The 121,896-nt window shown below is 37.0% G+C and overlaps 1 protein-coding gene and 1 long non-coding RNA gene across 2 annotated transcripts; one reads left to right on the top strand and one right to left on the bottom strand.

Annotated features, from left to right (window-relative positions):
- Positions 1 to 20,253: 20,253 nt before the first annotated feature.
- On the bottom strand, positions 20,254 to 67,633 carry ANP32A (acidic nuclear phosphoprotein 32 family member A). Its single transcript, XM_051980780.1, has 7 exons — positions 67,499 to 67,633; positions 28,487 to 28,636; positions 28,110 to 28,232; positions 24,818 to 25,016; positions 23,276 to 23,373; positions 22,022 to 22,085; positions 20,254 to 21,690 (listed from the first exon to the last, which is right to left on the bottom strand). Exons 1-7 carry the CDS (start codon positions 67,544 to 67,546, stop codon positions 21,629 to 21,631), a joined length of 744 nt encoding a protein of 247 aa, XP_051836740.1. The 5' UTR covers positions 67,547 to 67,633; the 3' UTR covers positions 20,254 to 21,628.
- Positions 64,936 to 75,587, top strand: LOC127551223 (uncharacterized). The gene is made up of 2 exons (XR_007951032.1): positions 64,936 to 65,024; positions 75,490 to 75,587. It is a non-coding gene; the product is annotated as an uncharacterized LOC127551223 (long non-coding RNA).
- The last annotated feature ends 46,309 nt before the right edge of the window (positions 75,588 to 121,896 follow it).

Raw genomic sequence — 121,896 nt, 5'->3', positions numbered from 1 at the left:
GTGATTAGATCATATCAAACTTAGACTAAGGTTAGAATCTGGACTCTCACCCACAAAAGGGTATCCTCTAGTGTTGGGAGATACATGTAATAGATGGGATTATTTGGCCGCACATACCATGGACCTTACCACTCTAAAGAAGTAGGCACAATATTTCCTTCCCATGTCTTTAAATGTATTTTAAACTTTATTTCTTAAACATTTAGCAAAGCATTTATTTTCTCTCTCTTAGATTCCTTCCCCCCCCCCCCCCCCCAGGAAACAAATTTTTAAAAATCCTTTTTAATACATATAAAATGTAAAATAAAACAAATTCTTGTATCAGATCATATGTAAAAATGACTTTTTTTCATTTCTATGCCTTGAATCTTTGATTGTTTCTTTGCTATGAAATAGAATGTTCATATAGCATTTTAAGTATTGATTCCAAAATGCTTTCCCCACAGCAATCTCATGTGATGGGTAATTAAACATTACTGATATTTCTATTTGACAGGTAAGGAAATCTACTCAAAGACAACAAAATGACCTTACCAGGATTATGGAGCTCTAGTTGATTTCTCTGGGTTTCAGGCCTTCTGACTCTTCAGTTCAGTACTCTTTAATATTTCAATTACTTAGGAAGCAGTGTGGAAGTAGGAAGGAATGCTAGTCTTATAGTAAGAAAAAAAAAATCTAAACTAGAATCCTGACTTTTTCAATGAGTATATGTATAATCTTAGGAAAATATCAACTCTCCAGGCTTTAATTTTCTTCTCTATAAAATGGGGGGCTGAGTTAAATAGCCTTTAAGATCCCTTTAAACAAGCCTCATTTCTAAAATATATAGAGAATTGACTCAAGTTTATAAGAAATCAAGCCATTCTCCAATTGATAAATGGTTAAAGAATATGAACAGACAATTTTCAGATGAAGAAATTGAAACTATTTCTAATCATATGAAAAGGTGCTCCAAAATCACTATTGATCAGAGAAATGCAAATTAAGACAACTCTGAGATACCACTACATACCTGTCAGATTGGCTAAGATGACAGGAAAAGATAATGATGAATGTTGGAGGGGATATGGGAAAACTGGGACACTGATGCATTGTTGGTGGAATTGTGAATGAATCCAAACATTCTGGAAAGCAATTTGGAATTATGCTAAAAAAGTTTTCAACTTTGTATATCTTTGATCCAGCAGTGTTTCTACTGGGCTCAAAGAGATCTTAAGGGAGGGAAAGGGATCCACATGTGCAAAAATGTTTGTGGCAGCCCTTTTCATAGTGGCTAGAAATTGGAAAATGAATGAATGCTCATCAATTGGAGAATAGCTGAGTAAATTATAGTATATGAATGTTATGGAATATTATTGTGCTGTAAGAAATGACCGGTAGGATGATTTCAGAAAGGCCTTGAGAGACTTACATGAACTGATGCTGAGTGAAATGAGCAGGACCAGGAGATCATTGTACATGGCAACAACAAGACTATATGATGATCAATTCTAATGGATGTGGCTCTCTTCAACAATGAGTTGATTCAAACCAGTTCCAATTGTCCAGTAATGAAGAGAGCCATCTACTCCAGAGAAAGGACTATGGGAACTGAGTGTGGACCACAACATAGCATTTTCACTCTTTCTGTTATTGTTTGCTTGCATTTTTATTTTCCTTCTCAATTTTTTTTTCTTTCTAGATCCAAGTTTTCTTTCTTTCTTTTTTTTTTTTTAAATAATTTTTTATTGATAGAACGCATGCCAGGGTAATTTTTTACAGCATTATCCCTTGCATTCATTTCTGTTCCGATTTTTCCCCTCCCTCCCTCCACCCCTTCCCCCAGATGGCAAGAGTCCTTTACATGTTGAATGGGTTGCAGTATATCCTAGATACAATATATGTGTGCAGAACCAAACAGTTTTCTTGTTGCACAGGGAGAATTGAATTCAGAAGGTGTAAATAACCCGGGAGGAAAAACATAAATGCAAGCAGTTTATATGATCCAAGTTTTCTTGTGCAGCAAGATATCTGTATAAATATGTATACATATATTGGATTTAAATATAATTTAACATATTTAACATGTATTGGACTACCTGCTATCTAGGGGAAGCGGTGGGGGAAAGGAAGGGAAAATTTGGAACAGAAGGTGTTATAAGGGTCAATGTTGAAAAAATTACCTATGCATATGTTTTGTAAATTTAAAAATGATAAAAATTTAAAAAAAATTTTTAAAGATCCCTTTAAACATTAAACCTATGACTTTTAGGCTTAATACTGAAGGATCTATGATCTTCCTCTGGTTAGGGAAATCCTATCAATCAAAAACTTGTCTATTTCTTTCTACTTGTGTGTCCTCAGGCAAATGGTTTAACCTCAATGGGTCCCAAGTTTTCCTATCCAAAAAAATGAAGGGTTTGGAGAGGAAAAAAAGGTCCCTTCTAATTCTAAATATTTGATTTCTGATTTTTAATAAATATTAAAGTTTCCTGAGACAGAGAGATGGAATAGATTTTCTAAGATCACTTAACTACCAAGTTTAAGAGGAAGAATTTGACCCCAGGCCTTCATGATTCTATGTCCAGAATTCTATCTACTACCCTATATTATTTCATAGAATCATTATGAAATCAATTTTAAAATGTGTGTAAATTGTTTTATCACCTAAAAATCTATATAAATGTGAATTGTTATGATTGAGCAAGACTTCTTATTCCAACTTTATAATTAAGAAATTTTAGGTAAAATACTTTCCCTTAACTCACACAGTGAATCAGGAACCAAAACTACACTGGCTTCCTTATTGGAGGTCTCAGGGTGCTTCCATTTAAAGGATGTCTCTGTTGTTATTCCTTGACTGTTGTTTCTTTGAAAAGCTCTCTGGGCTCTCTGGGTCTTCAATTGTGGTAAAGAAAGGTGTATTGGGATCATTTGCTGTCTACTTAGTTGATGCCTCTCTAGTAAGAGGCAAGAGGAATTCATCCATCTTTGTTCCTTAGTTGCAAGGCTACACTCAGAAGAGCCAAAACCAGCCCAAAGAGTGGGTAACTGTCTAATGGTCAGCTCAAATTCTAACAATTCTGACAATTTAATTACATTGAAATCCCATGACAACAATAAATATTTGTTGATGAAGATGATAATGATGAACTAGAAAACACTAGAGTACATAATAAAGTGCTAAGTTGTCTGTGGTTTTTACTGAGAATTAGACAAGACAGATGCTAATTGTGTGATACACAAAAATGTTACAAGAATTCAAATAAGAAAAGATGGGTGGGCTGGGGTAGAGGAGTGGTCAGGGAAGATTCTTAGAGCATTCTTCTTTCCCTTTTTCAAATCTGCTTCCCCACCCTTACCCAGAGGCCCATACACAATTGGAGCAGAGAATAGTCTCTTTCTATACTTTGAAGATTTAGGCCAACTAAAGGGAATACTTTCTGTTATCTTGTTCAGCATTATCATTCATCCACTCTTTCCTCCTTCCCACTCTTCACTGAAGAAGTATCTCTCTTCTCACTAGATTTAATCCCTTTTCTCCTGTCCTTGATCCTATCCTCTTCTACCTCTGGGTAAAATGTTACTTGAGCAGTCATTCTCTCTCATGCATTTTAATTCCATTCGACAAACATTTACTGAGAGCCTGCTAAATTCTAGACATTGGTAATACAAAAATAAAACATATCAAAAGATCACAGCTTCAGGAATGTAATATTTTGGGGAGTCATTTGAGTCCTATCTGTCCCACTTCCCTCCTCATCTTGAGGGAAGTGAAACTGAGAGAGGTTGTGTTTTACTCAGGGTCACATAGCAAGTGAATTCTAGGCAGGATTCTAAAGCTAAAATCCTTACTTAAAGAACAGCATTTGTCCCACTGCACCACCTGGATCTCTGTATAATCTATGAGCTTTGCTCTTGAAGGAGCTTACATTTTATTGGGAAGTGGGTAGTGACTCAGCATCTCAGGGAGTCTTTTGAAGCCACTGAGAGATCGCCTATAACTAGTACGTGTCAGTGGAAGAAATCAAACCCACATCTTCCTGATTCCAAAATTTTTCCTCTATCTTGGCCTTTATCCAGTACCCCACACTAACTCTCATGACATGGATTGGGGTTTAAGTGTGTGGATGAAGCAGTGTAACATATTGGATAGAGCTTTGGACTTGGGATCATAGATTCAGAACTGGAAGGAGCCTCGGATGCCATATGGTCCCACCTCCTCATTTAACAGATTGAGGAAACTGAGGTAGGAAGACCTTAAACACTTTTTTTATTTTGTGACCATGGATACTGAAACTCTGGAGTCTCTATTTCTTCCTTTGTAAAATGTAAACAACAACAAACCCACTTCCCCAAGTTTTGTTTGATTAAATAAACTAATGACCCATTTGCATTGGAACTTTAAATAACAAGCTTTTGTTATAATAGACTATTAATAACTATTAAATATATATCAATATACTATTCATATAAAGCTTTATAAATATACAGATATAGAATAGCTATTAATATACTAATAGCTACATATTTCATACAAATATATCATATCTATTACATATATTATATATTAATAGCTATTATATATAATAAATTATTAATAAAATATATATTAGCTTTTGTTATAATTATAGATTGGATTGTTGGGAGACTAGACGTGAAATTCAGAAAAGATTCCCTAGAAACATTTGAGAAGGCAGAGGCCATTTTTAACTGGAGTTGGAATGAGGAATGGGAATCAGGGAAGCATAAACTAAGGAAGTAGAATCTCAATTGAACCTTGAAGGAAGAGGGAGTGAGGATCAGTGATGGCAGGTAATATGAGTAAATGTTATAACTGACATTTACAAAACATTTCAAGTTTATAAAGTGCTTTGCAAACATAACTCATTTGAGCCTCCCAGCAGCCAAATGATTATTTATAGATAAAAGAAAACAGATTTAGAGAGCTTAAGTGATCTTCCTATGAGCATATCCAATGGTAAGATCTGAACACAGTTCTTTCTGACTCCAAATCTAGTATTTCATCAACTATACCACTTTACTACTGCTTCAAATGTAGAGTGAAGAGATAAAAAGTTGAGTTGGGATATTAGCTAGTAGTCTAGGGAAGGTGAAATAAGAGTAGGAAGTTAAGTTGGAGCTAGAATGTGAAGGCCCTTCAGTGGCAAGCCAAGGAGTTGGTATGTTATATTCCTTGTATCTTTTAAATGCTTATTGAGTGTTTTGAGCTGAAATGCAAGTAATCAAAAAAATTGGCCATGTGAAAATGTATGCCTCACTGAATTAATCCACTACCTATCAAGAGATTTCACTGCCAGTCCCCTGAAGTCCCTGTCTAGTAACTGAATTGATCAGAGTTCTAAAATCTTTTAATTATAGAGAGGTTTAAAGGTATGTCTCAGAAAAAGGCAAGGATTAAGGGCAATATTTTCCAAAGTGTGAATCATCATACCCTTCTACGTATACCTATGTTTTCAGAGTGGTTTTCCTTTATTCCCTTCTTACTGTCTCATCACACTATTGCAATAAATTTTCCAACGATCACTTATGATGTCCCAAATGACAAATATAATGGTGTTTTACCAATCTTTCTTCTCCGCCTCCCTGCTATATTTGACACTGTTGATTATCCTCTTCTGGGTCTCCTCTCTGGTTTTTGCTTCTCCTATTATTCACTTAGCCTTGTTAACTTCTCCACTGCTGACTTCACACAGCCTCTTCCTGACCCCCTTATGCTGGATGTTCCCTAAAGTTTGTTCCTGGTCTTCTGCTAATATCTTTTACTCTCCCTTAGCAATCTCATTTCATCAAAGAATTTCAATTCTCACCTCTACACAGATTATTCCTAAATCCTAAAAACATTCCTATGTTTTTAGTCCAGATCTCTCTCCCAATTCACATTTTGTCCTACTAGCATCCAAATTTAGCTTTGCTCTCTCCTTAAACCTGCTTTCTTATTTTGATTTCATTATCTCTATCCATGGTACCAGGTATTTATCAGCTTAGGAGCACCTCTGACTCATTCTCCTCCCTCACCTTCCATGGTCACAATTACTTATCAAACCATGTATTGTATTATGTAATGTTCTCTTCTCTAAATTATAATGTTCTCTGAGAGCAGGTTTCTTGGGGAGCTTCTGGAGGCAGCCTTAGTTTCAGTTCAGATCAATAATCATCTCAAATTCAGCCAGGAGTTAAAGTCCAATCCTTTTTTTATTTCCTTCAAAATAACCTGGTTAGCTTTCTTAGAGCCTATCTTTCTCCTTGGTTCCGAGAGCTCTTGCTGCTTGTCCTTTGTCTCTTCCAGCTTCAGCCTCTAGCTCTCTCTGAATCCAAAGCCTCCAGCCAGCACAAAGATGGAAAATGGAATGAATTGACTCTGCCTCCAAAAGAATGGGTTTGTGGGCTCCTGACTTATGAATCTCCCGAAGTCTCTAGTGGGCTTGTCCTTTAGTGGCTCCTCCATATGTATGCTCTCAAAAGGTATGAGCCTTAATGTGTGAACTTTCTTAAAGGTGTGAATTCTAAAGGTGTGAACTAAGTACATAAGCATTATCTCTATCAATTCTAGCATCTCAGCACCCTTTTCAAGTTCTGGCCCACAACATCTCCTGCTTTCTTTTGATTTAAAACATAAGGTAGTCATGACCTCCCTGACTTCTCAAGGAGGTGAGAACCCCCAAAAAGAAGGTGATCACCTCTTCCCTGACTGCTCAAAAAAGGAACAAAAACACATAAAAAAGGAAGTGGGCATGACCTCCCTGACTTCTCAGGAAGGGAGATGAAAACACCAAAGGAAATGGGAAATCAAATCAATTTAGCAGGTTTCTGAAGAGGCTCACTTAAAACAGGTATACATAAATCCATCAATATGGGAGATATTACACATAATTACATAAATTATATAAGCACATAGTAACATAACACAAACCAGTAGTGATATAGCAAATAACATGAATCAACATGAGGAATTATACATGTCCATAAGTCCTAAAAATAGTCCAAAAGGAATCTATTGTCCATTAGTTCATGTGCCAGGAATCCAATAATTCCTGTAAGCTTTGAAGTCCTGCAATAGTCTCATCTTGAGTGAGGGAATCCAATGATTCCTGCTGGTTTTCAAGTCCTGCAATAGTCTTATCTTGTGTTAGGGAATCCAATGATTCCTGTAGATTTTGTTCTTAGGTCTTCTCCTTTAACATATAATATATTAATATAATATAATACATTAATATATTGATATAATATAATAATATATAATATAATATATTTTTTATCTAATTTATCTTTTGTTTATCTAATTCTAATTTGTCTAATTCCTCTACTATTACCTAACATAGGCTTTTATTGCTAACATCCTGTTCTACTGTGACACTCTCTCTAGTGATAGTACTATAGTCTCTCCCTCCAATTCATTATTCATATTGATGTCAGAGTAATCTTCCATGATCTACTGATACCCTATGTGTTTGTTGTCTCAGCATTAGAATGGAAGCTTTTTGAAAGCAGAGACTATTTTTGCTTTTCTATTTGTATCTTCAGTACTTAGCACAATGTTTCGCTCATAGTAAGAGCTTAATAAATTCTTTTTTATTCATTCGTTCATTCATGGTCAACTAGGTGGTGCAATAAATAGGGTGCTGGTCCTTAGAATCAGGAATACCTGAGTTCAAATCTATGTGACTTTAAGTAAGTTAATTAAACTGTATTTGCTTCAATTTCCTCATCTATAAAATGCTGATGATAATAGCACCTACCTCCCAGGGTTGTTGTGAGGATCAAATGAGATAATAATTATAAAGCACTTAGCACATAGTAAGGGCCATATAAAGGTTAGCTATTATTCATTCATTCTTTCACTATCCTAATCAAAAATATTATTAATTACTTAAGGAGGTAGAATTTAATCTCTTTAACCATGATACGGTAGCACCCTACCTTTACAATTTTATCTTATATCTTGCTGCAAAATCTGCACTCTAGCCAAAATGTAGACTATTTTCTGTCCCAAGCATTTTCCTTGCATTTTCCTGACTCTATATCCTAAGCCTATAATTTTGTTTTTCTCTATCTTGCCCCCATCTTCCCCCACCCTCTTCCTCTGTCTCCTCTTTCCCCTCTCTATTTTTCTCTCCCTCTGGCTCTCTCTCCCTCTCTTTATCCCTCATTCTTTGTGTCTCTGTCTCTCTCTCCCTCCCTTCCTCCCTTCCTCTTTTTTCCTATCTTTACTTAAAAACTGCACACACATGCCACCTCTTCCTTGAGATTTTCCCTGATTTTCCCTATTGGGAAAGTCTTTTCCTTCTTTGATAGCATGTTCTCTTACAAATCTCTAGGACCCTTATGATATAAACTATGTTTGTGTATATATTATATTTATCTTATAAGATTATAAGTCCAGGAGGACTGGGGTCATGTGTCATCTAAACTAATTCCCCAGTTTCTAACACAGTTACTCTCTACACAGAAGGTATCAAGGAGGGAGATTTAATTCAGGCCTCTGTTTTCAGTGGTATAAGGAACTCCTAGTGAGGAAACTCCTTCTCTCAATCAACAACAGCTCTGTAGATGCTAGTCTTGATTGAGGGCACTGAGAGAGTAGCTGACTTGCTTAGAGTCACACAGTCAATATATATAGGAGGAAGGACTGGAACCCAGGGCTTCCTGATTCTAAAGCCAACTCTTATCTGTGATGTCAAAATATTCCTTGAATGGGGTTAGATGGAAATTTTTAAAGGCCTGAGTTTGGCCTTGAAGGATGCAGGGTATTAAAATAATCAGAAAAAATAATAGGAAGTAGGAAGGCCTATAGAAACTTTAAGGAGGGAGGCTTGGGTCCCAAGCAGTCCCAGTGGGTTTTGTATATATATCAGCTAAAGCCCTGCCTGACAAGCTCAAGATGGTTATCTTTAGGGAGATAACATTTCAGCCTTATTCATAGGAAAAGGATCTGCTGACAGTTTATCTTTTCCTCCAGCACAACGGCAAAACTCATCTTCTAAGTAGCAGATGTCTCCTTTAACCTTCTATACTGTGGTACCAGGTCCATCAAGAACATACTTCATTTACTTAACAATCAAGCAGCCCACTTTTATGTTCTAAAAAAAAATAAATTCCCTCTGTTCTAATCTCACTCAGGCCTAGAATTTATATAATTTCTTGATCCTACTCTCTCTCTCTCTCTCTCTTTCTCTCTCTCTCTCTCTCTCTCTCTCTCTCTCTCTCTCTCTCTCTCTCTCTCTCTCTCTTCCTATCCCTCTCTTCCTTTCTTTCTTTCTCTGTCTGTCTCTCAATTTTGGATAAAGGGTCAAAACAATGTAGTAATTAAAACTGCATCCAGCTTCTGAGAGGCTGTATTTAATATATTGAAAAGATTAGTGAACAGGGAGTTAGGAGCCCTGGCTCTTGGTCCCTTGGTGTCTTCACCTACAAAGTTAGATCTGGCCTAACAAGGATTGTAATAAGGATTAAATAAAAAGCTATAATAGGAGCAAATCAAAGTTATCATTATAACTTTGAGATTCAGTTAATGTTAAATCTTGCAAAGTAGCAAAAACTGATTGCATTATTATATCAAAATCATCTCTATAACTTTGAACAAATTAGTTTTTCTGTACCTCAGTATACCCATCTGTAACATGACAGAGTTGAATTCATCCATATAGATAACATTAAATTAGCCAAATAAAATATCTCATATTATTTGAATTTCTAGCATGGAGGATTAATAAATGACTCAACTCTCCCATCTTCATGAAAGTAAACATTCATCAGACCCCTCTCTGGTTGAAATCAACATTAGCTGGTTATTGTTGCTTGCTCTAGCAGAGTTAAATAGTATTTAAACAATAGAAATTACAACATTTTCCCCCTTTTGCCGATTAACACCCCAAAAAATGATGCAATGCATTTAAATTCTATAATAATAATGACATCTAACTTAATAAATTTTTTCACATTTTCATAATACTTATTTCATTTTACTCTTCCATCTTCCATCTTTTAGGGAGAGTAGATAAGGAGGTAGTATTATTTTCTTTTTTTCAGATAAATAAAATGAAGAACATTAATGTGGAAGGAATGTGGAAGTTTCTTTACATGTAGGTCTTCTGATGTCAAGAGTATTTTCCCCACTGCAGTATGCTAGAGCCATTGCATGACCTTGTAATTTGAATGGTTTAAAAAAAAAAGTATCTTGAGTTCAGAAGCTCCAATCCACAGGGATTAGAGTGACTGAGTGGTCATGGAAGGCTTTTGGAGAGGAAAAAAGGGGATTCTCTCTCACTTTGCATCCTACCCACTCCAAGTGATCTTGTTTTCTCTCCCCAGATCCTAAAAGTCTTCTCATCTCTCCTTTGTCCTTATATCAACTTTAAATCCTACTTGCTTGTGCCATATCTATCACCCTCATTAAAATGTAACTCTTATCTCTATAAACCAAATGCATAATACAGTAAAATCGCTTAATAAATATTTGTAGAGTTGAATTAGATTTGTCAAAGTAATTGGCCTAGATCAGAGGTATAAAAAAGGCAACCAGGACCATTACACTCCTGAGTGTGGCTGGAATTATAGTAAAAGACAGATTCTATCTGATTTTCATGTATTTATATTTTAATTTAAAAAGTAATATATAAATGTGTAGCTTTCTAAATCAATATGTGACTCTCAGAGATCCTAGTGTATCATTTCATGGTCCCTATTTCTATTGGAGTTTGGCACTACTGGCCTAGAAATGAAGCCCTTTTTGAGTTCTGGCAACAGAGGCATCATGACTATGCTTACCCAGTGAGTTAGTGGCTGAAAATATCTCCTGATCCTGGCAGGTTCACTTTCCATTAAGTTAAGATGCCACTCCCATCCTAAAGTTCATCCTTAAAAAGCAAATTGAGATCTCCAGGTTGTCTAATGCAAAGACATTGCTAGCTTTGAATAAACCTTTCTTACTTAAGGAAAGCTTTATTCCACTAGGGTGAAAAGTATTCAATTCAATTCCATTACATTCATTTAGTCCAAGCATTGAGTGATATAAACCTGGACTATTGGGATGGCAGTGGGGATTTAAAAAAAAAAAAAAAAAAAGGAAGAGATGGATGCAAGAGACATTATGAAGAATTAATGGAATCTTGATTGGGTCTGGGAGGAGAGGGAGATAGATGAATCAAAGTTAACTTCAAAGGTTTGAGCTTGGATAGCTGGGAGTATGACAATAATGCTGAGAGAAATAAATGGAGATCAGTTAGAGGAGGGAAGTCAATTTGGAGAAGATATTTTCTTTTAGGAATATTGAGCTTAAGGTAACCGGGATTTTACATTGCTTCATTGTGCTGTTGGAGATAAATTTCTGTGAACCTTATTTCTCTGAGTTCCTGCTGGACTTATAGTTAGGAGAACACAGTAGGGACTGAAGTAGTTAGAGAGGGCTTTGTGGAAAAAGTGGAGCTTGAAGAATGCTCAGATTTAGATAAGCAAAGAGACTATTTCCCATGAAAAGAAGTGTGCGAGCATATATCAATGACCTATCTTGACAATGCTTAAACAGACAAACTCATTCATCTGGAAAAAGGAATACAAAACTAAGATTTCACTGGGATGTAGCTAAGAGCCAAGATGGAATCACAGAAAAAAAAATATAGTGAGTTCCATATCATCTCTCTTCACCCCCACATAAACTCCTATAAACAGTTATAGAAAATACACCAAAACAAATGATGATTCAAAATGTACTTTTAAAAAAGTCACAGTGAGTTATTTTTCCAGTCCAAGTAGGCATAGGGAGACAGAGAGGTCTGCAAACACAAAGGATGGAGTCTGTCCAAGGTTATGTTGCAAAGACCATTCCAAAGCACGGGCAGGCTGTTCATCAGGGCAAAAAGAAGTCTCAGGTTCAGCATAGATGGTCTAAGCATGGGTAGGATTCAAGAACAGGTGACAATTAGAATTCCATCAGTCATATCCCAGTTGAGAAAAAATAAAAGAGGAAGACCATCTAAGAGGATTATTTTATGTAAGGAACTGTCACAGGCCCTAGGTTTTATAGTGAGCAAGAATCAAATTCAGAAGCAAGCAGCAGTTGTGGGATTCAAATCCCTGGAAGAGGGTCTTGGTTCCAGCCTCTAGTTCAGTCAGAATCCTGGAGAAGAATAACAAAGGGCAGAAATCTCAGACAAAAAAGAAGCCAACAGTTATGTCATTCAGAACCAGGAGAGCTCCCCAGATGACTGTTAGTGACTGTATCAAACAACAGTCTACTGAAATTCCAAATGGGGCAAGCCCATAGTCCTATTGCTCAGACCTAAAGTCAAGTCAGGAATTCAGACTGGGGAAATTGCTATCAGACCTGGAGCAGAACATTCTAGAAACACTTTTGAAGCACTCAAATCCCCAACCTAAGCTGGCTTTAAGATTCTGGAATAACACAATACTCAATATTCTTATGCAATAGCAAATAAAGCCCAGAAATTCCTTTCAGAAGTGTGTAGACTAGCCCTGACAAAATCTGAAACTAGGAAGTAGGTTGGAAGAATTAGTAAACAAAAATGGATCCTGCCACATAGAGATATTATGGTAACAAAGATGCTCAAGAGAGAATGATTTGAAAATATGTACAAGCAAAATCTCAAAGAAAAACACAATTTGGGCCCAAATTAAAAAAAAAATGCCTGGAAGAAATGAAGCAGGAATTTTTTTTTAAGTTAAAAAATGTTCTCTTATAAATGAAATGAGAGGGCTAGAGGGAAAAAATGGAATAGAAATGAGAGGTGTAGAAGAAAGAATTAGAAAGGGAATTTGGCACAAGAAGTACAAAATCTTGTTCAAAACCTAACCTTCCCTATAATTGGGATGACTCAAATAGAAATAAAAGATTTCATGAGACAGCAGGAAATATTAAAACAAAGTCAAAAGTATTTTTAAAAAACTAGAAGAAAATACAAGCTATTTCACAGTAAAAACAAAGGTGACCTGGAAAACACATCAAGAAGAAATAATTTAATAATCTTTGCGCTAGCTGAAATCTATGACCTAAAAAAAGGAATCTAGACATTACATTTCAAAACAATTTCAAAGAAAACTGTCCAGATGTCTTAGAACCAGAGGGCAGAGTAGAAATAGGATAGATCCATCAGCAACAACTTGAAAGAATTCTCAGATTGAAACTCTCAGGAACATTATGGCCAAAATCCAGAGCTTCCAGGACAAAGAAAAAATATAGCAAACAGTCAGAAAGGAATAATTCAAGTACAAAGAAGCCTTCATTAAATAAGAACAGAGGACTTAGAATATGACATTCCAGAAGTCAAAGGATATAGGCTTATAACCAAGATTAAATTATCTAGCAAAATTGAGTATAATGCAACAAGGTTTAAAAAAAAAAAAAAAAAAAGGTCTTTAATGAAACAGAGGTCTTCCAAGCAATACTGCTAAAAAGATCAGAGACACATAGAAATTTAGGAATGCAAACATAGGATTCAAGAGAAAAGTAAAAAGGTAAACATAACTGAGCAATCATATGAAGTAAACATGGATAAATTGACTATATTTTTATAAGGGTAGAGGATATATGTAGCTCCTCTGAACTTTAATATCATCAGGGGTCATAGAGTCTACTTAGAAAACCTTGCAGTAATTTTCTTATGTCTTGGTCTTAAAAAAAAAAAAAGGATGGAAAGTGAAGGAATTAGAAGAGAAAGGAAGATGGAAGTTAGGGAAATTTTTCTCACCTAATCAGGATATGCAAATAGAAACAAGGAAGAAAATGTTGGAGGAATAGCTGATGCTTGAACTTCATCTAAAATGGTCAGAGAAATACACATATACACACAAAGAATTGGGTACAAAGATATATTGCATTCAGTAGATAAATACTAAGAAAAACAGAGAAGAGAGAAGAGGGAAATAGAGGGAAGGTAGATTAAAAGAGGGATTAGTCCTAATGGAGCAAACTCTGAGGATGTGCAAAAACATTGCAGTAGCAAAGAATTAGAAAGTGAAGAAGTCCCCATCCATTGGGTAATGGCTGAACAAGTTAGTATATATAAATGTTATTGAAACTCATTTGGAAGAAGTGATTTGCCTAAGGTCAGGCTAGTGCCAAGTATATAATAGGTCCTTAATAAAGAATTAATAATTGCAGAACCAGGACTTGTGCTCAAAGAATCCTGGTCTTAATAATCTAAAGACCTAGGACCAATGTTCAGATTTTACTATCTTTGGTGTCTTTGATTAATTTCATGTCTATGTGCTTCAATTTCTTCCTCTGTAAAACAAGAACATTGGTATGTAATAAGGTCTCATTCAGTTGTAAATCTTATTATTTTCAGTACAGTGAATGCTTTTTATGCAACAACAAAAACTCAAAATCAAGTAGTTTTCAGTGTATAATTTTTGAAAGAGCAAATTATTTTCTTTGACAATTTAAACTCTGACAACCAAAAAGACATCATCATCATCATCGTCCTTTTAATTGAAATAATTTTTTTTTTGAGACAGTTGGGTTTAAATAATTTGCTTACGATCACACAGTATTTGAGGCTGTATCATCCTTTTAATGAAACCAAAATACAGCAGCCACTAAATAGTAAATTTAAACCACCATTTAAAAACTTTACTTCACAGAATCCCAGATCTAGAACTGGAAGGGACCATCCAGGCTATTTAATACAACTCATTTTGCATAAGGAAACTGAGGGCCCAGAGATTCTAAATCATGGTAAAGATTATGTATGTATCTAATACACAATGTGAAGACAAGCCACAACAAGGCAAATAGTCTGAGATAAGAATAAAAGATCCCAGTGGATGTTGAAAGTGGATTTCAATCAAGGAATCCTATATCTGGTCTTTTAAAAGTGTAGAAAATGAGACTGAGAGGAGGATCAGTTTGCTGAAGCACCAGAAGTACTTCAATATGAAGACCACATACTGAAAGATGGAAGAAGTGGGACTAGAAACTAAATCTTTGTCTTGTAATACAATGTTCTTTCTTGGTGCATCAAATTTGCCCTTTGAGCAGAAGATATAGAGAAATATCCCAACCTGACTCATTAAAGAGAAGATGCAGCTTCTGGGTTAAGCAAATGTGAAGAGATAGAACAACTTGAATTATAAATCATAAGTCAACATTGGAAGCAAAGGGAAAAAAAAAATCAAGACCTTTTTGTCCTGAGATTCTTGCAAAACTTTTGTACTCATTTATATCCTTAGTAAAAATCATATAATGTTGTCAATGTTATCCCTCCAGGTCTCATGTATAGATCTTATAGATGAAATTTATGTGCCTTACTCCATCATCAGCAGACTAATTTTTGTTGTCTATCTCCCTTTGGGAGTGAAGAAATGGGGCTGCATTGTGTTAAGGCATTCATTCACATGGTCTCATTCTTCTCTTCTTTGGGGTATATAATAGGTTTTCATAAAATGACTTAATGGGGTTAGAATTCTGCTTGAAGTCTGGAACTTTTCCTATCTAATGGGTAGGATTTTAAATTTGGAATCCAGTGATGATAATCCAGAAAGCATTTCAGAAACTGCCAACCTCTGCTAACATCTGGGGTGGAGAATCACTTAAAGATTCTTTTCAGATTTAGAAGTCCCTTATATAGTCCGACACCTATTGAAATCCTCTCCTGATTTCTCCATTTGTTAGTGTCTCTCCATTCTAACTCTTACCATTCAATCTATATTTATTTTATAAGTATCTTTATTTATTTATCTATGAATATGTTGTATGGCTACCTATACCCTTCTTCCCATGTATGGCCCCTTGAAGGAACAGACTTAGTGGTTTATCATGAATTCTGATTATACCACAGTTCAAGTGATCAACCAGCTTGAGATTTTTCAAGCATCAGTAGGACCTGATCTTAAAGGCAACTTAAACATATACTGTCCAAAGTCTTCTTTCAAACTCTTGCTGCTGGTCACTGCTCTCAATTTCCCCTTTCTCCATTTTAACTAGAACTACCAAACCTTTCCCTTGGTCACCCCTTGAATTCAAAAGCTTAAGAACTGGGTCTTTGAAAAAGTACTATGACTCTGGGCTGGAAGTCAGAGGAGCAATGTTCTATTTTTGGCCCCACTACTAAAACAGTAGTGATGCAGTGGATAGAGTGCCAGGTCTGGATTCAGGAAGATTCATTTTCCTGAGTTCGAGTCTGGCCTCAGATACTCACTGTTTGTGTGACCCAGGCAAATTGCTTAACCCTGTTTGCCTCTGTTTCCTCATCAGTAAAATAAGCTGGAGAAGGAAATGCCAAAAAAAAAAAAAAAAAAAAAAAAACCTCCACAATTCTAGTATCTCAACAATGCTGAATCAAGGCAAGTCCTTTTCCCTGGCCTGTCTAACTCAAGAGTTGGACTACATGGTCTCTGGGGTATTTTTAAGCTCTAAATCTTTTATAATGTGATCTATAATAATTTGTTAAATGCATAGATACACAAGGAAAAAATATTCCATGTGTTAAATGTAAAATGAGATATTTCAGGTCCCTCTCAGCTCAAATATTCTAAGATTCATTTTAATAGAATCACAGAATTAGTTGGAAAAAACTTGTGACCACCTAGGCTAACTCACACCTAAATAAGATTCCCTTTCTACAACAAGCTTAACAGGGGGTCATCCTATCTTTGCTTGGAGATTTCTACACTAGATTATGAAGCGAGGAAGTTTTACCCAACCAAAAGTCAGAGCGGCTGCTCTCAACTTAAATCTGTGGTTCCCATTGAAGTCTTCTGGAGCCAAGCAGAACAAATCTTATCCTTTCCCCAAAGGACAGAAAGAACTTCATAGCCTTAACAATGCTCACATCCTTCCCTTTGTCCTCACTCACCTTATATCTTTATTCTAAGTCTTCTCTATTCTAGGACAAACATTCTCAGTCATTGCAACCAATTCTTATATGGCTAGATCTTAGGGCCTTTCACTATTTGATCAATCTCTAGCTGATCAATGCAGTTTCAAATCATGGTGCTCAAAGTGAACACAGAACTCCAAATGATGGGGGCAGAGTCCAGGAGGACTAGTCCTTGACACTGCTTTTCAGTGCAACCTAAGATCCCATTAGCTTTGAAAGCTGTTCATTGCACATGGATGACTCATTATTGAGCTTGTAGTCCAGAGCTTTCTCAGACTATTGTCTAGCTACCTTTCCCATCCTGTACTTGTGAAATTGATTTTTTAAAAAACCCAAATGTAAGACTCTACATCAATCCCTATTAAATTTAATCTTATTAGATTTAGTTCAACTTTCTCTCCTGTGGAGATTTTGTTGAATCTTGTCATTTGCCATGTAAGACTATCCTTCCCCTAGCTTTGTAGCATCTGAATACTGGGGAAGTATGCCACTGGGGCCTTGATTCGGGGCCTATGTGGTCAGGAAATGCTATTAGAGATGACCTTGGTGAAGGAAGGCCATCTCTTTTCAGAGACTTGAATAAGAATGGCAGGGATTAGGAGGAGGGTGTGTGTGTGTGTGTGTGTGTGTAAGAGAGAGACAGAAAGAGACACAGAGATAGAAATAGAGAGACAGAAAGACAAAAGATGAGAGAGACAGAGAGAGACAGAGAAAGACACACACACACAGTAGGGGGGGGAGGAAGGAGGGAGAGAAGGAGAGAAAGAAAAGGAAGGAGGGAGGGAGAGAGAGGAGAGAGGGAAGGAAGAAGGGAAGGGGAGAGAGAGAGAGAGAGAGAAAGAGAGAAAGAGAGAGAGAGAGAGAGAGAGAGAGAGAGAGAGAGAGAGAGAGAGAGAAGGAGGGGAGGATTTGGAAGTTTGCAATAAGGGGAAGGGATCTCACTGAAGAAGAGCCTTGACTTTTTGTGTAAAACCTGTGGTCATGAATTAATGGGGTTAATAATAGGCCCACCCATTCTAGAATCAAAACAAGTCTCATGAGTACTTTGATAATTATCCAGTGATTAATTCACTTAAGGTCAAAGGGGACCATTTTTTGATGTCTCATGTGGTTACCTTCTCCTAACTCCAGGGGCAAATAGGACCTGAGGAGCCTAGGAGCTGAGCCTTCATGCTCAATTAGGACTGTGAAGTTTATAACCTGATCAACCTGCCTATTAATCTTATTGATTCCTTGATTCTTTTTAATTTAATAGGTGTCAAAGAGAAACATAATTAGGGAGGCAAATATATAACAAATTAACTTAAAGCATTTTGACATAAATTATTTTGAACTGTATCCTTACTTCGCACATAGTCAAGAGTTGACTATATAATCTTCTGATGTGGCCTATTAATTGAACATAACTTCCTTCTAGGGCAATTGCATATGACATGCATTGGAGTACAGGGGGAATGTGTTCCAGACCTATGGACCTTACCATCAGATCCTCACCGAGTATGTAGGGGTATTAAACTTTGCCACATAAGGAAACTGAGGCCTAGAGAATTGAGATCATTTACCTAAAGTCAAACAGCAAGTTTTGGATAGAAAGGACTAGAAACTGAGTCTCCTTGCCAGCTCTTTGTTAGTAATCATTTACTGAAATTCGGCACAAAAGGACTTCTCTTAACAATTCACATTTATTTTGACAGTGCTTTACAAAGCACTTGGCAGATTCTGTAGATGATGCAAGCCTTGTGCCTTTTTACAGAGGAGCAAACAAACTTTAAAAAGTGATGTGAATGAGTTGACCACACAGGGGGCAAGATTGGAACCCAGATCTCCTTGGTGCCATGTCCATTTCTCAACATAAACACTGTCTTCCTCATCAGGTCGGGCATGGGGCAGCAACAATTAAATGGAAGTCACTAACTTACCAGCAAGATTTTGGAATGCCACAAATACATTACCAGTGTTTTGTTTGACTTTTTTTTTTTTGGGGGGGGGGAAGAGGGTCTGAATCTGTGACTTCATTAGTATCAGGGACTCCATAGATATAGATGTAGGCAAATTTCATCTCCATGCTTTGGAATTTATCAATAATAACTTAGATTTAGTGTTGATTATTATATGCCAGGCCCTAGGCTAAGTGCTTTGAAATCATTACTCATTTAATCCTCACAACCACCCTGGGATGGTGATGCTATTATCCCCATTTTACAGATGGAGAAACTGAAGTAAACAAAAAAATTTTTTTTAACTTAGCCAAGGCCTAAGTATCTAAGACCAGATCTAATCTGCAGTTCTCCCGGCTCCAGAGCTGGCACTCATAAAAACCATCGGTGATTTGGGAAGCTGAAGGGTGAAGTGATGTGTTTGTAGTCACAGTTTTTTCCCCATCCCCATGCCTTGGTACTTGCTAACCTTCACTCCTAGAAAGCTGCTCCTTTCTGTAGAGTACCTATTTTCCTTCAAGACTTGGCTCAAGCACTGCCTCCTCCATGAAGCCTTCCCTGACACCCAGCTGCTCGTGTCTTCCACTGCCAAATTACCTTGTATAACCATCGGTAGCATTGACACATTAGTTTGGGATTTGCCAAGCGCTTCACATGTTACCTCATTTTAGCCTCACAACAGTCATGTGATGTTGGTGCTATTATTTATCCCTTTTCTCAGACAAAACAGGTTGAGAGATTGACTTGTTCAGGGTCAAACCACCAGAAAGTGTATATATTTCTGTGGGCTTATGGCATCTCCTCCAATAGAAGGTAAGCAGGAACTGTCAACTGTTTCACTTACAATGTTTTTGTATGACTAACACAGTGTGTGGCATATAACAGGTACCTAATAAATGCTTAGAGATTGGCCTGAACCCAATTTTTCTGATTCTAAGGTGGGCTCTTTATCCATTACATTACATTGCATTTCAGCTGATTGCTCATTTAAAAGGTGAGCTCCTTTGGAACTAACTGTATCCCCTTACCTATACCCACCACTATTCTGACCCAGCTTATAGCCATGGTTTTGTTTAATCTATCAATGACATTATCTACCCCTACCACTACTATTAAAATCATGAACACTAATTTAATTGGAAAAAGAAAGTATTTGCTTTGGCTGTTTGGACCAAAATGGTCAGGGAACAAAATATATGAAAATCCCAGACCATCCAAAGTGCACACTAACCTTCCATCATAGGGGATAAGAATAACCAAAGGTTCAGGAGAGGAACCCACTTTTGTTTGGCTGACAAGTCAACAACAATGGCTGTTTTGACCCAGCTGGATTTCCTGGTTACATTTCATATAGGAAAAAATAAGCTTCACTGAACACAAAAAATCCTGCAAGAATTACTCCCGCGGAATAATAGGCTATTTGGAAGGTGTTCGTGAATGGCCAGTGGGCCATCAGACTCAAAATAAGCCACCCCAAAAAATTGTATAAAAAGATTTATTGAAATTTATCAATGACAAACAGACATAAAACTCAAAGTTTGGCTCTTTTAGGGGAGGGGGGGGGAAACTGTTGCAAATGTTCTTTTATACAGATGAAATATTGACTAGGAAATAACAAGTCACTTCTAAAGCGATCCAAAAGAGGGATAGGAAAGAAAAACTGTACATTCACTAGGCAATTGCAGTCATTTCCGACTTCCACTAGGTAAGAAAATACAATTTTGCATTAGTTTTTCCGTGCTCGGGTGTACGAAAAAAGAAACCCCTACATTACATGCAGTGCTATCTCCTGCACTTCGGTTCATAAAAATTTTCAAAGTATAGAAGCACAAGTGGAAGTCTCTCATTTTTTCCCCCCAAATGCTGGAGTGTCATAATATAATACAAAACCAAGCAGTACACACCTTGTTTTTGTCCCTTCTTTTAAAAGGGTTGGGGAAAAAATGTTATTTCTTTAAATTACATTTGTCAAATTAATTTCCCGTAGAACTCAGAGGACTTGAGAACCCTTGGATACTTTCCAAATGTCTGTGATTTTCAGCATTCTGGCGCCTCCCCTAGTCAATACAATGGGGACAGCTTAGTCCTCTCATAGATCAGAACCTAGCATGGGATTTGGGGGGTGAGGAGGGGGAAAGAGAGGGAAAGAGAGACACGATTGTGGAAGGGCCAGGAAAATACCTCTTCAAACCACAGCCACCCCCTTTCCCCCCAAAAAACAAGCCAACCCCCATCATTAAATCATTGCCTTGGTTGCCGTTTACAAACCACACACATGATTCTGATCTTCCAAGAGGTAAAGGGGCAGCTCCTGGCTGAAAGTGACAAGTCACTCAGGAACAAGAAACAAGACATCACCTGCTCAGTGTAGTGGCCTCTCCCTGCTAGGGGAGGGGTGGGTGGGTGACTGTGCCTGTGCCATCTAGAGTAGCACCTATAATATGGCTGGTATTCCATATGCACCCCCGGCCCTGATGGGACAAGCCCAAGCCCAGATGCTGCCCATCTGGGGAAATGTCACCCACCAATATTTGTAAAACATAAGGATGCCAACACTCTCTACTCCCAGAATAAGAAACAGAAATAACCACTTGGTTTATACTTGCATTTACGGGGACTAAACCAGACACAAAAAAAAGTAGGAAAAAAAATTTAAGAGCGGCAGTAAAAATAGTACTTTATTCCACCCCTTCCCACCCCCCACCCAATCCACTTTTCCCCTCTCATTCCCACAGCAACATTACAATCAGAAAAAAATAAGTTTCAGGGGTGGGGGTGGGGCGGGGCTGGGGGTGGGGGGATATGGGTAAAAACAGTCAAATCACAATAGGAATTTTTCAAAATAGGTTATTCCATTTAGTCATCTTCATCTCCCCCGTCTTCGGGTTCTCGTTTTCTCTTTTGTCCCTTTTCTTCTCCTAAAAGAGGAAAAAAGGATGGGGGAAAAGCATGATGTAGGTTATATCCTGTCCTATCCCTTTACAGAATACTGAGGAAGGAGCCAGATGAGGGACATCCCATCACATGCTTAACTGCTCCCAACTCAAGTCGGCTTCAAATTCAGAATTCAAAACATTATTTTTATCTGCAAAGCAGGAGAGACAATCAGAGCCTTTGGATAGAGACTATATCCCGCTTAACCTGGGTCCCATCATTATCTTATGGAAGGAGAATATACTTGGAGATCTATGTGCAAAAGTAGCCAGCTGGCCAGCGCTGTTCCCAGTGAAAACAAAATGACGGCCTTACCACCAACTTCATCTTCATCTTCTTCATCATCTACTTCCCCATCATTGTAACCTTCCTCATCCTCCTGAAAGAATGAAAAGACAAAGGAGCAAATACACTGAAGCCTGTCTGAGGAGGCTCACAGTCCAGGGAAGGTCTGTCAGAGAACAGTCCCTTTCCTTGACACTGAATTTAAAAGTTTAAGGATACATCCCTCAAATGCCAAAAAGGAATATTAAACTAAAGGGCCCATATCTCTATACCACTTCTTAGGGACATGAGTTTTATAGATTACTACATTTGGAGCTTTTAGGGCCCTTGAGATCATCTTGTAAAGACAAAAGCACCTAGATCCAGAAAAGTAAGTTGAATCACAAAGCTATGAAGAGCAAGAGCTTGGCCCAGAATCTGGATCTCTTGTCTTCTAATGCCCTCTCACCTGAGCTAAGCTTCTTTCTTTGAAGGGGCAGGACCCTTATTCAAGGTTTGATTAAAAACAACAACAACAACAAAAAAAGTCCTATCAATGTCCTTTGTCATTTTATAGGTTTTTGTAGCCTGTTTTTTTTTTTTTTTTTTTTTAATCATGGGAAGGGAAAGAAGGAGGATGAAGGGAACTTAGTATGTTATCATCCTATGAGAATCATTTTTACATAACCTGGGATGCTGACAGTTCAGACCAAGGATCAAGTTGATAAATATTTTATCCCAAGCAAAAAAGCTTCCTTTCACTTTTCACTCCTGAAAGCAAAATCAGTTGTAAGTGGAATTTCTGCATATAGAGAAACTTGTCTTGAATGAACTGAAGGAGCCTACCATCTAAAGAAGCCATCTAAACATTCCTGTATCAAGAGATCTGTAGAAGAAATTGGATATTGGGGTCTAGTGCGGACAGCATGCTGTGACAGAGGAAACACCAGCTGGAAGTTAGGAAATCTACCTAGGTCCACTGGCTAAGAGTGATACCTCCAGCAAGCATTCTCTCTCCCTGGGCTCTGCTTCCCTAACTTCAAAATGAAGGTATCAAGCTGGAGGCTCTCTTTTCAGATCTAACTGAGCTGGCGGGTGCATTGGGATTTCTTTCCCAGGAAGGCCTAAGTTCAAATTCTACCCCAGCTGCGTTGAGGTCCTTAGCAAGTCAATGAACTTTTCTGAGCTTCAGTGTTCTCATCTGTGACCCTAGGGGATTTCCAGCCCAACATCTACACTTAGCACTGAGTCTCTCTGGAAGAGAACTCAATTCTCCTAGTCCACTGTGGTCATAAGCCTCTTTACCTCTTCTTCTCCACTGACATCTTCCTCTTCTCCTTCCTCTTCCTCATCATCATCTTCTTCATCCTCCACTACTTGAGCATCTTCGTCATACTCCTCCTCTGCACAATCAAAGCCAAAATCAAAGTGATTAGTTGGTCCCTTCCTCTTCCTACATGGGCTCCAATAGTCTACCAAGTCCAAATTGTCAGAGTGTAACCAACAGCAGCAGTATTTGCACCAATGTTTTCATATCATTCTACTTCTAATTTCTATCTATATCCTCTAGCTTGGGGGAAAAAAATTAAAGATCTATAAACAAAAATGTTATATTTTAAAAATATTTTATGAAAAACTTTATAATCTAAAAGTGAAGTTACAAATAGCATAAAGAACAACAACAACAAAAAGAACAAAAGATCTCTTATTTGATAATTGGAAAAGCCAAAAACTCTTAGGGTGATGCAAATGGAGACTCAGACCATATCAGAAATGCCACCTTCATGGACACAATGATTCACAGGACCTAGAAAGATCCTAGTCAGCTTAGCTTCCCTGCCAAAACAAATATGATGCAATCATTAGAATGGTTTGAGTTAAAAAGGGAAAATAAATATTTTGTCTGAATTATTCAGATGATTGCCTCAATTCTCTACTTCCCTTGGCAGCAAAAACCTCACCAAAGGCTGCAAGACTGACATAGATCTTGGAGTGACTGCAAAATATAGGGGAAAACCAGGAGGTGATTTTCTTTCTCATCTCTCCAGAGGGTTCTGAAAAGGAAGACAGCTGTTTCCTCAAGCTCATTTCACTCTAGCTTTTGAGCGCACCTTGGCTGGCCATTGCCTTTGCTGCTGGTTCTCTGCGCTGGGCACCTGAGTAATCCTTAGTTGCCTGGGCCACAGCTGCCAGGAGAATGCAGATGATTGCTCTGCCTCAGGTGATCAGCGAGAGAGGACAGCACCAATCCTCCTCCACAGCTAAAGAGGGAGTCAGCAAAAGGGAACGCTAACCCTTATTTGAACTGACTATGGAGGGCAGGGGAAGGACATTCCCGAACTAAGAGGGTTAACCCATTTTAATCTCTTTGCCCAGTTTACCTGAAGACTGAACTGGGGCCCAAGGGCAAGGGAGGGGAGAGAACTTTAAAAAATGATAGAAATAAAAGGAACACGGATTATTCCAGTTATATGGCTTTCATCATCATGGGTTTGGTGAATTAGAACCCCTTGAGAGGCTTTGTGTTTGGAAGCACATCATTTCAATTCATGATTATGGAGTCACCTGAGGGGTTAAGGAGTGCTAACTCTCCTATAAGATGCTATGGGACATTGGGATTTCTTTCTCAGGAAAGCTTTGGAAAAGCAGACAAGAAGCAGAAGGATGAACTCGGTAACTTTGGGTGGGGAGTGGGGGGGGGGGCACAGCAAGTCCTCTTGCAATCTCTTAACTGTTCCTGGTTTACTCTGTGAAATGAAATGAAGAAGCAAAGAACAGAGGCCCGGGAGCCTGAGTGTCAAGGTCAAAGGCATCTGCAACTGTATCTGCTCCCTATCAGTTACCTACCGTCCTCATCTTCCTCATCATCTTCCAGTCCCTCCACATAGCCCTCGACGTCCGAGTCAGGGGCCTCCTTCTCATCCCGGTCATAGCCATCAAGGTATGTGAGTTGGGGGAGGAGTTTGAATACATTTTCTCTGTAGTCATTCAAGTTAGTTACCTCACAATTAAAAAGATCTAAGCTTTTGAGGTTTTCTAACTTTTTCTGAAAGCAAAAAGCAAACAAACAATGAATCAATGATAAGGGGTTAGCATTTGAAATGAGGAAAGTCAAAGAAGTAAATATTTGTCTTCAGCCACAATAAAGGCTGTATTAACTGTCTATTGTGGAATAAACACTGTCAGTGATACAAGAGGTAAATGTGCTATGCATGGTCTCTACCCTTATGGACCTTACAGCTTATTAGAAGGATAACAGCCCTTAATTATATAGAATATTATGGGATAAGCGAATTACTGTGTGTGAGAGAGAGAGAGAGAGAGAGAACGAACAGTGCTATTTGACTAAATATCAGAAATAAGGCTTGGAAAGATATGATGGCCATCCCATTGTGGATCCCTAAAAAGGGAAACTGGCGTTTCCTCTTCAAAAGGAAATAGGGAGCCACTGAAGACTGTTTTCTAGCTGAAGTGACATAACTGACTCTGTGAATTAGAAAAATTATTTTTAGCAACACTGTCAAAGATGGATTAAAAAGGAGAGAGACTAGAGGTGGGATTTGTAGGGAGGCTTTTAAAAATAGCCTAAGTGGGTGGCAGTGAAGGCAAGCTCTATCCGCTAACCTCTTGAAAGCAAAATTAATTTAACAACCACATTAACCCCATTTAGGATAAAAGGCATCCCTAAAACAGGAAGTGATATATCTATTCAGGCCTTTTAATGATTACAACCAACTCTCAATTCTCCAGTTTCCTTCTTCCTGTTGGCCAAATTGTGGCCACATGTCCCCAACCTCTTGTAGTCTAGAGTTCTGAGGTGTTAATGTTTCCATTTAGGATTTAGGTGTGGGAAGGTTAGGAGCTTCTTCTGACAAAACTTCTGATCTTCAAATTCGGCTATCACTTAGTTCAAGTACAACTGGACCATCTGGTAACTCATAAAAATCAAGAAGAAAAAAGTAAACTTTGTTCCAACCCAAACAGAATACCTCTGTAGTTCCCAGGCAATTTTAGTAAAAACAAACTTGCATTCTATAGTGCCTTTATTTTCTCAAAGTCCTTTCATGTGTAATGCATTTCATTTTAAATTCCCAAGAACCACCAGGGAGGCAAACTCATCTGACAGATGAAAAAACCTTCCTTAGAAAGGTAAAGGGAGAGATGGTCCAAAATATTACACAGCTAGTTAATGGGTTGAGCGAGGTCCCAGGCCTCTCGTTTTTCTAATCCTGTGCTCTTAAGGAGTCAGGGACACCTGAAATGGGCAATATTCTGAATGAACAGAACAGGGTAGAGAAGCAAGAAGGAAAACATGGAAGACGGCAGAAATTGTGGCTGTGACTAATGCAAGTGTTTATGACTACCTGCTAATATAGCATGGCTTAACACCCAGCAAGGAGGACAGAGACTGGGGGTGGACCTTCATGGCCCAAGTGTCTCCATCCCACCCAAAGCAGGTTTCCACCATCTAGTGGCCCAGTTTAGAAAACACATCAATCTACAGTGAGCCGGTCTTTCTAAGGTATTTTCAGTGGCTCACAGTCTGTAAGATGGCCAATAATCACTGAGCCACAAAAGATTCTACAAGGACCCCATAGCAACCAATCAAGAACAAGTATTACAACCTGCTTTACTAACACTATGATAGGAATACAAAAACAACATACAAAGCAATTCATGTCTACTTTCAAAGAGCACACGCTGCCACAGCCCCAGAAATTTCTCCACCAGCGTTTCCAGCTCTAATACTGTGATTCTGGTCTGATCCCAGGCTTATCTCCTCCCTACCTCAGAAGGTGGTGAATAGACCTGAGGCCTTTAGACAGAGTAGATGATTAAGCTACTGGAAATGATTGGGCTCTGCTATAGGTTGGCTTCTGCCCCTACTTTACAGATCCTGTTGTTGTAATGATTGATGTTCTGTTGGCACGTGATGCCTGCTCACTTTAAATGACATCCCTATTTCCAAGCAGGAGAAACTGAGGCTAAAGCAAATCTGCCAAATTGCTGAATCTAGTCCTCAGCTACAGCTCAAAACAAATGCCAGTGCGAGTTCTAATTCTTCTAATCCCCACGTTCCAGGGCCACAGAAGTGCTTTCTAATCACCCCTAATCCAGGTGACTGTTGGTGGAAATATGGAGACATGAGGAAAAGACAGGCCTATGCTAATTCTCTCTCATCCCAGAATTTCAAAAATAGTGAATTCATTCACAGGGGCTGGGATTTGTAAGATCTATAAGGAAAAGGTTTGATAAGTGAATCGACAACATGGACAAGATTACAAGGGGAATGCTCAGCTGTTTCAGAACAGACTGCTTAAGTATCCTGAGGCACTTCAGAAACACTCATTTACATTCCAACAGATGTGTTAATCTAATCGGGAATCATTCTGCATTCATTAAAGCAGGCCCCCACAGGATCTCAACCAGGTAACACTTTGTTAACCTAATTCTAGTTACTAGCTTTCTTACCAATTACTATGCCATTTAAAGTGATGAAAAGTATCTTAAAATACACATTTAAAATTCAGACTTGCTTTCCTTTCCAAGTAATATGAATTTTTGAGGTTGGGCCATGGCTGTAAGCTTCAGACTTACACATCAAGGTTCATATCCAGGAAAGAAAAATGGGAACTCATTTCAATTGGGTTCCCTTTCCCTGGAAGGCTACAAAGGAAGCAAATTTAAACAGATTCATGTGCAAAAAGGCAATGGGTTAGTGCCTAAAAGTTGATTCCCTAGACTCATGGACTCTCAGGATGGGGGGTTAAGAGATCACCTAGTTAAATTTGTCAATTTTACAGATGAGAGAAATGAGTCACAATGAGGTTCCTCAAGTTCCTAGAACATATCAGAGTGATGTAAGAGGAATTTTTAGCTCTGGCTCTGCCTCTGGTTTAGTATAGGATTGGAGAAGCCATTTAAACCTCTGGGACTTAATTTACTCTCTGCCAAATGAGGATGACAGAACTTATCTGTCAATCATGTTGTGATCTGGTGATGATATGTGAGAATGTGTGGAAGCACTTTGGAAAAGATAAAATGTCACACAGTGTAAAGGTTATTGGTATTCTCTGATGGGGTTTTTACTTGTTAGTTTTGTTTGGGGGGCAAGGAGCTTCATGTACTAATTACTCACCAGTGGGTCTATTGTACTGAGGTCTTTAATTTTGTTTCCACTTAGATTTAGATGTGTGAGGTTCGGGCACTTTTCTGCCAATACTTCCAGTCCTCCGGAGATTCTGTTATCACTTAGTTCAAGCTAAAGAGGGCAAGGAAATGAGAAAAAAAGCCACCACTTCATATCAGTACTGAAAACAACCAAGCTCCACCCTCCCTTCTCTGCCCCTGAGCTCCCCATCTTTTAAAAAAGCAAGGCTACTAGTCAAGGGAAATTATCAGGCAAGTTGAAGCACTTCACTTTTTATCTGGCCCTTAAGGTCAATTATATTCCTCAAATATAAAATAACTCCCCACTTCCACATAGCAACACACATTCCAATTACTTTTATTTACCTTCTTAAGTTTATTTAACTTTGGTAAGTTTGCAACTGAGGAGAGGCCTACGTTGATTGTACTTAAGAACTCCAGTTCTTCAAATTCATCTGTGAGGCCTTCAATTTTACCATCATATGACCGACAGTTGTCCAGGACGAGCTCTTTCACCTGTAAGGGGAAAACACCTTTGTGAGGAAATGTGGAGTGTAGTAGGGAGAGGGAAAGAGGAAGTCTCACAGCCAACCTGAACAAAAGGAACAGAATTGGGGGGAGGAGAGGGTGGAGTAGGAAGCCTTCTGTAATTACACCACAGGGTAGACTTTTCCAGTTTGGGGCGTCATGTTGCTGACGACACAAAGATAGCATTACAAAAAAGTGGTCTTTCTCCTTTGAGTCTAGAAATACTAGGGAATGGTGAAGGGAGGGAGGGAAATAAGGAAAGAGGGTGAGGGAAAGATAGGAAGCTCATTTCTCGAATTGAGGAGGTTCCTCAGAGGAAATACAGGGATACAGACCCAGTTTATTGAAGACAGTACTGGCTAATTGTGATAACTGCCACATTCCTTTCCAATAGCCAAGAGCTCTCAAATTGCCATTAAAAAAACAAGACACACACACACACACACACACACACACAAAGTCCCAAAGCCACCTGACTTGATGCTACCTGCCAGCATTTGTCTGGGCAACAAGATGGTTAGGAAATCTTCCATGCCTGAGAAGCAGCATCTTACTGAATTTCTGCCTCCTCTGGCACTCATTTCTAGTCACTGTCTGCCCTCTAGGCTTGATTTTTTCATCTTTTTTCCCACTTTAGAGTCAGTCACCCAGCTCACCTTACATTTACCCTTGTTTCCCCTTTCCTTCCATGCTCTCTTACAGTCTCACAGTTTCAATGTTCCTCATCACCAGCTGAAACTTCACCTTTCTTTAGCTTTCCCAAACACTTGGACTTTGCGGTCCCTTTGCATCTCTCTCACCTTCCCATTCTCTGTCTCTCCCATCCTCCCTCTTCCCCACCTTTTCCTCTTGAAAAACTCACTCTCATTATGGTTATTGTCATGATAATTTCCATCATGTCAGGATTATGGATGTAGCTGTGCTCTGGCAGAAACAACCACTACCATCCACTAGATTTGAAGTTAGAGGGGCACAGCCTTGTCACTTACTACCTGGGTGGCTTTGGATGAGTCAATTAATCTCCCTGTATCTCCGTTTCTTCATCTGTAAACCCAAACAGACTGATGCAGGGAGTACTACAGTAAGAGAAATGCTGAAATGATGTATAGGAGGCACTTTATAAACAGGAAACATTAGGTAAAATGCCAGTTGCTATTATCCTCTTTCCATGATCAGCTTAAGGATAGAAGCTAGGACAATAGAGGACAATAGCTTCAAAGCATCTATCTGGGAGGCCCTTTATCAGAGGCCCTACAATACAATGCCCTCATTGAGACCCTGAGAAGGGGCAGTTGCAAGTTCAAGGTCATACACCTAGCTAGACAAAGCTAGAAGCCAGGTCCTGGATCCCAATCAGTTTGCTCTTTATCTCTCACAATATCCAGGCAGTTTTTAACTACCTAGGGTTTGGGATTTCGGTTTCTAACTTTGATGTTTTTGTATGTGGGCTGTTTTCTGTGGGGTAAAGGAAAGATGAACAGGGCAGAGATAATAGAAAATCAGAAACTCAGAGCCTGCCAAGTCAGCACTTTGTCTTAGGAGTCTCTGGTTTCCTTCTTTCTTCATGGTCCCCCCCCCCCCCTCCACCTTAGCCCTACCCCCATCACAGCACATCAGTGCCCTTGTGCTCTTTCTTACAGCAAACCAGAGCTTTCATTCCTACCAAGGAGTAAATAATTTATAACAGCTTAAAGGGGAATTTTGCACTTTAAGAGTAATCAAAACTTCAGACTAAAAGGGTGAAGCTTGAATGTAGGTTCAGAGGAAAGGAGAGCAAGGGGGAAGGAAAAAAAGGACATGGAGAACATTTTCCAAAAGGTTGTGAATTCCCATCTTGATTTAAGGCAGAATAGCCCAAGCAGGTTCTGGGCAAACTACGGACAAAGTGAATTGTGCTCACAGTGGTTCATTCTTGTTTGTGAAGAAGTTTTGATTTGCTAAGACACAGAGCCTGGATATTCACTATCCTCGACCTCCTCCCCCCACTGCAAAGCACAAAACTGGATTCTTCTGACGGTGAGAGAAAAGGAAAAGGGAGGAGAGGTGACAAACTGAGCAGACATATGGCCTGCCCCAACACCCTAGCCAGCAAACAGCACAAAGGGTGCTGCCTGCATAATAGTGCGAGATCGGAGAGCAACTTCTGTTTTGCTTTCCTCCTCCTCAGCCCCAGGAATTGCTTCCCTACTGTGGTCCACTGGACCCATTCCCAGAGTACCTCATTTCCACTGTAGGTAGCCTGGTTTAAAAAAAAAAAAAAAAGCCATATCCTCCAGACTGCTGCCATCTCTCCTGAGGGAGGGGGGAAGGAGGGGGGGGAAAGTCTGCAAGATGATGTCACTGGTAACTTGAATTTTCATGGTCACATCCATTTTACAGATGGAGAAGTAAAAAACTGGCCCTGGCCCAAGGTGTCTCTCTCAACTTTCTCCCAGGAGGCAGTGAAAGGAAAAGGTAAAGTTCAGTTCACTTTCCCAAGGTTATTTGTTAAACAAACTGAACTTGGGAGTAAATGGTGATAAACCTCAATTTCATCAAATAACTCATTCCTCTTTGCCCTTAAGTCTAGGATCTCCCAATCTGCTGAAAGGGAGGGATAATTCTGTGGTCAGAATCTCAGTGGGGAAGCATCTATGGTAGGAGAATAGAACTCCCAACTCTATGATAGTTTAGACCCAGTAAGCACCATAGATAGCAAAGATGTTTATCCTCAAATCAGGAGAACATGAGAAAGATCCCTGAGATCCAAGCTGTTGTTTCTCTATCATCTTATCCTTGTCCCTCCTCAAATCAGGAGAACATGAGAAAGATACTTGAGATCCAGGCTGCTGTTTCTCTATTTTCTTATCTTTGTCCCCCAAGTCTTAGTTCAATTATCCCCTTGCCCAGAGCAGGCTTATTGAATCGAATAAAAAGAGTAACAAATGATTCTCTTTACTGCTAATTCATAAGCAATACTTGTTATATGAGGGTACTATGTACTCTGGGACATAGTGAAGGTACCTAGATGGTGCAGTGGGGATATAGGGTGGGCTGGCTCACCTTCCTGCGTCAAATCTGGCCTCGGGCACTTCCTAGCTGTGTGACTCTGGACAAGTCACTTAATCTTCTCTGCCTCAGTTTCCTCATCTGTTACATGAGTTGGAAAAGGAAATAGCAAACCCCTCCAGTGTCTTTGCCAAGAAAATCCCAAATACGGGTCATGAAGAGTTGGACATGAGCGAATCCACTGAACAACAACAAATAGTATACAGTAACTAGAAGTTACTATGAGATGTGGAAATATTGTGGCTCAAGGATCATTGTTAGAAGATCCTAGCTGAATAGCTACAAGGGACCACAGAGATCATTAAGCTCAACCCCCTTCATTTTATAAATAAGAAATGAAATAATGAGGTTAAATGACCTGCTTAAGGTCATGCAAGAAATATCAGAGCTAAAAGTTGGATCCAGAGAATTTTTGATAGTTGGAAGGGATCTCATCAACCACCTAATTCAATCCATATTCAGTATAACAAGCCCAGTCATCAACTAGCCCAGGGTCATGTAGCTAATAAGTGTCTTAGGCTGGATTTGAATTCAGGGCCTCCTGACTCCAGGGCCAGTGAGCGTTCTATCTACTGCACCACCTAGCTGCCTCTCTAAAAGTCCCAGTTTTGTCTTCACAAAGACACAAAGATAGTTATCATGTCTCCCAGTATTCCCAAGTTTTTCTTCTCTAGGCTAAACCTCCTCAGGGCCTTCCAGTAATCCATCCCATGACATGGATACAAGGCCCTTTTTCTATCCTTATTGCCCATCTCTGGATTCTTTCTACCTGATCAATTTCTTTCCTACCATTTGATGATCAGAATTGAAAACACTTCAGACATGGTCTGCACAGGGCAGCTAGACTCTATTGCTTTCTAATTCTTGGAAGTTATGCATTTTTCAATCATATTGTGCTTGTCCACTAAAACCCCCTGATTTATTTATTTTTTATTGTTGCTATTCTGTCCTTTTCCATCTAAAAGATTGTTCTTTTTTGGCTAAGAAAACAAAAGCAAGGTAAAAATCCAGCTACTCTTCTTTTTTTTTCACTTGGTCAGTTATCACTGTCCCCTCCACCTACTTCTTTTTTTACAGTGATCTTTCCACACTCCCATTGTTGGTATTTGAAAAAAGTTCTTTTTATTAAATATCCTTATAATGGTCATTTTTGTTCATGTTGATACCTGAGATGACTCCTGGAATTCTTTAAATTCCCCTGAAGAAGTAAAAGTAGGAATCTACCTCTCACCTTCCCACTAACATCAAAACAAGACTGAATATCTGTGCTTCAGAATGTACTATGTGCCTAATAAACCACTCCCTTTTCAAGCATTTCAGATATAAAGCTTTTCCTGAAGCATACTAAATTTGGCTTTCCTTTCCACTGCCTTCTCTTTTATAGAAATCAGAGACTACTTGAGTTGGAAGGAACCTAGGACAACATCAGCCGAAATAGGAATCCCCCACCCTTAAGGGGATCACTTAGCCTTTGTTTAAGTCTTCTAATGATGAAGCAACTTCCTAATCCTAGATTCAGTTCAATTCAGTACATTTATTCAGCATTTACTATGATTAAAGTACCATCCTAAGGAATCAGTCCTTTACAAGGATGCTGCCTCAGTTGAATTTTGGAGGAAAGTGATTCTGAAAACTAGAGATGAGAAGGAACTGCTTTCCAGACCGGGGTGGGTGGGGATATGGGGAAACAAGCAAGTATTTATAAATGCATAGTAGTGGGAGACAGCACATTGAGTTGAGGAAAAAGCTAATGGTCCATTTTGACTAGAAAGTGGAATGCAATAGAAAAGCTAAATCAGTGCAAGACAGTAGAGGGCATTAAATGCTGGGCTCAAGAGTTTATATTCTATCTTAGAGACAATTGGGAGCTACTAGAATTAGAAGCTTTTTGAGCAGAACAGTGAAATGGTCAGGCTAGACTTATGCAATATGAAGACTTTTTTTTTCACCTGTGTCTAGCAGAATACTTGGCATATAACAGGCCCTTGATAAATGCTTGATTGAAAAAGAGGTCAATATGGGAGGGGGAAAGGAAAAGGAAAAGGATTCAGTTGAGTTTGAGGTATAATGGGGCATCAAGTGTTGGCATCCAGCAAACAGCTGGCATTGTAAAACTAAGAAAAAGATCAGGAATGTCTTAAAGAAGCCCTTCTCTAAGTTAAAATCCTGGCTCAGTTACTTAGGGGAAAGGAACAAACATTTCTATAGCATCTATTACATGCCAGGCACTGTGCAAAGTGCTTTGAAATATTATCCATCTGATCCTCACAATAACCCTGGGATATAAGTGCTGTTATTATCCCCATTTTATAGATGAGGAAACCGAGGCAAACAGATTCAGTGACCTGCTCAGATAGTAAGTGACTGAGGCTAGAGATAACTCAAGTTCAGTGCTCTAACGATTGTGCTAACTCACTGATCCCCACTTTACAGTTGAGGGAGCAGAGATAAAAAGTTTGCCCAGGGTCACACAGCTAAGAAGTATCTGAGACTGAATCGGAACTCAAATTTTGCTAACTACAAGTCTAGCTTTGTGCACAATGATACCACTTTGCTGCCGTGTGACCTTAACAAAATCTTCCTTTCTCTAAGCTCAGTTTCTCATCAGCAACATGGAGGAGGGCAGACTAAATTATCTCTAAGGTCTAACTTTGTATCTGCCTCAGAACAACAACCTGTTATAAAGTGGGTGCTTAATGCAAATTTGCTAATTTCAGGGTTTTTTTTTTTCTTTTATTAAGGAAGAAATTAGCCTACCTTTAATTTCTATTCATTGGTGCTATTTTTATGGATGAAAAAGCAAGACTGTCTCTTCTATATGATCTTTCAAATAACTGAAGACAGTAATCAAATGTCCCCCCCCCCATTTTCTCTTCCCCAGGCTAAATATCCCCAGTTTCTTTGAATGACCTTTATATTGTGTAGTTGCCTTATCATTCTTGTTACTTTACAGGTGGTCAATAATCCTTAGTAAAACGTGGCACCCAGTCCTGGGGACAATGTGTTAATTGTAATTTGGCTAGGAGAGAATATGCTGGAGAGATTTTATGCTTTTATTAATGAAGCTTTTTGTCTGCAACATCATATAGTTGATTTTGAATAATCCACTAGAACTCCCAGTTTCTTTTTCCAAGATCAACTCATTAGAATTCCAAGATTCCCTCATTAGAAGGGAAGCTCTTTGAGGGAAGGGATTATAAGTATATGTGTTCTCTTTCTATTCCTAGCACTTAGCACAGTGCCTGGCATGGAGCAGTACTTAATAAATGCTTATAGGGCTTACTGACTTAAGGAGCTAGGTTTTCTTCTAAGTGCCAAATCTTACATTTATCCTTATTACGCCTCATCTTTTCAGGATCCTCTCATTGTTCTAGCCTGTCAAGGCCTTTTTTGATCCTGATTCTCTCATCCAATACATTAGTTATGCCTCCCAGCTCTCTATGTTATCTGCAAATGTATAAGCATGCCATCTCAGTGAACAGTCATCAAGGAGAGAGGTCTCTGGGGAGGATGGATGGGAAGACAGACTTTACCATAATGTACCATGCTTTATACCCTGAAAGAGTATCTCCTGCCCCACTGCTATTTCTGAGAGGTGGGGGTGGGGATGGGGGGGACTAAGGATTTTATGGCTGAGAGTTTCTGGTCTCAGCATGTTGGAAGCCAGCCTGTTCTGCCTGGCAATAACCCTATCCTAAAAACACCAGGCTGTATTAGGCGCAGCCTATTTTCTAAAAGGAAGAAGGCATGCTGAGAGCCAGAAACTATTTGTGTATGGATAATATACTCCAGTATACTTCCCCAGCAGCAAATCAGATATATTGACAGATTCCAAAAACTTGTGCAATTATTCCATTTGGGAAAAGGAGGAATCTGTCAGAAAGACAGGGGAAATGAAGCAGCACACGCACAGGCGCGCCCCCACCCCATCCCCGCCTGTGTGTGTGTGCGCGCGCGTGCGCGCACAGACACACACACACACATACACACACACAGCTGGCCCTAAAGAACATTTTCATTCGCTTCTACCTATACATGATTTATTAGGGCACCAGACTTGGGAGTCAGAAAGACCTGGATTCAAATTATTTAACTACCTTGAGCCTGAGTTTCCTTATCAATAAAATCTAGTCTAACCTTTTCCCTGAATTCCAGTCTCACATCTTCAATTATCTACCAGGCAATCTGAAAAAAATATCCTTTAGATATTTTAAACCAAGCATGTCTAAAACTAAGATTATCTTTTCCTCAAAAACCTGTCTCCTTTTCAAATTATCATCTTCCTAGTCACCCAGATTTGGAACCTAAGCTTTATCCCTGACCCTGACCCTGCCTCCCATATGTAATCTGATGCCAAGTCCTGTCAATCCTACCTTTGCTACATCTTTCATATACATTCCTCTCTCTCATCGGACATGGTCACCACCCTGGTACCAGTCTTTATCACCTCAAAGCCAGGCTACAGTAATAGCCTCCTGGCTGGTGTGTCAACTTTTTCTACATTGCAGTCTACTTTCTACTCGGCTGTCATAAGGATCTTTCTGAACAAGACACTCCCTCCTCTATCCAAATAAATTTCAGTGGCTCCTATATTGCCTTTTGTTTAGCTTTTAAAGTGCTGTATAAATTGGCCCCTTCCTTCCCTATATCTCCATTTTTCTTATATCCAAATCTCCCACCATGCTATTTCTTGCACATAATGATCCTTCGAATGGCTCCAGTCACATTTACTGGCTGTCCCCCATGCTTGGAATTTTCCCTCTTCATCTCCATCTGTCGGCTTACCTGATCCTTTCAGGTCCTTGCTAAAATCTACCTTTCTACAAGAAGGCATCTCTAATCCTCTTTAATACTAGTGTTGCCCCTCTATGATTATCTCAAAATTTATATGTATATCTGCATACATACATGTAGATATAGCTATATCTATCTATCTATAGGTATGTATGTATAGTGTGCGCATTTAGGGCCTGGTACATAGTAGGTGAGCAATAAATGCCTGTTGACTAAACTTTATTTGACTGGACCCTTTTCAAGGTTCCTTTCAGCTCTAAACCAATGATCCCTGTTATACTCTTACTTAACTGTATTCTAACTGACTGCCAATCATTCCCTTCCCAGACTACATAATCTGCTCTTCTCATCTCTTTTCATTCCCTCTTCTGAATATAACTGCCAGTTACTCCTCAACTAACTGCATCCTCCTGGGTTGTTCCTCAAATAAATGATAAACCAAACCACAATCTCTGTTCCCAATTGAAGCCCCTCTCAGCCGGGTGTAAATTCAGTATGCCTGAATTTCAGAATGCTTGAAAAAAGGTACCAAAAATGAGGTTAATGATTTGAGAAGAAAAGGGGATTTGTAAGACTACCCCTCCTTTCCCCATGTAGACATTCTGCCTGAAAGTCACCTGGTAGGTTTTAACTCTTACGAGGACAGTTGGGACAGTAAGGCTACACTATATCCCAGCTCATATGTGTCTATCTATCTACATTTCTTCTAGATGTTGTTATATCACTGTGCTTTGGGTGGAGGTGTGGGGGTGGAGGGAAGGTGGAATGTATGTCTCTGGGGAAGCCAACATCACCAAAGAACCCCTTCTACTATAATGCACTGCGCTCTTTAACTACGAAGGCCCCCCAAAAGAACAAGGAGATGTGCTATTATGGTTGGGATGGCAACCTGATTTCAGAATCAGCAGCAACACATTGTAAGGTGCTTGGCACAGACTCAGCTTGTGCAACCCCTCCTTTCTCCACAGTCAATCTCTTATTCATATGTACCTACGGCTTAAAAAAAAAAAAAAGTCATCAAGTTCATCCTCCTGCTGCCATACCTAGACATGTTCCACCATTTTCTTACAGGCTTTCAAAAAAAAAAAAGCCTAGTAAGTTTCCTTGAGTGAGAATGGGAATGCATTATTCTGCCTCATAAGCCCACCTTTCGATTCATTTCATCCTATTCTAACTTCCATAGGATTATAATTCCAAATTACCCAATACAAAAAGATTACTATCTCTTTTGCATCTAGTGTATGTGTCCTGCCTTTAAAAAAAAAAAAAAATCCTTTTCTCCTGCCAAGTCCTGGGTGTGATCTAAGTGCCAAGTTAAAATTAAACTGAAAATTTGTACTTTGGATTTAAACTACACGTTCCTCATTTTGGGGCACCCCCCCCCAAACAAAATAAAAATATCAGTATGCAGTTATATTCCTCTTTACAGCAACCAGAGTTACTCAGTTTGTAAAAACTTTTTTTCCTGCCTTAAAAACTAACAAACAACACTGGAATACTATGTTTTATTTTTCAAGTGTCAACTTAAAACAAATTTTTTGGAAGCAAATTCTTCAAAGTTCAAGCACTATCAATGAGGAAGAAAAATGGCTTGGAAAATTCTGAAGAAATGCAATCTAGTAGCGATTTGAACTGATCCAATAGGAAGTTCCAAACTTCCTTTAATAGGATTCATAGCTTTTTCCAAACAATAAAATAAAGGCAAATCAATAACTTGCCACAAGCAAAATATAATCTACCATTGCAAACACTACAAATATCCTTCCTAATTACTCTAAGAAATACCATTAAGCTTCTATGAATGAAGGTAAAGAATATAGGTTATAAAGATAGAAGCTGTAAAATTCAGCTGTTATTTACAACCATAAGCAAATCACATATATAAAACATGTTTTAGATAGATAGATAAAATAAGATAGCTGTATCTATATAATCAAAAGTCTTCTTGGAACTCATACCTTCCTTCCCCCAATGGAATCATAAATTCCTTTAGGGCAGAGACTATTTCATTGCATTTTTGCATCCTTCAAACTCAGCACAGTACTTATACATTAGAAACTTACTTTTTTTTCCCCCAAAAATAACACTTAATAGTAGGTGATCAATAAACACTTATGGAATACAATCCAGCTCTCCCCAACACTAAATAGTAGGATCACAAACTCATGAAAATGGGAAGGACTTGTGAGATTATCTAGCTTAAGTCTCCTCCATTTTACAGAGGAAGAAATGGAAGACCAGAGAAATAAAATCTTAGCCACAGTAAAAGCCAGTTGGTAGCAGAACTGAGACCAGAATTATTGCATTACAGGACATCATAATTTTTTTAAAAATTTAAATGTCTTATTTATGTGTACATCCAGGCTCTAAATGTAGATGTGGCCTGATTTCAATACTGATTGTTATAGGAGTTCTAATCTCTTCAGGTTTTTTTTTTCCCCAATTACAACTGATCTGCCTAAAGAGGGGCATTCCTAGGTGTACATTATTGTATTGGCACTAGACTTAGTTTGGATACTAAATTGGCTTTATCCCTCCTGTAACTCAAAACTCCCAAATTCAAGTGATCCAAACTTTCGGTTCCCCAGGAGGACATATAAACTTAAGCCTTAAAAAATATTCAACTCTTTTAATTTCGGTTAGGGGCCAGAGATCTGGATTGTGAAAAACAAACAAAAAACCTATAAAAGAACACAATCTCTCTGAATTTGCAAACTGTTTTTGTTTTGTATAACAGCACGAGAACACACACAGGGTAAAGCAATGAAGACACATGGAGGATATGCTGGGTGACGACATCTCTTATTATTTTAAGGAGCCATCTGAATTCAGGATGAGGCTACGCCTTGTGCCGCTGTAATTAAGCTGTCCATCACCGCCCTAGTTTAATAGGCTAATCCCAAATGGGGAGGGGAAGAGGAAGGGAGGAGGGAACAGAAAAGGGAGATTGTCAGAAGTTAATGTAATGTAAGCATTGTTGCTCCCCACTCAGAACTGGCTTCCCTGCATAAGTGGGTGAGGGATTGGGTTTCTCCCTTCCAAATGCAGGGACAGCTGGTTCCTTTGCAGGACTCACCCACTAAGCTGAACGAGCAGATCCAAGTGTGGTTTGAAATGACAGCCCAGGTGTAAAACAGAAAGATTTTGGTTTGAGCTTTTAAAACAAGCCATTTCAGCCAGGTTCTATTCCCCTTACTCTCTCCATGAGAGTAGTTTGTGAGAATTCGATCAGCCACAGGAACATAGGGTTAGGTTTTGAGTGATGTCAGAAGGGAAGTCTGGGGCTCTTAAGTAATTATGGAAATGGAGAACCACCTGTTCTCCAAAAATACCATGAAAACAAAAAATGTCCCTTGAGATGGTAACCTTGTTAACTGCTGCCACCAGAGGTTGTCAACTCTTCACTGCATTTGTTTCGGTCAGACTGGTTTCCCAATCCCTCTTGCCTATGCTAGTCACTGCTCCACTTCTGGAATAGTCCTTCTGTCTGTTTATCTGATGGCCTAACATTTTTCAAGGACCATACCAAACCATACCATCCCTCTTCCCTCAAGGCCTTTTCTCTCAACCCTGATGCTGGGAGATATGGTATAGTTTTACTCAGGTCACTGGACAGTCATAAGTAAAGATCTCAAATTGTGATGTTTTACTCCCAAACATTGGGCCACACCATTTTAATTCTGAGACTTACAAATCACAAACAACCTGTGTTATTAGAAATATGCAATTTCCCTAAGCAATAGCAAGTGAGGGGGAGAGGTTGGGAATAAACAGAATAAAGAAGGAAATCCTGATTCCACTTTGATCATGGCATTTCCTTGCTCAAGAAGCCTCCTCTTCATTTTTAAAACGAAGTGTAAAGTCCTTAGATTGTCGTTCAAGGCCTTTCACAATCTGTTTTCTTAACTCTCCATACTCGAGTACCCTGACCTTAGCTATATTTGTCTCATTTATCCCCTTGACTATGCTACAAAATATCTCCTCTTATCTCCTCACCTCCTATATCAATCACATATCTAGAATGACCTTCACTTTCTTCTCTGCCTATCTATTCTTACTCATCCTGCAAGGATCAGTTTAAATTCTCTTTGAGGTCTTCTCTGACCAGGCCAATCCTCAGTATTAACTCCCTAGGTCTGACCATACATAATACTTATGATCCCTAAATTCCATAGTCCATCTTCCAAGAAAATTCATAGCTCTGGTGTTTCACTGTGGCACGCAAACAGAGTGCAGAATCTGATAAATCCTACACTGAGCTGCTTGGTTTGGGGAACCGGCTGGGTTATGGACTATGTGGACCAACCAACCACACTAAATGCTTAAAGCTTTAATATCAGATTGGCCTGGAATAATACATTTTTAAACTACAGAAACTCTCAAAGACAGCATACTAAATTATACTCCAAAGACGATCTGTGGTTTTGGGGATATACTCTTAACTATACCACTCTGAAAGCCCCCATACTTGGGCTCTCCCACCCAGATGGCAAATTCTTTTTGAGCAAAGATGGCTTCCCCCTCCCCCCCAATTCTTTTTGTTCCACAATGGAACCTCATATAATGCTGGGCATATCGATACCTAGGAAATCATTCAATAAATTGTTGATTGCTTAAATACAACAAGTATGGAGTACAAGAAGGTAAGCTCTTCAAGGGAAAAATTCTGAAGTCCTCTAAAAAAATTCACTCATTTGCTTCCAAAGGGAAAAGGACACTACCTTTACACAAGTACTAGAATAGTTTCCCAAGTCTGCTAGCCAAGTTGAAAGATTAATTTAGTTGATTGGATCTCCTGAAATTGACTTCTGGTTCTAAAGCTTGGCTAATATTGTTTAATTCATGGTCTAATAAACCAACAAAAATTAATGTCCTCAGGAAAATAACTTAGCACTTTAACAAATTAGGAGAAAAGTTTCAGTTTGTTTCCTGTGATCAAGAGAGACATAGCTGTATGTTGACTGGCTCTGGTGAGAAATACAGTAGATGGCAGCAAAGTGGGGATTTTTCTCTGGGTGAAGCCAACTGACCCAATATAGAAATTGAACCCACGACCTTGGCCTCATTAGTCCTGCACTCCAGCAATCTGCAGTGGCAGAGGTACTGCAAAGCCCACACACTTTAAATGCTGCCAATCCAGCAGAAGCAAGGAATAATCAGAATTTTTAGAGCTGGGGCAGGAATTTTGCTTCAATCACAGGCCAAAGAATCTACTCCCATGATACCTTCTTCTCCACAAGATGCTTATATATTAAACAAACAATTCAGTTTAGTGGTTTTTTTTTTCCTTGAAGAAGGGTAAACCACTATTTTAAAACTACAAACAAGAATCAAAAATTCATTCCTAAATACAACACTAAGAAATAACAATTAGTTTCATGTTCATGATCAGTGTGGGTTTTGTTTTGTTTTGTTTGGGGGGAAGTATGTGGAAAATCATAGGGGAAGAAAAAGATATAAAAGAGACAAAAAGATAATTCAAGGAAGACAAGGAGAGGTCAGATTCATTTGTCAAAATGAGTGTTAGGAGATTATATTCTGTTTCACCTGGGTTGAGGGATTCAGACAACAAGAAGTGATTAGTTAATTCATGTCTTTACAAGTCTTCAGCTGTTCTAATCCTTAAGTAGGGGAAAAATTGTAAATAACAGGAAGCACTCTTTGAGAATTAAGTGAAAGAAATAATAGATTACATAAAACACAGTGAACCTGACATCAACCCCTGGTAAAATTCAATCCCGGATTTTATTAAACAAATCTAAGCACTTAGAAAAGAAAAGAAATTAGTGATCACTAGGAGTCAGTACAGATTCACTAGGAACAAGAACTTAAGAAAGTTTATTAGGTTGGTAAATTGGGTGAATATTAGAGTAATCCTATTTCAATAAGGAATTTGAAAAAGTTTCATGATCACTATGGGGAGATTGATATATGTGAATTTTATGATTGCACAGTTAAATGGATTCAAAGCTGTACCCCAAAAGTGTTGATTCATGATAGATAATAAGCTTTCAGGAAGGCCTCTTATAGCCCCATTAAGGGCCCTGTACTTAGATCCATTTAACCCTTTTATTAGTGACTGGCTAGGAAGGGGTCTGCTTATTTTAATTCAGGAATACATAAGGGAATGAAAGTTTTAATTTAAAAGATCAACAAAATTAAACCATAGGTTCAAAATGACAAGCTGTAATTCAATAAGGAGAACTGTCAGGCCTACATTTAAGTTTTTAGAACAAACACTCATAGAAGGAGTTTAATAATGCTTGTTAATTGTTTACCATTCTTATTTTTATTGTTTTTTTTACACCAGGACCAATGACATCAGGATGGTAAAGTCATGACTTGCAAGTGAATTGGACTTAAGTAAAACAGGATTATGCAAAGTCATTAGCCTCACTTTCTCCACCAGAACCACCTGAGTCCAAAGATCAGATACAGATCAGGGTGCCTGGAGATGGTCCTGGATGCAATGAAAACCTTGGCCTTTTTAAGCTAAGATCTTTCCCAGATCTCAGTTTGTCTGAGGCAATACCCATTCAGTGATTAAAGGCTAGGTAGGACATATTATTTGCTTGTTAATTGACTGAGAGGTAAGCATGTGCCTTGCCATGGTCATGTAGTTAGTACAAGCCTGAGGCAGTACTTGAACCCCAATTTTCCTGACTCCAAAGCTAGTCTTTTTATTCACTTCACTATACTACTTTATCAGGAAACATCTTTGTTTTCTTTACTTCTTTTTTTGAAAGGCTGTCACTGGAAAAGTTAATAAACATTCCTTGTCATTTCATGGGGGGAAATTTAATCAGAGGAATGTTAGAAAGGAATAAGCTTCAAATTCAATGAAAGAGAGAACTTTAGAACCATCAGAGATGTACCAAAATGAAATAAGCTACCTTACAGTATGATCTCTATCAGGGTAAATCACTCAGTCTTGTTTAGGAGATGAAGTAAATTACTTCTAAAGTCCTTACCAAGGCCCAACTAACTGGCACTATGGATGGACCACTGGGCTTGGAATCAGAAAAACTCATCATCATGAGTTCAAATCAGACCTCAAACACCAGCTGTGTGACCCTGGGCAAGCCATTTAATCCTGTTTGCCTTAATTCTTCATCTGTAAAATGAGCTGGAAGGAAATGGCAAACCACTCCCTTATGTTTGCCAAGAAAACCTCAAAATGGTGTGGAGAATGAATCATTGAAATGATAGCAACAAAAGGACTGGACCACTGCTTAAGAGTCTATGACTTCATTTCTTTTTTTCTTGTTTTTCTGCTCCTTCTATTTTTTATTTTAAAAAATTTACTCTTTAGTTTTTGACATTTACTTTCATAAGATTTTGATTTCCATTTTTTCTTCCTCCTTCCTCTCATCTCTCTCCATGATGGCAAATTATCTGATATAGATTATACACGTACAATCATATTTAACACATTTCCACATTAGTCATGTTATGAAAGAGTATCAGAACAAAAGAGGGAAACCACAAGAAAGAAAAAACAACCAAAAAAGTGAAAATAGTATCCTTCAGTCTGCATTCTCCAGAGTTCCTTCTCTGAGGAGAATTTTCTATCATAAGTCTTTTAGAATTGTCTTAGATCATTGACTTGTTGAGACTGGATGCTGAGAAGAGCTAAATCGATCAAAGTTGATCATCTGCAGTATCTTGCTGTTAGTGTGTACAATGTTTTCCTGGTTCTGCTCTCTTCACTCAGCATTAGTTCATGTTAGTCTTTCCAGATTTTCCTGAAATCTGGCTGTGTATCATTTCTTTCTTTCTTCTTCTTCTTCTTTTTTTTTTTTTTGGCTGAGGCAATTGGGGCTAAGTGACTTGCCCAGGGTCATACAGCCAGGAAGTGTCTGAGGCCACATTTGAACTTAGGTCTTCATGACTTCAGGATTGGTGCTCTATCCACTACACCAACTAGCTACCCACCCCGCTCATCATTTTTTATAGCACAATATTATATTACATTCACATGCCACTACTTGTTCAACCATTCCTTAATTGATGAGCCTCCTCTTGATTTCCAATTCTTTGTCATCACAAAGAGAGTGGGTATGACTTCACTTCTTATACTTAAGAAGCTTCAATCTTGCTAGGATAGCAGTTATTCTTTGACCTATTAAGAATAAGATGTTCGCCCTTACCTTGGATAGGTTTTATCATATAAAAGTAAAAGGAATAATCCCCCAAATTTCAAAGCTAAGATTGCCAATACTTCTAAATAAAAACGGTCCTAATTCTTAGTAAAAATCTTAGAGATAATAGAGTTGGAGTAGGGAATCTCCAGGAAAGGAAATTTCCCCTCACTAATGAAGGCTGGAATTTTCTCAAACTATTTATATATAGTCTTAGAAGAATTGTCCAGAACATTAACAGTATAAATGATTTGTCCAGGACATATACCCAGTTTTGGGTCAGAGGTCAAACTTGAACCCAAGCTTTCTTGATTTCTACACTGGTTCCCTAGCCACTACATCACACTTTCTGATCAAGTTAGAATTCAGGTAAAATGAATAAAGCCCAGGAATGGAGAACAGGGAAATGAGGGGATTGCATTCCCAAAGCAAGAACTAGAAAAGGGCAGTGGCAGTGGTAATGGCAGTAGAATGCAGGACCAGTAGGGTGGATGGCTCCATGGGATGTGAAGTGTAGCATAGACAAATCTCCATCTGTAATCATTCATCTGTTAACTTTAGCTCAGAAAAGAGCTTTAGTTCAAAGCTTCTTAAACTGGGGTTCACAATCCCACATTGGTCATGTAACTAAATGAGGGAACTGTGAAGTCATGATTTATTATCAGTGTTTTTGAGAAATTTCCCTTCTAGATAAGGTAACCAGAATTATCCCAACTTGAAAACAGTGAATTGACTCTGCTTTCAAATAAGTTCCCAAGAGTCAGGAAAATACCAGTAGCTTGACACTTGTCAAGGGGAGAATCCCTTGCTTAGACCACTACAAAGTGAAATCCTCTTGGTGAAGAGTTTCTGATCTTTTTAATACTATGTGGCTATTTTCTGAACTGATCAAGGGGCTAGTTCACAGCCCTGTCCAAATTGTCAGGGTAATCCTTTGGTGTTCAGTTGTTACAATGGAAGATCATGTTTTACTTCTTTGCCAAAATACCATTCTGCTGGGAAAGAAATTAGAAAATGTTTTATAGTCTCATGGAAGTGGGACAGAAAAAAAAAAAAATATTACAGAGTCACCCTTTCCTGGAGTCTATCTACCTGAATAGGCTGGATGGACAGGCAAAAGGTACTACTGTTTATATTTATATATGATAACAACTTGCCTTACCATCTAGACAGAATATTTCTTTCTTTCTTTTTTTTTTTTTTTTAATAATTTTTTATTGATAGAACTCATGCCAGGGTAATTTTTTACATTATCCCTTGCGTTCACTTCTGTTCCCATTTTCCCCCTCCCTCCCTCCACCCCCTCCCCCAGATGGCAAGCAATCCTTTACATGTTGAGTAGGTTACAGTATATAGATACAATATACGTGTGCAGAACCTATCAGTTTTCTTGTTGCACAGGGAGAATTGAATTCAGAAGGTATAAATAATCCGGGAAGAAAAACAAAAATGCAAGCAGTTTATATTCATCTCCCAATGTTCTTTCTTTGGGTGTAGCTGCTTCTGTCCATTTTTGATCAATTAAAGCTCTCTTTATCAAAGAGATCCACTTCCATCAGAATACATCCTCAAACAGTATCATTGTTGAGGTATATAATGATCTCCTGGTTCTGCTCATTTCACTTAGCATCAGTTCATGTACATTTCGCCATAGACAGAATATTTCTTGAGGTTGATGACTGAGTCCTAATTACTTCCTTTTCTCTTCAGAGATTTACACTGATCTTCACCTAAGCACTGGGGTTCTTAACATGGGATTAATACATTTTTAACTGGTAACTGAATTTCAATATGATTTGTTTCCTTTATAATCTCATTGTATTTATCATTTAAAACAACTCTGAAAAGAGATTCAAAGGCACCCTTAGCCCCCTAAAGAGGTCCACAACACAAAAAATGTTTAAAAACTCAAACAGGGCCTCATCTGTTTATGAGAATATTAAAGCATATCCTTCCCAAGTGGGGAACAAAAAGCAATCTTCATGAGATTTCCATGCAACTTTTAATTATCTGTGTGGTTGGAAGAGAGTACAAATTAGCCAAAGGAATGAATAATCCAAAAATTATTTTACTGGACATTAAAATACATTATTGTTGGGACTCTTCAACAATGAACTACCTATTGTTTGTGAAATTCTTTGCTAGGTGCTAAGGATACAAATAAAACACTGACCATGCCTACTTCTCCTGGGAGATACAATGTACACATACAGAGTCAGAAGCAGTTTTGTATTTTTTGAGAGGTTGTCTCTTTAAGTTTGATGTAGGGCATTGAAACTATCTCACAAACCTTCTCAATATGATTACCTTTCCACAAAGGAGATGGATGATTGTCAGACAAATTAAAAGCTGATCAAAGTAGTGTTTTGTTTTGTTTTGTTTTTTGGTCAATGTAAAATAGCTTATATTGAAGTAAAGAGGAAAGACTTTATAAGACGATGGGTCTAGAGTTGGAAGGGGCCTTCAGTGGCAGCCTCCTTGGCTATTAGAAATGTTTACATTTAAGGTTAATGGAACCCCCAGATATAGAGAAGTTCCCCAGAAATCAGGAATGTATATGTTATCAATTACCCTACCCTGAAGCAAAAGGGGTTATAATTATCATATACCATTAAAGGTGTCCGAAGGCCATTTCAAATTAAAAGCCTTTACCTACAAACAAATTTCATGTTCATACACCCACGTTTTAACAATATCCTTCACTAGCAATGTGTTCCTGGCAGACCACTCCATTTTAAGGAACCTGGGGGCCCAGCAGAACAAGTACAGAATTTGGAGTCATAAAAGTGAGTTTAAAAGACATTGGACAATTCACCTTAACTATTGTCCTAATTTCTTCATCTTTAAAAAGGGAATAACAGAACTTTCCTCACAGAGTAAAAGGGGGAAAAACATGTATGTGTAATGTCCATGTATACACACATATATGTGTACATACCAATATATATACATGTACACATGTACGTATATATATGAAAATGTTTTGCAAACCTTAAAGAACCACATAAATAAAGGGTCATTTAAGGCCTACTTCAGTGGCTACTCCTCCTTCCATGAAGCTTTCATTCATCAATTTCCCCTTCTCTGGAAAAACCCTAGTTTCCACATCTCTGAATTCTAGTTGCTCTCCAGAGACTTGCCTCTCCTCTCCTCTCTTCTAAAAGACAAACTAAGATAAAGTATATTAAAAGTGTTTTGCAAACCTTAAAGCACTATATAAATATCAACTTTTATTACTACCCTTCCAGTTCCTGGCCTCCAGCTTGCCCATTCCAGTTGCTGTGCCAAGACTTTGGAAGATGAGATTACCATACAGTCAGCCCTCATTTCACCTTAAGTCCCCTTTAATGCAAGCTAAAGTACCAACATTTGAAAGTATCCAATATATTGAATTCCTCCCTCTCTCCTCACCCCAATTGAGTTGAAACTCATGGCCTACTCTACTCAACAAAGCAACAAACTTACAATATGCTTCTCACAAGGAATTTCCCCTCCCCATCCCACCTCCCTTTCCTGAGCTATATAAAAGCTGTACCTTAGCCAAAAGAGATCTAGTGATGTTCTAGTAATGAAAAAGATGAATCCTAAATACCAGCAAGTAAATTAGGGGATTTAGAGAGGGGAAGAAGGTGGAAGGTGATTGGGGTGTTCAAGCCCTAAAGTACTAGGCCAGAGCCTTGGGGCCTTTTAGTATCTCTTTAGCTATATGTAACCTTCTTTTGAATTAGAATTATTTCATTTCTTGCCTTTGAATCCCCAGGGCCTAATACACAATGCCTGGCACACAGCAAGTACTTAATAAATGCTTGCTAATTGGATGGGTGACTGATCAAAGCAAGGCAATTGTACATCTAGCTAAAGATTGATTTGCTCTGTGCCTTAACATCTCTTTGGAGGTTTTTTTTGTTTTTACTGAATCCAGCAACCTGCCTTGTCACAAATTAAGTAGCTACACATCATGGAAATGAAGGGAATTCTCAGGCACCAAACATATTTATAAGCATTCTCATTCTCTCTCTCTCTCTCTCTCTCTCTCTCTCTCTCTCTCTCTCTCTCTCTCTCTCTCTCTCTCTCTCTCTCTCTCTCTCTCTCTTTTTTGACCTTTAGGTGGCTGTCTAACTTTTCTATTTCCACTCCAGGACTTCATGCTATGTAAACCTCAGTGTTCTAGCTTGTCAAGTAAGAAATATAATACTTACTGTAATTCACCAGTATCATGAAGATCAAATTAGATAATGGCTGTGAAAAAGCTACAGAAAAACCCAAAAGAACATTATATAAATGTAAGCTATTATCTTTATCTCGAGTTTCTCAATAGAAAATAAATCCTGCAAAGTAAAACATATGTGTATATATATGCATTTATGTATATGTATATCCTTATAGAGAATTATGCTATGTCCAACAGTAACTAGGGAAAACATGTATGCAGAGATGGTTTAGGGTTTCTAAAGAGCCAACAGGGGCCACGATACACAGGGTTTCCCAAAAGTCTTAAGTGTGGTTTTAAGCTACAGTTACAATTATATGGCTTAAGAGTATATATAAGCTTCTAGAGGGCAAGGGCAATCATGTCTTTCTTATTTATTTATTTCCTTAGCATCTAGCACAATGCCTTACATAAAACAGACACGACAAATTAATGAATTATTTAGCAAACTCTTATTAAGAGTTAAACTTGTCATTAAGTAAAGCAAATTGTATTTGAAACAAAATACAGGCTCATCCTTCACTTATTAATTCTCCCTTCCCTGAAAAGCTACATCTTATAACTGCACTAAGATTTTTGTGATATCCTCTTAGTATAGATTTAGAGAACCTGGGTGTGAATTCTAGCTCAGAAACTTATTCCAGGTGATCTTGGAACTTTCGCTAGAGTTCAAGAGGAAGAAGCTGATCTAGATGAACTCGAAAGTACCTTTTAGCTAAGCCTTATGGTTTATGTGATGAGCTAATAGTCAATGTGAAGATATCGGGTACTATATCTGGCCCCTCTGTGTGAATGTGTCTGTTCTATCAATAAAGTTGTCAATTACACTGGGATAATAAACCTGGATTCCAGTCCCATTCCTGGCACTTACTTGGCAAAAACAACCAAACTTTCTCATTATTCTTAATTTCCTTATCTCTAAGGTGAAGTGTAGTTTGCCTAAATGATGATAATAAAATAACTTAAGATTACACAGCTTCTGGGCTTACAAAATTCATTGGATTCTCACAGAAATGCAGTGAGGTAAGGACTATAGATGACAATATGCCCATTTTACAGATTAAGAAAATTGAAGATCAGAGAAGAGAAGTACCTTGCCCATGATTATATTGTTAATGTGACCCCATTTGGGGTTTTCTTGGCAAAGATGGTAGAGTGGTCTGTTCATTATCTTCTACAGCTCATTTTACAGGTGAGACAAAAAGAGTTAAGTGACTTGCTCAGAGTTATACAGCTAGTAAGCAGCTGAGGACCTATTTGAACTTGGTCTTTTTGACTACAGGCTCAGCATCCCACCCACTGTACCATCTAGCTGCTCTGCCCATGGTTATACATATCAAAGGCCTGATTTGAAGTCCAGTGACTGCTGATTGGGCATGGCCTCTCTAAAGCTTCTCTAAAAGGGTAGAACTTCTAAAAGGGTTAATATTTTGTTATTTTTATTCTCCTGGCATGGTGAATTTTAGCACTGGAGCTGGATTTAAAATCTTACTTCAGATAATAACTGACTGCTCTATGATGACATAAAGCTAGTTTAACCTGGCTGAGCTCCATTTTCTCCATCTGTCAGAAGAGGATGATAAAGCCTAAGGTAGCACCTTATAACACTGTGAAACTCACATGAAATGATCCTATGTAAGGTGCTTCACCTCACTCCAGATTATTGAAAGTATGGAATGTATTGATGTCAATATATCCAAGTGAATTCAAATGTTTCTTGAATACCTGCTACATACGGCATGTCCCAAAAGTCTTAGTACAGTTAAAACTTTACTAGTTCTTAAACACTAATAGTTATTAAAAGCTTTAAAATACACTACCTTTTTAGTAGCTTAAATAAACTATTAAAGCTTAAAACTACACTAAGACTTTTGAGACATGATTTATGCATAGCACTATTATTGGTACATTTCTTTGGCAACCTCTTGGGGCTGACATAAGACCACAGGTTTGGAACTTGAAGCAACCTTAGAAATCAATTTCTTCATTTTACAAATGAGGAAATTGAGACCCAGAGAGATTAAATGACTAGACAGGATCACGCAGCTAGTGGTCCTAAGGCAGAATTTGAAACCATAGCTGAAAGTAACTGATTTCTAATGTGGATGTCATCTAGGACAAGTAACCAAACTCCCGCCCTGAGCTAATCTCTGCCTGCCAAGTACAGACATGCTTCATGTTTACAAAAATCGGATGGTGCTAATCAAAAGGACCACTTGTGGTGATTAAAGGCTCTTTAGTTTGGCCAAAAGTAATTATATTTGGCTCACCTGAATTTCTGCTACTGCTTTAACTAAATGGCTTTTTTCCCCTTCTCGTGAAGCAAAATTTCCTGGCTCATTTCTCCCCATGCCTTTGAACCCCCAAACCCATCTCTTGAGGCTCTTATGAGGGACCCATTATGTACAGATCCATTTGGCTTCAAATAACAGCATAATAAGCATGAGTGCAGAAGCTTATGGACTGACAATGTGGAAATCTGCAGAATGGGACAGTGAAGGTCTAGAATACTCAAGACATACTTGGGCTCTGTATTCCTACTATATGTATACACACTCTTGGGATACATTTACATTCAGCAAGTTGTAATATTTGTAGGTAACACAAATAATTATAGGGTCTTTAAAGAAAGATGAAATACAATGTAACAAAAGGGCTAGAGACTAAAATGGAAAATTAAATGGTCTTTATTCTTGGGAAATAGGACAAGTACTTATGACTCAACATTTTATGGCTTACAACATACTTTATATACATTTCATTTGTTCTTCCTAAAAACCCTTCATTGTTCCCATTTTAGGAGGACCTGATGGCTATAGCTATTAAGTGACGTGCACAGCTAGTAAGCAGGGGAGCTGCAACTTGAACCCAACTTCAACTCTTGACTCCATTTAGTCATTTCTCCACTACATACAACATTATCAAAAATATTGTATATAGTGGAAAATTTTCTATCTGTATGTATATATCCAAATGACCAGTGGCCCCAAAATTAGCAGAAGTTCAGCCTCTGAAAGCCTTTAATAAAGAACCCATGAAGAGCCATACCATGCAATGTAAAACCCATCAACAGGCAGAGTTCCTGCTTCCTGATATGTAAAGATGGATGTAGGAAATTTGTAAATTTGTAAAGGGAGCTGTATCCACACCCACCAACTATATAGACAATTTAGAAAACATGGAGTACATGTATGACTCAAATAGCCGGTGTTATTTACTCATCTAAAAAGTGGATAAATGTCGAAGAATGAGGGAAAGGGGTGCTGAATCAAAGAAACTGTTCTACTTCATATCACTCCTTGCTTCCTGTCCTCTACAATTCCAACCAAACCTGACACCTGGCATTTCCCTGAATTTGACCTTCTAGCCCCTATACTTCATCGTATGTCTAAAAGCTAATCTACATTCCTGGACTGCACTTCCTACTTATCTCCATCATTTGGAACTTTTTTCTTCCCTTAAGGCTTAGTCCAGATATCTACTAATTTGTAAAGATTCCCTATTTCCATATTCCTTAGTCAAAAAATAATTTCTCTCCCTCTCTTTCCTTTTCTCCCCTCCCTCCTTCAATTACCTTTCATTTATTTACTTGGGTGAACTATCCCAATACCAAGAAGAAAATGAGCTCCTCCAGAACAAAGACTTATTTCTACAAAGTAGGTCCTTAAAAACTCTTAGGTTGAATTGAAATGAACTGTGGGCATTCAATTGGGATGAAATCAACTGGCCACCCTCTCTCTTCAATCAGTTTCCTCATCTGTAAAATGGGCCAAATGGCTTCTAGATTTCTTCTAGTTCTTCTATTTTATGAATCTGATTCTTACCATTAAGGGAAGGTATCCTGGAGAAGGAAAATTCTTATGGGGATTCACTGAATAACCTGCCTCCCCTAACCGATCTGCATTACCAGTATTTGGCAGGGAATGAGGAACAATATGGCTACTACTCTCAATTACGGGTATACAAAGAAAAACTTGCCAAGAATTGATGCTCGGTAACTTCTCTGCTCACTTCATCTTACCCTACAAGCTCAGACATCTTTGAGATTCCTGTTCAGATTAACCAATTACCCTTACTCACAGCAATCAGCCAACCCGGGGGCAGTTAGTTAGAAGGCAGGTCCCAACTTTCAAATGTCAATTCCCTGAGGGGAGAGAATGGGAAAGATGTAGTCGTCTCCACTTACAATGATGGAGACCTCTATTATTAGTTTGGCTTCCTAAGGGAAAAGAGAAGCAAGGTATGGCACACAGGAAGGGATAGACCTTTCTCACTCTTGCTCTCTCTTTCTTATTACTCCTCCCCCCTCACCTCCCCAAGAGCACTTAAAAGTCTATGCCATACAATTTAGTACTCATCTACTTTCTCTTTTTGTGTCTGTCTCACCTTCCAAACTTGACTAAACTTCTCAAGGCCATGTACTACTTCTATATCCATCCCCACACAATGCCTAGCCATATGCCCTCTGCAGCAGGCACTTAAAATAGTCATTTTTTTTCTTTCTTTTCCTGATGTCTATTAGACCTGTCAGTGGAACCCACCTATCATCACTGTTCAGAAGTGATGTGGGATTCATTATTATCGTGCTAAGGTGGATTTCTCCAGAGTCCCTTTCCTCCAAATAGCACACAAGGCACTTTACTAAATCTGACAGTAATCCTGCTAAATCTCTCCATTTCCCTCCTCCCTTTATAATGCACCACCTCATACAAGCCACACACACAGTTCTCATCACCACCACAGAAGGCACCAGAGATCTGGCAGTACAGACCTTCTGGGGGATGGATGGATGAACAGTCCCTGCACAACCTGGTTCTGTTCTTGGCTTTGCATAGCAGTTCCTGCTTCTCCTAGAAACACCAGGAGTCAACTCTCCAGCATTTAGAAGCTCGCCAGTCTGCTGCTTATGTGGAGTCCTCTTCCTCTTTCTCACCCTTCCTTCCTTCCTTCATGGGTTTTTACTTCTTCCTACCATTTCATCCCCTCCTCACTAGCCTGTCTGCCAAATGATAATCACCATTCATGTAGTGCTTGAAAGTTAGCAAAGCACTTTACCAAGATATGTCAACACCTCTGTGAAGTAGCTGCTAAAAGTATTAACCCCATTTTACAAATGAGGATTTAGTCATTTGGCCATGATCACATAGCTGGTAATAGATAAAATAGCATGTTAACATGGTATCATGTCCCAATCAAGACACCTAGTCCAACCCTCTTCCCACTACACAAAAAAGGAAGCTACTCAATCTTGAGACCTAGGGCTTTAGGGAGTCTCTTGGGAATACCAGAGAATTGCTATTAGAATGCCTCCCCCTCACTTGAAGCACACCTATCTTTTTCTTCTAAGATATTCAGAAATGCTGAATGGCTTCCTAAGCCAATAGTTACAACGGGAAGATATATGGAAGAGTGTGGTAGTTTTCCTCCATGACACCAAAATTCAGTCAGGACTTTTCACTTTTCACCAGTCAGGAGATGCACAGCTGTTGTGGGTTGACCATATGACCTTGGGCAAGGGTGGCAAAGTAGAATGAATGCTGTCCTGGAAATGAAAAGAAACTGAGCTCTACTCTTGGCCCTGTGTCCCAGAATCAATGTCCTCAGCATCTCTGTCTCACACCAAAGAAATGAAATGTAACTCTGAACCTCAGCTCTCTCATTTATAGAATGTGGTTCATGAGGGCCCTTTCTTCTTCTAATAATCACTTTGGGAAGCTTTGAGTCATTCCCCATAATTTCAGGCTCTTCTCCTGACCCACCAGGCTTTCTCTACATGCCATAGAAACATTTTTTACCCTGAAGGAATACCCCTCGATTTCTCACTCTAGGAGTACACTTGGCTGCTGATTAGCCAGAATTGAGTTCCTAGAACCTCCATTTTAAGGAGGCTGCCCAGGTTAGTCATGTTTTCATCTTCTTATTGGATTTTCTCTACCATATCCTCAAGATTGGTAAATCTTCACCTTCACCTTTCAGCTTCTTTTTATGTATATCTTCCTCCATGAGACAGTGAACTTCTTGAGGGCAGGAACAATGCCTGTCTATCCTCAGCACTTAGAATAAACATGGAATATAGTAATAAGTGCTTAAAAATGCTTATTGACTTGATTTTTTTCTTCTCTCATCTCTGGGTTATATCTAATCAATAGTCAAGTCTTACTGATCCTATTAGCATCCTCTCTGTTGCATCTGTCCCCTTATTTCTATTCCCTCTACTTCAGATCCACATTCTCTCTCACTTAAGACTAATGCAAGTCTCCTATTTTGGCTCAAAGACACAGTCTCCCCCCTCTGTAATCCATATCATTCTTCTGCTCAAGAACCTTCAATAGTTCTTTATTTCCTCTAGTATAAAATACAATTACCTCAATTTGTCATTTAAAGTCTTTCATAAACTAGCTATAGTCAGCCTTTTCAAGCTTTTTACACATTCCTACTCCTTATATACTTTGCATTCCAGCCTAGCTACTTGCTATTCTAACTTGGAACTCCATCTTTCACCTCTGTGCCTCAGGCACTGCCTGTCCCTCATGCCTGGAATACATGGCTCATCACCTCTGCCTCTTGACTTCAAGACTCAGCACTGTGCCACCTCCTAGGGGGACCTCTTCTGATTCTCTTTGTGCTCTCTTCTTTCCAAGTTAGCTGAGTTTAAATATGGCTTTGTGCCCATCTTTGAGGGCAAAAACTGTTAAATTTGGTTTTGTATTCCCAGGGCTCAATATATCTTGCATATACTTAATGTTTGTTGCTTGTGAGTTATGAAATTGAGTCGCAAATTATTTTTTCATCTGTAAAAAGGTTTTTATAAATGTCATATAAATGTACTTTGAAAAGTACAAAATGTCATGCAAATGTGTGGAATTGGTATAAAACAAAGAATCCCTCCTTTCCTCTTATTTCCTTTTGTCTTTCTCTCTTAGACTAGCCAGTGGTACTTAGAATTAAAAGGCTACTAATCTTAGAATTTAAGTAACAATTAAGAACAGGACAAAAGAATTCATTTATTCATCCCCTTGATTCTTTCCGGGATAGGTGAGGTCAGAGAAAAGAAAAAGAAGTTCACACTGCCACCCACTCAAGATGTAGAAAAAAAAAAATCAGTAATCATTTCATACATCATTGGATTGATGATCTTATTTTTAAAAAGGTACTCCCCCCTCCAATGGTGCAAATCACAATTTATCCAGGTTTCCTTATCCTACTTTTGTCTACTTTCCCCCATAAATCTACCACAGAGAACTTACCCAATGACCTGGATGATTAAGACTAAATATTTCCCAAATGCAATTCATTCTGTTCTCTTTTACCTTGTCAACTCACTGTTCACCTGTAGGGTTTGTGTAAGACTTGTACTGATGGACTAATGCAATGGTAATATACCATAATCTAGAAAAGACATTTTTCATCCATTTGGGTTTTTTGTATAGATTGTTAGGTACATCTCACTTGAGTGATTGCTGATTACACGATGAAAATCATATAATATTTATGTGTTTACTAACGTCTTTTTTCCCTACATTTTCTTTTATTTTCAAACAGTAAGATTTTCATCCCTCTCTCCAACTTATTCTATTTTGGGAAAAAAGAAAAAAACCTAAAGCAAATATGCATATTCAAGTGTAACAAAACACATTCTTACAATGACCATGAGCTAAAATGTGTGGGCAGGTAGATGGCACATTGGATAGATAAGAATGCTGGGCCTAGAGTCAATAAGTGAGGAAGTCATCTTCTTAAATTCAAATCTGGCCTTAGATACTTATTAGCTATATGGCTTTGGGCAAGTCACTTGTTTGCCTCTGTTTCTTCATTTGTCAAATGGGCTAGAAAAGGAAATGGCAAAGAAGTTCAGTATCTCTGCCAACAAAACTCCAAATGGGGTCATGATGAGTTTGATATAATGGAAACAAGTGAACAACAACAAAATATATGTCTCGTTCTATATATTATATATTTTATTCTTTCAGGAGTAGAATTCATAGTATGATTCACCATTGGTCCAATGATATTATATCTGATCACCTTTTTTAATAAGAATTCTTAAGTATTTCAGATTTTTTTTGTCTTTATATTGTTACTGTATAGATTATTCTCCTGGTTCTGCTCACTTCACTGAACCAGTTCATACAAGTCTTCTCTTCTCTGAAACTACCTCCTTCATTTTATCTCAAGAACATAATATTCCATCACATTCATATGCTACAATTTACTCAATTACTTGCCAACTGATGGACTTCTTAGTTTCCAGATCTTTGCTAGTAGTTACTGTAAATATTTTCTTTTCTACATATTGTTCATTATTTTATTTTATTTTATTTCTCTGAGGCATAAGAAGCCATAAAGTATCCAGAAGTTAGGCCTTAAATATAAGGAATCCCTCTTTATTTGGGACTAGTAAAGAATATTTTTCCATGGCAGAAGCAAATATGGATTTTTAGCAATAAATTTAAAAATAAATAAATTATAAAACAGGTTTTATACTTTAATGAACAGTAAAATCAGAGGACTGATGAATTAAGTTACCATTGTAGTTACATCTATCAAGGAATCTTAACTGACTTTAATTTAGGAATGGAAGATACTTTGTTAAAAGAGAGCTATTAATTCTGAATTGAGTCATATATTTTGTAATCAATAAACAAATAGATCTTATACTCTCAATCTTTCAGTTAATTGTGTAACTGAGATCTACTGTAGAAAATCATTTATTTTTGTTTGCCTACATAGATCATTTATACTATCATAACTTTAGAATGGTAAGAAACCTTAAATACCTAAGTTTGAATCCCATCATCTTAAAGATGGGAAAACCTAAGCTCTGAGAAACTAACTGACTTGTCCAAAGTCACACAGCAAATAAGTATCTGGGGTGGGATTCAAACTCAGGTTATCCTAACTCCAAATCCAGCATGAGAAAATAGGCAAAGGGGCTCTTAGTTTCTGTTGTCTTTTCAATCACTTTTACCCAATAATATTTACCTTTGTGATATGTATGTGTCGGTGCATTTTTTTTTCTCATTATTTAAATGCTTCCCCTCTTTCATCTGTCTTGAAATTTGATTCCCTGATGCTCACAAAATGGTATTGCCTCCAGATTCCTTCTGTGTTTATTATTTGATCTACTCTTCTTGATTTTGGTTTTTTTATGTGTCACTTCTTCATCACATTAACTGTGACATTTTCAAACAAGTAACAAATAGATGAAAAAATGGAACAGATCTGCTTGTGTTTTAATAGATAGTGATCTTCATTGTTAAAGAAAATGGAACTACCAATTTGGCTGGCATACAGTAAACAAACAAAAAGAAAACCCTATACTTTCAGATGCACAGCTGATTATTCTGTGGCTCTTCAAACTAATACAGTAACTAGAATTAATCAGGGAAGGTTCCAGAGAAAGCTGAACTGAATGAAATTGGGGAGAGTCAAGGAAGCTAATACAGTATACAAAGGGGGGATTAATGGTGGTGATCTGGCAAATGCAAAATAACTGGAGTAAGAATGGTTCAGGAAAAATTAAGGTTATATTCTTAAATGAAAGTAGAAGAGAGATAATATGGAGAAGACAAAAATTCACCCTAAAATATACCACTGATATCATCTCTTTTCCTTGGAGCAGGTTTTAACTGGAGAAATCTAAGGGAACCACAGTACTTTCCAATTGTACTTAGGCCCAGAACTTAAAGTCCTGGGTTCTAATACCAGTTCTGACTGGTTTTAGGGATTTTAAATTTTCCCTATTCTTCAGTTTCTTCATATTACCTTAAAAAGAATGGGATAGCTATAAAAATAAATGAAATCACTTTGGAGGAAAGAATTTCTAACTGAAGAAAGTTACTTTCCCCATAGGCTTCCATTAACTATAAAGTAAGGGAGCTGAGCTGGATAATCCTATGATTGTAGATATGCAAATGAAATTCGATTTCTTCTTTTCAAAGTTGTGTATGAAAATGCATACCATTTTCAGTTGAAACTAAGTGGTTTCCATGTTTCAGAAAATGGTACAGAAAAACAGTGTCATCTGTCTTATTTTAAAACAATGATATAACTTTAAAATCTTCTCTCCCTTCTCCCCTTTTCCCTCTTCTCTCCCTCTCTCAAAACATAATTGATTTCTCATTTATAACATTAAAGTCTTGTAGGGATTTGCCAAAATTTTTTTTTCCAAGTTGGGGTTTATTTGAGGGAATGGAGAGAAAAAGACATGAATGGGGAAATTTGATCAAAGAAATACTTCCTGAGGGGACTAGAACCTTGAGTTTTAAGTTGAATAAAGTTGCATGAAAAGGCAAAAGATCTGTAAACCATATCTCTCAGCTCTGCTTATTGAAGTATGTTTGTTGTTTCCTTAAAGAACTGAGACTACAATAGCAATTTTGATGTCAAATTTATTTAAATCAACAGCCTACCATTAGATATATATTTGGATCCAGAGCTAAATAGACAAGATAAAAAAAGTTAAGCAGAGGGGTGAAGAACAGTCTGAGATGGCACCTCAATTGAAAATTTTAAAATCATTTATAAATTCCTCATCTAGAGGAATATAACATTGCTTTACCCATTGTACAATAATGAAAATCAGGTATATCAATAGTTCTACAATTTTAAATTTTCAATTTGGTGTATTTAATTTAGACTAAAATTCTAAAGCTGAACTTCTTAACTTGGAGTGTAGTAGCTTTTTGTGTTTATAGCAGCTCTTTTTGTAGTGCTAAAGAATTGAAAACCAAGAGGATGCCTGTCAATTGAGGAATGGCTGAACAAATTGTGGTATATCAATTTAATGGAATACTACTGTTCTATAAGAAATGATGAGCAAGAAGATTTTGGCAAAACCTAGAAAGACTTACATGAACTGATGCTAAGTGAAGTGAACTGAACCAGGAAAACACTGTACACAGTTAACAGCCAACATTATGCAAATGATCAACTTTGACAGATTTTGCTCTTCTCAGCAATACAATGATCTAGGACAATTCTAAAAGACTTATGATGCAAAGTGCTATCCATATCCAGAGGGGGGGAAAAAAGAATGTGATTGCAGATTAAAGCATACTATTTATACTTTAAAAATTTTTTCTTTCTTGTGGTTTTTCCCTCTTTTTTCTGACTCTTACAACATGACTAATGTGGAAATATATTTAATATAATTGCACATGGATAATCTATATCAGATAGATTGCCATCTTGGAGAGGAATAAGGGGAAAGAGAGCAAAAAATTAAAATAAAAATCTTATGAAAGTGTCAAAAATAATTCTTTAAAAAAATGTGTTAAGTGTATTTCAATATAACAGGTTTTCTCTTGTAATCTTATATATTTTATTTTATACACTTAAAAACCTAATTCTGGGGAAAAGCCCACAGTTTTTTTTGCCACCTTGCCAAAGTGGCCCGGGACACAAAAAAGAATCCCTGTCCTCAGGTTACAATTTTTAAGAAATAGCACTAACTGTGGCATAGGATATTATACAGTAGTTCTAATAATAACTGCTGCATATCATTCAAGCCTCCAAAGGTTAGAGACATGGTGGGGTAAATGGTAGCTTTGGTTCAAGTCTTGCCATCTGATATATGTTAAGCATGTACTTATGGGCAGGTAACTTAGCCATTCAGTGACCCCAATCAATCCTTTCAGATTCTAAGTGGAAAACAAACTGCCCATCTGTGTGTATTTGTTTCCAAATCAAGAATGCTGCATGATGAGGAACTCATAGGTATAGGTATAAGTGCCTCATCCCTTTGCTCTCCACATCTTCCAAAGAGCAACTTAGCCTTGAGAGAATGATTTAGCTAGGAGCATTGTATGATAGAAACAACATGGATCTTCGAAGTCAGAAGACATGGAGATCCATACTTCTTACATATATTTATTGTCTGACTCTGGGAAAGTTACTATCTCCCTGGGCCTCAGTCTCCTTTGTCTGGCAAATATGAATGATGTATCATTTATCTCACTGGAAAACGAGAGGAAAATCTTTTGTAAACCTTAAATTATTACAGAAATTTGTACTAAGGCCAGAAAACTGAGTTTGATATGTGGTTGATACCCTTTCAATGTGTAAGATCCTAATTTTTCAGCAGCTGGTAATATTCCCTCTCTTCTTAAAGGTCAAATATTTTTCCCAATTCACAGTACCAGCACTAGAGACCAAACATAGGGAAAAAAACTAAAAGTCAAACCTGTTAATTTATTAACACTTTAGTAAAGTGAGGGGAAAGTTTAGTGGAAAAGGAAGTGGTTTTGATTATATACTGTTTTTAATCATTCATATCATGCTATTGATAACTGACTGATTGGCTATAAATTCTAATGATCTGACATGAATGATGGTCAATGCATAATGCACAGATGTAGTTTAAGATAATTTTATATCTCTGCCTCTGCTTTTAACAATAACAATTTCCATGTGTATAGTGCTTTACAGTTACCAAAAGTAGAATATGAAGTTAAGTATCTAACTACAAGCTATTTTATAATCATGAATTCTAAATAACTTGAAAGGAGGTTAATATGTGGTATAAAGTAGTTAAGCACTTAGTTCTTATATCTAGATTTGGAAAAGACTTCAGAATCCATTTGTATTCCAATCCTTTCATGTGATAAATGAAGAAATGGAGACCTCAGGAGGGTGACTTACACAAGGTCATCCAAGTATAGCAATTACTAGAGGCATTATTTGAACCCCTTTCCTAAAAATTCAGTCATTATTTGTCCTTTGAGTCTAATGTTTTCCTACAATTGCTCTGTGCCTCCCAGAAGAGCTCTAATACTTCAAAGCACATTGTGCTGCCCATGCCCAAATCCATGTTGTCTAATCCTTTCATTTTACAGATGAGGAAAGTGAGTAAGGCACAAGAAATTAAGTGATTTGCTTACCTTCACAGAGATCATTAAGAGCCAAAGCCTGGATTTGAATCCATGTTCTCCATTCCAAATCTCCTTCTAGGGCCTCATATAGTCTCGAATATGAGAACTCCATGACACCAATAGAAATCATAGGATTAGTGTTTTGGGGGTTGAAGGGATTTTAAAGGTCAGAGTGCAATCCTCTCAATTTTTCAGAAGAACAGAGGCATTTTCACTGACTATCCCCTATGATTCGAATTCTCTCCTTCCTGGTCTCCAGCTCTTGGCTTTCCTGGCTTCCTTTTTCAAGGCTCAGTTAAAATTTCACCTTCTGCAAAAAGCCTTTTCTGGTCCTTTTTTAATGCTAGTGTCTTTCTTCTGAGATTGTTTCCATTTTATCCCGTGTATAATTCATTTGTACATAGTCATTTGCAAGCTGTCTCCTCCATTAGATGATGAACTCCTTAAAGAGATTGGGTTTTTTGGGGGGAGGGAGGGCAGGGGGAGTTGTATGCATTTTTAGTTTTTGATATATCCAATATTTAACACAGTGCTGGCAATAATAGGTGTTTAATAATTGCTTGTTGACTTGTTGACCTGACTGAGGCCTAAAGACTGGGGGTCTCCTCCACAGATTCTTTAAGTATTGGCACAGATTATCAGTCTTCAGTGGTTTAGGTAATGCCTCCAAAAGGGGTCAATTATAACTGATCAGTGGATTTTGAAGGCTTACTCAGTAAAAATTCCAAATAGCTGCTACCAGCTAAATCACTGCATACATTTCCCCTCCTCTATGCTCAAATAAGACCACTATGAGATTAAGTAGCAATTCAACAAGCATTTATTAAGGTTCTAGTAGGTGCAATACAGGCAATTTACATAATAACTGGACACAGATACACCTTGAGAGCAGGAACTCTTTCATTTTTCTATTTATATATCCATTGCGCAGCCCTTTAAATAAGCTTCCTGAATACATACTTTCCCCCCAAATATGCTATGCCCAGATCGTGATAAAAAATTACTGGACAAGAGCTACTCTTACCCTTTTTCTGAACCCCAAACCCCACGGGGTTTTTACTTTGAAGTGTCCTTGCACCTGTACTGTAAGGGGAGAGGAGAAAGCAATGGATAGAGGTTGAAACAAGTGACTGCTAAAAATCCCTTATTTGGCTCAGTTAGCCACTTAACTGGAAGTACAGTAATATCTTAACCAATTCGTTTCCTTGAAAAACATTCAAAAGAGGCTTCTCCTAAGGTAGTTTAATCAGTAATATTTTCCAGGTTTTTTTCCTCTAAGTTTCAGGCCTTCAGAATACATACAGTTTCTTATCACCTTTCCCCAATAAATACCATCTATTTCTCTAATCAACACGACAATATTAAAACAAATCAGTGTGGGTATATGTTTACAGAGTAAATCTCCAATTATCTATGGCACTATTCCATGTCTGCTTTGCTTCTAAGGATCTTTTAAAAATCCTGGGTTCCACAGCTTCTAAATATTCTGAAGTAATATAATCATCTGCCTGGAGAAAACATAACTAGTTAAATAAAACTGCTATAAAATCATCGTATGATATATTCTAAAGCCTATTAATGTTTTCCTTTATTATTGCAAAAGAGGGCTCTCCTCATGGATGTTGATAAAACAATATAGTTTTTGTTATGTTCACAGGAAAGGCTATCCACTCGCAGTCAAAAGGATCTGGCAACAGGTGGTTGCAATTCAGATATTTTAACCTGTAAAACGTTTGGCTAGTCAAGCCTCACAGAAAAGCCTTCCTTCCAAAAATAATGCTGCTGTTTAAAAAAGTGCCTCAATCCAAGAGTAGTCAACACTAATTTTATTCTGTGGTAATAAAAAAGACTTGTAAATAGAAATATTGTGCCTACTTTTAAAAAATTCTATTTCCTTTTAATTTAAGGAAAATATTCATAACCTTAATCTCCTTAAAAGAAAAATGGGGGGAGGGGGAGAAAGAAGGGGGAAGGAAGGAGAGAACTCCAGAACTTCCACTAAACGCTGACAGCCAGCGGAGGCGCTGTAATAACCTACTAGAAACAGAAAGAACGCGACCTACCTTCCCGGAGAGCCCAGCCCAGGAAGGCGTTTTCCCAACTCATCAATAATTCGTTCCCTCCCGAAGGAAGCGGCTGCTGCTGCTGCTGTTGCTGCGGGCATCAGAGATCAAAAGTCTTGTGCGTATATGACGCCACCCCCCCCCCAAAAAAAAAAAAATCCCAAGAAAAAGAAAGAAAGAAAAAAGATCGCGTTTGCCCCACCTTTGGCCAGATGCAGTGAAATAATGTCAGGTAAAACAACAACAACAACAACAACAAAAATAGTATCAATGTAAAAGTTAACTCCAAGATTCAGGGTAAAAAAAATAGAAGAGGGCAAAATACTGGGGGCAAGGAAAGGACCGCGGGAGAAAGAGGAGATCCTGATTCGGTGGGGCCGTTTACAATGAGAATTCCACCCTTTCAATATTACTACTCCAAAGAGCGTAGATAACAACAACGTTCCATTTAAAGATACAGGATATTCCATTTAAAGATAGCGGGCGACTCGGGCTACTCCAAGGAAGCGGGAGAAGTCCCTGCAGAGAAACCACGAAATATGGGTTCCTCATTCACCTCTCCAGCTCCTACGTCGTCCCCAAAAAAGACTAGGCAGAGGCAGCCAAGATCTTGATCGGTCACTCTACTAACAGTCAGTTCGTTTGGAAACTAGTCCTGTGGAGCGGTTTCGGAGATGGCGCAAGACTTATCATTTTACCTTTATTTTCTCCCCTCCCCAGTGACAACAGCCACAGTGACAAAATGGCAGCTCTCTGCGCTGGCAGTCATGTTACACACACACGCAGAGCGCAGTGAAAGCGCCCCTAGAGCCTTCGCTGCAATTCCGGAGCAACCTTCTCCCACCTCCCCCCAATAATGATAAAGTACACCTCTCTTCTTAACCTCAAAGCGGAGAGGAGGGGGGAAGGAGAGGGGTGCTTGCGGTTTGAACACCTCGGGATCAAAAACTGCCCCGGAGAAATAATTGGGTATTTTAAAGGTTCAGGTTCACGGTTATCAAATATCACTCTCAGCCACCCACCCTAAAACATACGCACACCCTTGTCCCACATCTCCCTCCCCGAATATCGCACAAATCCTCATGGAGACAGTCGCCTTCTTTTCAAACCCTGCGTTTTTCTTTTGCAGCTCGATGGGGGAGGGGGGGGCGGGACGGGAGAAACCCAGGAAAAAATGGCTGCTCGTCCTATTTCAGCTTCATCGCGGTGTTGCCAGCTCCCGGGACAAAGTTGAGAAAGGATTCGGAGGTGTGTAATGGGGGGCTAGAGGAAGGGGAGATTTGGGGGGCGCTGGGGGCGCTCTCTCGAATCCTTTCGGAAAGAAAACAAAAATACACGCACCCACTTCTCTCATCTTCCCTCCCAACCCCCTTTGTCTCTTATTACCCTGTTTTCTTCCCAAACAACAAGCAAACTACCCCCCTCCTTCCCCACTAATGCCCAACCACTCCCCACTGGAGTGAAGCGGGGATCCGAGGAAAAAAGAATACGAAGGGTTGGGTATGGGGGGAGGGAGTACGCGTGTGAAATATCGTTTAGTATGCGCGTCGTATTCCCCTCCCCCCTCAACATAAGACAAGAAGACTTTGTGAAGTTTAAAGAGCGGGTTCGATCCGCTCCCCAATCTCTTCCATTTGGCTAAGAATGTTTTTAGAACCCACAACCTGATCCACACGGTCGCCCAACGCTAGCCTCAGCCCCTCCCCCCCAACAGGGAACATAGCTCTAGGTCTTATCTGTGGTTGGGTGGGGGTCGTTAAAGTGGGCGTCCAGCCCAGTCTCCCTGCAGACTACACGCGGCATCCCCCCATCTCCTAAATCTTATAGCAGTTAAGTCCAAATATGTTATATGAAAACATTACCAAAATAGTTATAGTAATTCTCTTTCGATGAGCACCCTCCTCATCTAACAAACCATAAAACACATACAGAGTGTATACAACTGCGTTTTGACAGTATGGGCACAAAACAAATCTTGGTTTCAAAAGTCAAACCGAGGTTTAGGGGAGAAATTATGGGAGGAGAAGTGGAGGAAGGGAGGAGGGAGGAAATGGGTGGAAAGGTTCCATCTTCCCCAAGGATTAGTCTTTACTGGGGCGGGCGGAGGGGGAGGGGGGAAGAGTGTCTGGAGTCCGGTTATAACGCTCTCAAAGTTGCCTACGCGCCCAGTCTACAAAATCCATCGTTCTCTTGGGTTTCAGCGATAACCTAGTCTCTTCCCGCCCTGCGCCCCTTCGAAAGGGAAATTGGGCGAGACTATCACAATCCCGGTCTTTTTATTTTTAACCTCAACCTTCACGAAGAAGGGGAATATAAACGAAATCAGGCGATATAGCAAGAATTATCAGGGCAATTAATGCATACACTTCACCTTCCCCTTTTCTTGGGTGTGTATTTTGCAAGATGCTCTCTCGTTTCCCATCCATTTAAGTTTCTTCCGTCAGTGCTACCGCCGCTGCCCAATCAATAAAAGCGAAGGGAGGTAAGCTCCGATCCTAGAGATACAGGTTTTCTGGTGCTCGCATAAATCTGGACACAGCCAATACCCACCACCGCCACCAGCCATGGACTGCTTGCGTCCTGACAAACTTTCTTGTTCTCGTTTATTCAGCCAGGCGCCCAACAGCTGCCTAAATACTAACCGCGGAGGAAAAAACAAACTGGGGTGGAGTACTTGTTTTAGGGGGCAAAAAGCCCTTCACCTTTGTGGGGGACAAAGTATGCAAAAGACTGGAGTGAGGAGGGGAACACACTGCCTTTTACTAACTTGAAATCGCTTTCAAGGTGGGGGGAGGCGCGGTGATTTCAAACGTCTTCTCCCTTTAAAAAAAATTCCCTTTTTAATTTTTTTGGGGGGTAGAGGAAAGGAAGAATCCTCAGCATCTGGAAGGAAGGTGAGATAGAGTGAGGGAGAAAAAGGAGAAAGAGGAAGGGAGACAGAGAAAGGGAGGGAGGGAGGGGGAGAGAGAGAAAGGGCGCGTTCACGAACACTACAAAGTTACAAATATGGCTCCCCCGTCTCTCGCCTGATCACTGCAAAGAAATGAAGACGCACTTTAAACTCGAACCATTCCTAACTCCAGTGCATCCTCTCTCCCCACACTCTCTTCCCTAGGGGGGGTACTTAGCCCAAATATATCGGGAACTAAACCCGACTCGAGAAGCACAAAACTTATTGTGTGCTGTGTGCATGGGAAGGGAGGGGGTACGGGGTGGTGGGGGGGTATTTTCTCTCCCTTTCTTCCTTCCTTTCTTTCTCTTTCTTTTTTTGGGAGGGGGTGTTAATTCTGAGGCAGCCCCCTCTTCCTCCCCCCACCCGTCCTCCTTCATTTATCTTTCATCCAGACACCGACTCATTGGAGCAGCGGGCTCGTAATGTGTTATTTTTTCCCTCATTCTCTCAGACCACAACGCGTGCGCCTTCTGGCCCCCCAATGGGGTGTGCACACACATACACACACTCTCACATTCACATACACATACACACACACACACACATACACACACACAGGTAGTCACACACCAAGGGCAGCGGCGGCAGCGGCAATAGCAGCCGGAACATGCATGGCCATTGCAACCCCCACAACCTTGCAATTCATTTGCAGATAGGCTTCCTAACCTACCCCACCCCCGCGCCCCCCAAAAATAAAAATAAAAAATACACCACCGCTATCCCCCCAAAAAAGTGAAAATACATATAGCTATTTTTGGCAAATGCTTACATCGGAGGGCTTCCTGTTCCGCAGCTCTAAACGAATCCGTTTCTCCATTTCTACCTCTCGTTCCCTCTTTGCAGAAGTCTCCCGCTTGGGCGGTATTCAATCAATAAACCCCGAACCCACGGCAGCGCGTTTTAGGACTTTGAAGGCTCAACCAGCTCCGCTTGGTTCTCGAGCCCCCAGCACCCGCGGCGCACACTAACCTGATCGCCGCGGAGGCGGGTTCTGCGGGGCCCTTCGGCGGAGCGACAGCGGCTCTGACCAATCATTATGATGCAGGGCCTCCCGGCGGCGGCCAATGAAGGCGCCGGCGGCGGAAGCCAAGACCAATAGGCGAGCGGCGGAGTGGGCCAGGGGGGCACTGCTCTCGGGTTGTGGTGCCGAAGACGGACCCCTTAGATTTCGGGGCGGCTGGGAAGAGCTGCGGCCGTTCGGCGGCAAAGTAGGGGGGAGAAAAAGGTGACGGTGCCTCGAGGTGCCCAACCGCCATGACTAGCCGCCGCCGCTTCGGCATTATTCCCGGGGGCGGGGCCGCAGGTGCGTTATGGTGGGGGGGGGGGGTGCGGTTGGGCGGATTCCGCGTTATGTCGGGGTAAGAGATAGTGAAGGATAATTGGAGTGGGGGTCCCGCCGCCACCGAAGGCTCTGGGACAAGGCCCCGAGAAAGGCTTGGCGTGAAGTCGGGGGTCAGGCCCTCTAGTCGGCGCGGTCGCCGCTGGGCGGGGCAGGGCGGGAGAGCATCCTCTCGAGCTCCCCCCCACCCCCCTCCGCAGCCGCGCCGCTCCGCGCGTGGGAAGAAGAGTGGGCGAGCTTCATAAAGATCCGGAGTGGCGAGGGAGGACCGGGTATTCGGGTAAGGGAAGGATGTTTGTGGTTTATCCCACCATCCATCCCTCTATCCTCCCTACCCCCAGCTTCCTGCCCGCCCCCCCCCCAAGGAATTCCACTGCACACCGTCTCCCCAACACCCCAGGAGGGGCTCAGCCGTGCCTCACACTCGTCCCCCAGTTGTTCGAGCCAAGTGAAGTCCTCCCTTTCCTTCCCCACTCTTCCAAATAAATAACAATTACCCTGTTAGTCCGGGGTGTTCTACGGGTGCTAGATGAACTTAAGATAGCAAACTATACCTTCCCCCGGTACTTCTAAAGCTGTCAGAGAAAGATCAGCTTCCGTGGGGAGAACTCCAGGAAAGAGAGGCTTCCTCCCCTCCCCTCCTCTCAGTAAGGGTGGTTAAAGAAATGGGACCTGAAAAAATGACTTTTTTGTCCCTAAAGGAGGAAGGAAAATAGAGTGAGGGGCAATGATTTTAATAAGTTTTCTTTAGATACCCTCTGGCCTTTTAGCCAGAGGGAAAGTGAAAAGTATTATAAACATTTCCAAGACTTGGTTCATAACTTTATCTTTTGATTGTTATCAGTGACTACCAGATTTGGTTGCATTTAGATTATAGAGGAGATCAAATTTGGAGAGCTTCTTCAAAGTTTATATATTAATTTGAGGGGGAGGAGGAGACCTTGGAGACTTTAAGCTTTACAAACACCCAGAATACTGATTGATTTTCCTTAATCTTTCATCAGTGAAAGTTTAAAAACAGTTGTCTGTTCAGCTGGATTCTGTGGGACACTTGCTTTTTCCTTTGTTTAAAGTTTAGAGGAATAACTTTTTTTTTTTTTTGAATGAGGAATGGGCCTTAAAGATGATTTTTTCTAGCCCACTGATTTTTCAGTGAGAAAACTGGTCCAGGAGAAGTTGCAACTTGCTGAAGGTCAAGCAACAAATTAGTGGTAAAGCCTGAGACTAACCTGACTTTCCAGCTATAAGGTTGTAGAATTTCAAGCTGGGTGGAGCCTTCAAGATCATTTAGGCCAACCCTTTCATTTTACAAATCAGTAAACTGAGGCCTAGAGAAGTTAAATGATTGCTCAAACCCTTTGAACATAATCTTTGTGTAGTGTACCTATTTCCTCATCAACAAAATATCAAACAACTTTTCTGTCAGATCTAAGGATGTTGATGTGTATTGGGGGAAGGGGTGGTAAGGAGCAGACTTACTGTTATATACAATAACTGTGAAATATTTTCATAATTTTCCAAAACAGTTTCATTTTTTACATGTAAAAATTTTTTTTTCCTCCAGTGGAAGAGGGAATCAAAAAGGATAGAAAATAAACAATGTGCATTTATATAAACAAATAGAATATATACAATGATAAGAAAACTCTAACCATAAGATATATTAAACTCATGAATTACAGATTTTTAGGCTTTTCACTAGAAAATGGCACAGGGTATTAGTACCAGAAACATATTTACCTTAGTTAGTTCTCATTTCTGATAAAATACCAAGCAATAAACAAAACATAAAGGGACCAAATAATATTTAAATTTTGACTAACAAGGAAATGCAGAATAAAGAGTAAAAGTGAAGATGTTAGATTCTCAAATGTGCCTATATTTTTCAGAGTGTTAGCTTAACTTTTTTCCTGTCATTGGGTTGTATGTGTTCATGGGAAAGACTCACATCTTTATAAACTGACTTCAACCGTATTAACCTTTGAACAAAATATATTGGTATTATCAATTTTTTATATTATTGGGGTTTTTTTTTGATGTGTCTTCTCTCTATAATGGCATTGTTTTTGAAAATAGCAATGGTAGGAAAATAATCACACTTCATCCAGGCTTGATGAGCTTCTTTGAACTTAACAAGAGGTTGTAAGAGGTACCCCTTGTAAGAGGTATAAACATGTCTATCCTTAGGCCTTTACAGCTTGTAGGGATCTTTCAGCCTTCTTGTTCTAATCTTTGAAAATGTAGAGTTGGGGCAGCTAGATAGTACAGTGGATAGAGCACCAGCCTTGAAGTCAGGAGGACCTGAGTTCAAATCTAGTCTCAGACACTTAACACTTCCTAGCTGTGTGACACTGGGCAGGTCACTTAACCCCAATTGCCTCAGCAAATTAAAAAAAAAAAAAGAAAAAAAAAAAGAAAATGTAGAGTCACCAGTAATTCCTTCATTTTTATGGGGAAATCAGAAATTATCTTTTCCCCCCTTAATGTACTGTGGGATTTGTTTTGTAGAAAAAAGAAAACGGCCCTGAGAAAACAAAACTTCCTTTTTGCTCATGATTTAGTTGCTACTTAAGGATATAGTGCTTAAGAATGTATCAAAATATCAGAAAAACTTAGCCAAGAACACTTGGATTCAACAAATTATATGGCAACTGTAACATAGCATAGAAGTTACATTTTTAAAATAAAAGGATCTTTTGCTACAAATCCCAGGGATGAACTAATAATTTTAAGATACAGAAATAATTTAAAATTTTAAAATTGTTTCAACAAAAACAAAACCTTTAAAGACATTCATCTTGTGTGTGTATTATCATACTGAGTGGAGCTAGTATTATAAATAATTAACTGTTTTGATAATAAATTCACACCACCAAGTAACTAAATTTATTTTTAACTTGAGGAATATAATGTAACCTGTTTGGCAGAAGAGGAAAATTGTTCTTTTGTCATAAAAATACTCATTTTTACCTGGCCAATCAGGTATAATTAAGCTCTAATATAATTGTATAAATAAGCTCTAATCACTCCCTCCACACAGAGATTAATTGTATATTTTATGTAAGTACTAGAAATAGTAGGATAAAAGTCACATACTATACAGAATGCATGTGAAAACAAACTGAAAATTTGAAAATAACCCTTCCTTGGGACAGATTGGGAGAGTTGGAGAAGAGGGCCAATAAAATGACAAGAGTCTTAAATGTTGTAGAAGCATATTTCATCCATTTTGATAGAAGATTCTACATGACAGTTTAGAAAATATTTCACTTTTCTACTAAACATTATATAATATATTCCAATTTCATAAATAATCACTACACATTGAAATAATCTGAAAAGTAGAGTTTATAATATAATTAGTACATTAGGGTTTTCAAAATACTTTGTCTATATTAACTCGCTAGAATTGTCCAACAACTCTAGGAAATAGATATTCCAAGTAATAGGCTCCATTTTACAGAAAAGAAAACTGAGAATAGAAAGTATTGTTTATTTAATCCAGGTCTCATAGTTAAGTGGGCAGATACAGACAAACACATCTCCGTACTTCAAATTTAATGCTCTTTCTATTGTATTGCCACTATTCCCATCCCAACTCCTTTTGAGCCTAGACCATTCTGGAATGTATTTGTATTTATCCTGTTAAGGATTTTAAAAAGAGGATGTTTTCTTACTCTGTTTTGGTAATTATTGAAAAGTACTTGATATCTAGCTTGAATCTCTTACAATATAACAATAACCACATATTGCTATAGCATTTTACCATTAGAAGGCGTATTTCTCCCAACCATTCAGTTTAGTAGGTATCACAAATAATATTATCCCCAATTTGTAGATGCAGAAATTGACTTAGCTAAAGTGACTTATAAGTTGAACAGTAAATAGCTGAAACAGTTGTGACCTGCCCTCTGATTTCTTATCTATAGAATAAGGAAATTGGATTTAGATCATTTTAGAGAATCATCCTGTGATCCTTTGACTACCTTATTTGCTCTTCTGAGCAAAGGTGAAGATGAAAAAGTTAGTTAGCATCCTCCCATGAATACTCTTATAATAATTAGAAGACGGAGAGTATTTTTTTTTCTTCAGACTAAATAATTACACACTAAAACCTGTCCACTTCACTGGAAACTCCTATATAACATAGTTCTGATTCCTAGACCTCAAAGACAGTTATTACAGCAAAGCATCAATGGGATTATTTTCCTTTTTGTATGTATTTGAAGTTGTCTTTAGGATTATAGATTATTCCATTAAAGTCTAGTGTTAGCCAACACATTAAATTAAACTGAGTTTGAATAAAAACTACATTGAGATTGTATTTGAAATACTTTTTTAAATTGCCTTTTGCTTAAAAAAGGATTTGATTGTGCTTTTCCAAGGTTGTTACCTATCAATTTTATATATTTATTTAACATATTTATTTACAAGAAAAGAGGGTGTTTTGTACCAATATTTCAGTCCCCTACTTGATAGATATGTGTAAGAATCATTAAATGAAAATATTACTATGCATGTCATTTTAAAAAGCAATAAAAAGTTAAATGTTCTAACTTTTAAAGACAATATCTCAAAGAAAATTAAAACTATATCCTCCATTTGGGATTGCTGTTTAAGAGAATTATATTAAAAATAAAGCATTAGTGAACCAGCTTCTGACAGTTTCTAAGGAAAATATGAAGTAAATAATTGTAACAATGAGAACCTATCTTTCATTTTCAACAGAAAAATCTGAGACGTAAGAAATATTTTTTTAAAGCAGAAAAAAAATTATGTTTGTGTTTTAGGACAAGGATAAATGTTTTAGATACAAATAGTGGAATAAAGTTTGTAAAAAAGAATCTATGGGCTACCTAGGTGCAATTTAAAAAGTTGAACAAACTTGAAAAAACATACCAAAAAGTCTTCATTCAGATTACAAATTTGAACCTGATAAATCAGCCTGGGCCAAAGTTAATGTTTTCATAGTCTCAGAACAAAAAGTTTATTAGATGAATGAATTGATTAAACAAAATTGTAAGAGGCATAAATTACAAAAGAAACATACCTACTTAAATAAACTATGGCCTTCAGTGCCTCTGTTTGGTAACACCTAGTTAACAGTTTGATACAGTATATACTTGAAAGTAATAAAAGGGCATTCAAAAGTTTTATAGCTTCTACTTACAACTAATTTAGACTAGTTTTCATGGAGTTGAATCTGTTGTAAAAGGTAGGACTTCTGAAAACAGGATATCTGGAAATCTTGAAACCTAGTAGTAATTCATGGTGGCAGAGATGTAATCATTTGAACTGTCACAAATGACCATACCAGTAAACTCTGCTGCTGCATTAGATTAGGCCCTCAAATGATAGTGTCAAAGGATCACAATTTTGACCCTTTTATTGAATGCAGTATCCTGGGCCAAGAATTTACTTCTGATGGCAAAAAGATTTATGCTGTTTCTGATGAATAAGAATTATTTTTAAAATATTTTTTTAAAGACAAGCATGACAAATATGCCATACTAAATATTTAGTGACAACTTATGAGTCTGCATCCTAATGATGAGAGTGAATAGCATGGATAATTCTTAATAGTAAGCAAGCCAAAGAATAGTTTCTATTTGGCTTGTCTGGTCAGACATATCTGATATTTCAAGTCTTCATAATAATTCAAACTAAGGAAATGGTTCTGTAAAGGTCTGCCTGTAAGACCTTATACTTAGCACAACTCCTTCCCCACTCTGTTGGGAATAGATTACATCACCTCTCAGACTAACACAAAGAGCCAACCTAAAAGCAGACTTGACCTCTGTGCTAACCTGTTCATTCACACCTTCCCTAGAGAAGAGATATAATTGATTTAGCTTAAAAGGTCCCTTCTTTCATCTCTTTCTAGTCCAGAGTAAACTAAGATATTTTATATGCCAACAAAGTATTAAACTAAGCTGAGTAAATTATATGAAAATTGGAGGGTAAGAGTTAACATGATATAATTCACAGTGGAGAGATATGATTGAAAACTATATGAGTTAATCCTAAAATATAAAATTTAAAAATAGTCATATTTTGTACTTTTTTGTAAAAAGCAGAAGAAACTGTTGGGATTTCCAGATATTTGATGATACATAATTATGATGTACAATAATGAATTGTCATTAATGGGTTTCTGTCCATTGCTCTGTAGACATTTAAAATCCATCACACAGAAGAATATATTGTAAGTAAAAGAGGATGGTGTAAGTAGTAAAGACATTTGAGACATATAGTATCATGCAACAGGGAAGAAGAGTGATTCAAGGCAGGATATTGCCTTCAAGGACAGTTTGAAAGAGAAAAAAATGTTGGTGGTAAAAGAAAAGTGAAAGTCACAGGTACATCAGTAATTCTAATTCCAAAGACTAGAAGGGCAATAACAATTCAGAGGAAACATTTCTGAAATAATTGCATAAAGGAAATATTTATTCACCTTTTACATAATTCTGGGCCAATAATTGTACATTTGGGAGGTTTCACCTCCCAAAAAGCAAAGTACTATGTTATGCTGAGCCACCACAGAGATGGTTCTAAAATTCAGATGTGACTATTCTATGTCCCTTCACAATAAAATCCAGTAACTCCCTAGAGATAATGAGCATGTTTGGCATTTAAAGCATTTATAACCTGGCCTTTTCCTATCTTTCCAGTATTCTTACATTATTTCTCTCCATGTGTTCTACAGTCTAATATACTGGCCTCTCCAATCTCTAGGCTTTTGAACTAATCTCTGCCTCTTGGAATCCCCATGGTTTTTCCCCCCAAAACTCAGCTCAAGCACTACCTTCCACAGAAACTCTTTCCTGCTTTTTTCCTTAACTACAAGTGCTCCCATCATCTAAGGTTTCCTTGTATGCCGTTGCATGTATCTTGTATTTATCCATATTTGTATGTATTGTCTCTCTGGGTAGAATGTTAGCCTTTTGAGACAAGAACTATTTTATTTTTTACTTTATATCCCCCTCAGATAGACCCATTTAGAGTTAAAAATAATTCCCCCAAAGCAAAATATAAGGTAAATTTTGACTTGATATTATAAGGATTATTTATGTTACTAACCTGTCCCATCAGGATGGAAAATCACAAACTATCCCTGGATTTTTAGTATGGCATATTGGATCAATAAAATGACATTTGAGAATCTCATCTGGGAAAAGTTCATAATATCAAGTTTTAATGACAATTTTCCTCATTTTCAAACAACAATTTGGGATCTGGATACTAATCCCAGTTCTACCTGTCAGCATTATTATTTGAGTGGGTTCCTTCAAATGTGTAAAATAAGGAGCTTGTACTACACCATTTCTAATATCTAGCTCTAATGTTCTTTGATTCTGGGTTGGTTTGCATATAGTTATGCCATTAAAAGAATTCAACTTGTTTTTGTTCTGTCTTTACAGATATTAAGGCATGCTTTGAATGAATGGATTTGCCTCATAAAGAACTTAATACTTCAGCAAAAGTAAAATTCATCAATAAAAAATAAGATTTGATCAGATTTTTTTCTTTTTTTTATTAATAGCTTTTTTATTGACAAAACAGATGCATGGGTAATTTTTCAACATTGACCCTTGCAAAAACTTATGTTCCAACTTTTCCCCTCCTTCCCTCTATCCCCTTCCCTAAATGGCAGGTAGTCCTATACATGTTAAAGTATATGTTAAATACAATATCTGTATACATATTTATACAGTTGTCTTGCTACACAAGAAAAAATGGATTTAGAAAAAAGGTAAAAATAACCTGGGAAGAAAAATAATGCAAGCAAACAACAGAAAGAGTGTAAAACGCTGTGTTGTGCTCTACACTCATTTCCCAGTGTTCTGTTCCTGGATGTAGCTGGTTCTGTTCATTACTGATCAATTGGAACTGATTTGCATCCTCTCATTGTTGAAGAGAGCCACATCCATCAAAATTGATCATCATAATAGTATTGTTGTTGAAGGGTATAATGATCTCCTGGTTCTGCTCATTTCACTTAGCATCAGTTCATGTAAATCTCTCCAGGCCTCTCTCTATTCATCCTGCTGGTCATTTCTTATGGAACAATAACATTCCATAGCATTCATATATCACAATTTACCTAGCCATTCTGCAATTGATGGGCATCTCTTCAATTTCCAATTTCTGGCCACTACCAAAAGGATTGCCCCAAACATTTTTGCACATATGGGTCCCTTTCCCTTCTTTAATATCTCTTTGGGATATAAGACCGCTAGTAACACTGCTGGGTCAAAGGGTATGCACAGTTTGATAACTTTTTGAGCATAGTTCCAAATTGCTCTCCAGAATGGTTGGATCTGTTCACAACTCCACCAACAGTGCATCAGTGTCATTTAAAGAAGAAGCAATAGACATGGCTAGGAAGTTAGAAGAATTGTTAACTGATAGCTTTATTATTACTATAAGCTAATAGAATTAGAAACAAAAGATTTCTGATTTCCAGAACCATTTTTGAACCATTCCAATAAAAGTTGATTTGTAGTAAAAAAAAAAAAAGTTCCTACTCAAAAATTGCATTTTGAGTTGTCTTTTTTTTTTTTTTGAGTTCTTTTTTATAATTCGTATTAGGAAAGGTGAAGTGAAAAAATCATTTTTGAAATACTTGCTATGTGATAGGCACTGTGTTAAGTAAACCCTTTACATATATTATCCTTTCAGCTTCACAATAATCCTCAGAATTGGAGACCTAGGAATAAAAAAAATTCCCAAGCTTGGTAGCAATATCATATCCTCTTGCCATTTAATAACTGTCTCATCTATGGGATCACCTTAACAATTTATTTGTTCATTAAAAATCAGTCCTTGCATATGAAGGCTACATTTTTCTTCCTTATTCACAAGAAATATCCATGAAAATGTGGATGCTTTGTTTATTAGGTTTGGGAGCTATTTTATGGAAAAACTGCTAATTGAAGGCAAATCTGTAAGAACATAGGATGATCAAGTTTTAATATTTCAATTCAGTGGGCATTTTTTAGAACTTTACTAAGGCCAGACACTGCTAGTCCTGGCAATATAAAGTTGATATAGTATTAACCCTCAAGGAGCTTATATTCTGTCAGGGAAAAGCAGCATGACATAGTTAAGTAAATATAAAATGCATGTAAAGTATAGATGTACATCACTCATACCATAGGGAATCAGAAAATGCCTCTTGTAGGAAGAGATAGCTAAGTAGAATAGTGGTAATAGTAATTGGCCTGGAGTCAGGAAGACCTGAGTTCAGATGTGACTTCAGATACTCTCTGGGCAAGTCTCTTAGCTTTGTTTACCTCAGTTTCCTCATCTGTCAGATGAGCTAGAGAAGGAAATGGCAAACCACTCCAGTTTCTTTGCCAAGAAAACCCCACATGGGATCAGTAGGGCATAATTAAAATGATTGAATAACAAAAGGAGGTGGCAATTGAATCTTGATTCTAAGAGGAGGGGAAGGAGAATGTCAGGAGGGAAGGACAGCCTCTGAAAAGACATGGATGGGTGAGAGATGTAATGTCCCACAAGAGAGACAAATTCTAGGATTGGTGGGAATCCCATTTCCTGTGGTATTTTGCCTTACTGGATATCAAATAAGACAGTTTCCTGGAGTAAAGATTATGTTAACTGAAAATTGAATCTAAATGGACACATCTGCTAAAAATATATATATATATATATATATAATATATATATATATATATATATATATATATATATATATATATATATATTAGAATTTTGGCCTGTTTTTATATATTGAGATATGAAAAAAGTATTTGCTTTTTAAAATAGCTGTACCCTTAAAATATTTGAATTGCCATTACAGATGCATTTCCTAGTCATACAGAGTTGTACTTCATTGAAGCTAAGTAAATCTATTAAAAAACCTGGCATAATTTTAAAAAAAATTTTTTTCCTCACTTTTCCTAGGAAACACATTATCATTATTGTTCACTGATTTTGTATACATACACATTTACACAGTTGAGACACTATTGCATATATGTATAGCTTATGGACAGCCTGGATGATACAGTGAGTAGAGTACTGGAACTAGAATCAGGAAAATCTTAGTTCAAAGACAGCCTGCGATACTTAATTGCTTGTGTGACTCTGGTTGAGTCACATGCTCTGCCTTTTCTCACCTTTAAAACAGGGATAATTGTACCTATAAAATTTATAAAGTAACTCACAAACTTTAAAATTTTGCATAAATGTTGCCATCATCATCATTATTCTACAAGAATGACTCTCAACTGTTGGCTCTGTTTTGAAAATCTCTAGAGGAAGAGATTCAATCATCTACCTTTGAAAAAAAAGTTCCAACATTTAATAGCATTTGAAATCAGAAAGGTGAAATCAAAATACTTTTACTAGGTACTGTGACAAGATAACAAAATCCCAGAGGCAGCATAAACTATTAGGAAATGTAAAATTTACTTATATTGATAATTACTGGTTATGTACATTTTTGTGATTTGTATTTAAGCTACTCTGTTGTATTATTTGAACCTGTTGTTATTGTTAATTATATGAAGATGCAGAAAGAGAGCAACACTGATGAATATGAAATGATAGGATTTGGATCTGCTGGAACATGAATTGTCTTTATTTTGTGGTTATCAAATTGTTTAAATTTAAGCACAGACATTGGCCTGCATAAACTGTAAACATGGTTCTAATAATTCATTTTCACTTTACCTTAATTATCTACCCATTTCATATTTTATAAGCAGTCACCATTTCATTTGAACTAATGGTAATAAGTTTTTCTTCCCATTTTCATGTCTTGTTATAAACTGCTCTTCTGTTTGCAAATCCAATTTCTTTAATTAATTGAAACCCCAAATGGTTCTAGATTTAAAATATTACTTTAAGGAGCCTGAAAATTAAGAACTCCTACTTTTAGTGAACAAACTAACCCAGACTTTAATAAGAAATGCAGACCATAAAGAGTTAAAGAAAAGGTGGCATGACCTCATTGAAGGAAGGGGAGAAGAAAAGAGAAGGGTGGTGCTGGCAGGGACCAAGTAAGACATTCCAGAGAAGCAGTTGAGTCCAATGAGAGCCCAACAAGGCAGAATTCCAGATTGGCTGCTATAACAAAAACACCATAGTGGTGAAAACACTGTTTGCCTCTAAATATACCACTGGATTTGAAATATATGAAATGATGCCAAAATAAGAGTACATGCCAGGACTATCTCAATTTCCCCTCTTTTTTACATCATAGTTGGGCAAATTGCTATGAGGTCACAGGTGGTAGAAATTAGTTGGGGGAGAAAAACTCTAATATAGATAACAGGCTGTTCTGTAACTTTAATCACTAAAATGTTTCACTTCTCTTGAGTAAGACATTTTTATTTCCTCCACTTGAAAATTAACAGAATAATTCAGTTATATCTATAAAAAAATGCAATAAATAGTTATTCAATTTCCAAACTTTCCTTGGATATGGGACTTGTAAATTAAAGTTAAAATGATACATTTTAATGTTACTTGTTCATAATAAACTCAGAATGTAATAAACTTTTAGTAAATGTCTTTTGTCATTTTATTAAGTAGCCAATAAGGTCCCATTCAAAAAAATAAAAGATATTAAAATGAAAATCTTTGACAGCGGGTAAACATGTATGTTGCATGAAACTTTTGTGATCTCTTCTCACAGTATTCAGCCAGTGAAGAAAATAAGCTTTGAACAGCATCCCTTCAATTGGTATGCAAAAGAGAATCTGTTAATGTGACTAATGGTAGCATTTGGTTATGTTATTAATTTATATTATTAAATGATATATAATGTCTACAGTTACAAGATTTAATTAGAATGTAGGTGTTAGCTGTGTATGTATCTTATAGAATATCCAAAAAAGTGAATGTTTCTTATTTTCTGATGTTGCCATTCTGATTTTAGTTGAGAGAAGAATTATATTGAAAAAGTCTTAATTTATTATCAAGTAACTAATAAATTAGTATCTAGGATACAACATTGGGAATCAGAAATGGGAAAATTTTGTATCAGAATCATACTTCTGAATTAGGATTTGCAATTTTAGTTGGGCATTGTAATTTTTGAATACCAGAAATATATGGATTCCAAATTCCATCAATTATTGTAAAATATTTCAAATCTGTCCATTCCTCATTGCCAGCAACATAATTTGGGCCTTCAAAACCACATATAGAATACAACAAATCTTTAGTTGGTTTCTGTGTTATTAGTTTTGCCCCACTAGTCCATGCTTTCTACAGACTCATTTAATTCAATTAAGCATTTAATATATGCCCTGTATGTATAAGACACTATCTTAAATGTGGGAGATTCAAAGATGAAATACATAGTCTTTGCCTTTAAAAAATTTGCTATCCCATTTAAGAGAGAGAGAGAGAGAGAGAAACTGAAAATCTATGAGCATTTGAGAAGGGAATGATCAATTCTAGTTGGGGATAGAGAAGGTGACACCTGAAGTTGGTCTTAAAGAAAACAATTTTTTAACAGAAGTATGACAAGTTCCAACTAAAGAGAACAGACAGAAAGAGGAAAGCAGATAAGGAGAGATGAATAGCAGTTCAATTTGACTAGAATATGAATATGCAAACACGATTAGGAATTGGTCATGTAATTTTATTGATATAGGAAAATCCTGGAAACTGTATACAGATAATCTATAACTTTTGGTCTTAAAGTTATCTAGAGGAATGGAGATGACTTGCTGGGATCACAGAGTGGGTAAAAGGAAGTAGTGTGAAAGAAAAGTGCTATTTTCATTATATTCCTAATTTAAAAAAAAAAAATTTCTCAAGTTGTGTATGACAACTCTACTTCAAGGCTTTGCCCCAAACCTGGAGTTTCTCAATACCAAATCTTCACTGTCATCCAACAAATAGCATCATTGTCCCCTATACACAATGAATTATATATTTACTCCTGCTTTTTTTAAAACTGCCGACTCTAATTAATCAACTCTAGTTTTTAACTATATGCCAGAGCACTGGATAGATGCTGATGATACTGGCAAAAACTACTTCCCCCCAAAAAGTCATTTTATATAGGGGAAAATGCTATAAATACATTATAATATTAGAAAGTGCATGGTAATATTTTTGAGAGGCGGGGTAGGGGATGGCACTAGCAGTTGAAGGAAACTAGACATTCCAGGATGCAGAGATCAGGAGAGAGTACATTCCAAGGATGAGGGACAACCTATGCCAAAGCATGGATGCCAGAGACATGTATAAGAAATTAGCTGATTTGACTAAATTTAAGCATGTGAAGAACAAAGAAATGATTCTGGGGATAATCTAGGGTTAGAGTTTGGCAAAAATATGAGTAAATAAAAGTGCGCAAGGGATTTGAAAAAAAAATGGTGTAATGTTGAATTGGTTAGAGGGTCATTGTTGAGAAAGGAAGAAAATGAAGCTAGAGCAAAAAGCTCTAAGGGGTGAAGGAACTGGTAGTCATGATAAAGATAAAAAATAGACTAGGAAGAATAAGGGCATGGGGAAGATAGAATGATAGATTACAGTTAAATGAAGGAATTGCAAAATTCTGGAATACCCATCATTCACTATTTCAGTTCTTTTTATACTTCAAGCTCAAATCATAAAATATTATCAGGTCATTCCAACCTCTTTTCCCCTAACACTGAGCTCTCCATCTCTTGAAATCGTGTAGTGCTTAACTAACTACATAAACTCTTCACTTTCACACGTATCTGAAATAACAATTGTAAAATCATTTTATACACACACACACACACACACACATCCCTTTTTTCCCTCAAATTTATTTTATTTATTCAAAGAAACAGAATAAGCAAAAAGAAAAACAGAAAAGCAATACAAAACAAAAGAGAACACTATCATGTGCTTTGTAGAACATCAGGAAGGATTCAGAATATGACAACAAATACAAATTTAAGAAAGTATATATATTAGTAGAAGAAATCATATTCATGTGTCCATCTTTTTACTTTCTTGTAAATTGTTCTTTTTTCTCTGCTGCACATCCTATTTACTTTATTTTCTCCCCTTCCTACCCCCTCACCACTCCCAAGCAGGCTATAGTTAAAAAAAGATATGTGTGTGTGTATGTATATATGTATGTATATATGTATATATATCTCCCTTTCATTTCCCACATTCCCAAGCAAGCTACAATTAAGAAAATATATATATATATATATGTATACATATGAAGATACATATATACATACACACACACACACACACACACACACACCCAGATACACATGTCTTTTCTATCCCTGCTAACTCATTAAATTCTGCTTCATAACTTGGCTTACTATTACTGAACCTCCTGCCACCCAAATATCCCTCCCTTGTCTGCTTCCCTCATTCTTTGTTTCCCCATCTACCTATCTTTCCCCCCTTATTTCTTTATAAATTTTAGAAGATGCTATACCTTTCATGGGTATATGTATTGTTGCCTATTGAACCCAACCCAGATGTAAGTAGGTTTTCAGAACTATGAGCTCTCCTCTCTCCTCTAATGCCTCTGTATTTATTCTTCCTCTGCACCTCATTTATATAATATGATTACTATTTTTAGCATCACTCTGCCAATCTATCTTTTGATTGTATCCTATTGTTAATGTAAATCTTACACATAAAATATATATTTCCCATGTAAAAAAAATAAACAATTTGTCCCATGTTTAAACAGTTTGTCTATGTTGAGTTCCTTAAAATTGCTCTTTAATATTGTCTCTTATATGTTAAATTTTCTATTAAGTTTGGGTTTGGTTGATAGAAAGTCTTGAAAATCTGCAAGTTAATCGAATAGCCATTTTTTCTCATTGAAAATTATAGATAATTTTGCTAGATATGATATTTTTGGCCACAGGCCTAGTTCTTTTGCTTGTCTATAGATATGATTCCAATGATTCTAAGTCTTGCAGTCTTTTATTGTTGCTGCTAAGTCTTGTACATTTCTAATTGTAGTTCCAGTGTATTTGAATTGTTTTTTTCTTGTTTCTTGCAAAATTTTCTCTTAGATCTGGGGGTTTCAAAATTTGGCAATAATATTCCTATGTGTTTTTTCATAAAGGATCTCTTTGAGGTGGTAATGGATGCATTTTTTCTATTTCTACTTCCCCCTCATGTTTTATCATTCCAGGACAATTTTCTAGGACTATTTCCTGCATTATTCTGTCAAGGTTCTCTTTTTGATCACAACTATTCTGGTAGTCCAATTAATTACTCATATTTTCTCTTCTTGCTCTGTTCTCCAGATCTGGCTTTTGTTTTTGTTTTTGTTTTTGTTTTATTTTATTTTGTTTTGTTTATGAGATGTTTCACATTCTGTTCTATTTTCTCGTTCTTTATAATCTGTTTTGTTATGTCTTGGTCTCTCATAGTTTCACTGGCTTTCTCTTGCCCAGTTCTAATTTTCAACGGATTATTTTCATCTTTGAGACTCTGTACCTCCTTTTCTGATTGGTTAACTTTTTTTTTTCATAATCTTGGTTTTTTATTGTTTTTAATTTTTTTCTTTAGTTTTTCTTCAGTTTCTCTCTCTCTCTCCTTTTCTCTCTCCTTCTCTCTCTCCTTTTCTCTCTCTCTCTCTCTCTCTCTCTCTCTCTCTCTCTCTCTCTCTCTCTCTCTTTTTTAAGTAAAATGTCTTCCTCCAAAGATGAAACCCTATCTTCCCTGTTCCCATAATATATTTAAAAGGTAGATTTTTTTCTTCTTTGCCCATTCATTTTTTTAAATACTAGGTATTAGTGTAAACACTTCTAATCATGGGGTACTGGAGGGATAATGCCTCAGGCTTCCCTTCAGCTCTTCACTCTAACCAGGAACCCCAAACCAAGAACTCTACCCTCCTACAAGGGCCCACAGTCAGCAGTGTACCTCTGCCCTGCTACTTCTGTACTGAAGTGCTATCCTTCTCTCTCAGGGCTTTGTCTCAGCAGCACAGCTGGGCTTCATGTTCCCAATCAGTTGAGTTTTACTCTGTCTTTTTGAATTCTAATCCACAATGTACAAACAGTTCGGGGAGGTGAAAGTGTTTGTGGTTCCTGCAGAGGCTCCAGGCACACTCAACTAGCCAGAGGGATCCCCACTTTTTTCTAGAGAGCTAGCCTGGAGATGTTTGCACTTCTGGCAGGTTAATCCTGACCAGGAGTCTTTCTTCACAACTTGTGGAGCTGTGTCAGGAGAACCCCTATTCTGTCTCAAGTCTTTTTTTTTTTTTTTTTTTTTTTTTTTACCAATTTATGTGTGCCTTGAGACATAAATTTGTTCTATTTGTGGGGGAAATCCGGACAGCCTGAAATTTACTAGCCTATTCTGCCATCTTCCCAGAATCCTTCCCTACACATATATACTCAATGAGATTACAAATTAATTTGTGAATGAGCAGTTGATTTTAGAAAAATATGAAAAGACTTGCTTGAAAAAATGAAGTGAAATGAACAGAGCCAAGAGAACATTGTATACAGTAATAATATGTTTAAAGAACATCTGTGAATGACTAAGCTATTCTGAACATTATAAATATGAAAATCTGCTAAAAAGATCTATAAAGGAAAATGCTATCCACCTCCAGAAAAAAAAATTAATAAATAGAAATATGCATTGTATGGTATTGTGTGTGTGTGTGTGTGTGTGTGTGTGTTGTGTGTAAAATGTTGACTTTTTCTAATACAGGATAGCAAGAAAGACAGTTTGGAACTTAAAAATGTAATAACAAAAGAAGAATCAGTCAATTTTGCACAAATAAACTTTCTGATGCTTATGTAAAAAAAAAAGTGATGGAATAGAAAAACAACCCAAGTTTTGCACTAATATGTACAAAATATTAAAAGACTTCAAAGGAGGCTTCCTCCATTGGAAAGGTCATTTTCTGAGAATTGTAGAGAGGACAGAAAAGATTTCCATGCAATAAGTTGTGAATGGGTTGTGATTTTCACAGAAGAAATATTAATCACCAAAATGACAAATATAAACTTAATTTTGACATTTCAGTGAAATTGACTTTATGCAATGGGATTTTAAATCTTTTAAATCACTATAATTTGGGGGTAGAAGTTTTCAAATTCACAAAGGGCATGTGGAAAATAACCAATTTATTAAAAAACTAGAAAAACACTGAAATATCTTTCACATCCATGTTTTGGAGGAAATTTCACATAGAAATAGGGTATGTAGGAAATTACAAAATACAAAATGGAATATTTCAATTATGCAAAATTTAAAAGCTTTTTTCACAAGTATAATCAGTATAGTTAGAAAAAGAAGTGTATAGTTGCTGTTGTTTGGTCATCTCAAACTCTTCATTATCCCATTTGGAGTTTTCTTGGCAGATACTGGTTATTTTCTTCCTCACTTATTTTACAGAGGAGAAAACAGGCAAAAAAGGTTAAGTGACTTGCCTAGAGTCACATAGCTAAGAAGTGTCTGAAGCAAGATTTAAACTGAGGAAGATGAGTTTTCCTGACTGCAGGCTTGACATTTCCTCCATTGCATCATTTAGTTGCCCAAGAAGAAAAGCCATCTACTGGGGAAAATTTGCTTTAAATATCTTTGATGAAGATTTGATATCCAGGTGCAGCTAGGTGGTATAGTGGATAGAGCACCAGCCCTGAAGTCAGGAGGACCTGAGTTCAAATGTGGCCTCAGACACTTAACACTCTCTAGCTGTGTGACTCTGGGCAAGTCACTTAACCTCAATTATCTCAGAAAAAAAAAAAAAAAAGATTTGATATTCAGGATAAGTGAAAGCCAATATGAAACACCCATTAAAATCCCATTTATAAGACATGAGTTCTTTGAAAGAAAAAATGTAAATGATCCACAACTGTATAAAAATGTTCCAAATTACTATTAATAAGAAATGCCCATTTAAACAACAGTAAGATTTCACATAACAACCATCAAATTGGTAAAGATGATAAAACCCTGAAACAGTCATTGTGGGAGAACAGGCTTACTTGGAGCTTTGAATTGGTCAAACAATTGGAAGTATGCTAGAAGAATCACAAGATTGTATAAGCCCCTTTGACTCATTAACATCACTAATGGGTTTATATCCCAAGAAATTTCATGACAGAGGGAAAAGTCTCATATATGCCCTATATTCCCAGTAACTTTTTTCTAGGGAAGGAAAAAATAAAAGCAAAGTGGATATCAATTGATTAGGAGATAACAAATCATGGAATGATATTTGAGAAGACTTATTTGAAATGTTATAAAAAGTGATGTAAAACTGAGACAACAGACACGATTACTAAAATAATGGAAATGAAAATTAGTCTAGAAGACATTTGAATTTAGTTAAATGCAATCACTTCTCTAGGGGAAGTTAGGTGGCTCTATAGTAGATAATGTTGGACCTGAAGTCAGGAAAACTCATCTTCCAGAGTTCAAATCTGGCCTCTGGTATTTACTATCTGTATAACCCTGGGCAAATAATTTAATCCTATTTACCTTAGTTCGTCATCTGTAAAATGAGCTAGAGGAGGAAATGGCAAACCATTCCAATATCTGTGCCAAGAAAACCCCAAATAGATTCACAAAGAGAAGGATACAACTGAAATGACTGAACAACTTATAGCAATAACAATCATCTATCTTAACTCCAAAAGACTAATGAAGAACCACACCTTACTTTTCTCAGGAGAAAAATGGTGGACAACAGACACAGAAAAGGCTATTAATGTTAAGTATGTTATTTTGTTTTGCTTCACTATATTTCTTTGTTATAAGGGAAAAGTAAGGAGGGTAAGTGATTATAATACAGAGGGAAAAAAACACCATAGCATTAAAACAATTTTTCCCAAAAAAAGTATTATGTATGTGTGTGTATGAATATATACATTTTTCCCTACTTCTAGATTTTGATTCTGAACTTTTCAAAGATAGACTTAAAAATATATATAATGAGTAATAAAAACCCTATTAAAAGTAATTTATCAAACAATAAAGTATCATTTATCCAGAATACAAATGAACTAAAAACTCATATAACCATAAGTTTTTTTGTAAATGGTAAAATATTCATAATGATCCTATACACTCCCTCCCAAAGCTCTACATGATTGTAAAATGCATTCTGAATCAAAAAAGATTGCATTATCTATCTCCTAGAGAAGCACTAGAATAGGTATCAGTAGGTTTCTGCTCCTATTTTTGTAAGGATGAGTTAACATCCTTACAAAGTTACAGAGTTTTCTGTCAACTTCTTCTCCACTTCCATTATTTTCAACAGCTTTTTATTTTCTTTATGAGGTAATACTGGTAGCAATCTTCCATTATTCTTTTCCATATGCTTACAAAGAAGTTCACTTTCTAAATCAGCTATTGGTCTTGAATGCCACATCTCTCTATCTGGTGAGAAGAGTATATTTGCTGGCTAAGGCAGGCTCTGTGTTTCTTTGGTTTCTTCTTTGTGGCAATTGATTGATATCTACCAAACTTTCATAGGAAATCATGATAGTCTATGTCAATATTGTTTTTCTTATCTATTTTCTAAGCACTAATAGACAATTTGTTTTTTGTGTGCTTGTTTTTAATTTTTATTCTTCTAACTATTAATTGTTCAGAAACAGCTGATTTATCAAATGACTCTCACAATGGTAAGAAGTCGTTTCCTTTAGGTTAAAATATAATCAATTCAGGGGCAACTAGATGGCACAGTGAATAGAACAACTGCCCTGAAGTCAGGAGGACTTAACACTTCCTAACTGTGTGACCCTGGGCAAATCACTTAACTCCAATTGCTTCAGGAAAAAAAAATTGATAAAATATAATCATTTTCATTTTTGATGATGTTATTTTGGCCTATGTCAAGTATTTCTTGACTCTTGAAGTATACATGACATGCATATAGCTTCTGCCTAGCTCCTAGGCATTTAGTCCTTCCTCTTATGTCTAAATCAGTCAAGGAAGCAATAATTTATAGTTGAACCATATTTGTCAAAATATTTTACATTGTCCATTATCCTGCCCACCTTTGAATTGAAATCATTGAATAAATATTTAAGTCAATGTTGACTAAATTTAGAGGATCTTATTAAATTCTTTGCAGAATTGCTTCATCTTTACATACTTTGTAACAGTTGCTGGTCTATAAACTGTAACTATTTTCATGGGATCTTTTTGCAAATGATTATCAAGGATGCTTATTGTTTGTCCTTCTTTCTCAAAGACAACTATAACATCAGGAAATTGATGCCATGACATACAAGTGAATTGGGTTTGAGGGAGGGAGGATTATACAAAATCAGCACCTCACTTTGTTCTCCAGGACCATCTGAATCCAAGTCAGATATAGATCAGGATGATTGGAAATAGTCCACGATATAGTAGGAGATGGTAACCTTTTTAAACTAAAGACTTTAATAGGTCTCAGTTTGAGGAAGATAAGTGCCTCCCCCCACAAAAAAGGAAATTAGTAAAGGAGAAGAAGACCTTCAGCTTTTCTGACTCAAACAGCAACAAAACTGCTATTTACATTCGTTCTGAGGCAATCCCAAGTGAGCTTGGCCTGGCACTTTTATTGGCCAATTAGTGAGATCCAGGAGACTATTTCATATATTTTTCACCAAGAACCTAATCTACTGGTGATGGTTCTTTCCATGTTTAGATAGGCTGGTCCTTAGTAGCACAATCTGCTACTAGAATTATACTTGAAGCCTTTGCATCATGGAATAACTTTCCAGAACTTGTGCTCTACTGACATATCCTACAAGGACCCATGGGGAGGCACCAAAGTAGTACTTTTTAAAGGTCTCCAAAAATTAGAGGGTGGAACATAACTCATTGCAAGGCTTATCTTAAATTCATTTCCACTGAGCTTTCCTAATAGCAGTACTCCTTGTGTAAGTCTTCTTTTTCATAATCTTCTGTTCACTGATGCTCTTCTAGGTTCAGTGGTAAGATAACTGCACTTCATCACCTTTGCCCCCAATTAATCTTTCCCTTTCAATGCATGCCTTCTCTCATGGAATGGCTGACTTCATATCAGTTGAGCCCAGAAAGTTATTTTTTCTTAGGCATGAACAGAATCCAACTATTTTCCTTTAGTGCTGAAACAGGCATTTCTATACTAGAAAAATGGTTGCCAAGAGAAAAAAAAATGTGCCAGGTTGTGAAGTATGTTGAGTTACCAACTCAAATAAAACATTTAATGAAAACAAAATACAATTATGTCATGTCCTTCATATAAGTTCCAGCAGGAAACTTTACAATCTAGAAAAGGAATTAACAGGAGAAATGTTTGTGTTTTTATTTAAAGGCTGGGTAAAATCCAGCTTTCTAAAATTTGCTGGAAGATAATTCCACAACTGTGTAGTATAATTACAGAAGCTTGGACTTCCTTTACTCTAAGGCTGCATTTAGGATATCCCAGATAGTCAACCAATTCAGACCACTGAGTGACTGGGGACAGATGATTGAAGAAATGGTTGGAAGATTTTGTGGCACTACTTAAAACTGTATACTGCATAAGCGAGTTAAAGAATTTCAAAATCAATACACAATTTTACTGGAAGCCAAGCTATTTTAATGTGGAAGCAATGTGCTGAGACAACTTAGTATTAAAAGAGAAGTGCAGCATTCTGCTTGGTTTATGTGTATCCATCCTACTAATAGGCTTATCTGGGAGACTCATAAATAACGAGTTATGATGATCAACCTTTGAAGTAAAGTCATTTGAGATGAGATTTGATGGAAGCCTTCATCCATTCATGCTTCTGAGATGGTAAGATGAAAGTCTTTAGAGGTTTAAAAGATACTTATCAAAAAAATAAATTGATACATCAGAGAAGGGCTTGACACACCAAATATGTAAGGCTCACTTATAACATTCGCATTTAATTTGAGGTGAAAACAAACTTGAATTCAATGATGATTAGTCCCAAGCAAATCAGAGTGGAGCAATTAGGTGGGTGCAGTCAATAGAGCAACAACCCTGAAGTCAGGAGGACCTGAGTTCAAATCTAGCCTCAAGACACTTAAGGCTTCCTATCTGTGTGATCCTGGGCAAGTCACTTAAGCCTAATTGCCTCAACAACAAAAAAAGTAAATCAGAACTCTTCAGTGTTTTGGAAGAAGAGCTAAATTGAACAGCAGTACAAAAGGGGAAGCCTGAATTCAAAATTACACTGATAAACAGCTACTTTTTTTTTCAACCTTGATTCTCCTGTGGTACCACTAGCTCTGATTTGTTCATGCTCTTAGCAGTCTTTAAATTTTGTTATTTATCATATTGTTGCTGTATGTTATACCATTTCCTGTTGCTTAACCAAATCCTTATCATCTAGACACATGTAAAGTGAAGTGGCTTGTAGTAATATAGTCTGGGTTAGCTAATTTAGTGGATTAGACCATAGTATTAATGAGGTTTGGCAATCAAGTTCAATTCTCACATATATTAGTGAGATACATACTCCTTGGTCATTATTTGCATCCTTATGTCTTAATTGACTTCCAATAAATGCAACCTCTAATTTTCTCACAAGGAAGATTGGGTAAGAGAATGGATGGTTTGGTATCATTGATCCCTGGGCTTCAAGACTATTGCAACAACCTCTAAATAGGACTATTGACTTCTAGTCTTTCTCCTCTCCAATCTCTCTTAGAGAAAATTTCAAAAATAATATTCCAAAATTTCAAAAATAATATTCCTAAAGCATGTCTGAACATTTCATTTCCCTACTTGAGAAACATTTGTGCCCCCTTATTGCCTTTCAAATAAAATACAACCTTGTCAGTTTAGCCTTTAACCCTTTACAATCTGACTCTAAATCACCTTTCTGGACTTATTGTACATTACTTTTCTAGACATTCTCTAATTTCTGGCCAAACCAGTTCCTTCCTTATGACTTCATCTTTAATCATTGTACCTTTGCAGAGGTCTCATGCCTGGAGACCCTCTTTCTTCAATTCTACCTCTCAGAATCCTTATATATCTTTTCCTATACAAAGTTTTCCTTGAGTCTCTCCATAGTTAATGTTTTCTCCTACCTTCTCAAATAACTTATTTACATGTTATATCCCTCCCTCTTATAGATGATACGATTTGGGAGGTAGGGACTGATTTTTTTGCTCTTTGTAGATTTTTTTTTGGAGGCAGTTAAGTGGTGCAATGAGTAGAATATAGGGTCCTGAGTCAAGAAGATCTGAGTTCAAATACAACCCCAGACCCTTATTAGCTGTGACCATGGGCAAGTAACTTAACCTGTTTGTCCCAATTTCTCAATTGGAAAATAAAGATAACAGTATCTAACGTACAGGGTTATTGTAAGGGTCAAATGATATAATATTTGTAAGTAGCATAGTTCCTTGCACATAGTAAGTGATTAATAAATTCTTATTCTCTTCCCTCACTCTTTGTACCTTCACTCATAGCATAACATAAATACTTAACAAATGCTTATTGGACTGGGTTCAAAGAGGGTTAAAAAGTATGGGATTTTATGAGATTTTATTTGTGCACATATTACTATCACTGATACAAATCACAAATCTGTTACAGCTTAGTAGGTGCTCCTTCTGTTGACATGATTAAAAACTCCATCACTCTATAGCTAACTCAATGATAAGTTTATTGGTTTAGTTTGTTAGACAAACAAAGAAATCACCACAAAACCCAAACATTTAAATAACACTTTAAGCTTTGTAAAATTCTTTGGATATATTATCTCCTTTGATTTTATCTTCACAAAAACCCTAGGAAGTAGATGCTAATATTATTTCCATTTTATAGGTAAGAAAACTGAGGCAGAGAAATGAATGACTTGCCTAGCATGACAACTTGTATCAAAGGCTCAAACTCAGTTCTTCCTAACACTTTGCCCACTCTTCTACCTATATAATCCATCACTAAACCCATTTCAGAAAACTTTCTACTTTGGTAGAGCTTGCCAGAGCTTACCTACTGCTAGTGTAGCCTTCAGGAACCCAAGGATACCTTCATATCATAAGGAGACTTTCACATAAGACATCAGTGGAGGATTGTACAAATCTACTACTAGAAAAATAAACTCCCAGTGAACCTCTGTTATGCCACAGTTCTTTTTAACAGTCCTGACTCAGTTTCCCTGTACGAGTTCCCTTGTCTCAGTTTCCTTAATTGTTCCATCTTAATCCCCTTAGCTGTAAATCCCCCTTTGACCCATTAAGCCTGAGGACTATTTGCTCTAAGGTTATAAATTGTTAGCAAGATAAACAAGAGAGTAGACCTCCTGACTCTTTTCTGTCCTCAAGGATTTACAATATCCCTCTAAAATATTCCAAGATATCTCATTGATATCTTTACTTCTTTGTATTCAGACATCCTGTCTCTGGATTTTCTAGGATTTATGGCCTCCCTATCCTGATAGAGGTTTTCTCTCACTTCTTACCCCTTCCTTTGTTTAGAGAAAAGATATTTAAGAAGTTGGGGTTCCTCCATTCATTGCTGGAGGCTGGCGGCTGGCAGCTGGATGCTGGATGCTGGATTCTTTGGGATGACAGTCTCCTCCAGCCCTGGGACCAACATGGATTCCTTGGTTCCAGTATACTTATCTCTGTCTGACTGGATAATTTGAGATAAGAGTTCTGTCCAGTCAATCTTACTCTCCCATTAATAAAATATTAAAAACTCTCTAATCTCTCTCCTGCCTCAGTTTCTCCAGCATTACACTCCTATCCACTGATAAATACAGACAAAATTTCTTTAGGGTTTATAATCAGTCAATAAACATTTATCAAGTACCTACTATATATCAGGTATTGGGCCAAGCATTGAAAATAGAGAAGACAAAAATAGTGCTCTCAAGAAGTCCACAAACCAATGGGGGAGATAATAGGATAAATAGAAAAGAATTAACAAAGGGAAGGCACTACAATTGAGGGGTTGGGAAAGGCTTTCTGTTAAAAGATGGGATTTTAATTGGGACTTGAGGGAAGCAAGAGAAATTAATAGGCAGAGATGAGGAAGAAAAATATTCCACACATGGGAGATAGAGAAAATATCAAGAGCCAAGAGATGAAATGTCTTGTTTTTGGAGCATCTAGGAGGCTATTGTCACTAGGTCAGAGTACATTGTAGGGAGTAAGGTATAAGAATACTGGAAAGTAAGGAAAAGGATAGATTATGAAGGGCATTGAATACCAAACAGAGGATTTTGATCCTGTAGGTAATAGGTAGCCAATGATATTTGTTGAGTAGAATTTGTTATGGTTGGATCTGTGCTTTAGGAAAATCACTTTGGCAGCTACAATGGACTACAGTTAGGAGAAATTGATTACAGGCAGACCCACAGCGGGCTATTGTCCAAAGTGTAAGATAATGAGGGTCTACGCCAGGATGGTAGCAGTGTCAGAGGAGAAAGGGGGATCTTGCAAAGGTGAAATTGATAAGACTGTATATGGCAACAGGCTGTATATGGAAGAGATGAAAAGTAATGAGAGGTCAAAAATGATACCTGGGTTATGAGCCTGGTGGCCTGAGAAGATGCCCTCAACAGTAATAGGAAAGTTTGGAAGGGAGGAGGACTTACAGCGAAAGATAATGCCCCACCAAGTCTGGTGATGTATTGCCTTCCAATAAAAGAAATCCACTTCAATTATAAGTCAATAGAAATCTTGGGACAATTGATAATGTCTGGCTCTATAGGGCATGTTTAAATAGAACCAAAAAACTATACATGAAGAAGCCCATATTTATTGAAGCTCTATAGAAAGGTCCAAATGTGAAAGGGAAATGAAACCTTTTTTTTTTTTTCAGAGCCAGGATTTATAACCCATATATAACATTGCTTTCCATTAATATTATTTTCCAAGTTATTTTTAAAAACAATATATTATTTTATTCTTCTTAAATTTAAGTCTTTCTTAATTTTATAAAATGGATTTTCTCTTTGTAAAGGAGGGAAAGTATGAAAATATAAAGAAATCCTGATTCCTTTTGACATTGATATTACTTTTCAAGTGGCATACTGTTGACATACTCCTTAACCTTTGCCAGCATGCTGCTGGTAACTTTACATTGAACAACCGGTTGTTACTGAAAATTAATTGCATATTTAATTAATAATCATTTGCTTAATTAGGCATGCAAAGCATATAATATTGGCACAAAGTTTGGATAGTTTAGTCCAGTCTTCAGAGATTTTGTTATTTATTGTTGAATTAGTTCAAATTGAATGTTCAAACTACCTCTGTATTTAACTCAGCATTCAATATACATTCTGGGTGGGCCTATTTCAGACAATTTGCTTTGAAAAGTTTGCTTGGAAATAATGTAGGGCAGCTGTTCTCAGAGTGTGGTCTGGGTACTCTTGGGAGTCCCTGAAACCCTTTTAGGGAGTCCTCCAGGTCAAAAGCATTTTCATAATAATACTAAGACATTTTAATTTCCAATATGGTAAATATCAATAGTTATAGCCCATATAACAAAAACTCTTGAGGGGGGATTCTCAATAATTTTTTAAGAGTACAAAGGAGTCCTGAGTTGGAAAATTTAGAACTACTGATCTATGTAATTACTAAATAAACAAACAAAACCAGAAACAAGGAAAAAGAAATTCTATTTCAAATAACAATAAAATGCACAAAATATTTGACTGTTAATCAGTCATGACACATATAAGACTCAATATAAATACAATTAGAAGCATTTTATATAGAAATAAAGAAAGACAAATAATTTAAAAGAAATTCATTGTTCTTTGTCAGGCTGCTCTAATATTAGGGAGAAAAAATGAAGTATTTCCTAAATAAAATTGTTGATTTAATAGTATGATTTTGAAAACTACCCAAGGTTTTCTTTGTAGAATTAGGAGGGGAAAGTAACAAAAGAAATTCATTTAGAAAAACAAAACTCCTTTAGAATGTCAAGTAAAATAAAAAAAAAAAGTAGGAATAAAGGAGTCTTAATACCATTAAGACTATTTGGTAATAACTAAAACAAAAACAGAAAAATAAATCAGTGGAACAGATTTTTTTTAAACAAAATCTGGAAACAAAAACACTCGTCCAAAGTTTGATTAATCAAAGAACACAAAACATTGGGTGAAGGGGGGGACTCTTTTTTATAGTAATAATAATGATAATAACTGAAAAGCAGTTTAACAGAAATTAGTTTTAGACCAGTATCTTACATCATATACCACAATAAGCTCTAATTGGACATTTGACCTAAATACAAAATATTGTCAGTTAATGTTTAAAGTTTAAGTCATCAAACCTGTTATTCCCTTTGACCCAGAGATCATACTATAATGCATATATCCCAAGGAAGTAAATGATAGAAAGAAAGTTTCCAAATATACCAAAATTTTTACTACAATGCTCTGGAAACTGTAAAAAAAACAAACAAACAAACAAAAAAAAAACAAAAAAAAAAAAAACAACAACAACAAAACAAAACAAAACAAACAAACAAAAAAAAACGGTTTCCATCAATGGGGGAATGCCTGAACAAATTGTGGAATAGAATACTATTGCCTGACAAGTAACAGTAAAATGAAGAAATTTGGGAGACCTTAAAATGATACGAGACAAAGAAACCAGTATCAAAAAAGCAACAGGCACAATAACTACATTCTGGTTATTGTTATTTGTCCTTTGTTTTCTAAGAGGACCAGTTATATCTTGACTTACATCTGAATTGAATTTAGTTAAGGCAGACCTGCACAAAGTCTCAGCCTCACCCTTTTCAAGAGTCATCAAAATTCAATAGCAAAACAAAAGTCAGGAGGACTGGTGAGGCCCACATGCCAGATGCGGCAGCTGAGGACGATTATCCCCCTCACTCAGGGCTATGAAGTTTCTTTATTTAAAGGCCCACAAAACAAAGTTTTTGTTTTTACTATAGTCCGGCCCTCCCACAGTCTGAGGGACAGTGAACTGGCCCCCTATTTAAAAAGTTTGAGGACCCCTGGTAGGATGTAGTGGGTGATGTTGGTGTCTTTGATGCCTTCCACAAGCACTTGTTTCAGAGGCTTTCAAGTTTGTTTCAAAATTGTTTTCATTTGTCCATTCCACTGAGGGAAGTCTTTACATACCTGGGTTAGTCATCCCCTTAACTCATAATGCGTTTGAAGTCTGTCAGTTTCCCTCAACTTGGTTCTACGCTTCTAGGAGCCACAGGTGAGAGTTGGATGAGAGTGGACACCAAAGGTGGTTAAGCAGCCCTGAAGAAGGCTCAGGAACCTTCCCATCAGAGAAGCTAGTCCTCCTCAACACCCCACATAACCATAATGACTACAATCATTAAAGTAGAAACAGTACTAAAAAGCAACTAACTGATTATAATGTCCATTTTGTTTTCAGAGAACAGAGAATAAAACATTCTTTCCAATAGAGAAATGGTGGACTATGTGTAAGGAGGGTTATATATGCTCTCAGACATAGTTGCTTTGCCATCTGGTCTTGCCTATTTCTTTTTCCTTCTAACAAGAGAAGGTCTGATGTGTCCATGGGTATACATTAAGTTATGACTACAAGGCAAAGGAAAACCAAATAACCCAAAGATATTAATAAAAGCATATACATTAAGGAAATGGTCAGAGGTTTCTAAAGAGCATGCTGCAATGTTCTAAGATTCAAAATTCCCAGAGATCACATTCTGTACCCAGTAAATCAAATAAAAGGATCGACTAAGACATATTTCTCTATTGACTAGTTACTTAAGAACAACTTTAAAAAACAGAATTTACTCATTTATTTTCTAAATCTCAAATTCTATAACTTGTTTCTTGTCTCTGAGATTAATTTTCTTAGCCACTTTTCCTCTGCCTATTCCAATTCAATCCAATCCAATCCAATTCAATCTAATCCAATCAATCTTTATTAGGAACCTACTAGAATGCACAAGGCAACATATTAGGCACTGGGAATACAAACACAAACTATTAAGAGAATTCCTTTTCTCAAGAATAGGAAATTCTACATTGGAAGTTCCTAGTTTACTATTGGCTTATATCTGGCAAAGCACTCTAGTATCTCTGCCAAGAAAACCCCAAATGGAGTCTTGACAACAAACAAGAACAATAGAGAACGAGGCAAAGAAGGTCCAGGTCATAGGACATGGGGTGAATATGTTCTTCCCAGTGGGTCATATACAATACATAATATATGTATACAATGTTTTGCTCTACACAAATACAGAATATTCTCTGCCTACTGCCAATCAATACATAAAACTTGGGGGAGGGAGGACACAACCTCTAGTCAATAGGGAGTGGTTTTGGGTGGTGATGAAGATTTTTCTAATTGGCTTTGAAGGAAGAATGACTAACAATAAAACTAAAACAAAATTTGCACACAAAATGATTGATCTGCCTCCTCCCTCAGTCCTTTTTGCATTTTTCTTTCCCAATAATGAAAAAATAAAAACCTGTTGGAAGCCTCCCAGTATTGGGAGGAGCTACACTAGTAGCTATAGCTAAGGTTGCCTTATCTTCCCATCCAGCTGCCATGTGTCAGAGAAAGCATAGTGCCTCTTATGTGTTTGCTTCTTATTTATTCTTTCTTGATGGTAGATAAATGAGTATCTGAAGAACAAATGGACCATTTTATAACTTTGTAAAAGAACCATTGGAGGATCAGCAACTAAAACTGGTAGAAGAGTCTCAGGGCCATCTCCAATCATCTTGATCATATCTTGCCCCTGGATCCAGATGGCTCCTAAGGAGAAAGTGAAGCAGATGACTTTGCACAGCTCTCCCTCACTCAAATCCAATTCACTTGCATGTCATAGCATCATCTCCCTAATAGCATGGTCCTCTTCAAGAAAGAAAGACAAACAACAAAAACTATCATAGCCACTAAATGCAGTGAGGAATCAGTACAAAGGAATGACCAACTTGACCCAGACCAACAGTGAAACTAGCTGGCAGCTGAAACATGTCTTGAAAACAAGGAAGCTACTCCTCTGTTTGCTATGCTCTCTCCAGAAGTAAACTTTTTGGGGTCTCTTTGAAGGGATAAAATAATTCTCAGGGACATGAGATGCCATTCCAGGTACATTTGGAGTGGGGCAGATATTTTGTACTAACCACTTTAAATTTGAGCCTATTCTTTCCAGAGACTGAGAGTATGTGAAGACAGTATGTGACACTGAAGGAAGCTTTAGTCTGAAGAAGAATTGTGAGTAGAAATGCCATAAGACTTTTGTTAATCACATTCTTTCTAGTAAAAATAAGAGCACTGATTTAAATTAAATTAGAAGGGAATGAAGAAGGGAAAGGCAAATACTAGAATGCCCATGCTAAATAGTAACTCTTTTCCTGGTGGATCACTAGATGAGATGTGAATGTACAATTGGGGATCAGGCACAAATAGTGGAATATCTGAATAGTGTAAGAGGTCTAAGCACCCAAATGACATTGTACACTACAGAAAAGAAAACAAAGGATGTCTAAGTGGGGCATAATCTGTAGCAGGGTGCAACTCTGAAAGGCTCTACTTGAATCTAAGATAGTAGGGTGCTACCTACTGGTGGGAGATGGTGGTTCCCTACCATACTTGATGTAATGTAATGATGTGGTCAGTCTAGTTGGTGTATACTTAGGGTAATGGGGTGATGTGATGTTCTACAGCTGTGCATGCCCAGTGTGGTGTGGTGACATAGTCATTCTAGTGTATTTAAGGGACAGAGACAGAGGGCTCTCTGGGCCGGGAGTTCTCAGCCACAGAGAAGACTTCAGGCTCCAAACTCCAGAGTCCAGAATCCATCTTTGACCAACCACATGGCCCTCCTGCCTTCTTCACTTCACTCCCCTAATAAGCCCAAGGCCCGGGGCTGATCCCAAGGCCCACCAGAAAGCTAGCCTGGACATTACAATAATCTACTGGGAATAATAATAATAAAGCACTTTATTGAATCATGCTAATTAGAAAATATAGGTAATTTGGTGATAGGGTGCTAACTAGAAGCCAATGTCAAGGATCTGTGATTTCTAAGTAGAGGGTTGCCAGTCAACACAATCTAGCCTTAATTTAGTGGCTTAATGTCAGAGAGTTGTTTGAAACTCAGTGATACTAAGTGACTTCCCCATGAATTATCTTGTAGATACCATCAGACATAGGATTTAATCTTAAGTTTTCCTGACTCAAATCCAATATGATCCTTAATAGAGCAAATCCTTTCAGAAGAGAAAGCATCTTGGAGGTGGTAAATCTTAAACCAGGAAATGATAGAGGAGGGGGAGTTGGAGATTGGCAGAGAGATGATAAGGGTGGAACCTCTTATATCCTATGCATCTTTAATTTGAGTGAACTCCACAGATTTCTCTAATTTTAGTTACATGTTCTTGATTCTTAGCTAATGTTTTGAATTTAGAAGACATGTGGAGATGTGGAAAAAAAAAAGTTGGGTGTATATTGAGCATATTAATGTAATTTTTAAAACAATCAGACACTCTGTTACAGATGGTAGTAGTATGATTATACTTAAGAAAACATGGAATCAGAGAGTTAGAAATTATGTGGTTCAACTCCCTCCTTTTACTGGGAAGGAAACTAAATCCCAAGTGAAGTGATTTGTCCACAGTCACACAGAAAATTAATGCAGGAGCCAAGACAAAACTCCAGACCTTTTGGTTTTCAATCAAGTGCCTTGTTACTATCCCAGATTGCCTCCCAATTCCAACCCTTCCCCTGTAATGTCATATTTGCCCAACATAGAAATAATCATTGCTCCCACAGAACTCTTAAGACCATAATTTTCAATGGACTTGCCAATCTGTATTGCAGAGGTAGTTTCCACAGAGGGAGTTCCTTACACTAATAAAATCATAGGTCTGAACCAAAAGACAATTCACATGCATGTAACACTTTATATTTTTCAAAATACTTACCACCATTATCACCACTACCAAAATAGCCTATGAGGTAGATAGTGTCCACATTATTATGCCCATTCTGCAGCTGAAGAGACTGAGATTCTGAGAGATAAGGTGCCAAAGGACATCAAGCAAACAAATGTCTGAGGCAGAATTTAAACCCAAGATTGCATGCTGAGTAGTATTGCTGCTTCCTTGAGGACCCAACTGGCCAGTTCCAATTGGGCAATGCTACTGTAAGTATAGCTTCATAAACATACTAGTTATATGATCCTGCACAAGTCACTTAACCCTGTTTGCCTCAATTGCCTCATCTGTAAAAGGAGCCAGAGAAGGGAATGGCAAACTACTTCAGTATCTTTGCCAAGAAAACCCCAAAATGGAGTTGTGAAGGATCCAAAATGACTAAAAAATGACTAAACAATAGGAGACCCAATGAGGCAATCTTTCCCATTAATGTAGCTCTATAACTGTTTTGTGATTTGTGGTCTTAGAGTTGTCTCAGGCACAGAGAGTTAAATGACTTGGCCAGGGTCACATTGTAACACTAAATAAAGGAACAGTTAAGCCAGATGTTTCAAAGTCATTCTTTAGTCTTGATAGTGGTGAAAATGGCCATGGAAATATTGGTATTATCAGAATTCCAGAATTTTTCAACTACTCTGAAATGATTTCATCAGTTATTTGCTTTAAAAAGACCAGGAAGATTTTGCATTACTATTTTTTTTCTTACAAATTTTATAATATGGTATTATAAACATACTATAAGAGGAAAAGAAAAAATTCAGATTTCTTGGTACACAGAGAAGATCAAAATTTTTTATGCAGATTTTCCAGATTATGGGAATGAGGTGCCCCCAACCCCTTGCATTTTGAGGGATAAATGTAATCTACTAGCTCCTCCCCAGGCTTACATTTCTATTGCTTGGTATCCAGGAAAGGCAGTTTGATGAAAAGAGCACTACTAGTGTAAGAGGTCAAGAAACTCCAAATAGGGGTAGCTAGATGGTGCAGTGGATAGAGCACCAGCCCTTAAGTCAGGAGGACTTGAGTTCAAATCTAATCTCAGACTCTTAATATGTTTTAGCTATGTTACCCTGGGCCAGTCATTTAACCCCAACTGTCTCAGCAAAAAAAAAAAAAAAAAAGAAAAAAAGGAAAAAAAAAAGAAAAAAAGAAAGAAAAAAGAAAAAAGAAATCTCTGATAATTTATTGTGTAACCCTAGGCATTGCAATTAGGTTATCTAGGCTTCAGTTTCCTTATCTGTAAAATGAGACTGTTAGCTATCACTTATTTAAGAACAAAAACTCATAAGGTTGGACTCAGTAGTAATTAAGGGGCAAAATAACTTACAATTTAAGTATTCATATGGTAAAAGAGTAGGTCTAACTACCAAACTACCTGGAAGCCTATCCCTCAGTTCAATATGTTGAAGATTGACATATAGGAGGTAAGGGTGGAACTCATATTCTTATGCACATTTAATTTCTGTGAATTTCACAGATTTTTCTAATTTTAGTTATATGTTCTTGTTTCTTAGCCATGCTTTGAATTTGGAAGATGTAGAAAAATGGAAGAAAAAAAACCCAAACCTTTTCCTCCAGTTTTCCCTTTGTCTGGATATCACTTTTGTCCCTATCAAATTTAACCTTAAGATACAAACATACACACATACACACACACACACTTACAAATTTATATATGTATCGCTTCAAATACAATGCAGGCTCTTGAGAGCTGGGACTGAGTCACTATCTTTTAATTTTTATGTCTTGCATCTAACAGGCTTTTCATACATGCAAGGAATGAAGAATTTTTGTTTTCATTTAGGTGGGGAACTCCCTTCACCAAAGCAGATCACAAGATGAGGAATATTAATATTAAGTGACTTGTCCAGGATCCTACAAAGAAAATATCTGAGATATATCTGAGATAAGAGTTGAACCCATATCTTTCTTATTTCATATTCAATATGCCATATTGGATACCAATTTACTAAGCGCATTTGAATTGAAACAGTGCTGAACTTGAAATCTGCTTTTGAATGTTAATTTTGATGCTTACTAGAATCAGACCTTAAAACAGTGTTGTGTGACTTTGAAACAATCATGCAAGCTCTCTAATCCTGTTTCCTCAATAGTAAAATAAAGACAATACTTTTTTCCATTTGAAGATGCAAAGAGAAAAATTAAATCATCCTTAATTTCAAGAAACTTACATTATATAAATTAAGGATAAAAAAAATTTACTCCTTTGGTCTCCAGTATAGCTTAAGACTTCACCTCAGTGTATCTAGAACATGTGGTACTTCGAATGGCCAAATAGTACATGAAGTTCAGAGCCTCATTTGTATATATATACATACATGTATATACACACACACACACATGCATATATGTGTGTGTGTGTGTGTGTGTGTGTGTGTGTATATATAGTTCAATACCTCAGTAGAATTGCATTCAACTAATATACATTACATTCCTTCTGTATGCCTGACACCTTGCTCCTTTCTGACAGGGACTTTAAAAAAAAAATCTTTATACTACCAGTACCTGTCACAGGGCCTGGTACATGATAGGAATTTAATAAATGCTTGTCTTTGTTTTTGTTATAGATATTGCTTTCCCAATTAGTTTATAACTACACACAAGATTTAGAAATGCCATAGTAAAAACCATCTTCAGTCTCTAGTTCAACCCATAGTCCTGCTATATTTGAATAGTTTTGTAGCAACCAAAACAAAATGGCTCAGCAGAGCCATTGTCTTTGAACCAATAATCCCAAATGCTGGCTAAAATCTGTAACAAATTTCTACTGTTCTGGAAAACCTTTACTACCAAGGACCTTATTTCATACAACTAATACACTTAAAAGATCAACTCTCTTACTTTTTCTCTTGCTTTAATTCTCCTTCATAGTGCCCTGAGCTTCTAAAAGGTACTTGGCAGAAGTTAGTGAGGTCTGGATATAAAAAGGAAAAGAAACCAGGTTTTTAATCATTTTGAAGTACTGGAGATTATTGACCCATTTGGATAAGGAAATACTTATCAAGACTTAAAAGTTTATTTGTTAATCAGTCTCAATGTTGTGAGATTAAATAAAATAATATATCATTTTGGTAAAAATAAGTCATAATAAAAACTAGTTCTTTTTCAAGTCCTACCCCAGTATAGGAACCAAGTCAAAAAAAACATGTAGTTATCTATATAGATATTTTATTTTGTGGAAATCACTTTTCAAAAATATTTATGGGGCAATGGTATGAGTCATTTATAAATAAGTTTTTAAAGCATACTTCATATATGGTTGAAGAAATAATTTTAAATTATGTAATAAAAATCACCAAACTGTTAAAACTTTTTGCCACAGGAGTCCCATACCTGGGCATATTTCCCAGAGAGAAGAAATATTGAAAAAACTGTCCACTATATATACCAAAGGCTCAATATATAAATATAACACTGCATTTTATATATATGTATATATACATATACATATATAGTTATATATAAATATAAATTACATATTATATATATAATTATATAAATAGATATAGCACTGAATATTTATAAATATAAATAATAGCACTTTTGTGATGGCAAAACAAAACAAAACACACCTAGAAACAAAGTAGGTACCTATCGATTAGGGGATACCTGAAAAGAAATTGTAATAGTATGATGAATTACTATTATGCTACAAGAAGTAAGAATATAAGCAATTTAGAGAAACATGGGGAGAATGTAAGGTGACCAGAATCAGGAGAATAATACATATAATGTCTACAAGTGTAAACAAAACTAATACTGGAAGACAACTAATTTATAACTGTTAGTAATGGCTAATCTTGTTGGTTCTGAATAATAGTTGATAAAACATGTCTGGTAGAGAGGTTAGAAGGGCATTGCATATTTTTCAACCTAAATAGCTGTGTTGGTTTTGCTTATTTATGTATTTATTGTTACAAGGGAAAATTCAATGGTATGGATAGGAGAGGAGAGGCATACAGTATCAGGAAAATGGATAGCATAAAAACAAATGGCATTTATAAAACTTAAAAAATATTTTATAAAAATATGAATATAGATGAATAATTTTTATCATAAAAATAGCTGTGCAAAACTAAAAGCAAGTATATTGAATAAGGTTATACTAAATACTTTCCCAATAAAAACAGGGGAAAAGCAAGGATGCTCATTCTTCCCATAATTATTTTTGAAACTAAGAATGCTAGCAAAAGTAATTTTAAAAAGAGAAAGAAATTGAAGACATAAAGATAGACAAATAAAAGATAAAATTATTCCTACTTGTTAGTAATATCAAAGTTTGCTTAGAAAATTTTAAAGAATCAGTAAAAATATTGAGACAATTCAAATCTTAAACAAAGTTGCACTCTACAAAATAAATTCACAAAAATCAATAGCATTTTCATGTGATAATAACAAGAGGCAATAATAATCTCCTTCTTAATAACTGCAAAAATGCTTTGAGGTTAACCTACCAAAGTACAAAAAAAAATACCAAGGTAGATATAACAACAAAGTGTTACTAAAAGAAATAAAGAACTACTCTTAAATAACATAAATGTTGGTAAATGTTCATTTCTGGGTTGTATTCATTTACTAAAAATGTCAATACTACCAAAGTTAATTTACAGTTTTAATGCTCTACAATTAAAAATTATCAAACGGATAATTTACAGAACTTGGCAAAAATGATAATGATGTTAATTAGGAAAAATAAAAATCTTATATATCAAGGAAAATAATGTTTAAAAAAAGAGAGAGATGAAGGGAGAATAGCACTTCCAAACCTCGGATTATGTTCTAAAGCAGTAGTTTTCAAAGCCATTTGATATTGGTTAAAAAATAGAAATGTAGATCAATGGAACATATTAGGCAAGAGAGAATCAGAGATGATGGAACTCAATAATCTTATATTCAATAAATTAGAAAACTTAAACCTTTTTAGGAATGAACTCTTTATCTGATGAAAACCACTGGGAAAACTGGAAAGTAACTTGGAAGAAATTCATACTAATATTTTATCTCATGTTCTGCAAAAATTCGAAATGGATATTACCTTAAAATTAAGGACCGTATCATAAAAACTTAGAAGAGAATCAGAACATACACATTTATATATAGTTATGAGTAAGAGATACTTTCTTAATCAAAAGACAAAGGCAATTACAAAAAAATAAGAAAGAGAACTGATTAGATGAAACAGAAAAGCTTCTACACAAATAAAATTAGTGTACATACAATAAAAAGGGAAGCCATCAACTGGAAAAAAAAACTTTGTATCAGTTTCTTAGATAAGGGTTTGGTATCTAAGATACACACACACACACACACACACACACACACACACACACATATATATATACACACATACATACATATGCAATATATGTATATATATATATACATATATAAATACATAATTTACATATATTCAAAAACCATTTCTCAATAGATACAAGTTATCAAATATTATGAAGAAGCAGTTCTCAAAGGAATTATTGAAAATGATTAACTATCATATGAAAGAATACTCCAAATCATTAATAATAAAAGTAATATAAATCAAAAGAAACCTGAGAAAGGTTTCATAACATACCCAATAAGTCAAAGATGACAATGGATGGGAATAGTCAATGTTGGGGAGGTTATAAATGTTGGAGGAAGTTATGACAGTACTCAGGATTTTGGAAAATGATTTGTAATTATGCATATAAAGTGAGTAAAATGTCTCTACCCTTTGACTTAGAAATTCCACTATTCGATTTCTACCCCAAGGAGGTCATTCATAAGAAGAATGTCTTTATACATACCAATAATTTATAGCAGAACTTTTTGTGATAGCAAGAATTGGAAATAAAGTAGATGCTGATCAATTGAGAAATGATTAAACAAATTGTAGCACATTAATATCATGGAATATTACTGTGCTGTAAAAAACTGATTAGGATAAATATTGAGATGTATAGAAAGATAATTCATGAACTGATGCAAAGTAAACAGTCAAAAATATATACACATAACTATATTAATATAAATGGAAAGAACAACACTCACAAAATAGTCAGAAGTGAATATTGCAAAATAACAATAAAGCTGCATGGCCCCAAAGAAAAGAGAAGATGTCTCTTCCACCCCCATATCCTTTGCAGAAGTAGAAATTTCGTGGACCTAGAACATTATATGTATTTTCAGATTTTTTTGGATGTATTTACTTGTGAATTTTTCTTTTCCTCTTTTTTTTCTCTTTAAAAATATTTCTTGTTATATGGAATGGCTTTCTGAAAGTTGGGGAATGGTGAGGGAATGATATTGGGAGATATTCTTATAATATAAAAAGAAGCACTTCATTTGAAAACAACATGTAGATGCTCTTTAGGAAGAAAGAAAAATAAAGTTCAGATTTTTTTTTCAGAAAATGTGACATAATATATGAAAATGTAAATTTGCAAACTAATAAGTTAGAGGTTTGCTACTTGGATCTCAAGGGGATTCTTCACTTTACAAAAGGATGCACTGCAGGGTTCCTTTAAATAATGAGCTCCCCTAGCACATGGAAGCATTGCTTTATGGCTCATTAGCTACATGTCAAAGAGACCAAGTTGCCAAGAAACTTAAAATTGAAGTGTTTAGGGCCATTGCCAATTAAAGATCAGTCAGAGCCAATGTTGAAACATCTTTGAAATTATAGTGGAAGTGGGTGGTAAAATAAAATTCAGTTTACAAAAATTCAATTTAAACAACTTTTTTGGAAAGTGAACAAGTAAGCAAGAATAGGTAGCATTTATTTCATTTTTATTTATCTATGTGTTATTTTTGGTGAGGCAATTGGGGTTCAGTGACTTGCCTAGGGGTACACCACTAGTAAGTGTTTAAGTATCTGAGGACATATTTGAACTCAGGACCTTCTGATTTCAGAGCCAGTAGTCTATCCACTGTGCCATCTAGCTGCCCTTGTAGTATTTATAGAGAGATTTAGGTCTGCAAAATGCTTTAAAAATATTATCTCATTTGATTATCATTCTTAGGTGTTACTCTTATCCCCACTTTACAGGTGAGACTACTAAGAGAGATCACATACCTCACCCAGGGTCACACATCTAGTATGTCTGAGCAGGATTGGAACTCAATTCTTTCTCATTCAAAGTCCAGGATTCTGTCCATCCCACATATAAATGCCTAGGTTTTAAAAGTTGATTTTTCTTTGTCTTTGTGCTTATTGTTATTTATAAATAAGAAACAAAATAGCACAGAGCCCAAATGTGACAGCTCTATTACTTTAGTCCAGGTAAGAAGTGATGAGGGACTAGAGCCATATGAATGGAGAGAAGGAGGAACATGTCCAAAGCATGGAAGTAGAAATGATAAGTTTTAGCAATTAATTATATATGTGGGAGAAATGAGGACTGAAGCCATTTTCTTTCTCTTTCAGTTACCATGAAGGTTTCTACTCTAGATCATAGAATAAGTGCAGTTATAAATAAAAGGATAGGAAGCAGACAGGTAGTAAAGAGGCAAACAGAATTTTAGATTTCATCCTGCAAGTTGTGAGGAGCCTCTCAAGCCACTTTTGTGCTTATCTTTTCCACTGTCATATTATTCATAGTAGAACCATTTGTATGCCTTTCTTTCTCTAGTAGACAAAAAAGCTCCTTGAAAATTGGACCCCTATCTTGGTTCAATTTTATATTTTTTTTCCTTGCCAGGGATGGGGGAGAGGAAGCATTTTTCCATAGTAATTACATAATAAATATTGGCTAAGTTGAATTGTAATCTGGTAGACAGAGGGCTCCATTTGGAATTCATTATTTCTTACTACAAAATTAAAGAACGTATCATATATGTTTTGTGGGATAGTAAGAGATGAAGCTATAACCTGGCCATTTTAAAAAAGTTACAAGTTTTAAAAACATTTAAAAGGATTATAAACCAGGAAAAATGTTATCATTTTTTCATTTCCACAACACTTTGTAATTTACAAAGTCCTTTCCTCAAAAATAGCCTGGTGAGGCATATAGTGCTAGGATTGTCATTCCCATTTTACAAAGAAGGAAATAGGCTTGGAGTGAGCAAGGGCCTTGCCTATGACCGTAAGTTGCCTGTTTTCAAAAGTTTTTTTGCTCATTTCATCACTAACACTTTTTTTCAGATGTGAGGACCTGAATAGATTCTAGCATACAGGATAACTCTGTCTAGATTTCCTAAGGCAGAATAAAAGAAAACATCTTGAAAGTTCTTAAGACTGTGGTAGAGGAGCCACTTGAGGTCAGAAGACCCAAATTTGGATTCTATCTCTGCCATTTAACAGCTGAGAGTACAGTTATCACAACTTTCTCCATCACAGTTTTGGTAGATCATAGGTTGGCATAAAAAATTAAATGGGAATTTGGGGGGGAGTTTTGCAGAATCCACAGATGACATATGAAGGTCAGAAGATAATGTAGAAAAAATTTAGAAAATCAGAAAATTCAAGTGTTTACTGAAAAAAAAAACACTAACTGTGGGGCTAAAGATTTTGGTACTTAACCATACATTTTCTATATTTGTCATATGATTATTTTGTGTGTGTAAATGCTGTCTCCCAACCATAATGTAAGCTCAGCATGGAAAGAGACTTAGACTTTGCTGTTCCCATAGTGTCTAGCACAAGGCTGGGCACAAAGCAAGGAAGAAAACAAAAGATATTTTCCTCCTAGGAACCTTTTTTTTTTTTTTTTTTTTTGTGAGACTATGAGGTTAAATAACTTGCTCAGAGTCACACAGCTAGTAAGTATCAAGTGTCTGATGCTGGATTTGAACTCAGATCCTCATGATTCCAAGGTTGATGCTCTATCTACTATATCATTTAGCTGCCCTAATCTTATGAGCTTAATAATGATAAGTAACACACACATATATTGTTATAGGTTTGCAAAGTAATTATACATGTGTGTGAATATATATATATATATATACATTGCATGCATGTGTGAATATATATACATATTTTGCATGCATATATATAAATATACATACTTGTACATATATATGTACATATACATAATATTGTTGTTGAGTCATTTTTCATCATGTCCACCTCTTCATGACCCCATTTTAGTTTTCTGGATTTTCTTAGTCCTGGTCCATTTTATCCATAATATATATATATGTGTGTGGATATGTATATATTTATATACACATATATACATATAGTGGAAACATGTATATATGCACCCACAGTGTATCTATATACACATGTGCACGCACATACATACATATACATATACATGCATACATTTGGGGCAGCTAGGTGGCTCTGTGGATAGAGTGCCAGGCCTACACCCAGGAAGACTAATTTTTAATTTCAAATCTGCCCTCAGATATTTACTGAATAGGTGACTCTGGGCAAGTCACTTAACTCTTGTTTGCCTCAGTTTTCTCATCTGTAAAATGAAGTGGAGAAAGAAATGGCAAAGCACTCAAGTATCTTTCCCAAGAAAAGCTCAAATGGGGTCACAAAGAATTGGACACGACTGAAAAAATGATTCAACAACAAGATATATAATGGAAAAATATATGTAACAACATATAAAGTGTACATATATGTGCAAATTTTATTTGGTCTTCACTACAACAACCCTATGAGGTAGGTGCTATTATTATCTGAATTTTACAAATGTACAAACTGAGAGTGAAAGAAGCTAAATGACTCATCTAACACAATACAGTTAGTAAGTCTTTAAATCAAGTTTTGGATTCAAGTTCTCCTGAGTCCAAGTATGACCTCCATCTTCTGCTATGCCCCTTAACTACCTCTGAGTTTATATTTTTAGTGTGTTAATGTGGAAAGAAGGTTGAATTCAGACTTGGAGATCTGGGTCTGATTCCTAGTTCAAACACATTTTCTATGTAGTTATGGAAAAGAGGTTGAATGTCTCTAAACACTTACTGCTGTGAATCACTTATCAATAATCTCCATGAAGTTTAGTTTCACAGAATGACAAAATTTGAGAATCAGAGGGGATTTGATGACTATCAAGTCCAACTACCCCTTGCACTCCATTACACAATGTCCAAAAATCAGTCTCCAGCCTCAGCTTGAAGCCCTCCAGGGAAGGAGATTTCATCCCTCTTAGGGCAGGCCAATTTAGGACAGATCTAATGGTAAAGAAATTTCATCTGACATTAAATTTAAACTGGCTTCCTTTCAATTGGTACCCATTGCTCTGATTCTGTCCTCTGAGCTCACACAGAACAATGCTTTCCCTCCCCTATAGGATAGCCTTTCAAGTATTTGACATCAGGTCTCAGGCATCTCCTGAGTCTTCTCTTTTGCAGGATGAACACATTCAGCTTATTTAACTGATCTTATGCCATGGACTCAAAACCCTCCACTTATCTGTTTGTCTTCCTCTCAACACTCTCCAGCTTATCAATATTCTTAAATGGTAGTGCCTTGAACTGAACACAACCTTCCAGCCTAACTTTGATGGGGTACAGTACATTGGGACTATGGGCACCTAGATGGCTCAGTGAATAGAGTGTCAGGCTTTGAATCAGGAAAACCTGCATTCACTCAAACACTATCTGTGTGATTCTGGGAAAGTCACTTAACTCTGTTTGCCTCAGTTTCCTCATTTGTCAAATGAGCTGGAGAAAGAAATGATGAACCACTCCAATGGGACTATAATTTTTATAGTCCCATTGGAGTGGTTCACCATATTCTGCCTCTTCTTAATGACTACCCAAAATTGAATTAACTTCATTGAATGCTAGATTATACTGTTGACTCATACTGAGTTTACAATCCACTGGACCATGCCTCTTTCTCCCCCAGGTAATCTTTTTTTTTCTTCTTTGAATAACTGCTTACTATCTAGGAAGTTGATTTTGTGTGCCTAATGAGAGTTTACATTTATTCTTGTTGAATTCCAGCTCATTAGATGTTCTCTCATTTGTCAAGATGATCCTGATTCTATATTTCAATGTGTTAATTTTCCCTCTCAGTTCTGGCCATTAAAAAATTTACTGAACATCCCATCTCTGCCTTTATCCAAATCTTTGATCAAAATGTAAGAGTACAGAATCAAGCAGAGATATTTCAGTGGATATCTCTTACCACACTGAGTTGATATCAATATTCTGACACTATTTGAGTCTAACCCAATTCTTAATGTAATTGTATGGATCTTCTAATTCTTATTTCAGCATCTTTTCCATGAGAACAGAAACTTTGCTAAAAGGATGCTTTTAGAAAAACCTGGAAAGATTTGTATGAACTGATGTAAAGTGAAGTAAGCAGAACCAGTAGAGCAAGGTATACAGTAACAGCAACATGGTACACTGATCAATTGTGCATGACTTAGCTATTTTCAGTAATATAATGATCTAAGATAATTCTGAAGGGCTTTTGATTAAAAATGCTATCCATCTCCAGGGAAAGAAGCAATTAAAGTCTGAATACTGACCAAAGCATTTTTAAAAAGCTTTCTTTTTTTTTTTTTGGAGGGGTGGTATATTTTCTCTTACAACATGGCTAATATGGAAACATGTTTTGCATAACTGTACATGCATAATCTATATCTAAATGCTTGCCATCTCAGGAATAGGGGCAGAGAAGAAGAAAAGGAGGGAAATAATTTGAAATTTAAATTTAAAAAATTAAAGTCAAAAATTATTTTTACATGTAATCAGAAAAAAATATAAAAATTTAAAAAAGAAATCTTGCTAACATCTAGATAAAATATTTTATTACAAAATTTTTTTCACCTGTCAAAAAAGGTTAGGTTATTCTGGTATAACCTATTCTTGAGTAAGTATGATGATAATAATGATGGACTTCCTTTCTAGATATTTGCCAACCATCTTTTAAGTGATTAGTTCCAGATTTTTCCTGAAAATTCAAGTCAAGCTCATTGGTTTGTTCTCTTCCTTCTTTGGAAAATCGCTCTTCTCCAATCTTGCTGTAATCTATCAAATATCAATGACAGTATTTCAGCAATCACATCTGTCAGTTCTTTTAGAGCTCAAGAATACAATTCATTTGGATCAAGTAGTATGAAATGATAAAGGGAATTTTAGTACTCTCTTAACAATTTCTTTTGTCATCTTGGGCATTGCCTTCCTGTTAGTCATTTTGTCATTGCCAATGTAGAGGACATCTTACTTTACTGAGACAACAGAAACCAAATAGCTAAAAGGCAGCTCTGCCTCAGTAGTGACCTTGGCCTGAATTAAAATGGTAGCTTTAGAATGGATAAAGAGGCATGGAAGCAAGCAAAGATGCCTAAAGTATAGTATTATTACACTCCTTTACTCCCATGTTCCTAAACTGGGAACCAGCCTTAGAACTGTTTAATATTTATGGAAAGCCCACAACATGCTGGATGTGGTACAGAACATACACATGACAGCAGCTGTCTTCTCTTCCTTCAAGAGCCACCCACACTTGCAGCCAGCATGAGCTGCTGGGGGAAGGTCTAGAGTCTGTTGGAGGGAATCGAAAATACTGGCTAACAAAGCAGCCGTGTTTGGGGATTAGGAACATGTGTACTGTAGCTTTCAGGTGCACTGAATTCCTCCGGGGAGAAAATCCTACCAAAGACCTCTTTTGACTTATTTTTCTATTTCCCTCTCTTCACTTAATTGCTGCCCTTAAGCCAACAAGGGGAGGGCTGTTGGTTGGGAGCTTTATTTAAGTCAAACCTTGACCAAACTTCCTATTTCTCCCCAAGTGGTGCCAACTAAAAGAGTTACTGGTCCAATTAACAATATACAATTGGAGAATGTTAAGAATTGGGAAAAAAAGACTTTATTGAATTAAATATCTGCATTTTATGGAAGAGGCAACTGAGGTCTGAAGAGACTCTTTGACAAGTTGATTTGCTGATGGTAATGAAGCTAAACACTGGCAGAACTTAAGTCTCCAGATTCCTACCCCAGTGCCCTTTCTATTATACTATATTGCCTCTCTTTTATTAATAAAAGTATACCACTGGTCTCATTATAGCAAGTCCCATTTATCCCAGGGAAACAATGTCTTAACTAGAATAAAATAAATGCTAACTTCCTGCTGATCACCCCTGTGTTGTTCTGTTTAATTTTTAACCACGTTTTAAGAGCCATTGGAGATTCAGAGCACTGGAAGGAACCCTGGGATTCCTTCTGCCTTTGAGCAGGGTGCTCTCACATGCCTGATCCATTAGCTGACTTTTTTTTGAGCTCTCAGTCTATGTGCTGAACAGCTTCAATTTCTAGAATTCTATGCTAATTGAAGAGAGGTATACAAGGTCATAGGACATGCTCCCTGCCCTCAAAGAGCTTATAATCTAGGCATCTGTGAAACAATTTATGATATTAAAATGCTCCAATGGATCTCCAATGTGAGTATTACCTCAAGCAATAGGTAGTTTCTCCCAAAATGCAAATTACAACTTTGGAAATATCCTTGGTTCTTTGCTTTCCCTCATCCTTCATATCCAATCATTGGCTGAGTCATATGGTTTCAGCCTGCACATTTCTCATATCCATCCTCTTTTCTCTACTCACATAAGATATCATCCTAATTCATATCTTCATTATTTCCATCTGGATTTTTGCAATAGCCTCCTAGCTCTCCCACTTCCATACACTATATAAGTACCAAAATGATTTTTTTCAAAGAATGTAACTCTTAACTATATCACTCTCTTGTTTGAGAAGTTTCAATAGCTCCCTATTGATTCAGGGATAAAATATAAAATTTCTCTTTGACATTTAAATCCCTTCACAATTCGGCTCTAGTCTACTTTTCTCTTTTTAGTCTTTACATTTCAGATCAACTGGCCTACTTTTTGGACCTCACACAAACATGACATCCTACTTCCTATCTCCATTCCTTTGCTCAGACTGTCCTTCAGGACTGGAATGCACTCTCTCCTCACCTACTTTCTTTATAATCCCATGCTTCTCTGGTTCATCACTTCTTTGCCAAATTGTGGGAAGCGTGCTACATCCATGTTCTGAAATCATGCCTTGTTACTAATCTGATTAGAGTTCAAAGTCTTTCAAAGTTCTTTTCCTTTATATTACTACAGTCATCAGATTGATTTTGCTGATTCTCACTGGGGGTAGCCTTCAAATTCTTCTGATATCCTGAGGATGCCTAGGATGCACAGAGGAAATGCATCCATTACCCTTCCCTCTCTCCATATTCATTTTTTTGGTGATGTCATGTACACCACTTCTCTTTTGATCACATCCTTTATAATTTATAACTTTATAATTCCTCATTTGTAACACATTAGAACCTGCTCACATCCCCAAGTGCCTTTCCTCAGCTCTTTGGTTGAATCTTAAACTCAGTTTTTCAGAGTCTGTAGTATTCCATGCTTTGCATTAACACTGGAAGAATGTTGCTATTAAAAAGATAGGCCTTCATTTCAAGGAGAGGTTCAGGGGCTTTCAAATAACTTTCAACAGTATGGGGCAAAATAGAACCACTGGAGTCTCAGAATAGATAGGGGACAAAGGTGACAGACCCAGAAGCAAAGGGCCTCTAGGCTAGGTCTGGGCTAGGTGACAATGTATTCTCTCCTTCATGCTCCTGCTGGCTGAAATTCAACATACCTTTGAAGATCTGCTTCAATTTGTGTCAATTCAGCACACACTTATTAAATGCCTATTAGGAATCATATGTGCTGCACTATATACTAGGCAATACAAAGATGAAAAATGGCATAATTCCTACTCTCAAGGAGCTTATGCATCCAAAGGAGAGATAGAACACATTCATCTCTGTATACAACATATGTGATCCAGGACAAATCATTTAACCTCTCCTTGCTTCCAGGCATGAATCTAAGGCAACTCTATAGAGTAATAAATTGCTGAGCAGAAATAAAACTGAATCAGGAGAGAATTTCCTTCTAACCTCAGGGAAATCACAGAACCAGTTCATAAAAAACACTAACCTAACACACAGACAAGCATAACAGGAGGAAAAGAATAATAAGAGCAAAACAGTCTAGATGAGATGTTGTAAGACAATATGAGCTAAGTCAGGTAGGTAACTTTCTATTCAAATTCTAGGAGGCCTGGTGGATAGAATGTTGGACCTCAAGTTAAGAAGATCTGGACTCAAATCTGATTTCAGGCATTTCTTAGCTTTGGGACCATGGGCAAGTCACTTAAACTCTCTGTACCTTCTTTCTTCATCTGTAAAATGGGGATAATAATAACACTTACTTTCCATAATTGTCAGTATCAAATGAGATAATATTTGTAGAGATTGTTCTAAGATTTAAAGGGCTATCAAATTGTGCATATTATTTGCTCCAATAGTGCCTCTCCTAAAGAGAGAATTTTTTTTTTAAAGTTGAGATCTACTCTTAGGGCAAAGGGGAGATTGTCTCAAGCTTCCTTTATGGGTGACAGCCACTTTAGGTTGCCATGCAGTCAGTGCTGTTGACTGACTTCAGGTGCTGGGTATGTATGGCCAAGTCCCACATTTTTTCCTGGGGTTCAGAGGCTCACTATTTGCATTTTGTATTTTGTTGAATGTCTTACAGCTAATCTGCTGATCCACTGGTTTGTAATCAGAACAGAGTAGCCTAAGAGCCTCCCAGCAGATTCCCCTGTGCATGGATGCCACAACACCCTGACTCCCTGCAGTGTGTCTGTGCTCAGCCATCTTTCCCCACTCTTCCCTTGCCTGATTAAAACAAACCTTTTCTGAAGTTCTTCCAAAGTATCTTCTACTGGAAATTTGTTACACTCCAAATATTTGTGGTTCTACCATTCCAAAACCAGTTCAGAGGTTTGATCTGGTGTTGATCTGAGGGACACTAGAAGGAGTTTAGATAAAGACATGTCTGCTCTCTACTGTCTTGGCTCCACTCCCCTAAAGAAATCATAAAAAAAGGAAAAGAACTCACATTTGCAAAAATGTTTGTAGCATCCCTTTTTGGTAGTGGTAAGTAACTAGAAACTGTGAATGACCATAAGTTAGGGAATGGCTAAATAAGCTATGGTATATGAATGTAGTAAAATACTATTGTTCTATAAGAAACAATCAGCAGGATTATTTCAGAAAGGCCTGGAGAGACTTACATGAATTGATGCTAGGTGAAGGGAGTAGAACCAAGAGATCATTGTACATGGCAATAACAAGATTATGTGATGACCAACTGTGATGGACTTGGTTCTTTTCAACAATGAAGTGATTCAGGCCAATTCTAATAAATTTATGATGGAGAGAGCCATCTGCATTCAGAGAAAGGACATTCGGTGGGAACTGAATGTGGAATACAACAGTATTTTTACCCTGTTTTTGTTGTCATTGTTTGCTTGTTTTTTTCTTTGTAATTTTCTCCCCCTTTAACCTGATTTTTCTTTTACAACATGATAAATGTGCAAATATGTTTTGAAAAATTGCACATGTTTAACCTCTATTGAATTACTTGCTGTCTAGGGGAGGGGAAGGAAGGAAGGAGGGAGAAAAATTTGGAACACAAGCTTTTGCAAGGATGAATGTTTAAAACTATCTTTGCATGTATTTTGAAAAATAAAAAGCCATTATAAAAATAAAGTTCTTTAAGTGAAAAAAAAGACTTAAAGGGCTATCTGTTAAATGCTAGTTATCATCATCATCATCATCATCATCATCATCATCATCACCACCAGCAGCAGCAACAGCAGCAGAATCATAATTATTATATGTTCCATGAACCCTTCTCTAGTTTTTTTAGACAGAAAGGAATTCCTCCTGCCTTTGAAGTCTCATATATTTATAACTATTTTTTACATGGAATTTTGACATTTGAAAATTTCTTTTTATTATGTTAGACATGTGCAATTCTTCTACATATAATTCCACAATCATCATGCTGCACAAGAAAAAAATAGATCAAAAAGGAAGAGAATGAGAAAAATTAATTGCAAGCAAACAATGACAAAAAAAGTGAAAATACTATGTTGTGGTCCACATTGAGTCCCCAAAGTCCTCTCTCTGGGTGCAGATAGCTCTTTTCATCACAAGACTATTCGAATTGGCCTGAGTCATCTCATTGTTGAAAAGAGCAACGTTTATCAGAATTGATCATCATATAATCTCGCTGTTAACCATGTACAGTGATGTGCTCTACTCACTTCACTCAGCATTGGTTCTTGTAAGTCTCTTGAGGCCTCTCTGAACTCATCCTGCTGATCATTTCTTATAGAACAATAATATTCCATAACATTCAATGGAATGTTATTTGATCATTCTCTAACTGATGGGCATCCACTCAGTTTCTGATTTCTTGCCGCTACAAAAAGGGCTATCACAAACATGCAAAATTCTTGACTTGTGTTTTCTTAGGATCATTCAATTAGAGTTGGAAGGGACTTTAGACACCTTCTCTGAGTTGAGCCCTCTGAAATTGTTCTCTTTCATTTGACAGAGGAGGAAACAGACCTAATGTGGTTAAATAACGTAGCTCATTCCTAAAAAGGCTGGAATTCAAACACAGAACCTCTGACAATAAATCCAAGTTTCTTCCCAATTCATTATCCTTGATTAAGCCTGATCACATTCTATGAATTAGAATTTAGAATTAGAATTAGAAATTAGAAATATTGTTACCTTTCCTACCCCTATCCCTCCATTTTTCATCTGAGGAAATTGGCACACAGAGAGATTAGGCCACTAGGCCACCCCGAAGGTCACACAGTTAATAAGTATGTGTGGAAGTGAGGGGTCTGTTTGCATTATTTTGCAAATACTCTGTCCACTGTGTCACATTCTATTTTATTTAATATTTATTTGTATATGTACAATCTTTCTTACTGGATTGTATAAGTTACACTACATTTAATATAACTTTGTTATTATTGTGGCTGTTTGTCCTTCATTCTTTTTTTTTTTTTAATCTTATTAAAACTTTTTATTTACAAAACATATGCATGGGTAATTTTTCAACACTGACCCTTGCAAAACTTTCTGTTCCAAATTTTTCCCTCCTTTCCCCCACCCCCTCCCCTAGATAGCAGGTAGCCTAACATATTTTAAATATGTTAAAATGTTAAATCCAATATATATATTCATATATATATATAATATATGTATACATACACACATGTATTTGTACAGCTATTTTACTACACAAGAAAAATAAGATCAAAAAGGAAAAAAGAACCTGAGAAAGAAAACAGAATGCAAACAAATATCAACAGAAAAAGTGAAAATGCTATGTTGTGGTCCACACTTAGTCCCTAACAGGTCTCTCTCTGGGTGCATATGACTTTCTTAATCACTGAACAATTGGAACTGATTTGAATCATCTTCTTGTTGAAGAGAGCCATGTCCATCAGATTTAATCATCATACAGTATTATTGTTGAAGTATATAGTGATCTCCTGGTTCTGCTCATTTCACTCAGCATCAGTTCATGTAAGTCTCTCCAGACCTTTCTGAATTCATCCTGTTGGTCATTTCTTACAAAACAATAATATCCCAAAACATTCATATACCATAATTTATTCAGTCTTTCTCTAATTGATGGACATTCATTCAGTTTCCAGTTTCTTGACACTATAAAAAGAGCTGCCACAAACATTTTGGCACATGTGGGTCCCTTCCCTTTCTTTAAGATCTCTTTGGGAGACTTAACTGAGTTTCATTGGATAAATGATGGACAGAAACAGCTACACCCAAAGAAGGAATACTGGGAAATGAATGTGAACTATTTGATTTTTGATTTTCTTCCCGAGTTATTTTTACCTTCTGAATTCAACTCTCCCTGTGCAGTGGGAGAACTGTTCGGTTCTGCAAATATGTATTGTATCTAGGATATACTGCTACATATTTAACATATATAGGACTGCTTGCCATCTTGGGGGGGGGGAGGAGGGAGGGAGGGGAAAAAAACGAAACATAAGTGATTGCAAGGGATAATGCTGTGTAAAAATTATCCTGGCATGGATTCTGTCAATACAAAGTTATTATTAAAAAAAAAAAAAGATATGATAGGAAGCAGAGAAGGCCCATCCAGGGAAATCAAACAGGGGCTTTTTTGGATTTGCAATCATCTCATGGCATAATAAAAGGTTACATTCTTGTGGTAAAAAAAAAAAAAAAAAGATCTCTTTGGGATATAAGCCCAGCAGTGGCTGGGACAAAGGGTATGCACAGTTTGATAACTTTTTGAACATAGTTCCAAATTGCTCTCCATAATGGTTGGATCCATTCAAATTTTCACCAACAATGTATCAGTGTCCCAGTTTTCCCACATGTCCTTCAGCGTTTGTCATTATCTTTTCCTGTCATCTTAGCCAATCTGACAGGTGTGTAGTGGTATCTCAGAGTTGTCTTAATTTGAATTTCTCTGATCAATAGTGATTTGGAACCTCTTTTCATGTGGCTACAAATAGCTTCAATTTCTTCATCTGAAAATTGTCTGTTCATATCCTTTGACCATTTATCAATTAGAGAATAATTTGAATTCTTATAAATTTGAGTTAATTCTCTATATATTTTAGAAATGAGGCCTTTATCAGAACCTTTGAATGTAAAAATGTTTTCCCAGTATATTGCTTCCTTTCTGATCTTGTCTGCCTTAGTTCTATTTGTACAAAAACTTTTTGACTTAATATAATCAAAATTATCTATTTTGTGATCAATAATGATCTCTAGTTCTTCTTTGGTCACAAATTCCTCCCTCCTCTACAGGTCTGAGAGGGAAACTATGCTATGTTCTTTTAATTTGTTTATAATATCATTCTTTATGCCTAGATCATGAACCCATTTTGACCTTATTTTGGTGTACAGTGTTAAGTATGGGTCAATGCTTAGTTTCTGCCATACTGTTTCCAATTTTCCCAGCTGTTTTTGTCAAATAGTGAGTTCTTATCCCAAAATCTGGGTCTTTGGGTTTGTTAAACACTAGATTACTATAATCATTGACTATTTTATCCTGTGAACCTAATCCATTCCACTCATGAACTACTCTTTCTTAGCCAGTACCAAATGGTTTTGATGACTACTGCTTTATAATACAGTTTTAGATCTGGTACAGCTATGTCCTTCATTCTTGAAGTGTAGGTAGTCTATAAATTCCTATTACCTTTCCTTCGCCTGATCATTCAGTCTCTGCTTAAACATCTACAAGGCTGACGAGCTCACTATCTCCCAGAAACATTCTCCAAACTGTTTTGCTTTGGGTTCTTCATTCCTTTACACCTCAGGGGAGTAGAAAAGGGTAGGTCCTTTACTGTAGCATATTTCCATACAAGCACTCTATTTCAGTTATAATTCAGAAGTAGCCAAGACAACTAAAAGAGAACAAAAAAAACCCAGCAGGGGATAAAGGGGGACTGCCAGTTTGGAAGACTAACCAAAAACTTCAGTCAGATCTCTACTGGCAGAAAAAGTGGATAAATGAGACATTTCTGAGGCCAATTGAGGGGAAAGTGCCTCTAGTTAGAACTGAATCATCCAAATTGTGGCATTTATCCACTTTACTTTGCCAGCCTCATCCTATTTGTATTTCAGCCACAATGGTGTAGTGGGAAGGGCCCTGGGCTGTGCTTGAAATTTGGCTTATCATCTCTATCTCAAAATACAGTGGGGCATAACAGAAAGAAATTAGTCCTAGGAGACCTGCATTCAAGTCTTGCCTCTGATATAAATTGACTGTGTGACCCTGAACACATTCCTTACCCTTTCAATGAGCCAGGCATCTGTCCAAAACCTTAAAATGCAATATAAGCTCAGAGTTCCCTCCCCTCCCCTCAATTCCTCACTTCAAATTGCTTCTGTTTCAATCTTTCTTCCTTTGTTCCAGTCTTGGAGGATAAAAAGGCAGCCCTTCTTGCCAGCACCAAGTAATTGTACTTGAATCCTTTGATCTGTGTCCTGTGGGATTGTGATCTCTCTTTTTCCTTGATTTTCAATTTCCTATCCACTGGTTCTTTCCATGCTATCTTTGAGACAGCCTTAAAAATCCTTTACTTGATCCTATCATCTTTTCAGTCTATCATCCTATAACTCTTCTTTCTTTTATAGCCAAAGTAGAAAATGCTGTCTACATTCAGATACTTGCTGTTTCCTCCATTTTCTCACCTCTCATTCCTCAATCTCTTGCAATCGGGTTCCTCCATCCTCACTTCACCCCATCACTATATTGAATCTGCTTTCTCCAAGATCACCAATGATCTCTTAATTGATAAATCCAATAGTTTTTCTTGAGTCTTTACCTTTGACCCCTCTAAGAGTTTGGCACCATTGACTGGATACTCTGTTTCCTGAGTTTCAGCAGCAGTGTATTATGGAGATTCTCCCTTCCCCTGTCTGATCAGTCATTTTCAGTCTTCTTTGCAGGATCATCATCCATTTTCCTCTCTCTGAGAATGTTTAGGTGAACAATTGGAATGCATCCTGGGTTCTCTGTTCTTCCTTTCTCTGATCTTATCTGTTCCCATGAGCTCAATTATCACTTCTGTGTAGATGACTCCCAAATATATATATATATATATATATATATATATATATATATATATATATATCCCTTATCTATTTATGTGACCTTGGATAAGTAACTTCTAAGGTTCATTTCAGCTTTGAATCTATGATCTTATGATTCTATAATCTTTCTCCTGAGCTATAGACCTCAATCTACAACTTTCTGCTATATCTCTACTTGAATGTTCATTATATAGACATCTTAAACAGTTACTACTTGCCCTCATACTTGAATAGAGTTGATATAAAACACTTAATCCAAGAATACTGCAAATCATGATGCTCTCCCCAATACATTATCTGTGTTTCCAGTTTGATGCCCCCAACAATCTTTGAAGGGAGCAATCTCTGTAAATAAAAGCCCTTTTATATCACCACCATCAATACCAATCCTTGATGATCCCAAATGTTCCAGGAATAGAAATGCCCAACCAGACCACTGTTCCTTTTTCCTTTTTCCAATCCTCTAAACCATCATCAAGGAAGCACCTCTTTGAAGATGGGGCCAGCCAGCCCCACCACTGCTGACAACTGCAACCTATAAGATA

The sequence above is a fragment of the Antechinus flavipes genome, chromosome 2, assembly GCF_016432865.1.
Source record: "Antechinus flavipes isolate AdamAnt ecotype Samford, QLD, Australia chromosome 2, AdamAnt_v2, whole genome shotgun sequence".
In the NCBI taxonomy this organism is placed as follows: Eukaryota; Metazoa; Chordata; class Mammalia; order Dasyuromorphia; family Dasyuridae; genus Antechinus; species Antechinus flavipes.
The sequence above is the reverse complement of the archived record's forward strand: the minus strand, read 5'-3'. Positions and strand labels throughout refer to the sequence as shown.

Excerpts from the sequence above, each read along its gene's own strand:
- ANP32A (XM_051980780.1), bottom strand. The coding sequence starts at position 67,546 with ATGGAGAAACGGATTCGTTTAGAGCTGCGGAACAGGAAGCCCTCCGAT. Across the intron at positions 28,637-67,498 it reads GGAACAGGAAGCCCTCCGAT|GTGAAAGAGCTCGTCCTGGA; the intron begins GTAAGCATTTGC and ends TTCCCCTTACAG. Across the intron at positions 22,086-23,275 it reads ATGTCAGTGGAGAAGAAGAG|GAGGATGAGGAAGGTTACAA; the intron begins GTAAAGAGGCTT and ends TCATTCTTTCAG.